This window comes from Drosophila erecta, unplaced genomic scaffold (assembly GCF_003286155.1).
Source record: "Drosophila erecta strain 14021-0224.00,06,07 unplaced genomic scaffold, DereRS2 tig00000126-arrow-pilon, whole genome shotgun sequence".
NCBI classification, from domain to species: Eukaryota; Metazoa; Arthropoda; class Insecta; order Diptera; family Drosophilidae; genus Drosophila; species Drosophila erecta.
Window position 1 is genome coordinate 10293600 of NW_020825209.1, and position 131967 is coordinate 10425566.

The 131967-nt window shown below is 47.7% G+C and overlaps 25 protein-coding genes across 33 annotated transcripts; 8 read left to right on the forward strand and 17 right to left on the reverse strand.

The window, feature by feature from the left end:
* Positions 1-5715: 5715 nt before the first annotated feature.
* On the forward strand, positions 5716-6953 carry LOC6550577 (venom allergen 5). The gene is made up of 2 exons (XM_001978142.3): positions 5716-6367; positions 6499-6953. Exons 1-2 carry the CDS (start codon positions 5745-5747, stop codon positions 6800-6802), a joined length of 927 nt encoding a protein of 308 aa, XP_001978178.1. The 5' UTR covers positions 5716-5744; the 3' UTR covers positions 6803-6953.
* Positions 6954-7054: 101 nt separating this feature from the next.
* On the reverse strand, positions 7055-17575 carry LOC113564535 (mucin-2). The gene is made up of 3 exons (XM_026982261.1): positions 9705-17575; positions 7614-9470; positions 7055-7223 (listed from the first exon to the last, which is right to left on the reverse strand). Exons 1-3 carry the CDS (start codon positions 17573-17575, stop codon positions 7055-7057), a joined length of 9897 nt encoding a protein of 3298 aa, XP_026838062.1.
* A 418-nt stretch (positions 17576-17993) lies between these two features.
* On the reverse strand, positions 17994-30967 carry LOC6550579 (sodium leak channel non-selective protein). 2 transcript variants are annotated; one of them, XM_026981688.1, is made up of 16 exons: positions 30623-30967; positions 28073-29381; positions 27905-28017; positions 27725-27835; positions 27513-27656; positions 24101-25630; positions 23912-24043; positions 23476-23814; positions 22640-23390; positions 22280-22579; positions 21303-21497; positions 20920-21106; positions 20495-20749; positions 19972-20245; positions 19750-19912; positions 17994-19696 (listed from the first exon to the last, which is right to left on the reverse strand). In XM_026981688.1, exons 2-16 carry the CDS (start codon positions 29333-29335, stop codon positions 18743-18745), a joined length of 6711 nt encoding a protein of 2236 aa, XP_026837489.1. In that variant the 5' UTR covers positions 29336-29381; positions 30623-30967; the 3' UTR covers positions 17994-18742. The 2 variants fall into 2 exon arrangements, with proteins under 2 accessions (XP_026837489.1, XP_001978180.2); XM_001978144.3 differs by having other exon boundaries at positions 23476-23841.
* Positions 30968-30994: 27 nt separating this feature from the next.
* Positions 30995-31890, forward strand: LOC6550580 (plasminogen receptor (KT)). Its single transcript, XM_001978145.3, has 3 exons — positions 30995-31248; positions 31309-31549; positions 31630-31890. The coding sequence occupies exons 1-3, from the start codon at positions 31159-31161 to the stop codon at positions 31761-31763; spliced, it is 465 nt and encodes a 154-aa protein (XP_001978181.1). The 5' UTR covers positions 30995-31158; the 3' UTR covers positions 31764-31890.
* Positions 31891-31942: 52 nt separating this feature from the next.
* Positions 31943-35820, reverse strand: LOC6550581 (tyrosine aminotransferase). Its single transcript, XM_001978146.3, has 4 exons — positions 35092-35820; positions 33334-33848; positions 32975-33268; positions 31943-32911 (listed from the first exon to the last, which is right to left on the reverse strand). Exons 1-4 carry the CDS (start codon positions 35459-35461, stop codon positions 32564-32566), a joined length of 1527 nt encoding a protein of 508 aa, XP_001978182.1. The 5' UTR covers positions 35462-35820; the 3' UTR covers positions 31943-32563.
* Positions 35821-38123: 2303 nt separating this feature from the next.
* On the reverse strand, positions 38124-48291 carry LOC6550582 (myosin-11). 3 transcript variants are annotated; one of them, XM_026981794.1, is made up of 11 exons: positions 47777-48276; positions 47525-47717; positions 46663-47247; positions 46499-46602; positions 46323-46430; positions 42341-46156; positions 41082-41177; positions 40696-41018; positions 40534-40633; positions 39907-40179; positions 38124-38348 (listed from the first exon to the last, which is right to left on the reverse strand). In XM_026981794.1, exons 1-11 carry the CDS (start codon positions 47813-47815, stop codon positions 38301-38303), a joined length of 5685 nt encoding a protein of 1894 aa, XP_026837595.1. In that variant the 5' UTR covers positions 47816-48276; the 3' UTR covers positions 38124-38300. The 3 variants fall into 3 exon arrangements, with proteins under 3 accessions (XP_026837595.1, XP_001978183.1, XP_026837596.1); XM_001978147.3 differs by having other exon boundaries at positions 38275-39632; positions 47777-48291; XM_026981795.1 differs by lacking the exons at positions 38124-38348; positions 39907-40179; positions 40534-40633; positions 40696-41018; positions 41082-41177 and adding an exon at positions 41191-41623 and having other exon boundaries at positions 47777-48273.
* A 1167-nt stretch (positions 48292-49458) lies between these two features.
* LOC6550583 lies at positions 49459-52717 on the reverse strand. The gene is made up of 4 exons (XM_001978148.3): positions 51941-52717; positions 50647-50698; positions 50105-50250; positions 49459-50041 (listed from the first exon to the last, which is right to left on the reverse strand). Exons 1-4 carry the CDS (start codon positions 52145-52147, stop codon positions 49505-49507), a joined length of 942 nt encoding a protein of 313 aa, XP_001978184.1. The 5' UTR covers positions 52148-52717; the 3' UTR covers positions 49459-49504.
* An 83-nt stretch (positions 52718-52800) lies between these two features.
* LOC6550097 (mRNA-capping enzyme) lies at positions 52801-55454 on the forward strand. Its single transcript, XM_001978149.3, has 6 exons — positions 52801-53258; positions 53323-54279; positions 54341-54479; positions 54534-54807; positions 54868-55064; positions 55139-55454. The coding sequence occupies exons 1-6, from the start codon at positions 53055-53057 to the stop codon at positions 55324-55326; spliced, it is 1959 nt and encodes a 652-aa protein (XP_001978185.1). The 5' UTR covers positions 52801-53054; the 3' UTR covers positions 55327-55454.
* A 166-nt stretch (positions 55455-55620) lies between these two features.
* Positions 55621-57552, reverse strand: LOC6550098 (tRNA-dihydrouridine(20) synthase [NAD(P)+]-like). Its single transcript, XM_001978150.3, has 3 exons — positions 57180-57552; positions 56152-57114; positions 55621-56085 (listed from the first exon to the last, which is right to left on the reverse strand). Exons 1-3 carry the CDS (start codon positions 57385-57387, stop codon positions 55835-55837), a joined length of 1422 nt encoding a protein of 473 aa, XP_001978186.1. The 5' UTR covers positions 57388-57552; the 3' UTR covers positions 55621-55834.
* Positions 57553-57773: 221 nt separating this feature from the next.
* On the forward strand, positions 57774-61233 carry LOC6550099 (F-box/LRR-repeat protein 4). Its single transcript, XM_001978151.3, has 10 exons — positions 57774-58688; positions 58743-58836; positions 58993-59197; positions 59263-59871; positions 59932-60041; positions 60110-60274; positions 60336-60501; positions 60567-60758; positions 60833-60902; positions 60964-61233. Exons 1-10 carry the CDS (start codon positions 58362-58364, stop codon positions 61024-61026), a joined length of 2001 nt encoding a protein of 666 aa, XP_001978187.1. The 5' UTR covers positions 57774-58361; the 3' UTR covers positions 61027-61233.
* Positions 61234-61561: 328 nt separating this feature from the next.
* Positions 61562-67517, forward strand: LOC6550101 (type I inositol 3,4-bisphosphate 4-phosphatase). Of its 2 annotated transcripts, XM_001978153.3 has the most exons (9): positions 61562-61924; positions 62128-62266; positions 62421-62579; positions 62635-62937; positions 63529-64041; positions 64306-64855; positions 64915-66241; positions 66300-67033; positions 67089-67517. In XM_001978153.3, the coding sequence occupies exons 2-9, from the start codon at positions 62146-62148 to the stop codon at positions 67219-67221; spliced, it is 3840 nt and encodes a 1279-aa protein (XP_001978189.2). In that variant the 5' UTR covers positions 61562-61924; positions 62128-62145; the 3' UTR covers positions 67222-67517. The 2 variants fall into 2 exon arrangements, with proteins under 2 accessions (XP_001978189.2, XP_026837341.1); XM_026981540.1 differs by lacking the exons at positions 62421-62579; positions 62635-62937 and having other exon boundaries at positions 61565-61924.
* A 65-nt stretch (positions 67518-67582) lies between these two features.
* LOC6550102 (39S ribosomal protein L38, mitochondrial) lies at positions 67583-69255 on the reverse strand. Its single transcript, XM_001978154.3, has 5 exons — positions 69017-69255; positions 68802-68957; positions 68380-68737; positions 68025-68323; positions 67583-67954 (listed from the first exon to the last, which is right to left on the reverse strand). The coding sequence occupies exons 1-5, from the start codon at positions 69165-69167 to the stop codon at positions 67668-67670; spliced, it is 1251 nt and encodes a 416-aa protein (XP_001978190.1). The 5' UTR covers positions 69168-69255; the 3' UTR covers positions 67583-67667.
* Positions 69256-69507: 252 nt separating this feature from the next.
* On the forward strand, positions 69508-70746 carry LOC6550103 (tenascin). Its single transcript, XM_001978155.3, has 2 exons — positions 69508-70068; positions 70143-70746. Exons 1-2 carry the CDS (start codon positions 69594-69596, stop codon positions 70703-70705), a joined length of 1038 nt encoding a protein of 345 aa, XP_001978191.1. The 5' UTR covers positions 69508-69593; the 3' UTR covers positions 70706-70746.
* On the reverse strand, positions 70678-93991 carry LOC6550224 (pre-mRNA-splicing factor ATP-dependent RNA helicase PRP16). Of its 3 annotated transcripts, XM_001978156.3 has the most exons (4): positions 92028-93991; positions 91768-91961; positions 71428-72482; positions 70678-71360 (listed from the first exon to the last, which is right to left on the reverse strand). In XM_001978156.3, the coding sequence occupies exons 1-4, from the start codon at positions 93841-93843 to the stop codon at positions 70763-70765; spliced, it is 3663 nt and encodes a 1220-aa protein (XP_001978192.1). In that variant the 5' UTR covers positions 93844-93991; the 3' UTR covers positions 70678-70762. The 3 variants fall into 3 exon arrangements, with proteins under 3 accessions (XP_001978192.1, XP_026837339.1, XP_026837340.1); XM_026981538.1 differs by lacking the exons at positions 91768-91961; positions 92028-93991 and adding an exon at positions 85996-86249; XM_026981539.1 differs by lacking the exons at positions 91768-91961; positions 92028-93991 and adding an exon at positions 76568-76660.
* LOC6550225 lies at positions 83999-90952 on the forward strand. Of its 2 annotated transcripts, none has more exons than XR_003408006.1 (4): positions 83999-85028; positions 88659-88837; positions 88964-90082; positions 90140-90196. XR_003408006.1 is itself a non-coding variant. In XM_001978157.3 (4 exons), exons 1-4 carry the CDS (start codon positions 84386-84388, stop codon positions 90233-90235), a joined length of 1023 nt encoding a protein of 340 aa, XP_001978193.1. In that variant the 5' UTR covers positions 83999-84385; the 3' UTR covers positions 90236-90952. The 2 variants fall into 2 exon arrangements, 1 of the variants encoding a protein (XP_001978193.1); XM_001978157.3 differs by having other exon boundaries at positions 88964-89068; positions 90140-90952.
* Positions 93992-94546: 555 nt separating the features above from the next.
* On the reverse strand, positions 94547-95344 carry LOC6550226 (protein CutA homolog). Its single transcript, XM_001978158.3, is given in 2 exon segments — positions 94547-95083; positions 95085-95344. Coding segments are annotated over 2 exon segments (615 nt in total). The 5' UTR covers positions 95216-95344; the 3' UTR covers positions 94547-94599.
* A 211-nt stretch (positions 95345-95555) lies between these two features.
* Positions 95556-102225, reverse strand: LOC6550227 (putative vitellogenin receptor). The gene is made up of 5 exons (XM_001978159.3): positions 101636-102225; positions 101029-101442; positions 98409-100958; positions 95925-98350; positions 95556-95855 (listed from the first exon to the last, which is right to left on the reverse strand). Exons 1-5 carry the CDS (start codon positions 102009-102011, stop codon positions 95685-95687), a joined length of 5937 nt encoding a protein of 1978 aa, XP_001978195.1. The 5' UTR covers positions 102012-102225; the 3' UTR covers positions 95556-95684.
* Positions 102226-103518: 1293 nt separating this feature from the next.
* LOC6550228 (prisilkin-39) lies at positions 103519-104332 on the forward strand. 2 transcript variants are annotated; one of them, XM_001978160.3, is made up of 2 exons: positions 103519-103630; positions 103799-104332. In XM_001978160.3, exons 1-2 carry the CDS (start codon positions 103543-103545, stop codon positions 104179-104181), a joined length of 471 nt encoding a protein of 156 aa, XP_001978196.2. In that variant the 5' UTR covers positions 103519-103542; the 3' UTR covers positions 104182-104332. The 2 variants fall into 2 exon arrangements, with proteins under 2 accessions (XP_001978196.2, XP_026837842.1); XM_026982041.1 differs by having other exon boundaries at positions 103529-103639; positions 103822-104332.
* Positions 104333-105148: 816 nt separating this feature from the next.
* LOC6550229 (flocculation protein FLO11) lies at positions 105149-106291 on the reverse strand. The gene is made up of 2 exons (XM_001978161.2): positions 106197-106291; positions 105149-106141 (listed from the first exon to the last, which is right to left on the reverse strand). Exons 1-2 carry the CDS (start codon positions 106197-106199, stop codon positions 105149-105151), a joined length of 996 nt encoding a protein of 331 aa, XP_001978197.2. The 5' UTR covers positions 106200-106291.
* A 1424-nt stretch (positions 106292-107715) lies between these two features.
* LOC6550230 lies at positions 107716-108299 on the reverse strand. The gene has a single exon (XM_001978162.3). It carries the CDS (start codon positions 108254-108256, stop codon positions 107900-107902), a length of 357 nt encoding a protein of 118 aa, XP_001978198.1. The 5' UTR covers positions 108257-108299; the 3' UTR covers positions 107716-107899.
* A 1386-nt stretch (positions 108300-109685) lies between these two features.
* LOC6550231 (cuticle protein) lies at positions 109686-111204 on the reverse strand. The gene is made up of 2 exons (XM_001978163.3): positions 111104-111204; positions 109686-110987 (listed from the first exon to the last, which is right to left on the reverse strand). The coding sequence occupies exons 1-2, from the start codon at positions 111104-111106 to the stop codon at positions 109722-109724; spliced, it is 1269 nt and encodes a 422-aa protein (XP_001978199.2). The 5' UTR covers positions 111107-111204; the 3' UTR covers positions 109686-109721.
* A 1452-nt stretch (positions 111205-112656) lies between these two features.
* On the reverse strand, positions 112657-114316 carry LOC6550232 (calphotin). Its single transcript, XM_026981759.1, has 2 exons — positions 114220-114316; positions 112657-114135 (listed from the first exon to the last, which is right to left on the reverse strand). Exons 1-2 carry the CDS (start codon positions 114220-114222, stop codon positions 112669-112671), a joined length of 1470 nt encoding a protein of 489 aa, XP_026837560.1. The 5' UTR covers positions 114223-114316; the 3' UTR covers positions 112657-112668.
* A 2763-nt stretch (positions 114317-117079) lies between these two features.
* LOC6550784 (collagen alpha-1(III) chain) lies at positions 117080-118132 on the reverse strand. Its single transcript, XM_001978165.2, has 2 exons — positions 117679-118132; positions 117080-117624 (listed from the first exon to the last, which is right to left on the reverse strand). The coding sequence occupies exons 1-2, from the start codon at positions 118112-118114 to the stop codon at positions 117080-117082; spliced, it is 981 nt and encodes a 326-aa protein (XP_001978201.2). The 5' UTR covers positions 118115-118132.
* A 1258-nt stretch (positions 118133-119390) lies between these two features.
* LOC6550785 (cuticle protein 16.5) lies at positions 119391-120418 on the reverse strand. The gene is made up of 2 exons (XM_026981761.1): positions 120320-120418; positions 119391-120185 (listed from the first exon to the last, which is right to left on the reverse strand). The coding sequence occupies exons 1-2, from the start codon at positions 120320-120322 to the stop codon at positions 119526-119528; spliced, it is 663 nt and encodes a 220-aa protein (XP_026837562.1). The 5' UTR covers positions 120323-120418; the 3' UTR covers positions 119391-119525.
* A 1561-nt stretch (positions 120419-121979) lies between these two features.
* LOC6550786 (skin secretory protein xP2) lies at positions 121980-123359 on the reverse strand. The gene is made up of 2 exons (XM_026981760.1): positions 123276-123359; positions 121980-123176 (listed from the first exon to the last, which is right to left on the reverse strand). The coding sequence occupies exons 1-2, from the start codon at positions 123276-123278 to the stop codon at positions 122067-122069; spliced, it is 1113 nt and encodes a 370-aa protein (XP_026837561.1). The 5' UTR covers positions 123279-123359; the 3' UTR covers positions 121980-122066.
* Between the last annotated feature and the right edge of the window lie 8608 nt (positions 123360-131967).

Below are 131967 nucleotides of genomic sequence, written 5' to 3' on the forward strand. Positions count from 1 at the left end.
GCTTTACCTAAGCCAAAGACGCTCATTTTTCTAGAGTGAGGCACAGACAAAAGCCCACAATGAACACTAAAAAACGCAACGAGTATAAACAAGGCACATATATAAAATACAAAAAACAACGAACCACATACGTGAGAAAGCGAACGTGTTTTTGGGAAAAAAGAAAAGGCGTCCAGCCGGTTGAAAATACATAAATCGAGCAACGAAATCTCAGCCATTACTTGGCATTATTGAAGTAAACGAATTTCAAAATGCAGGCCATTCGAGGCAAGGCAAATGTCTTTAAAATCGACCAATTTGGGAACGAGATTAAAAGCAAGTTGGCAGACAGAAGGCACAAAGTGGCGAGTGGAGGGCAGGAAGCCAGGAAGCCAGGATGCGGAGGGCAGGACACGGATACGCTGCACGTCCTTGGGCAGTGTCAATAAAGCGCAACAAAGAGCTTGGCCAAGAGCAAGTCGTGTCAATATTTTGACTGTGTTCTTAGCCTTGGCTTCTATGTCTCTGACCAAGCATTGTATCGAAATTGCTACACTGCCGGAAAATCCAGAGCCAAAATGGCAAACATTGCTGCTCCGCCTTGTCACACAGTCAAATTTCCAACTAATCCTATTGTAAGAAACAAATTTGCTCTTTTCACATTTGTATTATTTACATGGGTACTTGTGTCGCAGTGCACCTGTGTCTTGGGAGCTTTGGTGGCCCAGCCTTGGAACTGCCTTCCCTCGCCGAAGGTGGCCATGCGCGTCCAGCGTCGGGAATATTGATGCCCCTGGAGCGTGCCACTGGGAATGCCATGTGCCAGTTGACCATGTCGCAGCCAAAAGCAAAAAAAAAAAAAAATAATAATAAGTATGGGAGGATGGCAGGCGTGGGGAGAAATGGTAACTAGAAGGGCGGCAGTCGGCGCATGTTAAGCACTGGCGTGGAGAAGGACTTCCTCTGGCCAGGCGCCAGGAGGCATCTTCGGCGGACTGGGAAGGACGAGGGATGACATAAATTAGCGGCAGGCCGGTCTCCTACACTCGCACTCGTGGCCAAAAAGTTCTGCGGCTAGCTGCCTCATATTGCGGCACGCAGTTTATCATTGTGTCGGGTCAGCGTTTGATGACCCCTGACCCCTGACCCCTGGCATCCGATCTCCAGATCCCCAGATCCTCTCTGCAGCAACTGCTGCTGTTGCACATCACGTGACTTGCCAGCCAAATGAATTCCTTGGTGGCGCCACATGGCGCAAAACGCTTCCGTAATGGAGAACTTAATATTCGTGTCCTGAAGAAGGATTTCAGGTATTTTACAATTATAATCCGAACAAACGTTATTCAATCATCATGGATCATGGCTAGTATGATCTCGATTTTTAAAAATTTAAAAGAAATTGAACTGTAAAGTTGCATAGAACGGCAATTTATAATTTGAGTGTTTCAATTGTCCAATTTACGCGTCATTAAATTTTATTGGCTCAGTCGCATCTAATGAAAGGAAAAACCGTTTGAAGGCAATTATTAGCTATTTCGCTAAATTAGTTAATCAATGGCCACTCGTGATAACTTACCATAATCAATTATTTGATGCTCTACATGCCGAGTATCCATTTAGTCGAAACAACACTGCAAATGCAATTTAGACTAATATGTATGATGTTGTTCTCATGTGTGCAACTACCCAAGTAAGACTTTCTTAGTGACAACCTCCTGTGAAGCAGCATTGCCACAATGGTTCTGATCAATGTACCTTATTTCCAATATCGTTGAATCATCAAGACGCCTCCGCTTTTGCGGAGGCAGCATCTTTATCATGGACGCACTTTCTGGAGGACAGCTCCGCTTAAGAGATGGATGAGGTGCGGAATTGGGTTTATCCATTTTTAATTTAAATGTACTGGCTTGTGGAGTATTGAAAAGTACACTGGTTGAGTTTGCCAGCTGTAATGACAATGTGTAAATATCCATATAAACGACTATATCAAGGCCTGCCCATTTATTTACATCCAGATGATAATCAAACCGTAACACAGCCCCTCCAACGCCGCACCGATATTAGGTTTTAATTATGCCACATTTGATTGCATTAACTTGCCCCCGCAGTTGTTTACGCAAATACGTTAAAATACAATATTAAATAAGGCCGAAAACAACAGCAAAAAAGGAAGGGCAGTCAGGCAGTCAGGCAGACGCAAGACGTGAAAGTGCAGTGAAATGCAATGAAATAAATAATAACCACAAAAATGCAATTTAATACAAATCTAATTCGAGCACATCAAAATGGCCAGCTGTCCGTGTGTAAAACCTCCCCATCCGCACCCAAAACCCCACAAAATCCGAACCGTTCATGGCGATTTTTAATTGAAAGCGCGACTTTTGGGCTTTCAACCAAACACACACACAGCGCACACACACCACACACACAGCGCACACACAGCACACACACAGCACACACACCCACGCAGACAGCAGCATTTCCAACAGCAGCTGCATAAATTTCATTAGTAAACTTTTAATTAGAAAAATTTCAGCATGAATTTAATTAGTGCAGATACACACACACTCGCACACTCGCACACACGCACACATAGATGGAGCGAGAGACAAAACCGAAAATTAAATTTAATAATATGAAATGAAAATGAAATGCAGCCAACACCTGACAACTGGCTGACAATAGTAATGGCAACGAACACCATTTATCTGGGGTAAAATCAACAAGGCGCGTTTTGAAAAACACTATGTAGCAGCCAAAACCAAAATCCACAACAAATAATAATCTTTGGTCCTTCGAGCCGCATTTCAGCGCTATGTTTGAAGATGCAGAAAAACTAAGAGTATCGTATATTCGATCATTCAACTTAATTAATAGGGTAACTGGCAAAACATCAAAGCGCACACAGCTCGTGGATTTAAGGGAGCTGCATCGTGTAATTAAACCTTGGCAGTTTCGACCAACTAATTGCCAAGGTAACAACCCAGGACACGAAGTCGCCAGCGCAAACGTCACGTTTTGCTGCCAGCAATTATATGGCTCACAGAAGCACACGGACACAAAGAGATCATCGCTGGCCAGGCCGAAATACACTGGGCGAAATATGCTAATTATGATAAGAGCCTTCAACGCCGGCCATTAAAAAGCCACCTAGTTGTGCGGCCATGCCATGGCGATGGCCAACTTAAGTTGGCTTTCAGTTATCGCGCACTTGGCTAACAGAAGCGGTTGGACAATTAAACAAAGCACTTGGGTTGTTAAGAGCTTAAAGCTTTATCTCATCAAACTATATCAATGCAAACATTAGAAGCTATCGATAAAGACGTTTCCAACAAGACAAGATTTCAGAATTGGTATTAAACATGTTGGTGGATGAAGTAAAGTAACTCTTCCCGAGTTTCCGATCATTTTCTTGGCCCAACAATTGCTTCGCACTTCCGCCAACAACCAGAGTGTTTGGTGGCTTACAGCTCCATAGATCTTCGTTATCGCCGACTATCTGGAGGCCATTGGGCGTCACGCTTAACGTGATGTACTGCCGCAATTGGTGTAATTACAGAATGAGGAAGTGCAGCGGTGGCGATATATGGTAATTATGCTGCCAATCATAAGGCCAAGTGGGGTTACCCGGCCCCAAATGTATTTTCGTACACATTTTCAGAGTAATTTATGTTTAGTCGCTGCTAAATGTATTGTTTATATTTAACAACTGCAGCATTGACGTTGCTGCCAATTAATCGCTGCGCGATTAATCATTTTCTATGCAAATGTATCTACTCGCACGTCACGCGAACTTCAGCATTAGCTTTCGATCCGAGTTTGACTAGCTGGCTGGATCTATCTGATGACTGCTAAGAGATCTTTAATTACAACAGCAGTTGAGCGCCGTCGTCGACGAAATACGAGTACTGGCCAGCGAATATCGTGGCTAAATAAACTACCAAGCAACTATTGCGGTTGCGGCTGATGCCGCTCACAAATCATTCATAATCATATAGCCGGAGAACTTCAATTGAGTCAGCCAATAAAACCCAAGATTTATTGAATAATTTTCTGCAACTTGAATGAACCCGGTGCAGCCACTGGGCAGTAATTAGTGAATTAATGAAAACATTTTTCTCAGCGAGTGATGCACTTCTACACTCAATGAATAATGGGAAATTCGCCTCTAGCATGTTCTCAATTTCTAGCAATTTTCGAATAAAATAATGGCATTTTTAGTTTTTAAAATTAAAAGTCAATGATTGCAACGCATGAGCAGAACCTCTCAAAAAACTCAATGATGTGATAGCTCAATAAACGCGAAACAACCAGCCGCATCGTAATTGGCCAATAAAAGAAGAAGCGAAATCTAGAGTTTATTAGGGCCAGCGGTCCGAAGAGTCCAATACCCTGGTAGCTTCATGCCAAAATTATTTTAAAGCCATCTGAGTAAGTTATTTCAATTTACAATCCTACAATGTGGCACGTGCGAAACTAAAGTTTTTTTTCAGTCATTGCTCACGTAAATAATAAGCTTTGAATGTGCGAGACACATTTTTAATTGTTCGGGGCACTAAAATCTGTATAAATAGAATATTTTTCATGTACTCAAGTAAGTCGTATGTGCAAAGCCACTAAAGTCTCTGGTATAACAAACTATTGGCAACCGATCTTGGGACTACAAAACCAATAAAATTATAAATAGCATTGACCCAGACTCGAATCCAGAATCAATAAACTGCTCGATCCATTCTTTCTTGCTTATTTCGGGGATGGCCATTCGACGTCATAATTATAAGATTTTTTTCTTATTTATGGTCTTTTCGGTTTTTTGCAGATTTCGCATTTTGGTATTGTTGGTGTGTTTAGTGCGAGGCTTCAGCTGTCGGAGCATTGTTATTTTAATTAACTTCGATTAGGTGTGAGGCACGTTTCTGTTGACGTTTCATTAATTTCTGTGTTTTTCTGCGTTCTTTACACTTGATTTTTATGTTCCTTATTTTTGTATATGCATATATATATTTTTTTTGGCTTACGACGGTTGTCTCTCTTGGGCCAGCGGCTTTTGGCCGGGCTAGTTGATTGTAAAGCTGAGCGAAAAGCCAATAATTCCCCGACCCAGCTACTTATCGGCAATTGCCTTGAAGCGAGCATTTTTCCCACACTGCCCGCCGGTAACTGATTATACCACTTACACGGGGCCAGTCCCAGATCCAGACCCAGACGCGTACCCACATCCAACAACACAAACCGGTTATCCACGGATCGGTGCGAATCGGCGGTGATATGGCGGTGATATAGGGATGATCCACTGATGCACCGCACGCGGCGCACTGCCGGAAGCTGGGCGACGATGAGGGATGACCACTGGGTGCCGCGAACCTAGCAAGCTGCCCAGACTGCACTGAGAAAAAATACAATGGCTATAAAATAGGACCTTGTTCATTCGCAAGTCTGCGAATTTAAGGGTTACATTCTATTAATAGTTAGTTTCCATCTAATCAACTAATTTCCACGAAATAATAGCAGAGATTATAAACCTATGATTAAGATAGTATTTTAGGAATGACCCGCTCCGATGTCCTCAGATTAAAGCCCCACTAATTCCCATGGCTAATTTCTTTCTAATGAGAACCAGTTATGGACCCCGCAGCGCTACCCAACCCAAAGAAGTGGGAAAAGCAGCGACGCCGGCGGAGGCAACTGGTCGATGGTTAGCCATAACCCATTCATAAACCCAAAGTGCCGCACGACCTCAGATCAGTAGCGTGTTGACCGTCGAGATGCCGAGATTGTTGAGCAAGTGCAGCGTGTTCGCCGCTTGGGCGCCTGCAGTGCTCCTCATAGTTTTGGTTTGCCACAACGGATTAACCGGAGCTCAGAGCTTAACCGAAGCCGTAACCACCACTACTGCAGCGCCATCTGGCGGCTACTGTGCGGCAGCACTTTGTGAGCTGTACAATGGAACGCATCTGGTGCACGTGCCGCATACCGCATGTGGCAACAACGGTAGCTTCTCTCCCTCCTGCGGACCGGAACCCAAGCTCCTCGAAATGAGCGAGAGGCGGCGCCAGCTGCTGCTGGACATGCACAATTTGGCCAGATCGAAGATCGCCAGCGGAAATCTGGATGGCTATCGCAGTGCCGCCCATATGCCGCTGCTGCGTTGGGATAACGAACTGGAGCAAATGGCCGCCTTGCACGCCAAACGCTGCCAATTCGCCCACGACAAGTGCCGCAACACGCCGCGTTTCAAGTTTAGTGGTCAGAATATCGGTTACTTTTGGATCGGCAGAGAGTTCAAATCGCACTCGAGACGAATGAAGTCCTTTGTGATCAACTGGTTCCGCGAGTACCAGGATGCCAATCAGAGCTTCATCGATAAATATCACCCACATCCGCAGGGGTAAGCCGCTAAAAACTAAATGTTCAACACAAAAGTTGTTTAAATAGTGTCAAATATTTTGTAAAGTTCTTTAGAAGTTTTAAAACTTTATGAAAACGCATAAGATTTATAAAAATATTTTTCTCCCGCAGCAAGAAGATCGGCCACTTTACACTGCTTGTGTCTGATCGAGTGAATCGCGTGGGCTGCGCCGGTGTCCGCTTCCTGGAGCCCAAATCCAATCGTTTCCAGTTCATGTTGACGTGCAACTATGACTACAACAACATTTTCAACGAACCCATCTACCAATCTGGTCCGGCGGGATCCAAGTGCCCCCAGCATCGCATCAGCGAGAAGTTCCCCGGCTTGTGTGACTGGCGGGATGCCAGCATTGATTTCGACAGCGAGGAAAGCGCTGAAGATGGTAATACGTTGGACAACAATATACCCCTGTAAATAAATAAGTCCTTAGCATATGAATCTAATACTCGTGGGGCCCCACTAGGTACAAGTTACGTAAGAAACATTTTTTTGTTAATGTATAAGAAATCATTTTCAATGAATTATGACAGAATCTTTGGAATATAACGCATTGCTACCAAGAGAACTTTAAATTTGTAATGTTGTTGAAAATTTATTAGAATTAAAATTTACATTAATTACGGATTCAATAAGCTTATCACTACTTTAGTTCTGTTTGATGCTGCTTTACGAAATATTGGGAGTGCTTGTCAATGGTGTACCAGTTATCACATCGAATATATTAAACGGAGGGAGAGATTCGGTTGTCGTCTCAACCGATGTTGGCTTAAGGGTTGTCGTCTTCTGAGAAGTCTGCTGTGGCGTTGTTCCGCCAGTAGGCTCTAACGTTGTCGGCCTGGAAGTCGTTCCCTCAGTTGGTCTCAGAGTTGTATGCTTGGCAGTCGATCGTTCAGTTGGTTTCTGAGTTGTCTGCTTGACAGTTGTTCCCTCAGTTGGCCACAGAGTTGTCTGCTTGGCCGTTGTACCTTCAGTTGGTCTCAGAGTTGTAGGCTTTGCAGTCGTTCGCTCAGTTGGTCTCAGTGTTGTCTGCTTATCAGTCGTTCGTTCAGTTGGTTTCAGAGTTGTCGGCTTAGCTGTTGTTCCCTCAGTTGGTTTCTGAGTTGTAGGCTTGACAGTCGTTCCCTCAGTTGGTTTCAGAGTTGTAGGCTTGACAGTTGTTCTCTCAGTTGGTCTCAGCGTTGTCTGCTTGGCAGTCGTTCGTTCAGTTGGTTTCTGAGTTGTCTGCTTGGCAGTCGTCCCCTCAGTTGGTTTCAGAGTTGTCGGCTTGGCCGTTGTTCCCTCAGTTGGTTTCTGAGTTGTAGGCTTGACAGTTGTTCCCTCAGTTGGTCTCAGAGTTGTCTCCTTGGCAGTAGTTCGTTCAGTTGGTTTCTGAGTTGTAGGCTTGACAGTTGTTCCCTCAGTTGGTTTCAGAGTTGTCGGCTTGGCCGTTGTTTCCTTAGTTGGTCTCAGAGTTGTAGGCTTTGCAGTCGTTCCCTCAGTTGGTCTCAGAGTTGTCTGCTTGGCCGTTGTACCTTCAGTTGGTCTCAGAGTTGTCTCCTTGGCAGTAGTTCGTTCAGTTGGTTTCTGAGTTGTAGGCTTGACAGTTGTTCCCTCAGTTGGCCTCAGAGTTGTCTGCTTGGCAGTCGTTCCCTCAGTTGGTCTCAGAGTTGTATGCTTGGCAGTAGTTCGTTCAGTTGGTTTCTGAGTTGTAGGCTTGACAGTTGTTCCCTCAGTTGGCCTCAGAGTTGTCTGCTTGGCAGTCGTTCCCTCAGTTGGTCTCAGAGTTGTATGCTTGGCAGTCGTTCCCTCAGTTGGTTTCAGAGTTGTCGGCTTGGCCGTTGTTTCCTTAGTTGGTCTCAGAGTTGTCTCCTTGGCAGTAGTTCGTTCAGTTGGTTTCTGAGTTGTAGGCTTGACAGTTGTTCCCTCAGTTGGCCTCAGAGTTGTCTGCTTGGCAGTCGTTCCCTCAGTTGGTCTCAGAGTTGTATGCTTGGCCGTTGTTTCCTTAGTTGGTCTCAGAGTTGTAGGCTTTGCAGTCGTTCCCTCAGTTGGTCTCAGAGTTGTCTGCTTGGCAGTTGTTCCTTCAGTTGGTCTCAGAGTTGTCTGCTTGGCCGTTGTACCTTCAGTTGGTCTCAGAGTTGTCTGCTTGGCAGTCGTTCGTTCAGTTGGTTTCTGAGTTGTCTGCTTGGCCGTTGTACCTTCAGTTGGTCTCACAGTTGTAGGCTTGGCACTCGTTCCCTCAGTTGGTTTCTGAGTTGTCTGCTTGGCAGTAGTTCGTTCAGTTGGTTTCTGAGTTGTAGGCTTGACAGTTGTTCCCTCAGTTGGCCTCAGAGTTGTCTGCTTGGCAGTCGTTCCCTCAGTTGGTTTCAGAGTTGTCGGCTTGGCCGTTGTTCCCTTAGTTGGTTTCTGAGTTGTAGGCTTGACAGTTGTTCCCTCAGTTGGTCTAAGAGTTGTCTCCTTGGCAGTAGTTCGTTCAGTTGGTTTCTGAGTTGTAGGCTTGGCAGTCGTTCGCTCAGTTGGCCTCAGAGTTGTCTGCTTGGCAGTCGTTCGTTCAGTTGGTTTCAGAGTTGTCGGCTTGGCCGTTGTTTCCTTAGTTGGACTCAGAGTTGTAGGCTTTGCAGTCGTTCCCTCAGTTGGTCTCAGAGTTGTAGGCTTTGCAGTCGTTCCCTCAGTTGGTCTCAGAGTTGTCTGCTTGGCCGTTGTACCTTCAGTTGGTCTCAGAGTTGTATGCTTGGCAGTCGTTCGTTCAGTTGGTTTCAGAGTTGTAGGCTTGGCAGTCGTTCGCTCAGTTGGCCTCAGAGTTGTCTGCTTGGCAGTCGTTCGTTCAGTTGGTTTCAGAGTTGTCGGCTTGGCCGTTGTTTCCTTAGTTGGTCTCAGAGTTGTAGGCTTTGCCGTCGTTCCCTCAGTTGGTCTCAGAGTTGTATGCTTGGCAGTCGTTCCCTCAGTTGGTTTCAGAGTTGTCGGCTTGGCCGTTGTTCCCTCAGTTGGTTTCTGAGTTGTAGGCTTGACAGTTGTTCCCTCAGTTGGTCTCAGAGTTGTCTGCTTGGCCGTTGTACCTTCAGTTGGTCTCAGAGTTGTAGGCTTTGCAGTCGTTCGCTCAGTTGGTCTCAGAGTTGTCTGCTTGGCCGTTGTACCTTCAGTTGGTCTCAGAGTTGTCTGCTTGGCAGTCGTTCCCTCAGTTGGTTTCTGAGTTGTAGGCTTGACAGTCGTTCCCTCAGTTGGTTTCTGAGTTGTCTGCTTGGCCGTTGTTTCCTTAGTTGGTCTCAGAGTTGTATGCTTTGCAGTCGTTCGTTCAGTTGGTTTCAGAGTTGTAGGCTTGGAAGTCGTTCGCTCAGTTGGCCTCAGAGTTGTCTGCTTGGCAGTCGTTCGTTCAGTTGGTTTTAGAGTTGTCGGCTTGGCCGTTGTTTCCTTAGTTGGTCTCAGAGTTGTAGGCTTTGCAGTCGTTCCCTCAGTTGGTCTCAGAGTTGTCTGCTTGGCCGTTGTACCTTCAGTTGGTCTCAGAGTTGTATGCTTGGCAGTCGTTCGTTCAGTTGGTTTCAGAGTTGTAGGCTTGGCAGTCGTTCGCTCAGTTGGCCTCAGAGTTGTCTGCTTGGCAGTCGTTCGTTCAGTTGGTTTCAGAGTTGTCGGCTTGGCCGTTGTTCCCTCAGTTGGTCTCAGAGTTGTCTCCTTGGCAGTAGTTCTTTCAGTTGGTTTCTGAGTTGTAGGCTTGACAGTTGTTCCCTCAGTTGGCCTCAGAGTTGTCTGCTTGGCAGTCGTTCGTTCAGTTGGTTTCAGAGTTGTCGGCTTGGCCGTTGTTCCCTCAGTTGGTTTCTGAGTTGTAGGCTTGACAGTTGTTCCCTCAGTTGGACTCAGAGTTGTCTCCTTGGCAGTAGTTCGTTCAGTTGGTTTCTGAGTTGTAGGCTTGACAGTCGTTCCCTCAGTTGGTCTCAGAGTTGTATGCTTTGCAGTCGTTCGTTCAGTTGGTTTCAGAGTTGTAGGCTTGGAAGTCGTTCGCTCAGTTGGCCTCAGAGTTGTCTGCTTGGCAGTCGTTCGTTCAGTTGGTTTCAGAGTTGTCTGCTTGGCAGTCGTTCGTTCAGTTGGTTTCTGAGTTGTCTGCTTGGCCGTTGTACCTTCAGTTGGTCTCAGAGTTGTCGGCTTGGCAGTCGTTCCCTCAGTTGGTTTCAGAGTTGTAGGCTTTGCACTCGTTCCCTTAGTTGGTTTCAGAGTTGTAGGCTTGGCAGTCGTTCCCTCAGTTGGTCTCAGAGTTGTCTGCTTGGCAGTCGTTCGCTCAGTTGGTTTCAGAGTTGTCGGCTTGGCAGTCGTTCGTTCAGTTGGTTTCTGAGTTGTCGGTTTGGCCGTTGTTCCCTCAGTTGGTCTCAGAGTTGTCTGCTTGGCAGTCGTTCCCTCAGTTGGTCTCAGAGTTGTAGGCTTGGCACTCGTTCCCTCAGTTGGTTTCAGAGTTGTAGGCTTGACAGTCGTTCCCTCAGTTGGTTTCTGAGTTGTAGGCTTGACAGTTGTTCCCTCAGTTGGTCTCAGAGTTGTCTGCTTGGCAGTAGTTCGTTCAGTTGGTTTCAGAGTTGTCGGCTTGGCCGTTGTTCCCTCAGTTGGTCTCAGAGTTGTCTCCTTGGCAGTAGTTCTTTCAGTTGGTTTCTGAGTTGTAGGCTTGACAGTTGTTCCCTCAGTTGGCCTCAGAGTTGTCTGCTTGGCAGTCGTTCGTTCAGTTGGTTTCAGAGTTGTCGGCTTGGCCGTTGTTCCCTCAGTTGGTCTCAGAGTTGTCGGCTTGGCAGTCGTTCCCTCAGTTGGTTGCAGAGTTGTAGGCTTGACAGTTGTTCCCTCAGTTGGTTTCTGAGTTGTAGGCTTGACAGTCGTTCCCTCAGTTGGTCTCAGAGTTGTTTCTTTGGCAGTAGTTCGTTCAGTTGGTTTCTGAGTTGTAGGCTTGACAGTTGTTCCCTCAGTTGGCCTCAGAGTTGTCTGCTTGGCAGTCGTTCGCTCAGTTGGTTTCAGAGTAGTCGGCTTGGCCGTTGTACCTTCAGTTGGTTTCAGAGTTGTCTGCTTGGCAGTCGTTCCCTCAGTTGGTCTCAGAGTAGTCGGCTTGGCCGTTGTACCTTCAGTTGATTTCAGAGATGTCGGCTTGGCAGTCGTTCCCTCAGTTGGTCTCAGAGTAGTCGGCTTGGCCGTTGTACCTTCAGTTGATTTCAGAGATGTCGGCTTGGCAGTCGTTCCCTCAGTTGGTTTCAGAGTTGTAGGCTTGACAGTTGTTCCCTCAGTTGGTCTCAGAGTTGTCTGCTTGGCAGTCGTTCGCTCAGTTGGTTTCAGAGTTGTCGGCTTAGCCGTTGTTCCCTCAGTTGGTTTCAGAGTTGTCTGCTTGGCAGTCGTTCGCTCAGTTGGTTTCAGAGTTGTCGGCTTAGCCGTTGTTCCCTCAGTTGGTTTCAGAGTTGTAGGCTTGGCAGTCGTTCGCTCAGTTGGTTTCAGAGTTGTCTGCTTTGCAGTCGTTCGTTCAGTTGGTTTTAGAGTTGTCGGCTTGACCGTTGTTGGTTTCAGGGTTGTAGGCTTGGCAGTCGTTCCCTCAGTTGGTCTCAGAGTTGTCTGCTTGGCAGTCGTTCGCTCAGTTGGTTTCAGAGTAGTCGGCTTGGGCGTTGTACCTTCAGTTGGTTTCAGAGATGTCGGCTTGGCACTCGTTCCCTCAGTTGGTTTCAGAGTTGTCTGCTTGGCAGTCGTTCCCTCAGTTGGTTTCAGAGTTGTAGGCTTGACAGTTGTTCCCTCAGTTGGTCTCAGAGTTGTCTGCTTGGCAGTCGTTCGCTCAGTTGGTTTCAGAGTTGTCGGCTTAGCCGTTGTTCCCTCAGTTGGTTTCAGAGTTGTAGGCTTGGCAGTCGTTCGCTCAGTTGGTTTCAGAGTTGTCTGCTTTGCAGTCGTTCGTTCAGTTGGTTTCAGAGTTGTCGGCTTGGCCGTTGTTGGTTTCAGGGTTGTAGGCTTGGCAGTCGTTCCCTCAGTTGGTCTCAGAGTTGTCTGCTTGGCAGTCGTTCGCTCAGTTGGTTTCAGAGTAGTCGGCTTGGCCGTTGTACCTTCAGTTGGTTTCAGAGATGTCGGCTTGGCACTCGTTCCCTCAGTTGGTTTCAGAGTTGTCTGCTTGGCAGTCGTTCCCTCAGTTGGTTTCAGAGTTGTAGGCTTGACAGTTGTTCCCTCAGTTGGTTTCAGAGTTGTCTGCTTGGCAGTCGTTCGCTCAGTTGGTTTCAGAGTTGTAGGCTTGGCAGTCGTTCGCTCAGTTGGTTTCAGAGTTGTAAGCTTGGCAGTCGTTCGCTCAGTTGGTTTCAGAGTAGTCGGCTTGGCCGTTGTACCTTCAGTTGGTTTCAGAGATGTCGGCTTGGCACTCGTTCCCTCAGTTGGTTTCAGAGTTGTCTGCTTGGCAGTCGTTCCCTCAGTTGGTTTCAGAGTTGTAGGCTTGACAGTTGTTCCCTCAGTTGGTCCCAGAGTTGTCTGCTTGGCAGTCGTTCGCTCAGTTGGTTTCAGAGTTGTCGGCTTAGCCGTTGTTCCCTCAGTTGGTTTCAGAGTTGTAGGCTTGGCCGTTGTTGGTTTCAGGGTTGTAGGCTTGGCAGTCGTTCCCTCAGTTGGTCTCAGAGTTGTCTGCTTGGCAGTTGTTCGTTCAGTTGGTTTCAGAGTTGTCGGCTTGGCCGTTGTTGGTTTCAGAGTTATAGGCTTGGCAGTCGTTCCCTCAGTTGGTCTCAGGGTAGTCGGCTTGGCCGTTGTACCTTCAGTTGGTTTCAGAGTTGTCGACTTGGCCGTTGTACCTTCAGTTGGTCTCAGAGTTGTCTGCTTGGCAGTCGTTCGCTCAGTTGGTTTCAGAGTTGTAGGCTTGGCAGTCGTTCCCTCAGTTGGCCTCAGAGTTGTCTGCTTTGCAGTCGTTCGTTCAGTTGGTTTCAGAGTTGTCGGCTTGGCCGTTGTTGGTTTCAGAGTTATAGGCTTGGCAGTCGTTCCCTCAGTTGGTCTCAGGGTAGTCGGCTTGGCCGTTGTACCTTCAGTTGGTTTCAGAGTTGTCGACTTGGCCGTTGTACCTTCAGTTGGTCTCAGAGTTGTCTGCTTGGCAGTCGTTCGCTCAGTTGGTTTCAGAGTTGTAGGCTTGGCAGTCGTTCCCTCAGTTGGCCTCAGAGTTGTCTGCTTTGCAGTCGTTCGTTCAGTTGGTTTCAGAGTTGTCGGCTTGGCACTCGTTCCCTCAGTTGGTTTCACAGTAGTTGGCTTGGCCGTTGTACCTTCAGTTGGTTTCAGAGTTGTCGACTTGGCCGTTGTTCCCTCAGTTGGTTTTAAAGTTGTCGGCTTGGTCGTTGTACCTTCAGTTGGTTTCAGAGTTGTCTGCGTGGCAGTCGTTCCCTCAGTAGGTTTCAGAGTTGTGGGCTTGGCACTTGTTCCTTCGGTTGGTTTCAGAGTTGTCGGCTTGGAACTCGTTCCCTCAGTTGGTTTCAAAGTTGTCGGCTTGGCACTCGTTCCCTCAGTTGGTTTCACAGTAGTTGGATTGGCCGTTGTACCTTCAGTTGGTTTCAGAGTTGTCGTCTTGGCCGTTGTACCTTCAGTTGGTTTCAGAGTAGTTGGCTTGGCCGTTGTACCTTCAGTTGGTTTCAGAGTTGTCTGCCTGGCAGTCGTTCCCTCAGTTGGTTTCAGAGTTGTGGGCTTGGCACTTGTTCCTTCGGTTGGTTTCAGAGTTGTCGGCTTGGAACTCGTTCCCTCAGTTGGTTTCAAAGTTGTCGTCTTGGCAGTCGTTCCCTCAGTTGGTTTCACAGTAGTTGGCTTGGCCGTTGTACCTTCAGTTGGTTTCAGAGTTGTCGTCTTGGCCGTTGTACCTTCAGTTGGTTTCAGAGTTGTCGACTTGGCCGTTGTTCCCTCAGTAGGTTTTAAAGTTGTTGGCTTAGCCGTTGTACCTTCAGTTGGTTTTAAAGTTGTCGGCTTGGTCGTTGTACCTTCAGTTGGTTTCAGAGTTGTCTGCCTGACAGTCGTTCCCTCAGTTGGTTTCAGAGTTGTGGGCTTGGCACTTGTACCTTCAGTTGGTTTCAGAGTTGTCGGCTTGGAACTCGTTCCCTCAGTTGGTTTCACAGTAGTTGGCTTGGCCGTTGTACCTTCAGTTGGTTTCAGAGTTGTCGTCTTGGCCGTTGTACCTTCAGTTGGTTTCAGAGTAGTTGGCTTGGCCGTTGTACCTTCAGTTGGTTTCAGAGTTGTCGTCTTGGCCGTTGTTCCCTCAGTTGGTTTCAGAGTTGTCGTCTTGGCCGTTGTACCTTCAGTTGGTTTCAGAGTAGTTGGCTTGGCCGTTGTACCTTCAGTTGGTTTCAGAGTTGTCGTCTTGGCCGTTGTACCTTCAGTTGGTTTCAGAGTTGTCGACTTGGCCGTTGTTCCCTCAGTAGGTTTTAAAGTTGTTGGCTTAGCCGTTGTACCTTCAGTTGGTTTTAAAGTTGTCGGCTTGGTCGTTGTACCTTCAGTTGGTTTCAGAGTTGTCTGCCTGGCAGTCGTTCCCTCAGTTGGTTTCAGAGTTGTGGGCTTGGCACTTGTACCTTCAGTTGGTTTCAGAGTTGTCGGCTTGGAACTCGTTCCCTCAGTTGGTTTCGAAGTTGTCGGCTTGGAACTCGTTCCCTCAGTTGGTTTCACAGTAGTTGGCTTGGCCGTTGTACCTTCAGTTGGTTTCAGAGTTGTCGACTTTGCCGTTGTACCTTCAGTTGGTTTCAGAGTTGTCTGCGTGGCAGTCGTTCCCTCAGTAGGTTTCAGAGTTGTCGGCTTGGCACTCGTTCCCTCAGTTGGTTTCAGAGTTGTCTGCCTGGCAGTCGTTCCCTCAGTTGGTTTCAGAGTTGTGGGCTTGGCACTTGTTCCTTCAGTTGGTTTCAGAGTTGTCGGCTTGGAACTCGTTCCCTCAGTTGGTTTCACAGTAGTTGGCTTGGCCGTTGTACCTTCAGTTGGTTTCAGAGTTGTCGTCTTGGCCGTTGTACCTTCAGTTGGTTTCAGAGTTGTCGACTTGGCTGTCGTTCCCTCAGTAGGTTTTAAAGTTGTCGGCTTGGCCGTTGTACCTTCAGTTGGTTTCAGAGTTGTCGACTTGGCCGTTGTTCCCTCAGTTGGTTTCAGAGTTGTCGTCTTGGCCGTTGTACCTTCAGTTGGTTTCAGAGTAGTTGGCTTGGCCGTTGTACCTTCGGTTGGTTTCAGAGTTGTCTGCCTGACAGTCGTTCCCTCAGTTGGTTTCAGAGTTGTGGGCTTGGCACTTGTTCCTTCGGTTGGTTTCAGAGTTGTCGGCTTGGAACTCGTTCCCTCAGTTGGTTTCAAAGTTGTCGGCTTGGCACTCGTTCCCTCAGTTGGTTTCACAGTAGTTGGCTTGGCCGTTGTACCTTCAGTTGGTTTCAGAGTTGTCGTCTTGGCCGTTGTACCTTCAGTTGGTTTCAGAGTTGTCGACTTGGCCGTTGTTCCCTCAGTAGGTTTTAAAGTTGTCGGCTTGGCCGTTGTACCTTCAGTTGGTTTCAGAGTTGTCGACTTGGCCGTTGTTCCCTCAGTTGGTTTCAGAGTTGTGGGCTTGGCACTTGTTCCTTCGGTTGGTTTCAGAGTTGTCGGCTTGGAACTCGTTCCCTCAGTTGGTTTCAAAGTTGTCGTCTTGGCAGTCGTTCCCTCAGTTGGTTTCACAGTAGTTGGCTTGGCCGTTGTACCTTCGGTTGGTTTCAGAGTTGTCTGCCTGACAGTCGTTCCCTCAGTTGGTTTCAGAGTTGTGGGCTTGGCACTTGTACCTTCAGTTGGTTTCAGAGTTGTCGGCTTGGAACTCGTTCCCTCAGTTGGTTTCACAGTAGTTGGCTTGGCCGTTGTACCTTCAGTTGGTTTCAGAGTTGTCGTCTTGGCCGTTGTACCTTCAGTTGGTTTCAGAGTTGTCGACTTGGCCGTTGTTCCCTCAGTAGGTTTTAAAGTTGTTGGCTTAGCCGTTGTACCTTCAGTTGGTTTTAAAGTTGTCGGCTTGGTCGTTGTAGCTTCAGTTGGTTTCAGAGTTGTCTGCCTGACAGTCGTTCCTTCGGTTGGTTTCAGAGTTGTGGGCTTGGAACTCGTTCCCTCAGTTGGTTTCAGAGTTGTCTGCGTGGCAGTCGTTCCCTCAGTAGGTTTCAGAGTTGTGGGCTTGGCACTTGTTTCTTCGGTTGGTTTCAGAGTTGTCGGCTTGGAACTCGTTCCCTCAGTTGGTTTCAAAGTTGTCGGCTTGGAACTCGTTCCCTCAGTTGGTTTCACAGTAGTTGGCTTGGCCGTTGTACCTTCAGTTGGTTTCAGAGTTGTCGACTTTGCCGTTGTACCTTCAGTTGGTTTCAGAGTTGTCTGCGTGGCAGTCGTTCCCTCAGTAGGTTTCAGAGTTGTCGGCTTGGCACTCGTTCCCTCAGTTGGTTTCAGAGTTGTCTGCCTGGCAGTCGTTCCCTCAGTTGGTTTCAGAGTTGTGGGCTTGGCACTTGTTCCTTCAGTTGGTTTCAGAGTTGTCGGCTTGGAACTCGTTCCCTCAGTTGGTTTCACAGTAGTTGGCTTGGCCGTTGTACCTTCAGTTGGTTTCAGAGTTGTCGACTTGGCCGTTGTTCCCTCAGTAGGTTTTAAAGTTGTCGGCTTGGCCGTTGTTCCCTCAGTTGGTTTCAGAGTTGTCGTCTTGGCCGTTGTACCTTCAGTTGGTTTCAGAGTTGTCGACTTTGCCGTTGTACCTTCAGTTGGTTTCAGAGTTGTCTGCTTTGCAGTCGTTCCCTCAGTAGGTTTCAGAGTTGTCGGCTTGGCACTCGTTCCCTCAGTTGGTTTCAGAGTTGTCTGCCTGGCAGTCGTTCCCTCAGTTGGTTTCAGAGTTGTCGGCGTGGCCGTCGTGTCTTCTGTTGGTCGCAGAGTGGTTGGTGCTGGTGTTGTTATTTGAGTTGTCTTGAAAGTTGTCCCAATTGTTGTTTCCAATGTCGGCTTTGGAGTGGTGGCCCTGCTGGAGCTCGTTGTGTCGTGACCACAATTGTGCGGAGTAGTGGTGGCATGTGGACAATGCGGCTTCGTCGGAGCTGGACTGGTGATGCGGTGCTCGCAGGCGGGAGTGGTGGGATGAGCAGGACAAGGCGGCGGTGGCGGCTTCAGGGTGGTGGTGCTCGTTTTATTGTTGCACGGATTGCGAAAGTGCAGGATTATCTCATTGGGCTTCTGGCCCGGCACGATGCGGATGTGGGGGCCAAACATTGTGAACGCGGCTGTGGTGGCCGCCAGCAGGCAGATAACGAACAGTTGCATCTTGTCAACGTGGCGCTGCCTGAACTGAACAGTGTGTCCTTGGAATGTGTGTCCTTGCTGGGCCGTTCAGTGTGCTGTGTACACCCGAGCGACACCCTCGGTACTGAGCTTGCCAGCACACCCAAGGGCATATTTAAGCCGTGGTTGCGGGGTCCGCATCAAGTCCCTAGTCCCCCAGTCTGTGCAAGAATTTGAATTCCGGACAGCGACCGAAAACTCGATCGCTCCGACAGCCGCAACGGATGCTTCGTTCGCCCCCTGGCACGCACGCACCTGCTCCGTAAGGCGGGCACGGGTTTGCATAAGCCGCAGATTACGGCAAGTTCAGTTCGTCCAAGCCGAAGGGCGCACGTTCTCCCTCGACACGGAGACCCATTCATTCATTGAACAGCCAAGAGAGGGTTTTTTTAAAACGTTCTGCAATTTCAACGATTTTTATTACGCTCGCTTTTTTTTTTTTGAGTGGGGAGGTCGCATTGAATGGGGCTTTGGCTATATACTCGTAGTAATAACTTTAATATTAATTTGTGCTGAGTTCTTTGGCTAATCTCAAAATATCTTAATAGGCATCTCTTTCGTTTTGGTGTCTGGGGTTGTCTGTCTTTCTCTACAGCTACTACTTGTGGTATAAACTTGGTTAGCTCGAATCTGTACGATGGATTTTTTGGCTTTCGTTTTGAGTTTGCATTGAGTTTTGGGCAACTAACGAACTTCAATGCTCCGTTTTGGTGAGGCAGCGCGCTTATAAATTTGCACTATACGTAAGACATATGCAATCCATATGCGATGTACTCATTATACATATATATAATATATATTTCTTTATATATTTAAGCTATAACAAAGTTACCGACTGACTGATCATATTTACCATCTAGCACGCAAACAACAACAAAACATAAAACAAATGGTTGCCCCTTTTGTTTTCTAACTTCTGTTACACTTTCATTTTACCTTTACCCAGTGCTAAACTATAGCTAAATCTCTAAATATACTCGTTAAGAATTGTTAACCGTTAATTGTGAGGCCGATACATTTACACTTAATAGGCATTATACAAAAAATTTCTAGGCCACTAGGCGATGATGATGTTTATTAGGCTCCACCTCCCCTGCGGAACTTCCGACTTCCGCTTTTCGTCCACCTACGAATGGTGTTGGGCCATTGCTAGATCTCGTCATCGCTGGTCTGCGGACACAGGACCTGTTCCTGCCACCAGTCGTGCACCTCATAGACGGCATTCGCCTGGTTGTTGAACGGCAACAGCTTCCCACTGCTCCCAATCATTTGGCTCATCATGGCCGACGGACTGCCGAGGGCGCCGCCATGGTGATGATGCTGCTGGTGCTCTCCATGGCCACCATGACCGCCATGACCACCATGACCAGCACCATGTGCCCCATGTCCATGGCCATGTCCGTGTCCATAGCCATGCAGGGCAGCTGCGGCGGCTGCAGCGTTTATTGTCGGATAATGAAACTGGCCAATCTCGCTGTTCAGCTGGGCAAAGAAACTGGACGATTTGGTGGCCTCACCAGCGCCGCCGCGTTGCTTGGCCAGCTGGCCCAGTTGGCCGGCATGTGGCAATGTGGTCATCGAGTTCTTCTTCCGCTGCTGACTGGTGATGTGCAGCCGCTCCTTGTCGCTCAGCGTCGAACGCTGCTGGGGATCACTGGAGGTGGGTGCCAGGAATTTTCTGCCCGCCGAGCTGCCAGTCGAATCGGATCGATTGAGGGCATAGCCCCGTTTGCCGACCGTCATCACATGTCGAGCGGTGGCCTGGACAGCCGATGGTCCTATGCCAAGTCCCGCTGAAGCACCCGTCGCCCCCGTCGCCGCAACCGTCGCTGAACTTCCGGTGCCGGCTAACGATGTCTCCGAGTGGGGCAACTGCACCACGGCGCTGCTGCTGCCGTCCTTCTCCTCGTTCTCCGTGGAGCTGAAGGTCGGCGAAAATGCGTCACTGGTTGGCGGACAGGCGCCGGCCACTGCTCCGCTGATCGTGCTGATCGCCGACTTGTCCACCGCACCCAGGGGAGCCTTGTCCTCTTGGACATTTGGCCGCATCACCGGCTGCTCGTTGGTTGCCCGCAGGCCAGCGATCAGCGAATTCTGCTGCTTCTGCACGATTTAAACATTATTTTATATTCATAAGCAACAGCATCGCAACTTACGCTGGCATTTTGGGCCCGAATCTTTTTAAGGCACCCCTCCAGCCAGGTGCGAATGGTCATCTTGGCCACCTCCTCCTCAACCAGGTACTCGAACTCCTCGCGCGCCAGTAGCTCCTCCAGCTGCAGAGCCTTCCGGATGTCCACGGAGCGATAGCTCAGCATGCTGCAAGGCGTAGGATGCAAAATGTAGATTACATCAACCTATGGACCACAATCACCCACTTGATCACATCGTGAAAGGTCACATCCTCGCCATTGTGCAGCTTGTCCAGCTCGTAGCACATGTACTTGAACAGCAGGCGATCCTTTTGCGGATCGCACTCGAGTCGTCCCTTCAGCAGTCGCAGGATGAACTTCACCCGGCGCACGGGTATCACTCCACGCTGATGGATGTCCACAATGTTCCAGGTGTTCTGGAAGTTGCGTATATCCGCATACGAGAGCAGGGCGTCCTCCTCGTTGGAGTAGAAGAGCGAAAAGTTCTCCATGATAATAGCTGCAGAAAGGGAAATGTGCTATATTAATCTCTATTGTAGCTCAGAAATTTATGAAGTTCATTCAGTTTGCATGGATTTTGAAATATGTGTAGGAAGTTGGCCTACAGTTTCATTCTTAAGGTTGTGCAAACTTAAATATTTCCTTTTGTAAAAAGCCAAATGAATTATAAGCAATACTTGTGGATAAACATACTTGTATATGCCATATACTAAACCTGAGTGACCTACTAATTCCTAGGGAGACCTACCCACTAGCAAGTTCAGCACGATATATGTGATGATCACGTAGAAGGTGCAGAAGTATATCAGGCTGGCAGTGAAGTTGCCACAATCCGTCTCCCAGTAGTTGTTACCCAAGGTGCAGTACGGCGGCTGGACCATGCAGTCGTGCATGATCTTATTCCAGTCCTCGCCGGTGACGATCCGGAAGAGCATGGCCACCCCGGTGACGGGTGAACCAAAATTGGCCCGTCTACCGATGCCCTCGCCGTATTTGACGGTGCCTGAAACGAGAATCAGCCGGGTGGAGTGGTCAGTAGGGATGGGCGGGGGTTTGGCGGATGGCCCAAGTTGGCTTGCTCTGGCTCTAGCCTTTTATTGTTTTCTAGATTATTTTTCTAAATTTTTTTAATTTTTTTGCTTTGGTTTGGTTTGGTTTGGACACCCAGCTCACCGAAGAGAATCGTTCCGGCCAGCGCATAGAAGAAGACTAGCAGAAACATGCCAAAGATAATGAAGAAGGACTTGCATACAGACACGCCCACGGTCAACATGAGCATCTTCAGTGTGGTGTGCTTGCCGGTGATGGTGAAGAAGCGCAGGATGACCACCATGAAGCCGAAGAAGTAGGACAGATCGTTCTGTCAGAGATTAGAGGTCAAAGGTCAGAGGTCAGACTGGTCAGTGTTCATTGTTCATTGTTTATTGTTCAGCGGGGCATGTGTGAATGTGCAATGTGTGTAGTGTGTAGTGTGAACTGGGTGATTTTGGCATACTGAGGATGGTGGTGGTGGTGGTTGGTGGTTGACAACAGCAGTTGTGGCAACATGAACTTACCCGCAGAATGGTCTGCAATATAATCCAAATCACACCGGCAACGGTGACGAGGAGGTCATAGCGATTGCGCCTAGATTGCCAATAGCCCCGCGGTGTAAAGGCAATGTTCTTCATCACCACCTCAACCACAAAGACAAAGGTCAATACCGCACTGACGATCACCAGGCGTTCCGTATGCACCTCTCCCTTGATCCACTGCAGCAGACAATTGAGACAAGAGACAAGACTAAGACTATGGCGATAGATGGTCGAGGGCTTAGATCATAGCAACTGCTACCATCTCTAATCTATAAGGTCTAGGCTCTAAGCTCTACGCTCTAAGCAGTCACATACTACAGTTTCAATTCATAACGCCATACATTCATTATCTTGCTATGGTTTGGTTTCGGGTTATTCGTAGTATTCGTACTAGTCGTACTATTCGCTAGCGATGGTGACTCACTATCCACCTTTGTTCTTTATAGTATATATGCATTTGTACAAACGTGCTGGCATGCAGTTATTAGTTATGACTTTTGCACTCAGACTTTCAGTTGTGACAGTCAAAAGCATACTTTTTGGCTGCTCACTTATCATTAGAAATATGTCTTGAAAATATGCGCAACTATAATAGTTATGGTATATGATAGGATTAGTCTAATATTCCATAATCTATTCAATTTGAAGTTAATGCAATGTAATGTACAAGAGAGAGAATTTCGCTAATTTTCCAGCGATTGTTTAACTTAAATATGGAAATATTCAGATTATTAGGTACAGAATCTCGAATAATATTGAAAGCAACGAAAACGCTTAGCTACTTTAATCAATGTTTTCCCTTCGGCAAACTTGTTGAAATCGGGCATGCGATATGTAGCTCGTTATATTAGCATGTAAGTATGTCAATCTAGATCTAGACATTGTAACGAAACATTCCTACATATATGCATGCAGATACTTCGTGACTCGTTCAACCACTGAAATCACCAGGTACAAACCGTGATGCTGAGCAGCATGCTGTTGATCAGGACCACCACTGCGATGACCCTCTTGAAGATGATGTGCTGGGTGATGTCGTAGGTGAAGGCACGGATCTTCCGGCCATCGGGTCTGGGCGGCAGATGCAGCGGCTGGGCGATCTTCAGACGCTTCTTAAGGTCACACCAACGCCTCTGGTCGACGGTGAGCAGGGCGGTGCCCTTGTTCTCCGAATAGTTGGCAATGACCACGCCCACGAACAAGGTCAGACCGATCATGCAGCCCAAGAATATGTAGATGTGGATATAGACGGCATGTACCTGCGAAGTAAATGCGATTGAGTTTCATTTCCAATTATATTATAGCCATGTCCAACTCACCGGACCCACGGCCTTGATCAGAACATCGCGCACATCCAGCCATCCCTTGAAGGAGAGCACCTCGAACAGCGTCAGCATGGCATCCCCAATGTTATCAAAGTTGAAACGCCTTGGATTGGCCCACACGCGCGGCACCAGCATCGCCGGATAGGACTCATCCGGACCCGGGGTCAGCTTCATTTTGGTGACAAAAACACGGCGCATGAACACGCCGACGCAATCCTCCCGCCGCGAGATCGTGGGATCATTGCAGCGGGCCAAGCGACCGCCGTACAGCTGGACGCCGTAGCTGGCGAAGATGAACATCAGGAGGATGAGCAGCGTGGATACGAGCAGGATCTCCTTGAAGCCGCGGCACAACTCGTACACCACCTTCCGCATGTGCGGCACCAGGGTGAAGATTCGCAGCGGTCGCACGCAGCGCAGGATCATCAGGAGCTGGGCCGCCGAGTTGGTTGGTATATTCAGGGGCATCCAGCACAAGAACGACGTGGACACCACATAGATGAACACATCCAGGGCGGCGGCCACATCCTTGATGTAAGCCTTCGGCGTGAAGAAGAGGCCATCGGCCAAGATCTTCAGCGCCAGCTCTAGGCTCATGAAAATAACGAACCCGTACTCGGCGATCTGCAGCGTCGGATGATCCATCACCCGGTAGTTGGGTGTCTCGAACATCATCGAGATGCAGGAGAGCGTCGTCGCGAATATCATCACCCAGTCCAGGTAGGTGACCAGACCGAGGAAGTTGCTGCAAAGGATTCCAGTTAATATTGTGGCTTAGCTAGTCGGCAATACGACAATCTTCCGCTTAGAGAGCAAGACACTCCACTTACTGCAGGCTTTTATACTGGACCTTGCGCTCCTTGCCGGTCAGCGGATCCTTGAGACGGGCATCGTAGCGGGCGTGCACGATCTTCTGGCAAATCTTCCGGAAGCGACTCTCGCGCGGCACCAGAAAGAGCGGTGTGTCGAAGAATGGATGATTCTCGCGCAGATCCTCCTCCCTCTGATTGCGCCGCATCTCCGCCTGCTGGCGCTTGGCCTGCAGCAACTTGATGTCCAGATCATGGGGACGGGCGCGTCCGGAATTGGCACGCGGCGCGGCTGCAATATCACCATTCTCCATGAGATGCTCGTACGTCTGCTTCAGCTTGATGGAACCGGAGCGCACGCTGCGGCGGATGGAGCGGGAGCCAAACCTGCGAATTGGTAGTGGACACACATCAAACGGGTCGCGCCGCCTTTGTGGGGCAGGGCCCAGCTACTCACTTCTTCTGGTCAACGCGCCACGGCTTCGAATGGGTAATGGTGCCCTGCGACTTCAGGCCACCGCCGCCCTTCGTTCCGACCACGGGCAACATGGCCGAGTCGCCCAGCATCAGGCGCTGATTGTTGCTATCACTGCGTGGATTTGGGTCAGCAAAATGCGCATGTGATAAGTTACAAAATTACACTCACTTAATGATATGCGTAATGGCCAATTTGCGCAGACTGCTCCCAGCTGCCCGGACTTTGGCCGTCTTGTTCATGATGCGAACGGGCTTCTGCTTGCGGAACACCACATTGGACTCCCAGCACTCGGACATGGGTCGCTTGCAGTTCTCGACCAGGGAGTCCTCCGTCTCCAGCTCGATGACGAAGTGCTTCATGAAGCTCTCGCGCACCTTGGGCAGCATGAAGTCATTGGGGATGCGGTGCAAGATGGTCATCTGGGGTGAATCGGGAAACTTTTCGAAGATGCGCAGGCGAAAGGGCAGCGTCTCCTTGATCTCGGCGCTCTGTTCGCGGAACTTGAGCTGCTTGAGCTTCTTGATGTCCTCGTCCAGCTCCAAGTTATCCAAAATAACCGCCACGAACAGACTGAGCACGATGAGTGTGACGAACAAATGGTATAGTATAAAATAGACGGCGACCAGCGGCGTGAGAGTTTTGCTCGTGCGTATCATCGTCTCGTCCATCACCTCAACCCAGGCCTCCTGGGTGAGAATCTGGAACATGCTCATGAAGGCTTCCGGGAAGGACTCGAACTTGGTGAAGTCGCATAGAAAGCAGAACAGCTGCATTGAGATGCTCGAGCTGATGATCAGCAGGCACATGGTGAAGATGATCAGTGAGCCGAGTTTCTTGCCCGGTCCGAAGATCTTGTAGACGAATCCCTCCAGCATCGGTGAGGCCTTGATCAGTCGCACCACCCGTAGCACCTGGAAATAGGTCAGTCCGGAGGGATAGAACATCGGTACGATGTGCAGCGTAGTTCCGGCGGCCAGGAGCAGCTCGAACTTATGGATGGAGTGCTTGTAGTATCCGCGCCAGCCCAAGCAATAGATCTTGAAGAGCGTCTCCAGGTCCAGCAGGCAGGTGAAGACCAGCTCGATGTAGTAGTACCGCTCGTAGAACACAGCCCTCGGTCGTCCATCGTGCTTGAAGGTCATGGTGGCCGTCACAATGCCGTTGGCCAGGATAACGCTCATCACCAGCATGCGGAAGTACGGTGATCTCAGAATCGCATGGCATGTTTCCGGCGCCAATCCGCCGTGCTTGTTGTCATCGATGGTCACCAGACGCCAGCCGGTATCGTTGCCACTGAGGATCTGCGAGGCGGCTGTCTTCTGGATGTGTCCTCGCGCCCCCCACATCTGTTGGAACTGCACACGGATCTCGTTGAAGGTCTCCGTGATCACCGCTATGAACACGTTCTTCACCAGCCACGCCAGGAAGAAGATCATCGTGCTGAAGTAGAAGGCCGCCCGCCATGCCGGCAGCGAATCGATGGCCCGGTACATGATGAACACCCATCCCTCCTGCGAGGCCGCCTGGTAAACCGTGAAGATACTGGTCGCAATGTCCTCGAAGCCATTGAATCCGATCACATAGCTGCTCAGGAAGTCCATCTTCATGCACACCATTCCCGGCGAGCACTGGTAACCGGAGTCGGGGTCCATCGAGCAGAATGTATCCGGAATGGCCAGTGAATTGATCGTCAGAATCCTGAAATTACATGTTATTAATGCATGGACCCTTTGATATTTGCCATCATGTCCCATCAAGGCTTTACTGTGTTCTAAACGTAAAATTTGTGAACCACTCTTTAAGGGAATAGCCAATTTAATTTGTTTTACTTTGAAAGTTGTATTTCTTTTTATACCCGTTACTCGTAGCGTAAAAGCAAAGACACTAGAATAATGAGATGCGTAACGGCCATACATTGGTTTTTCACTATGCAGCAGTGATGCTTAACCAGCCAGAAGAACCAGCTACAAGAAAATATTTTTCCTAAGAAAATATTAAAAGCGGCAATAACTATGTGTTCCGACAGTAAGTTAAACAGCTTTATTTAAGACAATTTTTACAACTTTGTGCAAGTAACACAAACACTACATACATACATACATGCATGCATGCATACATACATACATACATACATACATACATACATACATACATACATACATACATACATAATACATACATACATACATACATACATACATACATACATACATACATACATACATACATACATACATACATGCATACATGCATACATACATAAATACATACATGCATACATGCATACATACATACATACACTACACATACACTACACATACACTACACATACACTACACATACACTCACTGCTCGACCGAAAAGAGTGACTCTAAACGTGAAGTCATGTCAGTCTTGACTAGAACCAGTTGGGAATTATAGGGCTACAAGAAAATATTTTTCCTAAGCAAATATTAAAAGCCCCAATAACTATGTGTTCCGACAGTAAGTTAAACATTCTTCAGGCTTTACTTAAGACAATTTTTACTACTCACTTTAAAGACCTCAATATCTCACTCCCTAATATAATTATGACAAAATAATATAGTTATTTAATTACTTACAGCTCGAGATTAATCTAGTAGCACTTTGTATACGAATAAAGTGTAGGGTAATCAATTTCTTAACAAGAATTTTATATTGTATTTTAAATATTTCTTATGAATAAATATTTTAAAATAAATATAACATTTCAAACACTTGTATGAATAACATTTGCCTGGTTATTTGTTCAACTTTCAGCCTATTTTTTCCGTTTTTTTCCTCAATCTGTCCTTTTTTTCAGAAAAATATTGGCATCACTGCTGTGCAGCCACTTTTTTGGTGGCGGCAGTAATTGCTCTCTTCCCGCTCGCATAAAATGGAGAGCATAAAAATGCAAAAACAGAATTCACTTGCTTGCATGAGTGAAAACAGTAAACAAAGAAGTGTGTAAAAGAAAAAGACGATTTTCGGTTCGAAACAGAGAACTGTAATTTTCTGTATTCATAAAACTTGAATGGGTGGAAGCGAGACGTTTTAAGAAATGAAGGGTGAAAGGGAATACCCAAGAAAAGATCGTGCACGTGTTTTTGCTTTTTGATGCACCCCATTTCGGACACAAAGAATATTTGAAGCTTAAGACGTCATTTGATAATTTTTTACGTGCTTTAATGTATTATTATAAATAATAGTAACAAACTGGGCTTAAAAAGTATATATTAAATATTTTAAAACGCATTACAAAAGAACTTAATTTTTCTCAAGTGTTTATGATTTTGCTGTTTTTTTTTTAATTTTAAAATTTTATTTTTTTACAAAATCTGCCGTTTCTGCCATAATTGCGACCTTTTTCGTTGGCTTCAAAATCGGAATTAATCCTAACACGCTAGCAAGTGCACAAGTAAAAAACAAAGATCACCCAATTGACACCCGAGGCACTCGAGTGTCTACGAGACACCCAGGTCATAAATCCGTGGCGCCGAAACACTCGGGTCATAAATGTGTGTCTTTGCAACTTTGCAACCAGCTGAGTAACGGGTATCTGTCTTGTTCTACTTACGGTCTTTTGTATGGATCGTACTCCGTATTATTCATCACACAATGATTTTTCAGTTCGCCAAAGAACTGAACTCCAAGCAAACCATATAGGGACATGAAGAATAGGAAGAACAGTGTCACATTGTAAATCTGCTGGCTCGAACGTCTGTAAATCGAAGTTCATGATTTGGCTCATGAGATTATTATAATTTGAATGAAGTAAAAGATACTTGCTTGAAGATTTGGTTAATACGGCTTTTTGGCATACTGAATTTAAGGAAGACGCGTAGGAACCGAATCATGATCAAGGGTCTTGGGGCTCTCATAATGGATAGATAGGAAAACCTGAGATAGACGATTTTGCGTTCAATATTGATTATAGTTACTTATTTTCACAGTTTTGCGCCTACTTACTTTGGAACTATCTCCAGCACCTCGAAGATTTGCAAAATGATTGAAATCCACAGGAAGCTAACCATGGAAGCATCAAATTGGCACCAGTGATCTTTTAAATAAGGCACCTCACCCTGCAAAGGAGTATGGCAAAAGTACATGGTATTCCTCTAAGTGCACCGTACTCACATGCAGCACACCACGGATGTGCATCTTGGCGATCATCTCGGCGGTGAAGAGCAGCGTGACAGCCGTGTCCGAGGCAAAGGTGATGAACTGCAGCGACGGATACCGCTCGAAGGTCTTGGGCGTGTTCAGTGATACGGAGGTCAGGGAGACGAGGGCGCACAGCCGCATCAGCCGGCGCACCCACAGCTTGTTCACCCATTCGATGTCGGCGCTCTCGTTAAGCGACTCCTCCGGCCCGTAATCGGCCAGGAAGGGTTCGCCGCCCTTCAGACTCTGCTTGCGGCCCAGCATGATCTTGTTGCCAATCCCGGTGGCAATGCCCAGCCCAATGGGCGGCACTCCGGTGATGGCGGCACTGCCCACGGTGCTGCTGATGCCGCCACATATGCCCATGCCGGCGGCAGCTGCTCCACCGCCCATGCCACCCATGCCGCCCATGCCGCCCAGTCCTCCGAGCAGATTGAGCCCACCACCGCCGCCAACGCCACCAACGACCGGTCCCAGCCCGGCTCCATTGTTGTGGCCACCGCCTGAGGACGGAGCCGCCGTCGCCGAGGAGCCACCGCCTCCGCCGCCGGCCAACGACTGTTGCTGCTGCTGCGGCTGCATTCCGAAGGCGACGCTGCTGCCGCCGCCGCTGCCGCTACCGGAGTTCACAATGGTCGTCGGACTGTTGAGCGCACTGGCCGCATCCTGGCGAGCGCCCAGTCCCAGTCCGTTGCCAGGACTGCTACCCGGCGATGGATTGAAGCTGAACTGGCTGGCGGACGCCGGCTGCGAGTGTCGCAGGTGTGGATACGAATGCGGATGTCCGTGTGGATGTGGATGCGGATGATGCGAGTGCGGCGGCGCGTGGTGATGGGTATGCTGCTGGTGGTGTGCGTAGTGGTGCCCGTGATGGGACTGGTGGTGCGGATGCTGCTGCTGTTGCTGCTGCTGCGGCGTCAAGCTGTTGCCGCTGGAGGAACTGGTGCTGGCCGTCGCCGGCGTGTTGATGCCGCTCGTGGAGTACGGATGCGAGTGGTGGTGGTGCTGATGGTGGCCACCACTGACGCTTGATCCGCTGGCTGCTGTCGTTGATGCTGACGCTCCAGTGGTCGGTCCCGTTCCCGCCGCCCCAGCCGCTCCCGGTACCGCCCCTGCTCCTCCGCCGCCGCCGCCGCTGCCTGCTGCTCCTCCTCCACCACCGCCTCCGCCACCGCCTCCTGCTCGTTTGTTTCTAGCAGCTGCACCCAAGCGACGAATCTGTAGGCGGTCAATCATTCAAGCGGCGCATCCTGACCCTGGAACGGTCGGTAAGTTATGTCTTCTGCGGGGAGAGTGCGTATTAATTAAGATATAATTGATTAAAAGATAATTGGTTTACTCCTAACGCCAACTGCTATCTTGTTCTCATTAGATTCAACTATTAGCTAGGCAGCTAAATGTTTAAGGGGAACATCGAACTAAGTAGCATATCAAGTTAACAGCATATTATGTTTCATTCCCAGTACCAGGTGCCATTATGACCGATTACTGTGCACCTTCATGTGCCCAGGATCCGCTCCTCCAACTAGGCGGCAATTAGAGCCAAGACCTGTGTCAATATTTACATTCGAACAGCTGCCAAGGTGGGCTGAAGGTGCACCACTCAACCCACCCACACAGGCGCCGATTGCACTGCGCGAAAATATTTGAAATGCCCTAAAAGGGTGTAATTACATCTAGTAATGAAATATATATACAGTGTTGGAAAAAATAATAGAAACAAGTTGGTTGAATCATAGACTTTAAATTTTGTGCTCATAACGAAAGTAATATTTTTGAATTTTTATTTTTTGTAATTCATATATGAGTATATTTCGCAATAAGGAACAAAAATATTTTTTTCATCTTTATATTAACTAAAAATAATTAACTTCATTTTTGGCGCTTGGAAAAAATAATAGAAACAAAACTCTTAAAACTAAGAAAAACTTCATTTTTTGAATTATCTTATAAAAATAGTTGTAATATTAATATTTAGTGGTATTTCCTTTATTTCTTATAACTGCTGAGCATCGACAGGGCATTAAATTGGCGCAAATTTCGGGGTTAATGGCATACCACTCTGACTTAACTTTTATATATACTTTTATAAGCATTTCAACAGTAATTGTTCCTCGGAATATGTGTTTACCATACTTGTTTCCCTACTTTTCTCGTCTAAGACAACTTTATTGATCTGATTACTTGCAATGTATCTTTTGCCCATAGGCATGTCCACAAGGACCTTCGAGAGCACCCAAATTTATTTCAGTGTGAATCAAGACAGTCAGCTCGGCGTATGACACTTGCAACCCCCGAATGAGCAACCACTTCTCGCCGTATATGCGTAGATATGTGTACTATACAGCCCAGTCCCAGTCCCATCCCCAATCGCAAATCCATTGTCATTACCAAAGCAGCATCAAGCAAAGGCAGCCATGCCCAAACTCCAATCAGCTCGATTTATGTAAAGGTATTTTGCCTTTCCCTTCGACTCGAATCTTCAACCAACCCATCATAACTAACTACTCATGGTCTACTCACTTTTCGCCTGATGGAGCGGCAGTGGGATGGTTAACTCTTGATGGCGGAGTGGTGCGAGGATTCGCGCGATTTCTATCACAGAGGCCACATCAATGGATTGCACTGGGGACTATTGAAATAAAAGGAATATATCCGGTTGCCGCACTTTCCGGTTTGCCAAATTGTTGTTGGGGAAAAACCCGTTTTTTCTTTTTAAAACAAACACGCGCCGAGGTGCCTCATAAATGGGTCCTTTTCTTTGTTTTTTTTTTTTTTTTTTTTTTGTGTGTTTTTCGGACGCGGAGACTGGGAGTTACGGCCACTCAGTCTGTTTGGTCAGGCAGTGCTCCAGTCAGCCAACTGAACTGACAGCTCCGCTGGGCCGTCACTTTGAATGGCGCTGGTTCCAAGCCGAGCAACCCCCAAAAAAGGACGACGCCTGCGCACATTCACGGGTCGATTTGGGCACCATTGTCAACTGTGGTGGCAACTCCGCGCGGAGTGGCCAACAACCGACCACGGAGATTCCAACAATTCCGAGCAGCAATCGCATTGAAATGGGTGCCACGGCCTCGTGCAAGAAAACCTCCGGCAGTGGCTATCCGGAGCACGATGATCCCAGCTACCGCAAGTGCCAGGAGCTCAAGGTGAGTCCATCGCTTTATATAATCTCCCATAACCCAACTGACCGAAGCGACCACACTCAGATGGAGCGCTGGATCCAGATGCACTACCAGATCAAGCAGCGGGAACAGGCACTGGCCATCGCCCATCACCGGGAGCTCTTCTACTGGCTGAGCGGATTCTATCTGAGCGCTGTCTACGGCTGCGCCAGTTACTACCAGAGGGTCAAGAGGGTATCCGCGCTGGCTCCGCTCCTGCCGCTCACCTTCGTGGTGGGTTACTACACGGACTGGGCCTACGGCAGCAAGATGCACCGCATCCAAGGTGGGTCTGGGTTGGATTGTTGGATTTAGTAGCATTAGAGAGAAGCTCTTGCCATATCTATAATATTGAATCAATTGCAGCGGAGGCCAACATGATCATGGAGCACGAGCAGGAGCTGCTCCACTGGCCAGGAGGTCTGCCCACCGTGGCCGGAATCGATGAGGCCCGCGTGGAGACCGAAATGGAGAAGAAAATGCATCCGCACCACATGTAGAGGCAAAAGGCTGCCCCTCTCCCCGTTAGCCTGTAGGCGGGATTGGGTTCTCGTGCTCAGGTCCTCGTTCAAAAAACACACTTATACACACTCCACAATAAATAGGATTCGACCCAGGAGACAGAAATTTGTAAGACCCCTTAGCTAGAATTGTATATTTGTTTGGCATAAACAGTGCTGAATGCTGAACTGTGGGGACCATTCAATTACACTTCACAACACTCACCAGCATTCGAATTACGTTTCTCAACCCTTTACTCCCCAAAGCATTCGAAAATGTCTTACAACGAAGCATTACAGGCATCTAAATCTAATTTGTGCTAAAGTGTTAAGCATTTTTAAATTGAAATGACAAGTTAGATAGAGGCTGCCAGAAAATTGATTTAAAACTAATAGAAATAATTGTGACTAGCAAAAAAAACATCATATCATAATGTTCCAAAGGAGCAATACTCTCACCAAGCTTACATTCACAAACAAATCGTTTCTTGCACAGAACCCCAGCCAGCCTACAGCGCCTGATTGCTCAAATATAGGCCTATATATATTTATATTATATATATTTGTATTCAGAAGTCCTCCATAACGAACTTTTACTTAGCCGCAGTTTACTCGCTCTTTCTAAACTCTATCTATCTGTGTGACGCGCTTTACTTTTTCAGCAATTTTTTGAGACAATACTCCTTATATTGGATAGTTAAAATGATTGATATATATATATATTATATACATACATATACTTATGTACACTTGATACAAATTTGTAGTCTAGAATGTCTAATAAATGTTTTGCTCCCAGCTCAGAAGGCCAGATCATCGCAGTCCAGCAGCTCGTGCTCAATGAAGTTGCGCGACTCCTTCTTGTAGTGGCGGTCGCAGAACTCGGCAATCCTGGAGCACGCCTCCTCGATCATCGCGCCGGGCACGGTGAGCACGATCCTCACGTATCCCGGGTACTCAAAGCAGCTGCCCGGCAGGCAGAAGACACTCTGCTCGTTAACCAGCTCCTGGACAAAGTGGGTGTCGTCCTTGAACGCCGGGAAGCGTTCGATGCTCACGCCGATCATCATGTACATGGCTCCGTGGGGCATCACGGGATCGAGGCCACGCACCTGTTTCAGCATCTTGTAGGCCAGCTCGGCATTCGACTGAGAGCGTAAAATAGGGTTATTATGATCAACTTAGCTAACAACTATACGTGATACACTTACGTGGAGCACGTCGATCACACCGTCGAAGTAAGACTGCGGTGTCTTGGTGAGGATATCGGGCAAGGCACCCTGGATGATGGTGTTGGAGCCCAGGATGCGACCACACATGTTCTTCAGGCCGACAATGGCGTCGCGCAAGCGATTCTTGCGATCGTGCACGATGATCCAGCCCATTCGCCAACCGGGCACCAGGAAGCGCTTGGTCAGACCGCCGCAGGAGAGAACTGGAACCTCCGTGGTCAGGCTGCTCACGGCCAAGTGCTTGGAGCCGGGGAACACAAAGTGCTCGTAGATCTGCAAGAATGCAGGACAGATGTTATCCAGTTGGATTACAAGTATGTTCCTTGTGGGTGACTCACCTCATCGGCGATGATGGGCAAATAGTGGCGTTCGCAGATGGCGATCAGCTCGCGCAAGTGCTGCTCGTCGAAGACGCTGCCACATGGATTGCTCGGATTGTTGATCAACAGGGCGGCGGTGTTCTCGTCGATCAGACTCTCCAGCTGAACGAGATCGGCGCGCCACTGCTGATCGGGCAGCAGGTCGTAGTAGCGCACCTCGATATCCATTCCCTCGGCCAGCGTGTAGTACAAACAGAAACCGGGCCGCGGCACCAGCACATTCTGACCCCGATCCGCCAGCGCCAGGATGCAGTACTCCAGCGCGGAGGAGCAGCCGCTGCAGAGCACCACCTCGTTGGGATCGATCTCGCCGTCGCTGCGCTGGTGGGCACTGTACTTGGCCACCGCCTTGCGGGCTACCTCGTGACCCATGGTGCTGGCGTATCCATTGAACTTGCCGCTCTCCAGCGAGTGGAGCACCGCCTTCATTGTCTCATCGGCGGCTTTTAGATTGCCAAAGGTTGTGGGATCGCCTGTTTGCAGAAGAAAGTTCATTTAAAAATAAACATTTAAAATATATTTTTGCCATACAGAAAATATTCCATATCCCTCGGTAATTAATTGAATAATGTGTATTTATTTTTGGCAACGGTTTGCAAAATCAGGTAACTTCGCAGCCGAATCGCTGATTGCATTGGGTCAATGGCTAACTCGTTCGTTTCCGCCTAGCTCCGATTCCCGATTCCGATGGGTAAACAAGCAGCAGCAGCCCTCCAATCTGGCTCAGATCCCGAGTTCGATTCGATTCTCGAGTCCGCCAAACAGGTGGAACTACATTTTATGCAAATGCCCCACAAAACACAAATACACAAATACAGTGCGCGTGCCTCGCTACAAAAATAATACGATATTACTACAAAAAAAAGAAAGACAATAAAAAAATAACAAAAAAATTAAAATATAAGCAAGAACAAGAACAGCAATCGCAACAACAACAGCTTTACAGATTTTATATATCTGGTATCTGGCATATTTTAGCACAAATTTAGAAACTCGCGACAATCCGCAAAATAAGCTTCTCTGTAAATTTCCTAAGCCAGAATGCCCGAACTTCTACAGGCTGATATGACCCGATTTTGTGGGTGTGTATAACCAATGGATGTGTGCATCGCCTTACTTCACAATGAAACCGAATTCATTGAGTTAATAAAGCTAGTTTTATCGGCTTTTGTGCCAAGTCAGTTGCCAAAAAACAAATGTATATTAAACGGCAAAGCAAAACCGATCGCACATCCGAAATATTCAAATTGGTACCAAAAACTGGTAGCATAAACGTCAGAGATGTTACGGGGATATGGTGAAATGAGGAGCAGGTTTCCCACGAAACTGGATAGTTAGCACTACCCACAAAAGCATTTATCTATACTTTTCCAATTTGAGGTAGTTAAATCCTTACTTAGCTGATAAGAGTATTTTTCAAACAATGCAACTGAAAAACGGAATACTGATAATGTAGCTCATACGTCATACATGCTAAATGCATAGCATGTAGCTCATACGTCATACATGCTAAATGCATAGCATGTAGCTCATACGTCATACATGCTAAATGCATAGCATACTTCTGAGAATTCTGAAGGCGATAAGCTTTGAAGATCTTTTGGAATGGTAAGTTGTACATTATGAACGATGTATCAAAAGGGTATTTAGGTGGCAGAGGTTCTTAAGACTTTCTAGCTTAGATATAAGGGTAACAATGAAATATATGGTGCTCACCAATGGACAGCGGTATCATGGGCTTCTCCGGATTCGGCTTGATCTTCAGCGATTCCACAATGTTCCGGATGCGATTGTGCGTGTTAAGGGAGAGCTTGGAGCTCTTTATCTGCCATCCGGATCGCTTGGGACTGCCAATGCTGCTGATGCTGCTGCTGCTGCTGCTGCTCGTGGTGGCCACCAGTTCCTGCTGCTTCCGGATCTCCTGCGACTGGAGCTGCAGCTCGGCCAGCGCCAGGTCGACTACATCGCAGTTGGGCGTCACCGGCGTCGGGGATTCCGGCCCACTAGGACTCCGGCTTGGGCAGCTGGCCCGACTGCGGCTGCTCTGGTATCGGAACTGACTCTCGTTGGCAACACTGCTGGGCATTATCACCAGGCCGGCCCTTTTCCCAATCCAACGAAAGAAAATCGAAAAACAAAACCAAACAAAAAATAAACACCAACAAAAATTGCTAATATTTTGGGTACGACGGTATCTCCGGTCCAAATTCTGGCGAATGGAGCACTCTGCTCAAATGAATGTGAAGTTGGTATCCTGTTTATCGTTCCAGACGAGCATTAGAGATGCGATCAATGGGTAACTCTGTGTTGGACGGAAGGGTCTTGTATACGGATGCTTTGCTTTGGATACTCGGGATCGTATGGGTTGGGCTTTCTTTCAAGTCGTTTGCGAATTCTGTGCTAAACTGATCTACTTCGGCGATATGTTGGGGCTTTTATCGCCTCTGGCGGACTCCGCTTAGTCGATTGCTATATAGGCTCTCCATATATACGCATATCTGGGTATATAGCCCACACACTCACATCGCCGGCTATAACGCGCCTGATTTTAGCTTCGGTGCGAGCCGAGGTCCGATCGAAAGACAGGAACAACAACAACATAGGGGGCGTCGACTGATTTGAATACCCGCCGGCTCGAAATCATATTCATATAATGCCTGGCCCGACTCGAAACCAGATTTAAGTTCGATTCGATTCGATTTGATTTGATATAAACAACAACAGGCGCCGCATCGCATCGCTGTTCATTTAAATGCGCCAAAGTTGTCTATAACATCTTGGGCCAATTTGAAACACCAACCAGCCAGCCAACCAACCAGCCAACCAGCCAACCAACCAGCCAACCAACCAACCAACCAACCAAAACCATTACCATTAATGCATATCGAGTGGGGTCGAGGGCTGGCAGATAGATTTCGCCCCGTCCATCCAACCTGCCACCTTCCCACCCACTGAACCACGTGCCAAACAACCCACATAGTTGGCTAGACACTATCTGTGAGATTTTCCTGTTCTCGGATCTCAGCGGTCATCGATCCAAGTAACTAATAGCTAGCTGTTCAATATTACCTGTTATTTCCACCATTTTCCTACAAAAGGTATCCTACAAAAGTATTTATAAGTTACCTAAGATCCAAGATCCTAAACATATTAGTAACGAGATACAAAATGTATGAGGTATTTTCAATTGTTTCAGCCCCTTGGTTAGCTACTCAATATATATTTCGGTATTTAGTTTACTTTGAAACTAGATAGAACGCTTTGGTTGCTCGACTATCACATACCCGTTTCTCAGCTAGTGGGAGTACATAAATATGAGTTTCTTGTAAACAAATTAAAAATCTCGTTGAGCTATTTTTCCGCACAAGATAATTGCTACGTTTATACAAATATTTACTTGTTTACAAGCCAAAAAAGTCTATTTAATAACGAAAAACAACAAACTTTTAAAAATAATGTGTGAAATTAAAAAATACACACTTATCACGGCGCGTTTTACAATTAATTAGAAAGTATCCGTAAAATGCACATCTGGACAAACGTGGAATGCACCGCGATACCAAGTCCATTGATGTAATCCCACCGATTTGCATAATTGCATATGCATAAAGGCTATAGGATATATCTGTATCTGAACCCGATCAACTAGATCAGCTAGCTAAACTGGCCAAGCTCACCTGTTGAGAATGACAACGCAATTTCTCGGATTCACGGAGCGGGGATTCCGGTCATTTTGATCCCCGGGACAGGAATAAATTGCAAAGTTCCAAACTGCGTTTCAGAAACAAATCTTTAGAAACAAGATCTTAGGCCATCTGAGGCAAGATCTTACAAAATCTCCCTGACAAAAGGAATTTTTTCGGCACAGAACCATGTGGCGTCGCATATAACGCTTTATTTTGACTTGAAATTGGATAAGTGTGACAAAAAAAGATATAAATACAATATGCATATATATTGCTCTAATCGGATTAGAATTTTACCAAAAATGTAATAACTGGACCTTGGCTCCAGTTTGGTGTCAAAAAAGTATGGAAACCACGTAAATACAATTTATTTCTTATAAAACCAAAATAAATACCATTCAGCATTAAAAATAGCTAATAACATTGGAACTTAGGTAATATTCCCCCATTCGATCTATCAAACTTTACATTGATATGCATAACCACCGTTTTGAAATCTTTTCTGAACTTTGAAACAAATATTCTCTACATATGGTTTAATTTATTGCTTGTTATTGCAAATTCCTGGCAAACATGTAAATATTTTCGCATTTTCACTCAGCATTTACTATAAGTGGCCTTTTACTTAGCGCGATAAACAAAAATATGTTTTTCGCGCTAGCCTTGCCATTGCATCATAACAGTCCCCGATCTCTCGGAGGCTGGTCAGTTGATTAGTCAGTGGATAAGTCACTTGGTCGGCCGTTGGAGCGAGCCTCCTGCTCACCTCGTTTGGAGCAGGTTTTGTTGAACTTCTTTTTTGTGGCTGGTGGTCAAGCCCACCTATATAGAGAACCGAGTTGGCGACAATCATTTCATTGTGTAATTTCTTAAACATCTTGAAACTCAACCCAAGACCTTTCAGGTGTTCTGCTCAACAATGTGGAACAGCAAATCCAGATAAATCGAACGTTTCGCTGGCTGATCTAGAAAATAGTCAAGTTACCATTTTTTCGCTCAGTGAGCAGAACACCGTTTTTAGTCTAGAGTAACAGGTATGAAAAGAAGAAAAAACATTTTGCGTATATGTACATATAATTCTTATTTGTTTCCTTATGTTCGCCTCGATATTGTACCAATGAAACATATGATGTAAAAAAAAAAGTTAACATAAATAATGTCAAGAATTCAATTTCTGAATGTTGTACAGGAATGGGAATATGTATAATACTGCGACTGCGACTGCGACTGCGACCACGCCTACTTGCGCTTGAACATGTTGCTGAGGCGTCGCTTGGGCGGCGAGTTCTGTAAAGGAACAAGTGGACATGGTTACGCATAACGAACATACAACGTAGTTTAGGAAGATTTGTGCGATTTCCAGTGCTTTGGTTTGCCGGGACTCGAATAGGTCAGGAAGACGAGCCCCATTCCCGCCAAGACGCCAGTGATCGCCAGCACCAGTTTGTCCGCCAGCTGCGAGGACAGCCCCACCATGACCAGCAATGCGAAGCCCACGACCAAGCGCGCGCCCCGGCTCAGATGGCGTAGGAACCGCCGGCACTGAGCCATCAGCGAGCGGTGTTGTGTGGGCCTGCGCAGTAGCGAGTCCGAGTGCGGCTGGACATAGGTGATATTGATCTTGGGCAGCGGCTGCATGTGCACGCTGCCCATCGAATAGACGGTACATGAAGAGGCACTGGTCATGTTGGTGGTGCAGCTATTCGCGGTGATATTGCTGCCAGAGGCCACCAGTTGGGTGTATGTTGGCTGCACTGGCTCCTCAACCGGCTTGTACTCCAACGGCTGCAGCTGAAAGGGTGCCGTGGATTCTGTCTCCTTGCAGAGCTGCTCAAAGTGCCAGTCGTCCGGGGTCTCCTCCATCGCACTCTCACCAGCATGCATGGCCCAGAGGGCACAGTTTTCGTGCTCAAATTGCTGCTGCAGCTGCGAGGTCTCGTCGTGCTCCTCCCCGTCAAATGTGGTGGACACGACCGGACTGTTTCGCCACTTGCCCTCTAGCACCACCGTCTTGCCCATCAGGATCTGGCTGGGCAGGTGCTCCTCATTGCGATTGTGCAGACTGTAATTGTTATTCCCAGCTGACTCGGCCGTCTGAGCGGAGTATGACAGGCACAACTGGTCCAGGTGACGGGCCTCATCGAAGCGGCCCATCCGCTCACGGCGGAACTTGCGGCGCAGCTGCACCCTTTTCCCGGATACTAACGACGCTGGCCGGCTCTTGGCAAAAATGTTGCCATGGAGCGACAGTGAAACGCGTCCTTTTTTGGGTTTAGCTGGGCCAGTAAGACGACGGGTATTGCCTTTGGTCAGGGCCAGCAATGCTGCAGTGGACAGGTGCGGCGTGCCCTGTTGGTCGGCGTCTTCAAGAGGATCTAACTCTGGTACTGCTTCTGCCTTCACTTCAATCTCTTCCTCTGATTGTTCCGCATCACTGGCGCCGATCAGACGCTGCTGATCGTAGTAGGAGCGGCTTTTGCGGGGCGTTGATGTACAAAACATGTCCACCGCCTGGCGCAATTTACGGCGGTGTATTCCGGTCAAAAGATTCGGCCGCTTGAGCCGCGGCAGCTGTGGGATAGGCCAGGCGTTTTTGGTCAGTTGCCGAGTGCACTCGAGCCACACATGAGGACAACATGAGGACGAAGACGACAAATGGACGAAGCACGGAAGCAAGCAACTGTCTACAGCATTTGACAAGTCTATTGACCAAGGACACTGAACCTTACCGGCGGGCACATAAAATATGCGCCGCAGGTTCAGTGTCCCTTGGACACATCCAACATAACAACCAAAACATTGAAAAGCACAAATCTACTCTAGACACACTCTCCGCAGCACTTACCTCGTCCCGGGGCAAACCGCTGCTGCCAACGCTGAATCGCTGCGTCAGGAACTTGAAGCGCGCCGGCGTCTTGGATGTGTTGTTATGGTCGCCGAATTCACGCAGTATCTCACGTGGCGGCTCCGAGCTGCCGAACGATAGACGGCCGCCGTTCTTGCTCGGTGTGGGCGGTCCTGGTCTTTTATAGTGAGTGCCCATAGACTTCTTGCGCGTTCCGGTGCTCGATGAGCTCAGCAAAGCACTCATGCTGTCATCCAGACTGTGGGGTCCGTCCTGCAAGGAATACAAGGAGCACAATATAGATTGAAGCTAAAGACATCGAAATTCTCGGACAGCAAATGGATTATTGTGACAGAAATATATATATAACAGGACACTGATGAGACGAGCACACAGCAATTTCTAGACACAACAGACTTAACGTGGACAGAAGCTCACTCGGTGTCTGGTTAAGGGTTAGGATTAATGGATCTAAGGGCGGCGCAAGACGCGTGCCCACTTAGCCTTCATGGCTGCCTGCTGTGCCCTCAAGGGTGTGGTGTTTGTCCCATGTCTGCTGCTGCTGCTGCTGCTGCCACTAGTGCCGTCAAATCTGTCAGCGGACGCCGAAATACTGCTAACGCTTACTTTGAGATCTTCGTCCTGGCTGCCCAAATCGTACTGGGCAGCATAAGTACTCTTCAGATGCGGTGGTTGCAATGAGTTTCGATAAATCAGCTCCTCGGCTCTGCGTGAAAATAAATATCACCTTAATTTTGGGCATACAAATCGAAGAGATCCAGTGCTTACGTCATTTCTGCCGGAACACGGCCCAGTTTCAGATCCGTGAGGTAAGTGTTGTTAAAGACCTCGCCCTCCTCATCTTCCATAGCCAGATTAGAGGACGGCACATTGGGCCGCTTGAAGGGCTGCCAGTCATCGTTTGCCCCCGCCGAACTGGACGAAACGGTGAGCGGCGTGGTGGATGGTTTCGTTTCGCTAATGGGCTGCATCTGCAGGTGGCGCAGCTTGGTGCTGATGATGGCATGCTGCTTCTGCTGCTCCAGGATCTTCTCGTTCAACCGAACAATCTGGTTGGACAGCTTGCGTGTATGCTCTTCGTATTTGGCATTCTGAAAATGTAATAAATGGAATAAATACCGCAACTCGACAGACTGCGATATCTGCATATCTACCTGGGCGGTGAGTGCCTCCAGCTCCGCCGCGCTCTTCGACGCATCCCGTTCCTGCTTCTCCTTCATGCGCGTCACCTCGGCCGTGTACAAGGAGCGCTACGGTTGGAGCCGTGTGGGTGAACGTGGACGAGTTGCGGCACAGTATGTTCATGTGAAGGTGCGTGTGGGATCGGGCGGCACGCATTTCAAAGGACAAAAGTGAGTGAGAGACAGCAGTGAGGACAGTGAGGACAATACAAACAACATAAAAAAACACGTTTTTGGAAACACATACTGCTCATTTATCATATCACAAAATGTAAAAAGCTAATAACAAAGTCTACCGAAAGTAATATGTTAACCTAAAACTCATAAGGTCTGCGAATCTTAAGGCACACATCTACTTCATTACGGTGCAAAGCGAAGAAAAAAAAAAATATTGCTACACCTAAGCAAACGAAAGGGATCATGAAGTGTGGGCTTTGCCTATGGGTTTCCTGTACCGTGGTGCCGCCGTCCACACGGCATACAGCATTCGAACTGACCGTAGGGCTCGTCTGGACCTTCCGGTGGCAAGGGGATTGACGGATATTGGAATGGTGGTTTCGTGTGGGATTGCGGTGTGCGTTGTGGGGAATTAGGTGGAGAGAGGAAGGAAAGATAAAGCATTTTTAATTTCATGATAACTTGAAGTGAGTTAAATAAATCTAGTTAGCTGAAAAAGCACATTTGAAGATCTAACTAGGAGCTGTCATGGTTCAGAAATGGCTAATTCAGCACTGTTGTGAATGGCTGTGGTTTTTAGTCCATGAGTATAAATACTAAATCAAATGCTAATTTAATTGTGCTGCGAAAATGCAGCATTGCAACTTGTTCTATTGAGGATTCTTATAAAGCGCTGTATGCATTTTCAGACGGACAAATATATTATATATATATTTAAAAAGCGTAACAAAAAATAACTGAATTTTCTTCTATTCACTAGGGAGCTACGTCCCATTTCAAAACCAGTTAGTAAAACGAAACAACGACAACATAAACATGCACAAGCAAAAGCAAAAAGTCCAAACAGTAAGTAGGAAATGACATGGTGTCAGGATCGGATCACATCTCCGCGAATACTCTGCCAGCCAAATGGAGCATGAGCATGACATGGTGGACACCAATCTGAGCTTGGAACTAATGCAAGCGATGGAGCAGCCACCCTGTGACCATGCCATTTTCTGGGAACCATTAGTTTCGGTTTTGGAATCTCGTTCTAGTAGTTCACAGCGACTTACCATCTTGTTTTTCATCTTCTCCAGCTTGCCCTCCATCTCCAGACGCTGGTCCTTCATCTTCTGCTCGCAGCGCTGGTTCTCATCCTTGGCATCGCGATACTTGGCCTGCAGTATCTGGCAGTCCAGCGCTAGCTTGTGGCTCCTCGCCGTCTCCTGGTCAGATTCCGTGTGGCGTCTATCAGCCGTGCTATATGTGGCGCCAAGATCCCTCGAAGCCTCCGTCTGGTTAGCCTGGACGGAATTTAGATGGGCCAACTCTTCGTTGCAAGCGGCAAGCTCCCGCTCAAGAGAATCCAGGCGCTGCTTATACAGTTCGACGCTCTTCGTCAACTCGACATTGTTATTCTCAGCTTCACGAACCTTCTCCTCGAACTTGAGTTTCTGGGCGTCATGCTCAAACCGCGTGCCGTCCAACTCCTGGACAACTTCGTCTAACCGATCGGTGACCTCAGCCAGCTTCTTCTGGGCCTGTTTACGCTCGGCAGTCTCCTCTGCCAAACGATGCTGCAGTTCGACAACCTCAGGTCTGTCAGAGATGTGGTCTAGTTCTTCTTTGGCCTGGTTACACTCGGCGATTGCGGTCCGCAGGCGCTTCTGTACATCCAATAACTCACTAGCTTTTTCCGCCAGCTCTCGGTTAAGTTGTTCCACCAACGATTTATGGCCACCCATCTCAGATTGTAGCTGATGCCTCAGTTGCTCGACATTTGAGATTTGCCCTTGCAGTTTACTGATCGTGTCATCCTTTTCCTGGTTAAGCGTCTCCAACTGGTTGATCCGTTGGTAGGCGGTCGCACGCTCAGTTTCCGCCATGACCTGGCGCTCCTCCAATGTTTCTATCTGGTCTTCAAGGGTGGCCAGGTTCACCTGGAACTCGCGCTCTGACTTCACTAAGCGCTCCTTAGCCGTGAAGACATCTCGCTGTGCAGATTCCTTTTGACTCTGCAAATCATCTGAATGCTTCTTCTGTGCCTCAAGGGCCGCCTTAACCAGATCCAGTTCTTCCCCCTTCCTGTCGAGCTGCACTTTCAGGGTTTCTACAAGCTTTTGTTCTGCCTCTGCCTGCATACATAGAAATTCCTCCTTGACCTTGACAGCCTTTTCTGCCAGTGTGGTCGAAAAAAGTAAACAGCTTTCGAATTTATTCTTCACGTTGATCATGTCAAAGCTTATTTTAAGATGCTCCGCGAGTTCTTGGTCATGCAGCTTAGTTTGCAGACTCTTAATTTCCGCTGAGGAAAAGCGATACGACTGAGACACTTTGTCGAGTTGGTTCTCGGTCCACTTAATTTTCTTGTCAAGTTCCTCTTCGCTTTCAAGCATAAACAGATCATCCGTGAAGCAGTGTGGCAATTCCAATGTGACTTCGCGTTCGTTGTTATCCAGTTGCTCTTCCAGCTCCTTGCAAAGATTTCTAAGATCTGCGCAGCGCTTATCGTGTTCTTTGCAACGGGGTTCGTGCTCATCTCTAGCAGTCATAGCTAGTTTCTTGCACATTTCCTCCAAATTGAACAGCTTATCTTTAGTTTCCTCCAGATTTGTTTGCAAGCCCTCCTTTTCTTCGGTTTGCGTGCCGCATTCAGCTTTAAGAATTGCCATCTGTTTTTCATACATTTCCTTTACCTCGGAAATTTGCTCTTCTTTCGTCCCGGCCTCTTTGTCGCATTCAGCTTTCATCTTGGCAACTTTCATCTTATATGACTTAAGTTCCTTTTTCAGTTCCTCCAGCTGTCTTTTACAGTCGTGCAACACCACGGAACTGCGCTTTTCCGAAGCCTCCAATTCGGCGACTCTGTTTATGCGACTTTCCAGCTCATTGTGCGCCCTTAACAGACTCTCACTCATTTCCGAATGCACAGTATGCAATACAGAGTTGTCCTCGCTTAGCTTTGCTTTGACCCTCTCTAGGTCTTGGATGGTGTCGTTCAGCTGTTTTATCAAGGGACCTGATTGCTGGTTAGTAGCCTGCTGACGAGCAACCTCTTTCTGCAGCTCGGCAGCTTCCTGCTCCATTTGCGACTTATTTTGGGCGAGCTGGTCATAGATTTCCAAAAACTGGGACATACAATTGTGCAGCTGCTGGGGGGTGTTAACGCCATCAAAATCTTGATGAAGGCGATCCCCAATGGTGTTCAAAAGCCTCATGGTTTCCACATGGTACTGTTCTATATCCTGCTGCGCTATGTGTAGCCTCTGTGCCACTTGTTCCGCATTGCTGTGCTCCTCGCTTAGAGCATTTTCCAGCTGGGCTATTCTTTGGTTGCTGCTGCAGATTTCTTCCTGCAGTTTTTCAGAGTTCTCCTCCATAGACGCGACGATACTCTTTAGCTTATTTTCTCCATGTGTGCTCTTCAAAACGAGCTCTTCGTTTTTGGCTTGAAGATCATTCATTTCCCCCCTAAGAGCATCAGACGACAGCAATGCACCCTCAATTAACGTTTCAATCTCCTCAAACCGCTGTTCGATTTGCACCGATCCCATGGAGCTGGCTGAGCAGATAGCCGAGGATATGTGACATTTGCTACCTCCCAAGAGAGTAAAGATGCGGGTCAGGAAACGATCAACATTCTTGTTATGCTCATCGAATTGCAATAGCTGTGCAGCCTGCTTTTCTATTTCAGTCTCCTTCTCACCCAGCTCCAGATTGGTCTGCATCAGCTTGGCGTGTTGAGCACTTAGCTCATCGAATTGCTTCACCATCTGTGCGTACATCAAGTTAAGTTTATCGTGTTCCACCTCCAGGTCGATCAACTGACGTATGCGACAATGCATGGTCTCCAATGCATGGTCTCGCACCTTCAGCATCCTGGCAAACTCATCTTGTGCCGCGTTCTTAATAATTAGTTCTTTACGGCACTCTTCATACTTGGATCTCACAAACTCATTGCAGTGTTGCAAATTCTTCGCATTGATTTCTTGATCTGCGACTTCGCTGATCATTTTTTCAAGGTTTGAATTCCTTTCCCGCAGCTCTAGGATTTCAGCGCCCAAATCTTTCATCTTCTGTTCTTTCTCGGCTAGCTGCAGACTGATATTCGCCATGTGTTGATCGCCGTGGGCAACGATCAATTTAAGCTCAGCGCATTTTTTATTAAGTCGTTCCTTGTCTAACTGCAGTTTGTTGTTTTTCGATCTTATATCGGCTACCTTCAAATCACAAAAACTCAGAATGCCGGCATATTCACGGTGCGATTCCGCAGCCGATTCCATCAGCTCCGCTATTGTGAACTTGGCCTCATCCAGCTGTTTTTGCTGGCACTCCAGGGACTCTGATAAAAATTTGCATTTTTCGATGTACACAGCCCGATCGTCGCATTCCTTCTTCATTTGCGTATTTTGGCTCACCGTATCAACAAAGCTACTCTCGATCGCAGAAATGCTGGACAACAGGGACAAAGGAGTCCATTCTACCGGGAACTCGTGATCGATTTTGTGCTTCTGAAGGAAATTTGACAGGGCCCGGCATAGCTCCAGCTGGGAATGGTTCCGATTCTGCAGCTCCTCCTTCAGCTCGGCATTCTCATGCTCCTTCTCGCGTAGCTGCTTGTCAATCACAGAACTGGCCAGATTCTCGGGTGTGGTGTTCGGCGACAGAGAACAGTTTAGCAAATCCGAGGAGGCGTTTAGGACCTCACGTCGGCCGTGCAGCTCCTCGCGTGCTAATTGAAGACACTGATCCAATTCCTGCCTTTCGCGCTCCAGGGACGCGATTCTATCGTCCCTGAACGATAGGATACGCAACAAGTCTTCTACACGGCTTTCAAGCACTCGGATGCGGTCCGCATACTCCAACAATCGTTCTCCTGTCAGATTCAGCTATTTAAGGAGTCAAACAAATAAAATATATTAGTTTCCCTTGCATTCTATTCTAAATTGAATGTAATCTGTACAGTTGCGAACCATTCAAAGCTAGTTTTGCACAAAACCCGGCGAAATTATCTTCATAGCATAGTTTTATAGGCAAACAGAACAGGTAGCTTACCCTCTCGGACAGCCCAGACTTTTCGGCGCGCAAATCATCCAGCTTATCGCTAATCTCGGCGATGACGTCCTCCTTTTGACCGATTTCCTTTAAGAGAGTTACCTTCATCTGAAATGAGGTAAAGTTTTATTGATTTATTGCTCCCGCTACCTGCGACAATCTGTTGGTCTACCTACATGTTCATACTCATGTGGCATGACGGAGTTTTCGTCATCAAGCTGCTCTTCGGCCAGCTTTGTATTCTTCAGTTTTTCCATTTCAATCTTGGCCATCATTTTCTCTGTAATGCATATGATTATGAAATTACATGTAAAATATTTTGAAATCAGTGCATTCCAACCTTTTTTGAGTACTTTGATGAGATCGTCTTTCTCTATTTGCTGCTCCTCCAGCACGGTCTTCTCGTAACGCACCATCTCCAGTTGGGCACGAATACCGCGTAGCTCCTTGGTGCGCTGCTCCAGAAGCTCTGTTTTCGGGGTCGCAGGAGGTGGCATTTCGGAGGCAGACATCTGGAGGCGAAGACGTTCGCGATGATTGTGCAACTGTGGCGTGCTGCTGGACGGCTGTGACGATGAGGGCGAGGGTGAGCACGGCGTATCATCGCCCCCCAGATCGGGAATCGGGATGCTGCTGGGATGACATGGGCTGACTGAGGCGGAAACCTCCTGTCGGTAAACCGCTGCCACGTTGGCGATCGCCTGACGTAGATATTGTCGCGTCAACTGCTTGTCCACGGTCTCACCAAGGAAGGACGCGATGCAGGTCTGCGTCAGCTCCGGCATCTTATTGCAGAGGCCGTGGAAGAACATGCTAGGCTTCTTCACGCACGAGTACTGTAATAGCAGTGTATACACGTAGAGGTAATCCGAAGGCAGCAAGTATCCACGGTCATCCAAGTGGGCACTGAACTCTGGATAGTTATCTGCGTGAAAAAACGAATTGTTAGTGATTTAGCTAAATTTAACCAATTTTTCAAAGCTATGGAATATCTCAGGTTCTTATACTAGAGCCTCGATGTATAAATGGATCCCTATCCAGATGGGTCAACATTTTAGAAAATATTATTTTCTATATAGCTAATGTAAATTTGCGTGAAATTTATCTATGAGCTGTATGTGATTTTTTTTTTATTTTTTGAAATGTCACTAATGCATTAATGCACTAAAGGGAGAATTGTTTCAGCCTGGAACTCAACTTACTTGTGAGGAATTCCTGCAACAAGAGGCGGTGTTCCTTGGGCTGATCCTGCAGCGCCTTCTCCCCCTCCTCCTTCTCCGTTTCCGTCTCCGTTTCCGCCTCCTCGATCTTCTGAATGAAGATCGCGAAGAAGGACTCGATGTCCGATTGCTCCAAGCTAATGTAGTTGGGCTCGATGAACTGGCACTCGCCAATCTGCCGGAGGATTGGGTTACTCTCAATGCTCGCCAGTGCGCGATGCGAGATTCACTTACCCACTGGAGTAGGACCTTGCGCCAGCTGCGCATGTCCATTGTGAATGTGTGTGAGTTTGTGCGTGCGGTGCGATGCGATGCGGTTATGTGTAGAAAAATCACAATTTCATTGCGGGAACCCAGCGGAGCGGGACTTTTCCCAGAATACACAATACACTATACGGGAAAAAACGGGACTCGACCGAAAACGCGACCAAAAATATGTACTGTATTATGTACAAATTTTCACAAACACAGAAATATTTGTAATTTTCCAAGCTGTAGGCACAGCTGCTCCCGGCGAGCGATGATAATTTACTAAATCCAGTCGACAGCCTAGACCTCTACAAATTTTGACAGTTCCCAGAACGAAAACATAGCAAACTAGATACGAACAAATGCAACTTTTCTTTTCGGCGCGTCGTTTAATTCAAATGCCGACTACGACGCCATGTGAAGTGTGTTCGGGTATTGGTATTGGTGGTATATCGGACTATCGGCACTTTCCAGCGGCAAGCCGGGGGGACTCCACTAGATGCGTCTCTGCTATCGATATCCCTGCGAGAGATGTGGCTTCAGATTCCACTATGCCACTTGTCGTAGTACAAGAAACAGCTGTTCATATAAAATTGGGAAAAATACTTCACTTATATTTGTAATACCAAAGTATCCATGTACAGATGGAATTAATATGGATGTATGATGGGACTGATATTGCCAATTTTATGTTAGGATATATTATTTATTGTAGTTTTCATAGTCTACACAATCTAGTTAATTTCCCGCCATGCTGAAAAAGTAAGCAAACTTGGATTTTGCCAAGCGCATAAGTACACATATTTTAACAATATTTATATTTTACATATACTTTAACCCACAATGATTTAACAAATATTTTAAAAATATTAATATTTTACATATATTTTAACCCACAATAATTAATGATGCGTCCATAGTTGACCCACCTTAGTTTTCCTCAATCCCAGACATAGATGGCGGCACTGGTCAGGAAACAAGCCACCAAGTGCCTCTGTTTCTGGGGGAATTCCTCAAACCGGTGGCCAATAGCGGCCGACTGTGGTCCACCACATGTGAACTATTAAATTGTAATAACATTAACCAATGACCGAAAACAATGTGCCCGAAATTATCGCCCACTCCGCGTCGCTGGGCACGCACACGAGCACAGGGAAGCAAAACATCTATGGATAGTGCTGATCGTTAAAATAACGCCACCATTAATTCGGACAAACAATGGCAAAGCACGACTGATGTACTTTTGAAGGCGATTTGTACAAGGAAATATAACATTTTCCACTAACGAAGTAGGAAAAAGTGGGTGGGGCGAAACCAACCGATGCCACACATCTCGAACCAAAAATATTTATTCAGTTACATAAATTAGCTTTACAACTTACTGGAAACCAATGGTAAACAGAACGTTTGGAGAATATTTAGAGCTACTCCCGATATTCCCGGGACTTGATTGGTTTCCGAAAGCCAGATGGGCGGAACTGTGTGCACAATACAATTCTCACGTATTTAGCATTGATTTCGTTACGTTTCCTTCCTTTGATTGCCGTCTATTTATAAAGGCGAGCTTCCTGTTTATATTTTTTATAATACATTTATTTATTCGACACAATGGCGAGGTTGGCCCTCCGCCTCCAAACAAAAAAAAAAAAAAAAAAAATATTCTCCACTTCCACATGCATATGTACATCTATACAGCCAACGAATGGGTATTCCTCACGGAATCGAGCTGACACGCACCACCTGCGACAGGGGCTGGCGTTCCTTGCCGGGATGGGGCCTGCCACCAGCGGTGGACGGTGGACCGCAGCCTGTACTGCGACCTGGCTTCGAACCCGGACCTGGACCCGGACCCGGACCCGGACCGCCAGCAGAGTCCGCGCTGTCGCTCTGTGCCTCCACCAGCTTGACATGGGCGATGGTCTGGCCGAAGAGCTTCTGCCGGAAACTGGGCCTCTTGGGCGCCCCACGATGCACACCGATGTCGGGCGCCTGTGGGCGCTGATGGGTACGTTGATGGTGCTCCTCCTGCTCCACGGAGCGCTCCTTGTGGCGATGGCGTCGCTGCTTCTTGCGGTGCTCACCACCACCAGTCGACAGCAGCTCGTTCACATAGTGCAGCGAGCTAGAGGCACTGCCCGTGGAATCTGTGCCCGAGTGTCCATGCTGCAACTGCGCCTTCTTCGCGTGGCGCGCGTGCTTCTCCTCCAGCTCGATCTTGTTCTTCAGCGTCACCTCCTCGATGTGCCGCTCCTGCAAAATGGAAGAGCATCGCTGAGCATCATTTGGCATTCCTGGAATGCAAGGAATTCCTACAAACATGGCTCGCCTGCGCTTGTCCCTCTTGGCCAGAACGACCACCCAAGCGCCGTAGGAGAGCATGATGCCCGCCGGTACCAGGACGCCAGCCAGCGAGTTCTCCGACTTCCGGACGCAGGCATGGTAGACGGCCAGGAAGAGCACTGTGGAGATGGATGCGTTGAGTTCGTGCTACAGTCGTACTTCGCTTACAACGACAACTGCGCAAGTCGCTGGCACTTCGATTTGCATGCTCTATATAGTACCGTTTTTAGTATTTAGTTTTATATACTAAAAATGAAAAAACTAAAAACTAAATCGAAAATGAAAAGTTTTCCTATAGGAAAAGATGGCAGTATTGAACTTGTATGGGTTGATTTGGTTGTATTGATTTGGTTGTATTGATTTGGTTGATTTGGTTGTATTTGGTTGATCCATTCTGAACCTATGAAAACCCATGTTATATTTGCACCCCAATGTGTTTGGCTGAATATTTTTCGGTTTGCTCGTGTTTGTCAAGCAGATCATACTTTTATGTTACCAAACTCCCGAAAACTTACCCAGAAAACAGACGATCACGGCCACCAGGCGTCCATTGGCTTTTCGCTCCTCCTGCAAAGGAGGATATGATATGTTAGGATATGAGAATTGGAATCATTTCTGGATTTCAGGTGCGGCGAAATCGGAATCGAAATAAGAATTTAAGCAGTTCAGCATTTTCAGGGCTACTGGCTTGGCTCTCTTTCTGTTTTTGTGAGTGATGCCATAAAAGCAATTGTTTACAATTTCCACGTTCCATGCATATAGAGGCTTATACACCGGAAAAAAAAACAATGAACTAACAGTTACAGTACAGTACTACATTCCTAGGACGGAAATTGTGACCTACCACAATCACAAGCAACTTTGTAGCACCACTTCAAAGTAAAAAAAAATGGAAGAAATTGAGAAAGTTTTTTACAAATTGAAAAAAGTTAAGTGCCCTGGATTTTGAAATTCCAATGTTTAAGGCATCCACCTTGCCAATTAAATTGGATTTAATTGCACAAAACATTCCGAAAGGGAACCCTAATACAGTTTGATTATCTTACACTTCATAAAATGGCGTGATTTACACAAACGCTTTGAAATTTTGTGTATGTGGGCATAGTGTTGATTTCGTTTCGTTATTTGTTGATCCAAAAATGACCGCCTGATTTTGTTAAATTTGTATTAAATATGTTGGGATATATTCGAACAAACGATTTGAGAAATACTTCTCTCAGTGCCATTTTCTGCACATGCTATATTTTCCAGTTAACTGAAAAACTATTAATGGGCAAATGCATTCTTAAGGTCCACTGTATGTGCAAAAAGATCTAAGGCGAAACTAAACGAACATTTCGGGTTTTATGTCCGACACATTCTAGTAATTCCGCCGATAATGACGGCGCCCCAAACGATGGCGTCGTACAAACTTTGGGAGACGTCTGCAAATCTCGGAAAAGCGCAGGAAAAACTGGAAGTCCCAGTGATCCATGCGTAATGACGTGCTCGTAAATCAAGGTGTTTCCAATGAATCACGACACGGAAAAAAAAGTGAGAGCACTATTAAAATGTGCATATGGTTATTGTTTAAGTATTGTTTAGTTTTCTACGAAATATTGTAGATATTTGTAGATGAATGAAAAAGAACACAGTCGTTAAGAGTGAATTATTAGCTCAAAAGTTGTATATATCTTTGAAAAATTTTCGAAATTGCCCATCAATTGGGATATTAAGGGGATGTAAGAAAGATTTTGTCTCTTACTTTCGATTTTTAAGAGGCTTTTAGAAATGGCACTTAGGAAAAACACGTCCTAAGTTCGAACTTACGCGCGACTTGAGGTCGAGGATCTCGTTGAGATTCTCCTGGATGATCTCCTCCTCCGACATGGACGTAATGCTCTTCCGGGCCACCAAGGAGGAGAGTGCATCCGGCGACTTGGGCACCGCCGGATTGGAGCACACCGTGCCCGCTCCACGGGGCATTGCGGCCGGAAACTTCGGCTCCGGCTGGCGATTTGGGGCGGTCGCGGGCATGGTCGTGGCTTTACGGCGGAATAAGTGGCTTACGTACTAGATCGGTTTAAGCGGAAAATCGGCGGAAGAATGAGGCAAATTTTCACAATTGGAATGGAGATCGCGTCCGGCCAGCGATCAGAAATCGAGTGAGAAGCGAAATTGTGTGGTTACGAGCCCAAACCTCCGCGTTTCTTTTTTTTTCGCGACTTCGTCCGATTTCTGCGTGCGATTTGTTGTTATTTGTTGTTTATTTACAATGCAGTAAATAATTGTTCGGCTGGCTGTATGTGCCCCAAGTTCATATCGAATCCGATGCGTATATATAGCATGTATGCGTATATACACAACGACCGAGATATGCAGCAATTAAATTGTTTATTTTTATGCAAAAGATTCGCAGCTACTTTGAAAACCGATTATCGATACACGTTAGCGGTAGGTGGTGGGGAATCAAATGTGTTTATATAATACTATTGTAATAGTCATTGGTACATTAAAGTATATGTAAATATTACAAAAATACTGTTGTAAATACTTTTTCCTCATTTTCAGAGTATGAATTCCTTTTGGGAGAATTCCCCCAATAATATTTTCAGTCCAGTCAGTGTGAACAAAGATATCGATATATCGAACGCAGCTACGCGACCATCGCTGGTATCGATTGTGCCGTGGCATCGATGATTTGACAGCTGGACACCTCGATAGACGCAAAGCGTTTTGCATCTCCCGATATCGATTGCTCGCCTCGGACGAATCCTACACAGGAATCCCAGGCCGGCGAGCACTCGCTGCATCGGCATCCACATCTGCGCCAGCAACAGCCCACCTGCCCAACCGCTACGCCGTCGTCCCATCAAGGGCGCCCGCCGTCTTCGTCGTCAGCATCCAGCAGCAGGAGCAGGAGAGGCGGAGCCACTGTGGCACTATGGCCCAGTCTCATCGGGATCGGGAGCGTGGCTCCGGGCCACTGCCCAACCGCTGGTTGTACTGTCCGCGCAAGAGCGACTCCATCATTGCGGAGCGCTTCCTGGCCTTCAAGACGCCGCTGAGCCAGAACTTCCAGGACAAGATGCCCATCGAGTGCACCTTTCGCCCCGAGATGCTCTTCGACTACTGCAAGACGCTCAAGGTAAGTTGGGCGCAAGCGCAGCTTCTTCTCGCAACCCACCTATCCAACCATCTCATGGTTTCAGTTGAAACTGGGCCTGTGGGTGGACCTGACCAACACGAAACGCTTCTACGATCGGTCCACGGTGGAGGAGCGCGCCGCGCAATATATTAAGCTGCAGTGCCGTGGACATGGCGAGACGCCCTCGCCGGAGCAGACACACAGTTTCATCGAGATCGTGGACAACTTCATTAACGAGCGTCCCTTCGACGTTATTGCCGTGCACTGCACGCACGGATTCAACCGCACTGGCTTCCTGATCGTCTCCTACATGGTCGAGCGACTCGATTGCTCCGTGGAAGCAGCGCTCGCTGTCTTTGCCAACGCCCGGCCGCCTGGCATCTACAAGCAGGACTACATCAACGAGCTGTACAAGCGCTACGAGGACGAAGAGGACGCTCCTGCGGCACCAGAACAGCCCAATTGGTGCCTGGACTATGATGATAGCAACGGCGATGGCTCGGTGCCCGACAGCCGGAAGCGTCACTTTGACAACAACAGCTCCTCCACGTCACAGCAGGCCGGCGAGCAGGATGATGACACCGAGGAGCTGGAGGGAGAGGAGGCGGGCGGCGACGGAGACGCCTCCACCTCGGACGGTCAGCCGCGAAAGAAGCGCCGCCGCGAGATTGTAGTCAAGAATGCCACCTTTATGGCAGGAGTACCGGGCGTGCGGCAGGTTTGCGACCAGCCGCGTCTGGGCGATCTGCAGCGCAAGGTGCAGGACTGGTGCCAGTGGAACAAGAACGGCTTCCCCGGATCACAGCCCGTGTCCATGGACAGGCAGAACATAAAGCGCCTCAGCGAGATACCCTATCGGGTGTCGTGGAAGGCGGACGGTACACGTTATATGATGCTCATCGATGGCCGCGACGAGGTCTACTTCTTCGATCGCAACCACTCGTGTTTCCAGGTGGAGAACGTGGCATTCGTGGATGGCAAGAACCTAAACGAACACCTCGACGGCACTCTCCTCGACGGGGTAAGTAATTCTCGGCGGCATCTCTGATTGCAACTAATCACACTTGTATTTGGTCGTGCAGGAGATGGTGCTGGACAAGATCGGCGAGACCGTAACGCCGCGCTACCTCGTCTACGACATTGTGCGTCTATCGCATCGCGATGTGCGGGACGAGCCATTCTATCCCAATCGACTGGACTACATTAAGAAGGATGTTATAGGTGAGTACTTTGGAGGCAGTAATCTTGAAAGGACTATCTGATTTGAGACTGCAGGCCCCCGCATCCTGGGCATGAAGCATGGCATCATCAATCAGCGACTGCAGGCCTTCAGTGTGCGCGGCAAGGACTTCTGGGACATTTGGATGTCTGCCCGCCTGCTGGGCGAGAAGTTCTCGCGCACACTGGCACACGAACCGGATGGCCTCATCTTCCAGCCATCCCAGCAGCCCTACACGGCTGGCGTGTGCTCCGACGTCTTCAAATGGAAGCCACATGAACTCAACTCGGTTGACTTTCGACTCAAGATCATAACAGAGCGTGGCGAGGGGTGAGTATTGTTCTATCTTACCGCGGACTCAATTAATCAGCGTCTTTCCACCTCTGACAGCTTGCTCACGACGAAGGTGGGCTTCCTTTATGTGGGCGGTCACGATGCACCCTTCGGACGGATGCATAAGCTGACGAAGGAGATCAGAGACTTGGACAACAGGATCGTTGAGTGCACCATGAATCAGTTCGGCAACTGGAAGTTCATGCGCGAGCGAACGGACAAGAAGCATCCCAACAGTTTCAACACAGCCTGCTGTAAGTAGCAATCCTCTCCAGCAGTGGGATCCCCGGCTCAAATACATATATTACCATTATCAATACCATTTCAGCCGTTATGGAGAGCATAAAGCACCCAGTCACCAAGGACTACCTACTAAACTTTATCGCGAGCTCCGGCTTTCGTGATGATCATGCCATGATGCCGCCGCCACCCAATGCCCATCCACAGCCACATCCACAAACCCATGGCCATGGCCACCACCATGGCGGACCGCCTGGGCATCGTCGGCCCCACTGAGCGTACGCACCTAGCCGCACCTGACGCCTCATCTCCCCATCTCACCATTGAACCCGACACTAGGAAATTAAACAACCCCTAATAAATACAATTCAAATCGAGAATTATGTACACACAACTCTGTGTTGGCCGAAAAACTGTGTGCACTGTATGTTTGTTGGGTACGTTGGACTAAGAAAGTATGTCGTCCCTTGATAATAAGGATTAGGAGCACTGCATCAGTTCAGAGTTGCAGAATATACAGGACAATCCGGCTTACACTCCATGTGAATTCCAAACTCAACTTGAAATCCATATTTTTAAAGCACCACACATTGCAGTTCTGTTTATTGAGATGCACACTTTGTAAACCCAACAGAGGTAGTCCAGTTACGCTAGCATTCAACTACTCCCAGCACTTAAGGCAGTTGCAAGGTCCATTGCAATAATCCAACAACTAAGAGGGCATGACACATGCAGTACAAGCATAGCCAAATGGTTATCATTTACATAAAACAGGAGGAGCGCTTCAGTTGAGCAGGCTGCCATTGTCGCGCAGAACCTCCGCCTCCAGCTGGCCGAGATGGAGCAGGGCCACCAGAGCGGCGCCCTGCTCCGCCTGCTTCTTGTTCTTCTCCCAGAAGGAGCTGCTGAATCGCTGGCCATCGAAGGTGCAAATGGAGCGGAACAGCTTGTCGCACTGCTGCGTTTCATAGGCTGGCGGGGATTTGCCAGCCTTTCCAGCATGCACATACAGCTGCGTCTTCGGCAGATGGTTATCTACGGGCGGAAATACCAGATGAAACATCGTATGGCCAGCAAACAATAGTGAACCGAAACACTTACCACTGGGATAGGTGGAGCGCAGGAATGGCATATTCCGGCAAATGACGCCGGCGTACTCGTCCGCTATGGCCGTGGCCGCCTCCTCCAGCTTCTGTCGCTTGGCCAGCGCCTCCGGTGGCTCCACCTCCGCCCGTCCCGAGTTGCCCATCGTCTTCAGCTCCCTCTGCCTGCGCCGGCAGTAGTCGCCCAGCTCCCATATCTCGCAGATCTGTTGCAGCGTCTGGCACTGAAGGAAGCGCTTGCCCCGCGGCGTCTCCTGCAGCTCCCTTAGTATGCTCTGCACACAGTACTTGGAGTTGTGCGGCGCATTGTCGTAGTCGACGCACAGGCGCAGGTACTTCTCGATCAGCTCGTCCATGGGCAGCAAGCCCTCCGGCCTGAAGATGCTCACATTGATCTGGGCAGCACGGGCCACCATCACGCTATCGGCGCCGCATTCCAGCTGAAATTTGCGCAGATCCTCGTAGCAGTGCATGTTTTTCGAACCGCCATTGGCGATAATCGGGATGTCCACTGCCTGGGCAACGGCGCGCAGTACCTCGGGATGGGCAGCATGCTGTGGTCGCTCCACGCTCGTTCTCGCATGAATCCCAATGGCAGCGATACCTGTGGCGGCCAGTTTCTGGACCAGATCGATTGTACTCTCCACGTCCGGCAGGATGCGTATTTTGCAGGTGACTGGAATGTCCAAGCCGGAGCACAGGGTGCGCAGAATGAGTGCCGCCTTGTCGGGAACAGCGAGCAGGGCGGCGCCCATGCCGCCCTTGATGGAGAACTCCTTGGGACAGCCCATGTTGATGTCCAGACCGGATATGTCGCGCTGCAGCAGCTTGCCAACGGCCAGAGCGCGTCCCGCATCGCTGGTGCCCATCTGGAGCACCAGGCGTGACGTTTCCTGGGCGCAGGTGCGGAATACAATCGTTCCATCCGACGGATCCACAAAGTCCACCGTTCCCAGAGCCGCTGCAAGGGTTAACCAAGGGAATTAGATGAAGTATGTATGTATGTTGGGGGTCATGTCCGCTTACGATTCGGCCTGCGAATGCTCTTGATCAGCTTGAGGTCCACCAGCTCCTCGGTGTAAACGATGTCCGCGCCCATTTCCAGGGCCAACAGTCGCATGGGCAGCGTGCCCACGCGCACCATGGGCGCCAGGATGATCTTGTTGCGGTAGTCCAGCCTCTGGCGTGTCTTCATGCTGAAGGACTTCCTCAGAATCGTCGGCAATCGCAGCATGGATTGGAATCGGAACCGAATTCGCGGATTCAGCTGTTGCACGCCGTGCAATTGGGGGGCCTATGCACGTGCGCTCGTGGCGGCCTCTGCATGACGCGGCCAGCCGTCATTCAAGGTACGATTCAATCTTAAACGCTATATGCATATTTTTGATTCATTTTCAAATTGAGCTAGTTTCTGTCTGCATATTATTGTTTGATTGTATTCTGCCTACTAATTATTGTTACATTTTCTTGCCTTCTCTAAACAAAAATAATAAAATAATACAAATAATAATAAGAATATTTCGCACCTATCCTGTAACACCCTAATTTATAACAATTTCGCTTGGTGTATTTTAGTATTTTTCAACTTGCTACGGTGTATATGGTATATTTTTCGATATATATTCTCGTTATCGATAACAGCCAGTATTGTTTTTGTCAACAACCAAACAAGCCAAAATTTTTTCGTGAATAACCGCGAATCCCCGAGAGAATCGCCACCCAAATGGGACACCCGCCATAACTAGGAGAGGTCAGAGGTCGGCAGACAGCGAATAGGGCACGAAGGCGAGGCGCGAATAAAGCTGGAACCCAAAGAGAACTCCGCAAGTGGCCATTAATTGGATTAGCAGCGCAGAACAACGTCGAAAAAGCGGGAACAAGAGCCATTAAGGTCTGGCCCAGCAACGTGACCATAGCCAGACGATCCCGATCCCCGGAAAAGCCCAGCACAGGAGCCGGATCCTCTCGAGGAGCACAATTTGCCCTGACAACGCAGCCAGCGGCACAGCAGCAGAAATCCCTGGACAGCATCGGCCAGGCGAACGGAACCAGTGGAACAAGTGGCCCCAGCGACTCTGGCCCATCGGTTATGCCCAACGCGTGCCCTGGTACGCGGGTGGGGAACTGGGACTGGGTCACAGCCTGCAGGCGAGGGTCGACACACTGAGGCTGACGTACGGCCACCGCCCACGGCAGCTGGCGCTGGCCATGTCCCTGCTGGCCTACGGCGAACCAGCGCAGTCCAGCGACACGGACAGCACGGCAGCGGAGGCGGAGGCGGACGTCCTGGTGGATTTCACGGCCATGCTGCAGCGGCAAAGGCAGGGCGATTGCGGCGGTTGGTTCGGATGCGACAGCAAGATGCAGTCGGCGCAATCCGATCAGGGCTACTACCTGGAGCAGTATGTGCTGGGCGTGCTCGACTTCAGCTCACAGTATGGCATCGATTACAGCATTTCGTATACGGCAACAAATGTGATTGGCAGGCCCACGAAATTCCCTGCCTATGGCGACTATCCAGAGACCTTTCCCATGGTGAGTCCATGCAGAAGCATCCGTACAGGGTTCCCATTCAACTCTCGCCCGCAGCGCACCTATGGCGACTGGTGGCAGCGGGCGCCGTCCGCCACGCGTGAGATTCAACCCCAGAATCTGCCGAAGCTGGAGACACACGACTATGTTGGTAAGACGCCCGGTTCAAGGTATCCGGATCGGATAATCATATTCACTTGCAGTTGGTTCCGAACCCAAACAAGTTTGGGTTAAATATCTCTCAATTTGCAAGGGTATAATGACTAGAGGGAACTCCTTATTTCATCGTAGCATTTATCGATTCCAGTGGTATATTTCGAGGAGTTTGTGGTGCCCACCGAAGTGGCCATCTTTGAGACCTTCAATCCGGGCGCCGTTGTCCGCATTTGGGCGTACGGCCTGACCAAACACTGGACCTGCCTGTGGGAGGCCACGGAAAGCGATCTAGCACGGCCGCCCTTGGACTCGCGTCGCTTTGCGCCAGCACTGAAGAAGACCACGATGGTAACGAAGTGAGTACTTGGCGACTGATGCTGGTAAGAGTGGAATTGGAATATAGCACCCAACTCTTTGGCAGAACGCTGCGTATCGACTTCAATCACAGCCGACTCAATTACTACACGGAAATCGATGCCATCATGCTGTGCGGACGAACCGTATCCAAAACGCAAAACCTACTGGCCAAGCAGCAGAGGACACAGCAGAGCCGGACGCTGCTGTCGCCGCCGCCAGAGGTTAAGGACTCGCCGCCAAGCGACGGCAGTGGCGGACCAATAAGCTATAAGCTGCGCACCCTAAAGTTCCAGCCGAATTGCGGCGAAGACGGTGCCAGCAAGCTGCACGAGTTCATCAACAACGATCTAAGCCAGTTCCTGGCGGACAATTGCGTGGATGGCGGGGAGAGGCCGCCACAAATCTGTCTCACGGATCTGCCATTCGAGATCCTTTTGCGCATACTCAGCTACCTGGACCTGAAGTCCCTGTTCCGCGTGGGCCAAGTGTCGCGCACCTTCTACGACATCTCCACGCATCCGCTGCTCTACGCCGAGATCAGCCTGAAGTCCTACTGGCATGTGGCCAGCTCGGAGCTGTTGTGCACCCTGGCGCGCCGGGCCACCATGTTGCGCAAGCTGGATCTGTCGTGGTGTGGCGGCTTCGGCAATGTCTCGCCCACCGAATTCAAGAAGTGGGTTCACCATAACACCGAACCGATTTGAGCCTTCATCTAAATGATGACTTGTTCCAGATTCCTCACCCAGCGCGGCGATAATCTCACCCACCTGCGGCTGAACTCCTGCAAGTTTCTCAATGCCAGCTGCATTGAGAACGTGGGCATAGTCTGTGATAACCTGATAGGTGGGCTTTTTCAGTTCTTTATCGTACGTTTTATCTATATATGCCTTCGCATCTATCTTCGCTCGCAGAGTTGAGCCTGCGCAACTGTGCCACTGATCCGCCGCTGCTAAATTTCTCCTGTCTGGCCAATCTGAAGAACCTGGAGCGTCTCGATCTCTTCCAAACGTACTTCGAAACGGAACTGCTGCTCAGCATGCTCGAGGGCAACCGCAAGCTAAAGCACCTGAACCTTGGTGAGCTAGAGACTTCAACTTCATTCGTGTAAGCAATTCAATGTGGTCCACTTTCCATTAGCATTCTGTGGTGTCTCGGTGAACATGGACAATGTGGCCGCCCATTTGGCCACGTACAACACGCAGTTGATCTCGCTGGATCTGTGGAAGGCGCACTTTCTGTCGGCCAGAGGATTGCAATCGCTGGCGCGTCTCCATCAGTTGGAGGAGCTGGACTTGGGCTGGTGGTGAGTGATCCTCCGCATGATGGAACTGCATATTCCTTGCATAAATCCTGCATCTTTGCCTTCAGCTTGAGGGAGGCATCGCTCGGAGATGGCCTGTTCCAGCTGCTGTCCAACTGCCCCAAGCTGAAGAAGCTCTTCTTGTCGGCGGTGCGAGGAACCACCGAACGCGATCTCATGCATATTGCCGCCCTGGGCAAGAATCTGGAGCAGCTGGACCTCATGGGCATTCTGAACATAACGCACGAGCGCGTTTACGAGTAGGTTTCTGTCCCATTCGCATTTGAAGTTTCTGTGTTCGACCGCTTGACCATTTGCCTCAATCCAATTTCAGCATTCTGGTTCACTGCCCCAAGCTCCAATTGCTGGACCTGAGTTTCTGCGACAACATCATGGATCGGGATGTGAGTAGATCCTCGATAGAGTTATGCTTTTCATTCGTAGCTAATGCCTCTCATTACCCAGTTCGATGTGCTGGCGGATTGGTCGCGACAATTCAACGTGGACATGAAGAGCAGTCGACGTTGAGCCGCAAATGGCGAGACCGGAAGTGGGGCAATCCTGTCCTGGTAGCTACCCTAATTATGCCTAGTGCAATACAAAGTGTACTTTTAGATCCCACACTCTCCTTCTTCGTTTATAGTAAAGTGTTATATATACATATGTATGCTGTTATGAATGTGAAACCTTTGATATTAAACTTGGCGATTTTTTAATCACTTCAACTAATGCTTAGCACATCAAGCTTTTTAATGGCAGAAGCTGGGAGTAAATGTACGGCTTTATTGACTCAAAATATTGTTGAAATTTATTTATTTATCCTTTAAAACAAAGCGCAAGAGTTTATATATTTTTCATTTTATATACAAATAGGCGTCGAACTATCGGTACGTTCTGGCATCACTATGCCAACAGTGTGACCGCACTCTAGCATTGCTCAGCAAAGTTGTGCAGTTAGAATATAAAGATACAAGTCAAATTGACTTTTAAAATATGCTAAAAAATGATGATACTTATTAAACCTAAATATAACAAAGTTACATTGCAGTATTTCCAATTTTTCACATCGCTAGAAATCAAGAGCTTCCATTCGATACTCACGACCGAGCTGGCCAACCCTAGCTGCCATCTCTAACTCCTTTTCCAATAAGAAACACTAGCGCAGTGCGCTTATCAAAATTAGTTGCTAAATTTAATTAGTTGTTTGGAGTAACAACAGTCGAGGGCAAGTTGGGAGTTGTCACTCGGAGCGACAGATGAGCCAGCTCCTGGCCCGCAGCAGCCAGATTGAGAGAGCCAGCGGAGTGGGGGGACTTTGGCAGCCAGCTGTGCAGCACCAGCAGCAACAACAACAAAGTAACGAGGTCGCAGGACCAAAAAAGCGGAGAAGGAGGAGACGGAGGAGCAGGAGGCGCAGGAGCAGGAGGTATGTATGTGTGTGTACACAGTTGGGCAGCCGCCCCCTCCGACGGCCACGCCCCCAAGCAGCACGTACACTTGGTGTAATTGCCGTAAATTATTGATGTGGCTGAGCATTCTGCGCCTTGCGGGCGTGCCCGTCCATCTATGGAGTTGCTAAACGATTGGGCTACCATTCGGGATGCCATTCCATTTGTGTATATCCATTAGATCCAGTGACACGCAGCCATGCGCTTTAACAAGCCGGAACTGAACTCCCTGGCCAGTAATCCAGCAACGCGGTTCGACAAGGAGGGCCTGCTCATCATCACCGACCGCCAGGAGGGCTTCCTTTGGCGCTCCAGCGAAGGTATTGATTGCACCACTACCATATGGTCACCTGCGTCCATGCACATGCACCAGCACATGCACACACACCCACACACATCCACACCATCTCACCATCCACACCATCCAATCCTGTCCAGGCACTTGGCTTATGCACTTCATTCTACCGCCCACAGTCAGAGTTGAACGTTGGTGTAAACTGCGTGGCAATTTACTGTTCTACCTCAAGGATAAGGACCCCAAGTCAGCGGTGGCCGGCCTCCTGGTGCTGGAGAACTGTCGTGCGCGCATTCAGAATGACGAGCGTGAGCCCGAGGGTTACGTTTTCGATCTAGGTAGGGTACCTATCTACTCACATAAGAGTGCTATGCTAATAATTGAGTGTTTAAGATTTCAAGGACAGCTCATCGGAGCGTTTCATCGCACGCTCGTCGGCCGAGCGCCTGGCCTGGGTGCAGTGCATCGAGCAGGCCTCCAGCGAGAAGCTGAACGTGCTCATCCGCCAGCTAAAGGATCAGATTGTCAGCCAGAGTCGCCAGCCAAACAGCGGGGCAACCTCCATGGGCAATCACATTGACCTCGGCATGCCGCTGGAGCCGCAAGTGCAGGAGCAGCTACAGCTGAACGGCCAGCCGGCGGAGGAGTTGTCTGTGCCCGTGTCCGTGCCCACGGAAGTGGTGGCGCCGTTTGAAGGTGATCTTATACAGTTCTAACCCAAAAACCAAACCCAAAATGAAACCGAAACCATCGGGAGCGGCGGTCGTTATTGTTTTTAGTTTTGTTAACCAGTTACCCAGCTACCCAGATATTGAGCCATGTCACCACTGTTCCACCAACTGCACGCCAAAACCTCTCGCTCACTTCCATGCACCCACATCAGGTTTACAGTCATTTGAATCCATCTTGGAATCAACCAGCCAAAGGCGCTTCACTCGCAACCATTCTGCACATTCTAACATTTTGTATGTTGTATCAGTTGAATCCCATCGAAATCGCAGGCGGTGGGCTGTGCGATTGAACTGAAACTAAACCACTAGTTCTCATAACGCCAATTCCGAATTTATATGTTGTATAATTATGTGTAATCCCAACGGGAGCTGGAGGTGCACTGCGATCCATGTGATTGGACTGAAAATGATGAATTTATTCTTGGAATAAACTTTGTTTTGCTTATGAATGTAAACGGAATTAACCAGTTGTTTGTTATTCAATCCCCTCCTGCTTTAGCTGCGCCGTCAGCTGTTCACCCGCCTGTGATCTGACCTGGTCTACTCTTACTTACAGAACTCGATCTCTCGGAGCTGCCCATTTGCGAGACGGCCCTCTCCTGTGATACCCTGCCCCTGGACACGTTGGGGCGAGCGCCCAACCCGCAGGTGGTGTGCTCGCTGCTGCCGACGGCTGGAGAGGATTGCGTGTGGCGGGAGCACGCACGCACCGAGCTGCAGGAGCGCACACGCACGCCCCAATTCCTGTGCACCATGCGCTTCCAGCGCAGCGCCGGACTGTCGGCCAGCACACGCCTTCGCTTCAGCGTCTTCGACGTCCGCGAACGGATGACGCTCACCGCCGTGCCGCTGGGACACGCCGAGGTGGCCCTGGGCGTCATCCAGGACACCAGCCGGCTGCGCCTGCCGCTGACATCGCCGCGCGGCGAGTGCGGCTTCATCACGCTGGCCTCCTGGTCGCCCGATGCTGCCGTGGAGCCCGGCCAGTCGGGGAACGGACCGCCGCGCTCCAGCACGCAGCTCTTCGAGGGAGCAGGCGCCGCGGGAGCCGCGCCGAGCAGCAGACGAGGTGAGACTTTGCACATCCAGGGGTTCCATTTAATATGCTTCGGGTTTGGGTTTCGGTTTGGGTTTTTTGAGTACCTTCGCGAAAACGAAAGGGAAAAGTATATAGTTCCATTGAAGAAATATAGCAGGCAATACAACAAATATAAATTATTTATAATTATTTTGTAAATAAAAGGGTTTAGCTATGTGTTGCTGAGTAGAAGTGTTTGATGTGAGAAGATAGTAGCTTTCCCTAGTGACCCATGTCATTTGCTCCCCTCCGCAGCCCATCGGCGCACCCAGTCGCTGCCGCCGAAGCTGGGAGTCCGCCTCTTTGTGCCGCAGCAGTGCGGCCTGCAGCGGGTGTGCTCCAATCCCCGCCTGCGCACGTACCGGCTGCACTCGTCGCTGGGAGCGGACATCAGTGTGCAGGAGACGCTGCTGGAGTCGCGCCTGTGCTGCCAGCTGCCGCAGCAGCTGCTCTCCATCTGGATACAGCGCGAGAAGGAGCTGCTGCAGGAGATCTCCGGCATGGGCGAGCTGAGCGGCGAGTGGCGCTGGCGACAGATGAACCTGCTGGAGGAGCACCTGCGCCTGCTGAAGGATTACTCGCAGGCCAAGCAGAATATCCAGCAGCTGGCGCGTGATGGGGTCTCCTTCAAGCGCTCCGCGGCGAAGGCGGACGAGGCGCTGGAGTTCCTTCCGGTCAATCTGCACGTGCAGCGGATGTGGGCACAGAACGACACGTTGCAGCGACGTGGCCTCCTGGACGTGGTCACCGTGGGCGCCTTCACGCGCCACGATGCCAAGGGACGCAGGTGCGGCGGTCTCATCAAGTGAGTGGGTGCAGCATCCTAATGGAGCCGAGACTTATTGATTCTTTTACTTTGGCCAGACTGCTGCAGGAGAGCAAATCGTGGAAGCTGGAGCAGAGCAATGCCTGCAAGGTGCAGGCGGCCAATGATGCCGTGCAGGCCACCAAGCAGCTGCGCAAGGAGATCGTCGAGCTGATGTCCCAGCTGCTGCAGTTGGCCGGTCGGCGCAGCTCCATGGACATGATGCCGCTGTGCAACCAAATGGTGGCTCGCACACGCACGCTGCTTAATCTGTGGGAGCCGAGCATTGTGGAGGAGGCGGTGGCCTTCATCGAGCGCCATCGCATCATCGAGGAGCCGGAGAACGTGCTGATGGAGCCGATGTCGCCGTTCCGCAAGATAACCCAGCAGCTGACCGCGCTGGAGCTGAAGTCACCGGAGCTGGAGGACTTTGCCACGCCGGTGGTAGCGCCACCGGATCTCTGGCCACGCGGCCAGCCGCCGCTGATGCGCTCGAACAGTTGGCATCCGAGCAACAGCTCGCCGTCCAGCTCGCTGGATATCCGGGCCATCGATTCGCTGCAGCATGTGGTCAAGTGCTACAACGATCACCTGCGCAGTCTGGAGCTGGGCAGGAATCCAGGTCGCCAGGCCGGGGCGGAGGAGGAGGAGGAGGCCACATATCAGTCGCTGCCCGTTGCCTGGCAAACGCAATCGGAGGCCACCACATCCGCGCCAGTGCGGCCATCGGAGCCGCCAGCTGATTTATCCGTACTGCAGCTAATCGATCTGGACGAGATCGGACGGCAGGCGCAGCGGCAGCAGCAGCATCAGCAGCCACCGGCGGGCTTTCTGGACACCAAGCTGATGAGCTCCTCGCCGTCGGCCAACTATTACCGACCCACGGAGGAGCCGGAGCCACTGGATCTCACCCAGCTGAACATCGAGGCGAGCGTAATGTGCCTGGTCAGCAAGCTGAAGTTCTTTTGCGGACGCTGCGACAGTCCGGCGATCCGGCTGCGTCATCCGAAGGCGCCCATCAAGCGGGAGGGATTCGCTGTGGCACCACAACAGGCGCCGGACGTGATTGCCGCCTCTGCAGCCGCCAAGCAGGCAGCCAATCTCGCGCTGGATCTCAAGCCGCAGTCAGTGGGAAGTGGTGGCTCCACGTCCGGCTCAGTGGCCGTCAAGAAGGGCAACAAGTTCACCGACGGCCTGGATCTCTCGATGACCACGGACTGGGCGGCGGAACTGCGTCCCAGCATGCGGAAGCTGCGCCATGCCATGGATCGCCTCCTGAAGACCGCCCGACTGATGCACTCGGTGCAGCGGCTGCAGCAGGACATGCGCTGCAATCGGCTCCAGGCGAGCATCATGTACCGCAGGGATGTCTGCTTCTCCCAGGCGGTAAGCACCATTACCTAGATTCTTGTAAAGCTCTTCAAACGATCCTCCCTCTTGCTAGCTAACTGCTCTGGTCAGCTCCTTGATGCTGCGTCTGTGGGGCAGCGAGCTGGACATGGGCTACCTGGTGATGCTGCGCGACCTGGGGCCACTGGCCTACTTCGAGGGCCTGCTGACGCTGTACGGCAACGAGGCGGACATGTGGAGCGACATGTGCATCGCCATCGAGGATCTGTCCGCCGTCAGTTTCCAGCTGGTGCGGGCGCAGGGTGAGCTCGCTCAGACGCCCACGCCTCGCATCACCGGATCGCGGCAAGCGCTGGAGGTGCAGCTCCCTGTGCCGGAGCACTCGCTGCCGGGCAATGGCACCTCCATTTCGTTCAAGATCACACCCGTCTTCTTCAACATCGGCATCAACGAGAAGGCCAGCTTCGCCGAGACGCTGGGTCAGACCAAGGAGCAGCATCGCTCCAACTGGGACAACTACTTGCGCCTGAGCCAGTACTTTGGCCGCTACCGGAAGCTGGGACTCGGTTCCGTGGACACTGGCGAATCGCTGCAGTCCTTGCTCGGCTTTATGGAGCAGCAGCTGCGGGCCAACGTGTCCAAGAACGTGAAGATCCTGCACCTGGCCGAGGATGCGTGCCGTTTGATGGACGGCCTGCGCTTCACCTCGTGCAAGAGCGCCAAGGATCGCACTGGCATGGCAGTGACCTTGGAGCAGTGTCGCGTCCTGGTGCGCGAGTTCCAGCTGCCGGCGAAGCATGTGCCCTACGCGCTCAGCACCATGCGAAGGTGAGTTTGCAATTTGGAGTACTTGGCGATTTCCATTCACGCTGCTTCATTTCAGTGAGGGTACACGCATGGACAACGTGCTCAAGAACATCGGGAAGCGAAAGTATGCCTTCAATCGAACTCAGGTCTCCTTTCTGCCGGCCATGTACAGGCCGCCAGTAGGAAGTTACGGCAAGGCGCAGACTTAAGGACGCCACCGGGCATCCGTTTCCGGATGTCCCAATGCAGGCGGACGTTACTTAATGGACCGACCGCAGTTGGTCAGCAGGGACAAGCAAAGGAGAACGTGTAAACGTATAACTGTGCCAAAAATCCAAAACAATTTAACCAATTTCCAATTTTGCGCGAGGCAAGCAAAGCGAATAACGAATAAGTTAATACAAGTAGGTAACTAATTAAATTGCACATTGATGGAGTATCTTCCGGACAATTGTTAACGCATCACTCGATTCCAATTTCGATTCCGTAGCAAGGACTATTTGTAATCCCCCTCCCATATTTATTTAGGCTATATCCGCGTAGTTGTAGTTTGCAGATGAGGCAACCGTGTACTTTAACGACTCATGTACTTCCAGTGAATAAAAAACAGAACTTGTTAACCACTATTACACACAAAACTTAACAGCGTCGAATCCTAGTAATCCTGCACCCGCCCGATGCCCAGGCGCTCTTTCCGGATCTCGGTCCGCAGCCACGAGGGCACATCGCGTATGGGATGGGCATTGGGGTAGCGCAGCGGCTTCTCTGGCCCCTCAAAAGGATGCGTTTTGGCCAGCTTGCGCTCCAGATACTCCTTGTTCACCTGCTTCTGGTCGCGGTGCTTGTCCATGTACAGATTGAAGGGCTGCTTCAGCGGGAAGAACTTCTGGTCGCTCAGATAGGCCTTGGGGAAGTCGTACTCATAAACGGGCTCCTTGCTCTCTGCGCGACAGATAACCAGCATGAGTATGAGCATGAGTATGCGATTGGTAAACTTGGTATTGGTACTCACTCAAGACGTCGTGGTAGAACTGCGTCAGTGACTCGTCCCAGTTGGTCTGATAGAAGGCCAGGCCAGCCGGCGTCAGCTGCTCCTGGTGCTGGCGATAGAAGTCCAGGGTGCTGAAGGTGCGCTTCTCCAGATTGCTGTAGTCGGCATCCGCCAGCTGATAGGAGCCGAGATCAAGGCGCGCCTGCTGTTTGTAGAGCACAAAGACCATGCGCTGGTAACCAACGCCGCGCGGCGGGAACGGCGGCAGATACTCGGCCAGAACCTGGCCCTCGTTCACCTTGCCGTTGGGTATGTTGGCACTGGGAAAAGAAACCGAGTATTAGCCTAGGATCATGCATAATAAAACGGAACTCACATGAACCAATGCAGGCACTCGGCAGTTCCATTTGTGTAGTGTGCATCGGGATTGCTGGCCACCAAAGTCCAGTAGGTGTCCTGGCCGGCGGCTTGTCCCGTAATGGGATCCACTAGGCCATCGAAGCTGATCTGAGGCGCTTTGGCTGCCTCCGTGGGCTTGATCACGTTGCCATTGTAGACGGGTGCCAGGTTATCGCCGTCCAGCTGGTAGCTTATGTTGAGCGGCACGCGGGGCACAAAGTAGGCGCTGCCGAAGAGGTGCTCGAAGATGCCGTAGTGGTCAGCCAGCAGGCGGAGGTCGTGTTGGCCCGTGGTCTTCACATAGGTGCGCTGCACCTTGTCCAAATCGATAAGCACTGTGGAAACACAATCAGCAGCTATGAGCACATATAATCAATAGTGCCCAGGATCGCTACTCACACTTATTGCTCCGCGCCAGCTGCTCCAGCTGTTTGTCATTGCGCTGGGACTTTAGGTGCGCCAGTCGCATCTTTAGCTGCGCCGATCGCGACTCCTTCAGCTGCGGGAAGCCAATGTTGATGCGGGCCACCACCTCCGGATCCTCAACGTTCTCCTCTGCGGAAAGACATCGATGATACAATGCTAAGTGATCCGGAGTGGTTACATCAACTTACCACGAATCCGCTGCTCCAGGGAACGGGCCACGCCGGGCGGCTTGCCGCGGATGGTGTGTCCTTGACGGGTGGCGGTCACCAGAACGCCGACCTGCGCATCTCGCACGGCCACAAATAGGCCGCTTTTCATTAACAAATTACTGAAAGACATGGTGTTTTGTAATTTGCCTTGCTTTTCAGGCGGCTCGCGTTTTTCTAGCGTTGCCAGACGGTCGACGATGCAAAACGTTGCCGGACTGTCAGCTGGCTGCCAGCGATATGTTCCCACTGACCTTTTGGCGGTAAATGGTTTTGACGAATTGCAAAACTATCGGAACTTAAAATGGTTTTGAAGTTAAAAGGTAAAATCTTTTGAATAAATATTATTATATGGTAACCTAGTGGTAACCAAAATGACCTTGGAGTAACTAAGATAACATTTTGAATGAGAAGAAGTAAAAGTGATCTGTCCTAAAAAGATGGATTAGCAGCACTAATTAATGCACCGTTTCAAATTGAGCTTTTTGGCGCTCCGCAAGTAACGGTTCTGGTTTTCTGCAGTCGACCGAAGTGCAGCGGCCCAAGTGAACTGAGAAACATGCAACCGACGCAGAGGTGGATCCTAATGCTGCTGCTGGCCGGATTTCCAGCGGTTAGGCGGGCGGAGGATCTGCTGGAGTTGTCCTGCAGCTCGGACGCACAGTGCGTCCAGTTTGAGCGAGGTCGCTGCGTGGACATGGCCTGCATCTGTACAGCACGTGGCTCCGGGGAACGGGTGCCATGTGCGCCGCTGGAAGCGAAGGTCAAGCTGACCAACATCATTGGGGGTACCTGCCCATGTCCCATGCCGAATGCCAAGTGCCACACGCGGTGGGAGCAGTGCCTCTGCTCCGATGGCTATGTGTCCAGTGACGACCGCAGGCGCTGCGTGCCGGAGGTGGTCCAGTTGGGCGGAAGCTGTGAGTTCCAGCAGCAGTGCCAGCTGGCGGATCGGTTTAGCTCCTGCATAGGCAACCAGTGCCTCTGCCTCGACAATTTCGAGCTCTACGAGGGACGTTGTCTGGCTGTTTTGCGTGAGTACACTGGGAGAAATGGCAAGGTAGCTTCTCACTGATTTACATTTCTTTCTATTTCCGTGGTACCCCAGAATCAAGCTGTCTCGAGGACAAGGATTGCGGCAGCTGTGGAGCCTCGATTTGCCTGAGCAAAAGGAAGCGGTGCGGCTGCTCCAAGAACTTTGTGCACAACCACAACATGACCAAGTGCATCCAGGGCTCCGGTTACGGCGACACTTGCGAGCACAGTTCGCCGTGCAAGATGAACCTGGGAGCCGATGGACGTTGCCTGGATCACCTCTGCGTCTGCCGTTCGACCCACTATCCCAAAAGGGTAGCCAACCAGGTGGCCAAGGATGAGAACGACGACCTCGATGAAGTCAACAAACTGGAGCGGATCACTTGCGCACCCATCGTGCCGTTCGGGGCAATCTGTCGGCACGATCGCGAGTGCCGGATGCAGCCCATGGAGCAGGAGAATGTGACAGCACTCACTGGCCATCCCATGGTGTGCAAATGGGGCGAGTGCTCCTGCAGTGAGACCCATCGACTGGAGGACAACAAATGCGTTTTTGTGGAGAACGCCGCCACGCATTATCAACTAAGAGGCCTTGTGGCCTTCCTTTGTATCCAGCTTACAATGATTCTTTATTAGGATGTAGCAAAAAAACTTGTTAAATGAATAGATTGAACACACGATATCTGTATCTGCTCAGAGGCCAATCCTGGCCGGCGTGCGTCGGGGCGTGGCATTGCCCGGTGTGGCGATCTCCTGCTTGGCGGCCAGCTGCTCCTCCCGCTCGGCTGCCTGCTGCTTGCGCTCCTCCATCTCGTGCTGTGCCTTCAGCATCTGCTCCTCCATCTCCTTCAGATGCTCGGCCGCCTGTTTTTTCTTCTCACGCCCGCTGCGACCGGACTCCTTCACCGAGAAGAACATGGGACCCAACTCCGCCAGCCAGTAGCCATCGACAGCGGTGGCGCACTGCATGTACTCCTTGGCGGTCATGATCAGCTCATGATAGACGACATAGTCGGGCGTGGTGCCCAAGCCATACAGCGCGGAGGTGGGATGCAGGTGGCAGGGCATGCCCGTTCGCAGATTCACATACTCTCCGATGCCCTTGAGCCTGGCCGCCTGGTAGAAGTACGCCGAGCAGATGCACTTCCTCACAATGTCCCAGTCGATGCCGCAGCTTACCACGCTCAGGTTCTGCTGCGTCATGATGTCCTTCAGCTGCTGCCGCACCTCGCGCACCTTCCGCATCGCCTTGATGTGGATAAAGTGATCGTTGCACCAGGACGAACTGTAGCTGTGGATGGAAGCAAAGAGTAGTTCATTTCTGCTCTTCGGCGATATGCTGCAATGCTAGGACTTACTTGTTCTGGCGCCACTGCTGATAAACGTTGAGGTAGGTCAGGTGATCGGACTCGGGCCTCTGGAACTTCTCGCGCACTCCATCCGCCTCCTCCTCGCGGCCCTTTGGACGGTAGAAGATCGAGGGCACGGACAACATGGAAACTATGATCAGCACCTCGGCACTGCAGCCCATGCGACAGGCCACGATGAGCATCTGGCATTGGGGCGGATCCAGCGGGAACTCGGCCATCTGGCGACCCAGTGTGGTGAGCGCACCGGTGTGGTCCAGTGCTCCCAGGATCCACAGCTGGTACAGCGAGTTCAGAATATTATCCTGCGGTGGTGGATCCATGAAGTGGAATTGCAGCAGATCGACGACGCCCAGTGATTTGAGCAGCAGCACTGTGTTGGCCAGATTGGTGCGCTGAATCTCGGGAACGGTGAGGGCCAACAGCTCGTCCTTATACTGCCGCTGCGTGTACAGGCGGTACGCCTGACCGGGTCCTGTGCGTCCGGCACGACCGCTTCGCTGATTGGCATTGGCCTGCGAGATGGGATAGATCTGCAGGGCGTCCATGCCGATGCGCGGATTGTAGACCTTCAGTTTGCAGTAGCCGGAATCGATCACGTAGATGATGCCGTCGACGGTGAGCGATGTTTCGGCTATGTTCGTGGCCACCACGCACTTGCGTACTCCATCGCCGGATTTCTGAAAGATCTTTGCCTGCAAATCGGACGGCAGCTGCGAATAGATGGGCAGGATGCTAAGGGCCGGCGCATTATCGATCTCCGCCAGCCGCTCCTCGAGCACCTCGCACGTCACCTCGATGTCCTCCTGGCCGGGCATGAAGATGAGCATGTCGCCCTCGTTGGGTGTGAGGTGAACCTGCAGTGCCTGCTTCACCGCCGATTCCACGTAATCCTCGCAGGTGTTCTTGCTGAACATCACGTCCACGGGAAAGGTGCGTCCCGGAATGGTGAACGTGGGCACGTTGCCGAAGAAGGTGGCAAACTTGCTCGAGTCCATCGTGGCGGAGGTCACGATCAGCTTGAGGTCATGTCGCCGGGCCACAATCTGAAAGGATAGCGTTACAGATTTTTAGTGCATGAAGTCTTTTTTCGTATTTTGAGTCAAAAATAACTAATTGTCCATGGGATTTCTGTGTTGGAGCAGTGGGGGTCGCATAACCCGACTAACGTTTACAAATGTGACCCACATCCCGCCCAGCTTTGCGCTGCAGTCGTTGACCCTGCAGTGGGTCAAGGCGTTTCTCTGACTAGGCGCTCTATAAAACTGAATCCTTCCGACCAAGATATACCCTGTGAAAAACTCCATTCTTTGGAATAATTCTTGTTAGTCAGATTTATTCAAAATAATGGAATTTTATATAGTCCAACAAATGATATTATATTATGACCCCATTAAAACATAAATAAAATACTATAGTTTTATATAGAAAAAGAGTTACCATGGATGCTTATAATTATCGGCTGTTGTTATAGAACAAAAATAAGATTCCACCTGAATCCCTCATTGTATATTGTCATAAATAATTCTGTTTAAATCTAAAAATTTTTCCAATGTAAATATCCTCTTTTAATTTACAAGTACTGGGTACGAAATGCTCGAGACTGCGGGTTGTTCTCGCAATTTCGCTCCGATATGTCCTGACTGGATGTGCATATAGTACGACTGAGCGTACTCACCACCCCAAAAGGATAACGCGAGTGCAAGAGAGAGCCGACGAGATGGACGACGAGCCGACGTAAGCTTCGGATTTCACTCGGCTCGTGGTGAATTTCTTGTCTGTTGGAGGAGGACTGATACGCTTGACGGGCTTAGGAGCGGAGGGGGGTTTTCAAGAGGTGAGTTTGAGGCGGACGTGCCAACACACACGTAGGCATGTTCGAGGAACCCAACGAATGGAAGATAAAAAGTTTTGGTTCCGTGCTCAGGGGATTTTATGAAACGTATTCAGCGGAATATCATTCTATTACAGCGATGTTTACTCATCAATTACTTGATAAGTTGATTATACGTTTTTGTTTGCTGACCCATTTGAAATTACATTGCTCAAGAAAACTACAAATAATTTACGTATACTTAAAGGAACTCTTTATACATATGTACAAGCTTATCCAAAAAATGGGCTTTAAGGGTTGGGATAAGTCAGATGAACTCCAAATGAATCATCACCCAAAAAAGGCCAAGGACTCGGAAAACATTGTGAATAAAATTCCGAACTAGTGGCTTTCAAACAATGCCCACAGAATCTCAAACATCTTGACCTGATTCATTGTCCAAAGCCGATTACAATCGAATCCGAAATCCAAGTCCAAGCCGATGCCAAGCAAACTGCGCATTGGAAGAACTTTCGCAGACAATCCGAGCAACCCCAGTTCACCAGCAAACCAGCGAGCCACCCAACCACCCACTGGTCCACAATTTGCAACCCACTCGTCATGCGGCTTATTATGCAGCTTATCTACTTGCATGTGGAACGCACAACGAGAGTGGTACGCATGTGGGCGCTATATGTATGTACATACATATGTATGTACACACATATCTATTTATGATGCTGACTGAAATATGGCAGACATACATATGTACATACGCACATATCTAAGGAAGAGAGATGCGGAGAGGAGATAATGCAGCCGTTGTCTCCGCTGATGACGTCAGGTGGGAGTTAACGGTAATTACCATAGTCGGTGCGATAACCGTAGAATGCATATATTGTATGTATGTACATATGTATTTATGCATGGGCGCTTATCGCCGATTTGGCAATATAAGCGAAATTCCTCAATGGATATTGCATGGATATAAATCACTATAAAATGAGCGAAAACGCAATACCACATTGTGGGGCTCGTAAATCCCATGAGTACAGTGAATGCACACTAAATTAAATTAAATCAAATGGAAACACTGATATGGCTCATTACTTTGAGTTTATCAGAGGCAGCATTAAAATGAATAAAACACAAAAAATTCAGCTGCATCTGTACCTTTCATACCAATTTATTAAAGGTTCCAATCCCGAGACCATACTCTTCAAGTACAAGGCAATTAAAGAGTTTACAATGCCCATTTAACTGCAGTTCTAATTTTGCCCGTATCATTATCTAAAAGTCCTAATTTCCGGACGACACGACGCCGTTTTACAGTCTTTTATCTCACTTCCCAATCACAATCTCAAGGTCGCTGATTAAACTAGCGTCTCTGTGGTCATGTGTTTTACGAACCCACCCGCTTAATCAGGTTAAAATATATAAAACATTGTAAAAGTACAATATTCAAGTGAGTTAGACTATGAATAAAGATTGCACATAAGTTCTTTTGCGTGAATATGCGATTTAGGCCAGCTGATAGGAGTGCAAATAATATAATACAATTGCACGTAGACCTCTGAAACTTTCCGCTTCTTTCGAGTTTTATGGTAGATGACGGGTTTACGGTTCGTTTTGCCCGGTTCCGAAGCACTATTTCATCAGTTTCGAATCGCATCAGCCGTGACTAATCTAACTGACTAAGATCACGAGCTTTATTCTATATTCGCTATTGTGCTTGTAGGCCAACTGATATTGGGACTAATTCGATCGAAGTCGTAAAATAATATCAGCTAGAGCGCCATCTATTTTATATTTATTATTGGACTAGGCATTGGTGTGGGTTGAACAGTTATAGATCCCGATAAGAGACACAAGTTCGGTTTCTTGGCATTCCATTAAAATAATCGAGTGCACTGCCTTTGTTTGAATGGGTAAGGTGCAAAGCAATCCAATTTGCAATTTCATATCTGTTCATATACATATGTATGGCTGAATAGGGTCACTATAGGGTCTATAGGGTCACTTGCACATGATCTTCTTATAGGAACAGGAAACGAATTATAATTCGAGCAGATAATGCCCTTAAATATTCCCGATTGTCATTTAATCAACATGAAAACAGAGTACCAAACAATAAAAACAAAAGCAACGAAAAGAACACATCAATATATGTATAATATATACTGATATGTGTGAGATAATGGGTAGGAAATTGCATGCACTTTTGCCAATCAAAAATGCCACGAATTTAAATGAAATAATTTTATTTATCATAGGCACTTTGCCAAAAAGTTTCGCTATGACAACAGTCCATTTGCATTTACAAAAACAAGCGATCGTAAACAAGCAAGTGAGCATAAACAAAAAACATATCTAAATTTATAGGAAATTGCTTGCATTTACTAATACAAGTTTAGTTGTAAAAGAATCTTACAAATTTGCTATGAAAAGAATGTGTTTAAGACACGAAGGTCTTTTTTCTATAGTAAAAATGGAAAAAGTAACAAAAAAAAAGTTTCTTTTGTTTCACCAAAATAATACTATATTTTTCGATCTTCTTTTTTGATATTGTATATTTTTTGATATTTTTATATTGAAGCATCACTTAGAAGGACAGCTTTATGCAATTTATTGGGAGTCCACTGTACACAGGCTGGTCCTGTACCTTGTGCCTTAAAAGCGATGCTTAGGTGCCAAGATTTTGATTGAATTTTAATACTATTGATTACTGCTTAGCCTCCATGGATGAACGATGAGCATCAGAGAAGACCCCCAACACTAGCCCCCAAAAACAGACTCATCAACCTTGTCGAGATGCGGGCAAACGTTTTCCTGGCGCCAACGGAATCGTGTCTATATGTATACATACATATGTACATATCTCTATGCGTGGCAATATACGACAAACAGAAGTAAAACAAAAATATCATATAAATTGCAAATGTACGACCGTTTGTATGTTGGTAATTAAAAATGCCGCAGATGCAATTTACCGAGCGTTTGCATTGGGGCAAAGGCGTTTTGCTCGAGGTTGCTGGATGCGAATTTCAACATTGGGCTGTTGGTTGGATGAATGGATGGGTGGATGGGCGGTGGGCGGTGGGAGTTGGTGGGTGGCGCGTCTGATGAACTGCGATTCCACTGATCCCGGCGAGACTTCGAAAACGTGGATGGATGGTTGTACAAATCCGTGAACGTATGTAAGTACATACATGCATGCCGTATTATGTGCATACACAATATGTATAATTAAATATCTAGTTAAGTGCCGAAATAATACAAATATAAAGCAATACTTTTAGCTTTTATGTCTGTGCTCACCTTGAAGCCCTCAATGAGTAAATTGTAGTCGCTTCGAGTTGTAAAATTTGAAATTAGAATGTGCAATGTGGAATGAAAGATTTTAGGCAACAAAAAACTGGGAAAAGTGGGAGTGAAAGAAGGAAGAGAGCGAAACCAGTGGAAGAGAAAGAGAGGGAGAACCGATTTTTGCAGTGTGGTGAGTTTTCAAAATGTTTTTGTTGTTGCTTCTGGCTTTTGGAGGTGTGGCGGCAACAACAATTCGCACGCTCGAGTGTGTGTGTGGCGTAGTAGAGAGCAATTTATGGCTTTTTGGCAAAAAACTACGAGCAAAACAAATAAGCCGAAGCGAAGCGCACGATGTAAACAAAACAAGCAAAAATTCGCCAAAAGAAACGCAAGAGCTGCCAGACAGGCGATTCATTCGATTTGCCAACACAGTCAACAATTTTCAATGCATATGTAAATATCCGAACAGTCACGAACTGAATTTGCATTCTTTGTTTTCGGCACCAAGTCCCGCAAACAAGTTGTTGTAGGCGAAACTGAAAAAAATGCAAAATGAAACAGCAAAAATGGGAAAAGGAAATAAACAAACTTTTCTTCAACTTGCATGATGGCTAAGGTGAATACACTGTAAGCAGCGGGAGAGTAAACAGAGAGAGAGAGAGAGAGAGAGAAATAACTGGCGGAGTAAAGAGAGTTCGAGAGAGCCAACCGGCGAAAAGAAGCCCGGGTTGTACACTGCGCAAAATTGAACATGGACAATAAGTGTCACAATAACACTATATTCAGAACTAATAGAAATATTTAAGAATACTTTGCTATTTACAAATTAACGGTCGAAACTTCTTTTGTTTACATATCCAAAATTATATGAATGCTAAATGCGAAAAATGTGGTAACAAAAGACGCTTTCAGGGTATACAAATTTATCCATATCTTTTTATCTATATAGCTATACATTTTTGTCTGTGTAGCTGCTGGTTTTTTTATTATTGCATTGAGACTGGAACAGCTGTTTGGCAGGTCCTTCCGCCATATGATACACTAACCCCCCTCCCCCCTGAATTTCAGCAGGAAGCTGAACAGTTTAACCGGCACTGTTTTTAATAACCGAAAACAAAAAAAAAATACATTGGCAGAGAACTTATTAGCATATTTTCGTTTATCTGTCTATATTGTATTGTCTTTTATTTAATTTTGTTTTTGTGCTCGTGTCTCGTTTGCATGACTATAAAATGTCTGAAAATAGCCATCAAGAAAAAGAAAAAAAAAGCAGACAAATTATGATTTCTGGAGCGGGGAGGGGAGAGGGGAGAGGGGCGGGTCTTCAGTTTTTAAGTCCCACATCCGAAAAACTGTTTAAGGTCGAAATTATGTAGAATGCCATTGGTTTATTGTACATTTATGTTATTTATGTTCATAAATACGCGTCCAAAACGCATGGATCACTTTTGTTTTTTCTTTCGGTTATAACTCAAAAAGGAATTATTGTTTATATTGCGTATAAAAATGCCACACATATTTTGATTGCTTTCATATTAGCCACTTAAACCAATTAATATCGCTTATAGAAATGAGAAAAAGGGGATTGTATGTTTACCCATATCCATATACATGTGCATATGGCTTAATTTTACCCAATATCCAATTTATAAATTATTGTTTGACCGAAATGCTGTAACTTTTATACAATAAATAAGCTTTGAAGCTTTGACCTGGGGGCATTGTGAATGCCCTGTTGCTTGTTGTTCAGAACAACTGGACACCAAACACTACTCAATTAAAAGTGTTCGCCCGTACCGTCATCCTCGTCCTCCGGCGGTTCTATTGTCACCTCCAGGCTATTTTCCCCACTACGGGCTGCTTTCCACTTCCATCTAGATCTATCAGAAATTTTCAGGCTTGAACTTTGAATGGTCGCTCTCTGAAAGCCCTTGCTAACTATCCAGTCACCCGTGAAAAATGTGCCACCCACCACAAAACTACACCGTACAAAAATGACACACCAGTCGCCATTCCTGCCAATGCAAATTAAATACAGTTCCCTAAAAAATGCTATTAGTATTACTATTATATAATAATCTTTGAACCTATTAGCTTTTTGGTTAATGTTTTTATTACTTATACCTTATATCTCAAATATATCAAAAATCCCAATAGCATTCCAATAATTTCTTTTGGAAAATTGTGCATTTATCAGTAATTATTCTATGAAATATCCATGTTTTGAATTTATGCACACTCTGTGTTATTATAAATAAATATTCATACCGTCTAGAGTTCATATCGCTGCGATTTTAGTTCGTGTAAGGCAGGGGATTGAAGACAAAAGAAACTGAACTAGTGTGCAAATGAAAGAGGGTAGCAAATAGTGGAATATAGTGGAAAAAGAGCCAAACGGATGTCTGAGGGCTGACTGAAGCTCAAAGTCTGGATATTACCAGATTGCGAAGGCATTTGCCGGTAAAATGCGCAAAACGAAGCCTTTAAGTACTCAAACGAAACGGGTTTCGTTGCCACAGATACTCCACATGCAAATAAGTGAATAAATAGATACATATTCATACTCTATATGTGTGTATTTAGATAGGTGAATAGTATGTAGATAGTATGCGAGTTTGGCTGAATAAGCGAGTGGATTCCTATTTAGATGGATAGATCGGCGCACGTATGCGGACTCCATTTGTCACTGGGTCTCAAAGCCTCAACAAAGCCCAGACGACAGTATTATTTATTCGATTTTCATTCATGTCAATTTTTTTTAATTACTTATGCAACCCAAATCGAAAGACCCGTGCATTTGCACCTACAAAAGGTAAACAAATACAGGTGGTTCGGTTCGGTTCGGTCAGTTCAGGTGGCTATTTCTTGTTCTCTCATTTTGCGACCACTTGCCAGGGCAAAAACTAAAAATATCAGAGAAGAATTCTAAAAGCAGACACTAAAATGCTCTTTCTTTGCTCTTCCTTTGGAAATTCCACGCAACATTCTGGTTCAGTCTTGCTATGAGTGAGTGTTATCTTATCAAAACGTACTCTGAATAAGTACATAATACTCAAAATAAGTACTTGAAATCTCAAAACCAGAGCACACAAAACTCTTAAAATAAATTCGAGGCGACAGGCAAAAATATGCACATGACACAAGGAAAACGTGACGTCGCTTTAATACCCCTTAAATATGTACATAGCTGTTTTTATGACGCGGAAAGGGAAAATGCCTAATTTTCGTGATATGAGTGCATTCTGATCAAAACTCACTTAAAATTAGTACATAAACCTAAAGACTCAGTTGAATATAGAATACGTGGAAGTGAAATATTTATACACATTTTGCAACGCATAACTCCAAACTCTTTGTGTACGAGATTAAATTATGCACTTACATATTTTTTTTTTTTTTTTGTTTGAAAAAACTGCATCTTTTGTGAGGCACTGACCTACACATAAATGCGCTTTTAATTTGATTGCGCAACAAAAATAAGAGAACAGGTCTGCAAGGTACACATGCACATATGTACATACATATGTTCATAAATAAAAGCAAATTGCACTGCAATTAGAGAAACTGCAGGTGGTTGAACGGGGAGGAGTACAGCAGCGGTCAGAATGGTAGCACTCAACAAATACTCAACACTTTTAAATGATGTATAAAAATACATTAGAAACACTGTACTTCTGCATTTAAGACGTAAGTTATAATACATTCATTTGAGGCGGTCGGTTTTGGACCACCCTTTACCAAGAAGAAAATCTTTGCAAGATGAAATGTTTTCTAAAATCAAGATTATTAGAAACTAAACTGTACAGTTAATAAATAAAATGTTCATAGCTTTTGGGATTTTTTCCCATCTAGTCCTATTATTGTGACTGCAACTATACTTATGCTGCGCTGGTGGGTCAAGGGGGGGTTTCTGGACCGGCTTCGCTAATTAGATGTTCAAAACGTCCCGTCAATAGACAATAACAATGTGGAGACCCATTCCTCTCCGCTCCGCCTCCCTCCTCAGACCGATCTTCTTTACTCTCCACTTGGCGATTCTACACGACGTTTTCCGCCGACTGCCAAGGTTAAAACTATAAATAGATATGGAGAAAAATCAACAACAGCAGCGGACAACAAAAGCAACAACACAGCGAGCTGCAAATTCTATTTTTAGCTGACGGCAGCGAGAGACCGACTGTAAAGAGTAGATGAAAACTTGAAACGAAAACGAGACACGAAAAATAAATAAACTTGTGCCAAAGCCGAACTCACAATGCTCTCAAGCCAAAGAAACGGCTTTGAAATAGATTATAAATTTTGAAAGAAACGAGAAAATTCACACCCATTTCAACTTATCTGTAATCAGATTTGTGTTTTGCGTATCTCAATGTATTTGCGCTACTTAATGTAGCGCATTTTTTAATGCACCTTAAAGCTGTAAGTCCATAAAGCATATAAGCTCTAACTTACACTTTAATGATCTGCACCCTGGGGTAAACAACAACTAATGATAAGTTCTTTGGCAAACATTGTAAAGATAGCTGTGCTAAGCATAAAAAGTTTTCTTTTCTATTTTTAGCGGGCTCAAAATGACCTACTATCACCGAATTTGTGATAGTTTGTTTGGAATGAATAATAAAGGCAGACATCCTTGGACAGAAAGCAGTTGTACTTGAGAGTTCAACAATTTTATAATTCGATTATAGTGCTCAAGTTTATCAATGCCTTCAATACAATTACCATCTACTTGCTACATTTATCATGCAACTTACAACTGGTTGCCCCGAAAGATACGAAAAAGAGCTGACACGCAGCATTTCCCGATTCTGTTGCCTCAGCTGGCGGTTTTGGCCCAGTTAAAAGCTTTTGGCAGCAGCGGCAATGGGTCAAATTAGAGTGCCCCCCCACCATTCCGAACACCCTAAGTCGAGTGGAACCGATTCCGATGTACGTGACAACGCACACACGCACTCTCGAGAGAAAAGGCCACTGACAACCGGGTGGGAAAAAACAAACAAACGCACACGACACGCACTCTCGAGAAATCGAACTTGGGGACTACGTCACTACGAAAAGTTTCCGCCTCGACGTGTCTCACCCCCCACAATTTTCCCCGCCCTCTATCGATCCATTGGATGCAGTGTTTTGTAGTATTGAAAATGGTTGTAGTACACAGCGAGAAACGCATGACTTATGTTTGTCTACAATCCGAAACAGTAAAAACCGCCTAAGTTATTTTTTTTTAGAAAAAAGCTTGCCTAGCTTAAGGCGCGGCTTAGAAAATGCAACCCCGTATTCCCCTAATATTCCAGTTGCAAAATGTTTGTGTTGTAGCGAATACGATATACCCCTTACTCTACAAGTAGTCCGTACAAAAACCGCACATTTCCTTCTTTCGGCAATAGCCGAGTTAGCTAGTAAGGGCCAAGTTAGTTGGTATGTATGCCCACAAGGTTTTTGGCCATCTGATGATCCATCCATACGCTGTGGTGATGCACTTCACTGCTTTTATGTGCAAATAGAAGACAAAAGGAAGGGTAAATGAATGGGCTTTGGGAGCTCTTCCTAAGCTGATGTGCGTGATTTGTTGACGCTTTCAGGGTTTAATTACAGCAGAAACTTCATGTTAATTATGTTAGGTGTGTTGCTCGGGTAAATTGAGAAATCAAATGCACTTCTCCAACTGCACTTTAAAGGTGCATTTCCCATTGGATTTCCAAATTGAAATGCTCATTTTCACTGAATAGAATTCCAATTTTAATTGGGCATTGTTTGTGGCAATTTAATACGGCCCAGCCAGCACGTCACTATCAAATATTTGCACAAGCGAAAATTTCTAGCGCTGCTATAAATACAAATATCAACCGTGCTCCCATTTTCAAAGCGAGCTATTTTATTTTTAGGTGCTCCACCGAGAAACTTGCAATTTTTATATCAATTATTTATATTTTTCAGCTACCTCTGCGATTTCCGAAAGGCAATCAATTTATTGCATACAAAAATTTGCATACCAATTTTTCCGAATGTCTTTGGATTTATTTTAGTATTTGGGAAGCGCTAAATTGCGGAAGCAGGAAGAAAATTATATTTCATTTAGTGTTTTTTTTTCGTTCGCTTTTCAGTTTAAGCCTAGGTAATAGTTAATATTGCTATTTACAATAATTATAGGAGTTTAAAGGAAAGAGTGAATCATATACGAGTTTTACAAACGAGACGAGCGGTTTTGTTTGGTAAGTTCGTGGCCAACCTCTTAATGCCATTTGTTCCCCACTATCGAGTGTTACCCGTGCTCGATCACATGTTTGACTCTGTTTCGAACTGAATCGAAAACAAATCATTAAGCAATAAACATCCATTCCCATCAATCAATTCACCTGGCCTGTGACGAATTGACTAGAATTGGGCTTCGTGCCGAGTAACTGAGACGTCGACGAAAGCCCAACTAGTAACCATAATATTAGTTGCAGTCGAAAGATATCGCGCACGACTCCAACAAGGATCGAAATAATGGTCTAATAGCCGCGGAATAGATAATTATTTAGTTGGCACGCAGCGTGCGGGGGAAGAGAATGGCGAAACAGCATAGCGGAATGCCATACTCACCACAATTCACAGTTCGGAAGGCGGAGAGAGAGAATCCCAACGAGATTCAGATTGCTCTCTGAAATAAACCGGCTTTGATATAAATAATATCGCTCTCCGTTTATTTATCTTTAGACAAAGTCATTGGGTGTCCGAATTCAATAACTATCTTTGTAGTTGCGGACAGACTTTTCTGAACTGCAATTTATAGTTGAGTTTGGAAAACGTGATTATAACAATAGTAAATTACTATTAATAATAATATATAGCAACTTTACCAGTTGAGTGGCGTAAAATTCTTGGTTTATTTACAATTTGTGAAAAATGTAAACACAAATTTCAGGTTTTATGCCATTTCTAATGGACTGTAATATGAACGGTGGACTGGGATTGCAGTTTTGCGCGCAAAATAAAAAGTTGTAATTCCAAATTTGACGGCAATGGAAATCAATGTTCTGAGTAAATATCATATAGCGAATAACAGGTTTTCTGAATCTTCTTGGTTTATTGGCTTGCACACTAAATAAGTAATAGAAATGCACAGTCATATGCACACAATAGTTATGAGCATTGCTTGTTGATAGCAGAGAAATCATTTTCTTTGTGATTAATAAATTGGCATATTGCTGGTCTGTAGCACTCGAGCCAAGCGGTTTATGATCTATGCACTTTCGCATCACTTACAACATTTTTAAAAACCTTCAGATTTGTGTATGAGCTGCATTTCGACCAATGTACTGTAACGATATGCAACATTGTGTGCTGGCGCTCTCTCACACTGTTAACGCTGGGTTAACAGTGCGTGAGCGGAGCGAAGAGCGCCGATGGCGAGAGATGAGAGCAAAGTCGGCAGAGCCTGGGCAGAGCTCGGGCAAAGGCATATAAGGCGACGTGCTCGACAACATTTGTATTTGTAATAAGCAAACCAGCGAGCGGATAAGACGGAATACCTGAAGAGCAGCAGTGAAAAACACGAAAAGCCAGAAACCAAAACCCAAACCGAAACAACTCGAACTTCGTGAGCAGTGGCAAACTGAAAAAGAAACTGAAACAAAAAACACAAGAAACCAAAAGAACCAGCAGTAGCGAAACGAAGCGTAAATAAACAGAGCACATTGAAAGAAGCACAAAAGACAACAAATTAAAATAAAATCCAACGCAGACGGCGAGAGAAAAGTTATTCCGGAAAACGCGCGGAAAAGTGCATTTCGAATTTCATTTTTTTTCGAGTGAAAGTTGGGCGGCCCAGGCCCAACAACGCCCACAATGAACCGTTCGAACAGCTTTGTCAGCTCGCTGAAATGGTGGCCGCAGCAGGGTCACAACAACCAGCCGGTGGCGCCACCTGCCGTCGGCAACGGCGGGTACTCCCAATCGGCGCCCAGCTCGCCCACCTCCAATTGGCCACCGCCACTGCAGCAGCATCAGACCGGCACCACAACCGGCACCGCCCACCGCCTGCTGCCGTCCAGCGCACAAAAGAGTGGGGTTGGTGGCACCACCGTGGGCGCCACATTCGGCAGCAGTGTGGCGGTGCAGAAGCTGCGCGAATCCAAATGGTTCAAGCCCGAGGAGCAGCGCATCTTTTGCGCCGTCGTCGAGTGCGGATTTGTGGTCGAGATCCGCAGCAGCGCCGCAGCCGAGGCGGCCGCAGCAAACGCAGCAGCAGCGGCCGCAGCAGCCGCCACCGGTGACAATGACCTCGACGTGGACTCTCTGGAGGAGCTCGACTGCCCACTGACCAGCCACCCAACGCCGCCACATCACAGCCACAGCCACAGCCAAATCCATAACCAATCCCAGCGGCTGGTCATCCCGCGCAACGGGAGCAGTTTCCTGGAGACGCAGGACGAGAACGAGACGCCTGTCGCCTCCTGGTATGGAATCGTGCTCTGCAAGGTGGCCAAAGGTAAGTGTTTCGGGGAAAAACACTCGGAGAAAATGCGCGCACCCTGTGCACTGTGAAAATGTCGCTTCTTTTCCAGTGCAAACATTACGAAAATGCGAACAAAATCTATATTTACACAATTTTTCAGTGCTATTAAACTGGGAAATAGTATAGATATTGATAGATCTGAATAGAGCATGTACAAAAATAATTGTCCATTTTCGTTTTGTTCATATCTTTTGATAAGTAGTACAAAATAAGCCACAAAAAATGTGCCGCCTTATCGCATTAAAAGCGCAGATCAATTGAATGTTTACTCTTCTCATATATTTTTGATAAGTGCATAATATAAAATTAGTATTAATATTTAAAAGAAATCTCTTCGTTTCACACTTGAAAGTTTTTATCAGATTTCCAACAAAAGTCATCATAGTGTTTTCAGTGCACAAAGCAGAGAGATGCACTAAGTTATATTTTTTTTTGTTGTCTTTAATTGAAGACTGATAAGGTGAATTTCCAAAAGGTTTTGGGTTGAGGTAAGGGCAAGTTTAAAAGGTTTTTTAATTAAGATAAGAGACTCTTACGTCTTTGGACGAAATAGGCGTCGTTAATCTTATCTGTTATCTAAATAGTTGTACGATCCCCAACACTTTGTTCAGATTTCATTATTACATGCAAAAAAGCCATGGTTCTTGATCACATGCACTTCTTATATGCAGCAAGCGTTGCTGGCATTGTGTTATCTCATTAATGTGCTTGTATATTAAGTTGTTGAAAACAATGTTGATCCCATAAAACCTTATATTCTTAGAACTGCAATTCAAATTGGTTCGGATCATCGCCAACCACACACACACACCCATGTTCTTGTTGAGCTAAACTATTTTAAATTGTAGTTCCTTTGATTATTACGCGATTGTCCTTTATAGTCGAGGCGCCACTGTACTCTACTCCTCTTCTTTAGACAGCAATTAAAGTGCAGAATTACCTGCTCAACTTTTTCGGCTGATGATTAATCACAAAACTTCGGACGTCAGAGAGCCATTAAAACTAATCTATGGTTTTGTCTTGGTCGAGAATGTCTGAATTGTAGAATGTCATTCAATAAACAAACATTACACACATGCGCACTTTCTACAGCGTACACACACACACACCACTCAAGCCAAAGTACCGTGCTTTTATCTAATCGCAAAGAGAATCCAGTGCCAGCAACAACAAGAACACCAAAGAGCTTATCAAATGCGACGCTGACAGCGCAGTTGAAGTCAGCGTCGGCAGCGACCATTCACAATGCTGCGCCGACAGCTGCTAGAACATTCCAAGCATTGAAGCCCAAAAAACCCCTAAAACGAGGCTGAAAACAAAAGAGGTGAAACATGGAGAAGAGAGGAAAGAGTAAACAAGAAACGGAACCGAAAAAACGAGTTGAAAACGAAGAGTAGGCTTATGCACACCCGTTTACCACAGTTCACTGTACCAATAGGACGCTACAGTAAAACCGAGCTAGCAATGATTGGCAGTTAATCCAACAAGAGAATGGGAAAACCTGGGAGGAATAGAAAATCTGAAAAGATGTGAAAGATAATGGTTGCGCAGCCGGGTCTTCACTGTGTGTGTGTGTTGGTGAGTGCGCGAGAGTTAGGTGGCATGTGGTGAGTTTCGGCTGCAGAGCAACACATACTCACCACGCGCACACGACTGTTGCATCTCGTGTGCCGGTCTAAAAACACACCGCACTTTGCATATGCAACACAGCAAGGCTCGCAAAAATAGTGCTGCTCCTAAATATATGAATACTATGATCCTAATTTTCTGACTTTACTAAGTACTTCAATTATTACCTCCTTAAATATTCCAAAAATATGTATTTTCATTTATTGAAAATTAAACAATTTTAAAAATGTAAGTTTAATTTACCAACTACGCACAACATAATAGTTATGCTTGAAACAGAGAGCATGATGAATTAGCACATTTGATTGATTCCGACCTAATGAGACTCTGGAAAGCCGATTATTGCGGAAGCCCGTTGCCAAGGGATCCACTTTTGATTCACCTTGAAGATAATGCGTGACCGTGCTTCGGACCCATTAACTTAGCCGTTATTAAGCATGTAGGAAGTGCAGGTACACAGTATGTGAATATGTAAATATTCGTGATAATGAAAGCGGTTTTGCTGGCCGCCCAAAGGGCTCAGTGCAGCTCAATCAATAAAACGCTGCACACTGCGGCGCTAATCGGTCTCCATGCCACTTGGGGCAACCACTGATGGTTGTCCAGCGGCAAATTACCCGATTACTATATGTACATATAGGTAGTATATACATTTGTCCAAATAGTCAAAGAAGTGAAAATCAGGCCCTGCGCATGCGTGCTTATCAACGATATTTACAATGGAACCCATGACACGTACAACAAAAAAGTCGCCCCCTTATTTTGTGTTTTGAAATCTGACGGGCAGTATCCACTTTGATTGATTATCTTGCATTAGAAAGCGTTGCAGATAAGCAAAAATACACTAGATAAATATATTGAGCGGCACTTCAGAAAGACACAGGTGGCATTGGTTTATTTTGATCCAACAGAAAGAAATTTGTTTTTATGAAAGCTTGGATTTCGCTTTACATTTTACTTGATATAACCCCTATCGAAATTGTCGAAAATCTATCGAAATTAAATTCAGTCAACTTTTTTGCCGGTGTACTGGGTCACAACTAAAGAAGCCCATTAAAGTAAATGGCCAACTCTGGTTGGCTTTAGTAATTTGAATATTAAATTATGCACTTACTTTAAATTAACCACTAATTGGATTTTCGTTAGCTAAAGGCGAGCTCACTGAAAATGCATTTACATATGAACATTCGAAAAAAAAGGAAAGCAAATCCTAATGGATTGTAATTAGTAAGATAATGGGAATTATAGAGTTCGTTTTCAAAATTACACAGCCACAAGCGGGCAACAATGCAAACAACTCAACCAGTCAGCCACCCACAAAGTGCTCTACACAATTTAAAAGGCCTGCAAATTGGTTGAACATGGCAGCAAATGAACGTCAACAATCTGTGTACTATATTAAAGTCGAATAATACCATTAGAGCAGGAAGAAGCAGAGGCGGCCGAGTGTAAAATCCAAAGGAGTGCTAATTATGGCATGGCACTTAATTCACAAATGCTATAACGAATTGTGCAATCAGCGATTAGAGCGGCAGCAAGAGACCCGTGATCATCCTGGTTGCCAGTGATCATGGCTATTATGTCACCTGGTTTCCCAAAGTGGAGTTCCCAGTGCTGTCAGGCATGAGAAACGATATAAAATACCCGACTTTCAAGAACGAAACATTTAAAAATGCGATGATTATATCCCATACTTATAGAGGTGTGCCCACCTTTCATCACCTAGTAACTCGCAGTTTGTAAATGTTCTGTGAAAGATCTTTCGTTGGTCGATCGAGTATGAAAACCAATTGAGTATTATTATTAACTGATTTGTTTTGCATTCCGGCATTTGAGCGCACAAATATGCATATATGCATATATGCATATTTGTATGATTGCTGCACCTGGTTTGGTAAATTGCCTGAATTGATGTTAATGGAATAGCACGCGCACGTCTAATTGTATTTCCCCTGATCTTCGATTCGATTGCAGACAATAAACCCAAGCCAGAGACCATTGAGATATTTTCTGTGAAAATACGTGAGAACGGCACATACAAGCTCATCAAGATGCAACTGGCGGATATCTGGAGTCACGGATGGGAGCTGCGCATCAATAACTTTGCCGACAAGGAGAAGGTGCCACACAACGAGAAGGACATTCGCAATCAGGTGAGCTTATGGCTTGGGGCGTAACTAGCGCCTATGAATATGCTTTCAAGTTGGCAACATATGCAGATGTTACGCCAAAGTATCTATATTGTTGCAATGTGTCTAAACCCATTCCATTACTTGCAGGTGTCGGTGGCGCGCAAAGCCAAGCAGAGTTTGTGGAACAACAATAAGCATTTCGTGTACTGGTGCCGCTACGGAAGTCGTCAGCAGGACTTGCGGAAGCGACAGGTAACGACGAGTGCCAATCATGTGCTGCTGCACCTGATCAATTGATAAGTCAGCCGGCGATTGAATGGCTCATCTGGCCCAGGAAAAAATGAGAAATGAGATATAGAGGCGATTGAAGCGCCGACACAAAACCCATCCATTTCCTGCTCCTGCTCCTGCTACTGCACCATCCTCCAACCACCACCTCCCCCGCCACCCGCAATGTGCATTGATTGTTGTAGTTGCAGCAGCAAAAAAAAAAAAAAACAAAAAAAATAGGAAAAACATCCTGCGAGGCAATGTAAAATCATGAAAAAAATCACACATAACGACCAAATCATCATACTCAAAACTAGAACGCAACGTGGACAAAAAAACGAACTGAGGAACCCGGATAAAAAGAACCATTCACTTTTCTAGGACCCCGATCCATACGCACAACCATTATCATCGCCATCCAAGAACCGATTCATGCTTGCTTTGCTCATACAAATTCGCCAAAAGAAAACCCTGAGAATTTTCCCGCAACTGAAGCAGTAGAAGCCGAAGAATGCATCCAAACCACTTTACCCACATTTTGCGTGAAACTCGATCGATCATCTTTCTACCGAAAGAATCTAGTATCTAGATTCTGGATTCTATTTTTCTGTAAGACTGCAAACTGCCCACTCAATGTTAATGATCTTTATATGTGTGCCACCAAAAGCCGTGCGCCTGCTTGTTCGATTTACCATCTCGTCAAGATGATGCTCTTCTTGATCCTCCCTCTATCAATCAATTTCAGTTAGATTTTCCGGCATCAAGGGCCCAAGAACGTTGGGTCTGCCCGCATGTCGGTGGGCTCAATGTCTGGGTAAATTGACTGGATTATCTGGCGAGTGAAATGCGAGATTGGCCAAGTGTGGCGAAGATCGGGGAAGTGGGCCATGGCTGCCATTGGGCACCTAGCAACTGAAACCTCCCATTCTTGCGGCATTTATGTGCCTGTATATGTATAGCCGTATGTAGTCCTGCCACCTCATCGCCACCAGAGACGTACGTATTTTCTGTTTGTACACCGTGTCTTACAATCGAATCTATATTGCATTGCAGATGTCGGAGTGCGTTAAATGGGGCAGCGTGGGCATGAATGCGGGCATGCTGTTGGTGCTCAATAATCGGCAGAAATGCCATTCCCACTCCAAGTAGAACCCTCCTTGAGTTTCCATTTCAAAATCCGCACAGCACAAAGCATTGAGGTCGTATGGCGTACAAGTATTAACGTTAAATTCGGATGATAAGATAATTTATGGCTTAAGAGCGCCAAGGGCGGTGGAAAAAAACCAAATGCAAATACGCGTATTAAAGTGCAAAGATAGCCGGAAGATTCACATCAGGGCGAGGGCATTTTGGCAGTATTAAAATAATAATAATAATAATGGCAATTTAGAGCAAAGCCAGCAAATCCAGCAAATCCAGCAAATCCAGCTAATCATGCGTCACAATATACGTCACTAAACGTCACACCCCCGCCCACAAATATATGTATGATGAATGAGCTGTTGCAACTCAAGCTGCAATTTACAATTTATAGAAAATACTTTTGTATTTGCTAAACAACCATTGTGTATATGATGACACAGAACGAGAGAGAGAGACACACACACACACACACTGTGAAATTCGAAAAGACTTATTAAATATTTGTTTGTTTTTTTTTCGTCCTAACTTTTTTGTTTTCCATGTGATTATATATTTATATACATTGTGAAAATGGCAAAGCATCTTATGCAAGGCAACCTTTTTTGTTTTCTTTGTTATTTAAGCGTAGTTAAGTAGTACCCATTAAAAATAAAAAACAAAAAAAAAAAAAAAACGAGCGACAGCTCCGCGTAGCCAGCTTAATTATTTAACAATCTAGCATTGTAAAACAATCAAAAACATTCGAAATGTTTCGTTATGTATTTAACGTGTCCACATGACCGAAAAAATAAAACAAAAACCAAAACATCTACTTAGACGACGACTCAGAACGGAAACTAAACAGAATTTCTAAGCAAAAATCGCCACTGCATTGGCCACATAAATATTTTTGTACATAAGGAACTGAAATGGACGCTCCACGGACTCTACATATACGTAATAATCAAAATCAAAGAGGATGGCAAGCCCACACAAAAGTGAAAAGATTTACAAAATAACAAAACAATGAAAAATCACAAAAAAAGCACAAAAAAAAGAAAAGAAAAGAAGAAATTCATCGCTAGTTTGTAAGCTATATATACATATATATACATTATTACTTATTTTGTTTAAGTTTTGTCTTTTTTAAGCAATTTATAAAGTATTTATGGTAGTGCGTATATACATTTCGACAATGTGAGGAAATTTGAATATGAAACGTTTGTGAAATGCTTTATATTGATATTATTATTAAATGTTTACCAACGCATACAACAAAATTAAGACGATTTTCTCGTTTTCTTCAAGGGAAACGGTTTAAATAAAGGTAGCATCCTATCAACAATAGTATTATTTTAATAATACTATTAATATTAATAATACTATTCACTTGATGGCTTCAAAAGCATTAAATGGCACTTCAGATAAAAGTATCTACTATCAATTTTAAGTTGAATGAGTTGAGACGCAAAAATGGGTAAAAACTAAACAAGACCCCAGGAATGCTTTTCGAAGGTACGGAGCACTTGGTGGCCATTAGGCAGCGGGCAGCAACTCACCTCTCGCAGCAATCCGAAGAGCACGTCCGTGGACAGGGATCGCTCGTGGGCCTCGTCCATGATGATGGCGGCGTAGCTGTCCAGTTCGGGATCCCGCAGACTCTCGCGGAGCAGGATACCATCCGTCATGTACTTGATGACCGTGCGCTCCGATGTGCAGTCCTCGAATCGGATGGCATAGCCCACATCTTCGCCTGAAAGCAGAGAGGGTAGGGATTAGGTCTGGGCAGTAGCAAGTGCTTTCAATATCAGCAGCTTACCCAGCTGGGTGTCCATCTCGTCCGAGACGCGCTTGGCCACCGACATGGCGGCCACTCGACGCGGCTGCGTGCAACCGATCATGCCGCGCTTGCTGTAGCCATCCTCGTGAAGGTACTGGGTGAGCTGCGTGGTCTTGCCGCTGCCCGTCTCGCCCACGATGATGATCACCGAGTTCTCACGGATAACGTTGAGCAGCTCTTGGCGCGAGGCGAACACGGGCAGGAAGCGGCGCTGCTCCGAGATGGTCTTTTTGCGCGAGAAGTCGCTCTTGCCGCCCGTCTCCTGGTCGCGCATGTGGTCGGCGAACTTCTGGTCCTTGCGATAGTCGGCCGTGTCCTTGTCCTTGTCAAAACGGGCATCCTCGTCGTCCTGCGGCCGCTGTACACCCATGATGTTGCCCAGCTTGGTGCCGCTCAGCTCCCAGTGCTTCTTCTGGGCCTTGCGCCGCTCCTTTTGCTCACGATAGTTGCGCACCAGGGCGCTGCCCTTCCGCGCCAACAGCGCCATATCCGAGGTGGGATCCTTGACGGGCACCACCGGCTCCGGCTGCTTGGTGAACACGATGCGTCCGTCGAGGAACGGCGGTATTATGTGATGCACCAGGAGATGCACTCGCTCCAGCGCCTCCTCATCGAAGTCGTCGTTCACGCTGATCGATGTGACCACGCCCGAAGTGAGCATGCGGTTACGCTCCCACAGCTCGTTGTCCCGGTTGTTCTGGCGCTGCTGAGCGCTGATTCTCTTTGTTCTCTTCTGCTCTAGCTGCTCCTCGCGCTTGCGGAAGTACTCGGAGTTGGCGCCGCCAAAAGGATTATTCTCATCGTCGTAGCCCTCGTCAATGTTGTACCACTCGCGGTCCAGGCGACGCTGCTCCTCCTCCCACAGATCCAGCGACTCCGGGTCCTCGCCCCAGGGCGTCGCGCCGCTTCGCTTGCGATCGTGGGCCCACTGATTGTAGCGATGTGCTGGCGTTGGCCGGGCAGTGTCATCTTGGCGTCCGTGATGCCGGCGGCCGCCACCGCTCCTCACTGACCAATCACGTGACTGGCTGCCGTGTCGTCTGGGCGTGGGCATGTCCCAGTCCGACTTGCGCTGGCTGAACTCGCCGTCCTCGTCGTCCCATGAGCTATTGGACACACCGCCGCCACTGCCGCCTGGCGTACCCGGCTCCCGTGGCGTGTGGACACTGCGCTCGGACATGGAGCGTTCACGACCACGATCTCTATCCCGGCTGCGGTGACGATCGTGTTCCCTGCCCCTGTCTCTATGGTGGCGCCTGTCGCGGTCACGTTCCCGCTCTCTGTCTCGCTCCCTGCGTCGATCACGATCCCAGTCGCGATCCCTGTCCTTGCCCTCCGATGTGGTGCTGACTGGGCCGCGTTTTCTGTCCCGCTGGATATGCTCACGCAGACGCTCGCGTGCCTTCTCGGAAACGCCGCCGGTGTGCGAGGGCGTCTCGTCCTTGTGCTCGCGCAGCTGGCCGCGCAGCTTCTCGAAGCTTTTGGTGTCCGGTTTCTTAAAGGCGAACTCACTGGAACCGATGGAGGCGTTGGCCTGCGGCGTAGAGCTCCCACCGCCGGTGTCATCGAATTCGCTGTCCTGGAAGGAGATCAGTCGCTCCGATCGCTCCTTCTCGGCACGTCGCTTGGCCGCCAGCTTGTCCAGGCCCAACAGCGATCCCTGCGGCACCTTGAACCCACCTCCACCTTGCTTTTCGCCGGCATCCTTGTGCTTCCGGATGACCAGCCCGCCGCGCGTCTCCTGGCCGGCGGTGCCCTCCAGCCGGTGGACACCGGACTCCTCGTCGTCGGACATCCTGTTCTGCTGGCCAAGTGCTGGTTAGTGCGCTGCTCCTTGGCTTTTTCGCGAGTCCTCCTCGTTGCCGCAAAAACGAATCATTCGCGTTGGCGTTGTTGGGCACAGCTGATCGGCGGGGCTGCCATCCCGCTGAAATTGCTGGACCGCAGAGATGCCACCCTGGCTGCATTGTAGCAAGAGGAAAGCTTTCGTTACACTTTCGTCTCTTCCTTTCTAATTTAAGTTATTTTGGCTTACTCACAAACGTGACTATTAAGCTTTAAAATACCGGTTTTAGAATTTTTTAAATAGTGATATTTCGGTATCTTTCGGTGGGCATAAAACAACATAGTTTTGCCACGCGAAAAGCATTTTCTTTGTGGTTTTTGGTCTATTTAGGTTGAAGTTTATACATGACGTAAGTGTAGAATTGATTTCTTTTTGGTTTTGCTCTGAGTTTCCACAAATAATAAATAATACATTAAAATTTAAAAAAAAATGTGATTTTGTTACATTTTGTTTTGTCATGTAACGATATTTTAATTGTCGTGTAACCGCGTAATAAGATGTTCGGCCCCAACGCAACAATTAATATTTATTCAGATAGGAACCAAAAAACAATAATATAATAAAATGTTTTGCTTTTCAGACAAATTACCATCTAACAAAGAGTGGCAACACTCGAAAATGCCGCCCTTGAGAATATTTGAAAAATAAGCAGTTTGCTGCCTTAGATGAGCGTTTTATTTCCATTAAAGGGATTACAAATTCGATTTAGTCTTGGCTCTCGACCTTCTTAGGCACCGTCTGTGCGATCCAATCGAGATACGGCGGATTGCCATTCTGGATGGGCAGCGAGATGACCTCGGCTACGCTGTAAGGATGATTCTCGCGGACGAACTTGCTCAGGTCGTCGATGCGGCTGGTGCGCGTCTTGACCATCATCAGATACTCGGAGTCCTCGTTGATCTTGCCCTCCCACATGTAGACGGAGTCGATTTGGGGCACAATGTTCACGCAGGCGGCCAACTTATGCTCGATGATGCTGCGGGCCAGCTTCCTGGCGGACTCCCGATCCGGCGTGGTCACAAATGCCACCGAACTGCTGCCCGCCTGGTAGACGAACTCGCCGGCTGCGGAGGATCCCTCTGCCGCCGCCGCCGCCGCTGGTTGGTGGTCGCCCATCTTGGAGCAGGCACTGGAAGTGGAATTGGAGCTGGTGGCACTGGAAGAGAAGCAGCTACTGTGGCGACTGCTCGCTGTGGCGACTGCTCGCTGTGGCGAATGCCGGCGGAATTGCGATGGCGGTGGTGACGCTGGCAGCGATCAACAGGCTGCGCACCAGCGACCAGCGAAAGGGCAAGAACCTTGCACAGATCCGATATTGCATTCAGATGCACTTTGCACGGCGGAAATCAAGACAATAAATACGAATTACAATACACAACAACGATGTGCTACAGCCGGCGACGTTGCCAGACTGCCAGCCGCTGGAGATGAGCGCTCTGGCTACCTTCCCGCCAAATGCGGCAGCTTCGAGTGCGACGCTTACATTAGGGCTGCTGCGCACGAGCCAAGTGTGGTTAACAGGTAAGCAGCATTTTAAGTGTGCATGTTAAGTGTTTTTAAGGGAAAAAGTATCCTAACCGATTTAAAATATTTTTAGGAAAATCTTTAAAAAACTTTTTTAACTATCTTTTGCCAACATTGAAAAAATAGAAAACAACTGATTTAGTTTTTGATATTTAGCCATCTTTATAAACTCCAATCACCGATTAACATTTAAATACAATATCATTTAAAGCTACAATAAATACATAGAATAATAAACAACGAACAGCGAGAAAACATTTCCTCATTTACGACACAAATCGTGCATTCGCATCATTGCCTGCGTAATTTCCGCCGAACTGTGCTGATCTGGCTGATTTGGCGGCATCGTCGTCCACGTCAGCCACCAGGATGTTCGGCACCTGCCGCCCAGCTCCGCATTCTCCTCCGCCACCGTCCAGCGAGTGTAGGTTGCTTTCCTGTTGATCGGAGGGGAATGGGAATCATCACATATCTTCCGCGGCCTTCTGACCCGACTGCGTACTCACTCTGGGGCTCTCGAGAAGCAATTCCTGAGCCATCGGATCGCCGGACGTCGCCTGCCGCGGCCGGAGCAATCGCTGGAGCGCGTTCGGCACACTAAACTGCTGAGCCGCGAACGAGGACGAGGCGCTGGTGGTGGTGAATGTGTCGTTGCTGCCGCGGCTGGATGCTGTGCCCGTTTCCGAGGCGAAACCGACTCCCGCCTCGGCGCGTTCGTGCTCCAGGAATCCTTTGGTGCCGGCGAGCGTCGCCAGCGGATTCTGGAAATGCATGTTAATGTTGAGATCCGTGTGGCCGCGCTGCCGGTACTGATAGTACATGTACCCGAGTCCGGCGATCAGTGCTCCGGCGACCAGGATGAGTAGTGCCATCAGCCAGTGAATGTGGCCGGTATGCTCCTGCTCCAATTCCATGCTGTTGGCCGAACCCAATACGGCCACCTCATTGCCGGAGCCATGGGGACACCGCTCGCCTTCGGCCACCAGCCGATTGGCGCACATGCACTCGTAGCCGTAGTCCGCCTGCAGGCACAGTCCATGGCAATGGGCATGGGCGCAGGGATGCGACGTCTTCTGTGGCTGACGCGACTTGCCCGCCACCACAATGTCCTGGGCGTTTAGCACGTTCAGGCTGATCTTGTGACAGATGCGGGATCCGTAGAGGGCACACTGCACCGCTTCCACGGAGCCCAGGTTCACGATGAAGGCATTATTTTCGTACACACTCAGCCCGGACGGGTGCATCAGAGCGTTGGACTTCTGCAGCATGATCTCCGGACGGCGCAAGGTTCCCATTTTTAACCTATAGCTAATCCTCTCCAGGGTGCGTGCATGCTGGTCCACAAAGTACAAGAGCTGCTGGTGCGGATCGGTGGTCAGGGCTGTCATGAAGCTCTCGCTGCGCTGCAGCAGCATATCCCTGCGACTGCCGTCCAGCCGGGCCATGTGGATCTCGGAGCTCGTCTGGCCATAGCCCTCGGTGCGTATAACTATGTAGAAGATCCTGCCGTGGTAGCCATCCGCAGCCAGATGCTTCACGTGCTTGGGACTCTTAACGTGCACTATTCTGCCGCACATGCGTCCCTCGAAACTGCACGCTTGGATCTCCTGCGCCCCACTCAGCACATAAACATTTCCAGTGACCCAATCCACGGAGAGTTTCGTCGGTGTCGGCAGGCCCAGGGCCCGCACAATCATCTTCGTTTGCAGATCGATCTGGTAGATGATGCCTTCGTCCTCGGCGGAAAAGTAGCCCATTTGCCGGTGCATGTCCACGTCAAAACCAGTGATCCGAGAATCATTCGCCGACCAGGCCACATTGAGCATTACGGGTTGTTCGCTCAGGTTGCGCACTTCGTTGAAGCTGCTGAAGAGCAGGGTGGCGCCGGACTGAAGGCTCTTGCAGCTAACCCGATCCTGGCGCAGCATAAAGTCCGCATGGCACTGGCACTGGAAGCCGCCGAGGGTGTTCTCGCACAGCTGGGCGCATGGCTGCTGCTCCTGGCACTCGTCAATGTCCAAACAGCTCTTCTGATCCGCGTCCAGGCGATAGCCATCGAAGCAGGAGCACACGGCGCCGGCTGGCGTGGCGCGGCACTTGTGCTGGCACACCTGGCGACCCGAAGCGGATCGGCAGGCGGTGGCGCATTTGGGACCCTCGTCATGGCCGTTGGTGCAGTCCGGAAAACTGTTGCACACCCGCGACAAGTCCACACACTCGCCGTCTTGACAGTCAAAAAGATGTGGCCGGCAGGCCCGACTCGAGGTGCTCCATGGCTGAATCTGGCTCTGATTGTGGTTACCCTTTTCCAGTTCGCAGCTCAGCTCGTCACTGCCGTCGCCGCAGTCCTTCTGGCCATCGCAGCGGAACTCCCGCCGTATGCACTCTCGACCGGAGCGGCACTTGAACTCATAGATGCTGCACACATCACCGCAGTCGGCCTCATCCTCGCCGCGGGGACACTCAGCGGTGCCATTGCAGCGCACCGCAGACGGCAAACAGATCTTTAGATTGCTCGTGCATTGGAACTGGTCCTCCGTGCAGGATATGTTCGCCGTGGATGAGTCCGTGCCGCAATTCAGTTCGTCGGACTTATCGCCGCAGTCGTTGTGGCCATCGCACACCAGTCTCCGGTCCAGGCACTGACCCAGCAGACAGCGGTGCATGTCCGGTGGACAGGTGCGATGGGCGCACTTGTCGTGCTCGTCGGATCCGTCGCTGCAATCGATCCGCCCGTCGCACTCCCAGGTGCCCGCGATGCAGGATCCGCTGCCGCACTGGAACATTCCCTGTTCGCAACGCGATGTCGCCTCGCACAGCATCTCGTCGGAATTATCGCCGCAGTCATTGGTTCCATCGCAGACCAGGCTCGAGTCCACGCACTTTCCATTGTCGCAGGCATGCTGATGGACATGACACTTCTTTGTCTTGTCTGTGGAGGAAGTGTTAGACTTATTCGTTACGACCCAAGTGCTTCTCGATTCGCTTACCGAACATCTCGCAGTGCTGCTCATCCGAATGGTCGTGGCAATCCTTGCGGTTGTCGCATCGTCGCTCCTTGTCGACGCACTGCTCCCCGCTGTGGCAGGCGAACTGGCTGGGCGAGCACATAACCTTCGGCTTGCGACGATGCTCCTCGTCGCAGTTCATCTCATCCGAGTTGTCCACGCAGTCGCGTCGTCCGTTGCAGCGGTGATTCATTGTGAGGCACTCGCCACTGTGGCAACGGAACTCACAGTCCAGAGCCTCCACGCAGGTGCGGTTGCCAGCATCACGGTAAACGAATCCGGCCGGGCACAGGCAGATCGAGTGGTAGGGTCCCTCGCCCACACAGATGTGGGAACAGCCGCCATTCTGCAGCTGGCAGGGATGCGATTCCAGGGCGGCGGGCGAGCTGGCGGCCAGCGGGATTCCATTAGGCATGGCCACGGGCACGTATGGCAGAATGGCGGCGGGATCGCCCTTCTCCATTACATCGATCACCTTTCGGGGGCCCATATTGCTCTTGTGCGTCCAGTAAATCCTTGGCGTGCCCAATTCATTCCAGAACAGATCGTGATGCACCATGGCCAGGCTATAGGGACGCCTAAGTTTGCCCCGGAAGATTTGGCTGTGCGGCACCTTGTAATTTGAGTAGCTAATCCTGCCCAGATCGCTGTCTGACCAGAAGAGCGTTTTGGTCTCGTAATCGGTGATCAGCTTGATGTCATCATCGCCCAGATCGTCCTCGAACACATGGACCTGCTCGCCCTTGCCGCTCAGCGGTATCTTGTCGATGTGGCTGTGCCGCTTGGCCTTGAGCACAACATACAGGTAGCCCTCCGCGGGCATGACAGTGAGCCCAATGGGCACCTCCTGGCCCGGAAAGAAACGGATCAGGGCACGGTGGCGCGTCTGCAGGGAGAGCATCTCAATCGCACCCCGCTCCATATCCGCCCAATACAGATTCCTGCTCAGATGGTCGAAGGCCAGGGCACTCACATTGCCCAGATTGGAGCGGACCAGGACGTTGGTCTCGTGGTGCTCTGGCTGAAACTCCAGGATCAATCGCTGGTCATTGTCCGCTATAATCAGGCTGCCATTGATGCGATTGTAGACCATTTCGTTGATCAAGCAAGGCAGCGTGTACGACTTGCTCACCTGGTGGCGGCCAAAGGCGGTGTGCTCGACCTCGAGGAGGGCCTGGCCCAGGCCGATGAACAGCCGTTGGCGCTTCTCCATCAGCATGCAGCGCTGCTGATCCGGCGCCAGTCGCATGCCATCCGGACAGGCGCAGCTGTGACCACCAATTTCGGGTTCGGCCAGCAGGCACAGGTGCGAGCACTTGGCATTTTCGCAGCCATGGGAGGAGATGGGCTGCTTGGCTGGATGATAAATGTGCACGGCGTAAATGGTACGATCCTTGGCCAGTATGCGGTGATCCTTGCCGGAGAATTTGTGGCAGGCATGCACACTTTTCGTTGCCCAGTCTGACCAGTACAGCTGATCCTCGAATATGGCCAGGCCATAGGGATGCTTCAGCATGCCGTCCAGCACCGTGCGCCGACCAGTGCCGTCGGGTCGAACCGTTTGGACGCTTCCTAACTTGGCATCCACCCAGTAGATTCTTTGCTGGTGCATGTCCAATGCAATCCCATTGGGCCACTCGATGTTGTCGCTGACAATGGGCCGCGACCGACTGCCGTCCATGGATGCGCGCCCTATCATCGGCTTTTCGCCCCAATCCGTCCAGAACATCAGGCCCTTCTGGGGCCAAACAGCCAGTGATCGCGGCTGGTGGACGTCCTGGGTGACCAGCACGGCACAGTTGAGGCCATCGTTCGAGCACACGGCTATATGCCGCATTATGTTGTCCGAGAAGTAGATGTTCTGCGTCAGCCAGTCCACAGCCAGGTCCTCTGGCGCATCCAGGCCCGAGGTCAGCAGGATCTCCGCATGCGAACCGTCTCCGTTTGCCTTCACAATGCTTTCCGCTTCGTTCTGGATGTTGGTCCAATAGATGTGGCTGCCATCGTAGGCCACGCCAATGACCTTGCTTAGATTCCCGGCCACCTGGTAGACATGGTTTCGCACGTTATCCTCGTGCAGATGCATTCCCATAATCGTCATCTGAGTGGTGTACAGCAGAAGGGGCTGCTGTTCTATGGATCCGTGAACGACGGCGCGACACGTGCGATTATCCTTGTCCGGCAGATAGCCCGCATCACAGACGCATCGATAACCACCCGATGTGTTCTCGCATCCCTGGCTGCACAGATCATCTTGCTCCTTGCACTCGTCAATGTCCTCGCACTTGTCCTCGAATTTGGCCAGCCGGAATCCCCTTGGGCAGATACACTCCGCTCCGCCGGTCGGCATCATGTGGCACTTGGATCCCAGAACACAATTCTTCCCATCGCAGCCCGGCTTGGAGTGGCAAAGCTCGGTCTCATCGCTTCCGTCGGAGCAGTCGCTGTGTCCATCGCACACTTCGCTCAGCGTCAGACAGGTTTCCTGGTTCCGGCACAGGAATTTACCCTTCTCTGGCTTACACAGATTTTCTTAAAGAAGGGAGAGTCGCATGGTTAAACAATATCCGGTTTGAAGTATTCAAATAGGACTGTGACTCACGGCATCCTCTTTCATCGCTTCCATCGCCGCAATCGTCCACGCCATCGCAGACCCAATGCTTCCGCCGCAAGCACCGTCCGTTGTCGCAGAGGTGTCCCTCGGCGGAGCAGGTGGCCTCCGCCTGCTTGCAGCCGGCCACCTCGTCCGACTTGTCAGCGCAGTCCGCCCGGCCGTCGCACATAAAATCAATGGGAATGCAGGTGCGATCCTGCTCGCACATGAACTCGTACTTGCTGCAGTTGCGCATGCGATGAGCGGTGTCCCCGAATCGAAATCCCGGCCGCACCGGGCAGTTGAGCTCATCCTCGCCGCCGGGACAGTTGTCGATGCCGTTGCACATTAGTTCCGCTGCCAGGCAGGCTCCGTGTGGCTGGGCACACGGGAACCAATGTGGCGGTCGGCACAGTCGGTAGTCTGGATATCCGGTATGTAAAGAAGTTAATATGGTATAATTTGAACATTAAGAAGAAATTCCAAAGCACGTTTTTATAATGGCGATAATGGTGTTGGAGTATCATGAGGATGGAGTATCTCTAGCTAGGATTGCCTAACCCGCGAACTCAGGAGCACTTAGGAGCATAACCTATCCTGTTCCACCCATGCTCACCGCAGTCCAATTCATCCGAGCTGTCCTTGCAGTCTCCGCGTCCGTCGCACATCTTCGCCTGTAAGATGCAGCCGCCGTCTCTGCACTGGAATTGTCCCGCATTGCACCGCGTGTCCTCTGATCCCGGCGTGCCGGCAGCAGTAGCACCGCAAAGGCCAAGGAGCAGCAGCAGCGAGATGGCCACGTGGCGTCCATTGAGGATGGGATGTGCTCGCTGGCAATTCGCGTAACCACTGGACGACTGAGAGCCACCACTGGTGGGGTGAGCGCGTGTCTGCGAGGTTAGGTTGAATCCTCGCGGACTGACGGTCATCTTCGGGCTCGCTAGCCGGATCCTTTGCTCGCTGGGGGGCACCTGGTGCTCGGCCTGGCACATTCAACACGAAACACACACAATATTTGCACGATAATTAACACGCAGGACTGCTGAACTAAAATTAAAACGGGAACGGAAATCAGAAAGTGTGGCTTGCAGCTTGGAAAGCTGAAAGCGAATTGAACGAGGAAAACCGTTCGGTTCCAGTGGATGACGTCGATCGCAGGGCTTTGGAAAAACACCGTTATTTCAGTGTGACCAGATGCACTGCACACCGTACAGACTGGGTAATCATTTAACTGGTATTTAAAACGAAATATTTTAAAACCAAATTAAAGCCAAATTTAAAAACTGGGCAGTGCTTATTTAGGAATTTTCTTCTTTGCAAATCGATGATAGCCCATGTGTATGCAATGTACAGATGACAGTAGTAAGTCACAGCAAAACATTTTGGCCATTAACGCGCACATCAATTTGTTGCAGTGTATGCTAAATAGCGCACCTGGGTGGCAACGCCGTTCGCCATCCACTTAAAAACTTGACCATCAAAAGTCGCAAAAGGATTGCACCAAATACAGCGTGATTAATTGCCTGTTCATGATGTCAGTGGGGACTGGAAGATTCAAAAATCAAATTATTGCAGTGGGAAACGACGGGATCCGAAACACAAAAAAAACATTTACCCATTTGGATGACCCATTGCAACAATTAATAACGGTTATGCCGCGAGATTTATGAGCAACGACATATAAACAAGACCGCACCGCGAAATGTCATAAAAAATCAGAGACAAAACCCGAATTGCTGAATTGCTTAGAAACCAGAAGAGCACTCACAAATTTGTATAATTAAGGAAAAAAAAGAGTGCGAGTTCGACTTCACACGCGGTAGGGGGCGTGCCGCACTCGTAAAAACAAAACTGACGCGAAGCCAAAACCAAATCTGGGAATACACTTGCAGAAATGAACAGGTACATTTATGCAGCCATTTTACGCACTTCATTTTTTTAAATAGGAGTTTTGAAAGTAAGTTTGCACATACGCACATATAGACTGAAACCTCATATCACATAAAATCGAACAATGTTTGCGTGCCTGCTAAATATTTGCCATATTAAATGCTTACAATACTACTATAATACTTACTACTCAATTCTATTCCTAAATCATAATCTCCAAACATATTTGATATATTAAAGTTACCTTTTTTCATTCTAGCGATACATGCAATGCACTTCAGTATCCGCTTAGATCTACTACACTAGATTTTCTCCGTGTGCATGAACTGTATTAGGCGAACGTGGTTTTTCCACGGCCAGACAATTTGGGGCTTCTATGCCGGATGAGTCGTGGGACATCGAACGAGCCGCGATGACAAGCGAACATGACGAACTTCTCGGAGCAGCTGGGACTTCTATGGAGTCTATGGAGTCTTCTCTGCCGTCCGGTTGCCTGCTGCCTGGCCCGTTGAGTAATGGGCCCTGTCCGCCGACATGTCCGCCGCGCCAAGGCGTTAAAATCATCAGTTGTAAAGTATCTGGGGTGCACATCGCGATTCGAGCTTGGCAGCGTATAAAAACTACACTCGGCCGATGGATCAGCAACAGTTGATCGCCAGCGTCCACCCGGTGCATACACAGCTACAAGAACCCCAATCCGTCCCAGGATCACACCGAGCTTCTCAGAATGGTAAGTGCTCAAGACGTTTCGAAAAATAGGCCAAACGATTTTCTGAATTTAAATAGATATTTCAACCATGTTTTTATTGTTATAAGTTTATTATTCAGAACATATTGTTGCATGCTTTAAGCCAGCTTCTGAGTGACTCCGCATCCCCGGTGTCTTTTAATCCCACGATTCCATCTCCGCAGAACTCCGTCACCATTCTTGCCATCTTCGCCGCCTCCCTGGCCTTCTGTGCCGCCGATGTGTCTCACTTGTCGCGCAGCTATCTGCCACCGTTGAGCGGCGGCTTCTCCTCCGGATACTCATCCTATCCGTCGTACTCGAGCGGCTCCGGCTATTACTCGGGCGGCGGCGGCTACGCCTCGCCGATCATCTCGTCCAGCTACAAGAACTACGCGGTGCCGCAGTACACCACCTATGCCACGCCCTCGCGCGCCTACTTGCCGGCGAATGCGGGCTACAGCGGCTACTCCGGCTACTCGGGTTACTCCGGCTACAATGGCCTGGACACCAAGTACGGCAGTAATGGTGGCTACGTCTACTAGGCGCACACAGTGGTGACGCGAATCCAATTTCTGGAAGGCCAACAGCAATGGAGCCAGCAGACAACTATATTCCTCTAATCTTTTTTCTCGGCTAAGCAATTTTTTTTAATGGCTACTAAATATTTTCGAATGCTTAATTACGAATAACAAATGTCATGATGTATTTACTTGGAGGTGGACTTGCTTGTTTTCTAAATTCCTCATTGGAGATCTTCAAAGTTGAAATTTGTTGGAGCTAACGGAGTTCACGCCCAAGCTATAATTTGAACAAGATATAATGCTATAGTCGAGTTGCCCGACTATCAGATACCCGTTACTCAGCTAGTGGAAGTGCAAACCAGAAATTTCAACATTTTGTGGAATATCGGTAAAAATTTGGGAGAAAATAATAAAAGGAAAAGCAACTTACAATTTTTTTAAAAATGTCGGTGTGAGAGTTTTGTTTTAAGAGAAGATTAAGATAAGTTGAGTTATGGAGTTTAGAACTTCAGACTTCGGACTTTTTTAAATTTTTTTGAATTTCTACATCATACATCAGAAAAATTGCAAAAAAATAAAACAAATTCCAAATTTGAATGCAGATTTGAACATTTTGAGGTATGCCACTATAAAATCAGATTAAGATAAGTGGAGTTGGAAGCGTGTAAAGAGTGTAAAGGGTATGCTAGACGCGTTTAAAAGTATGCAACAGAGTAGTGGAAAGTGTTTCCAAGCAATAGATCTAAGTTTTCCTCGCCCTTCCTTATCCAAGTAAGGGGTAGCTAATAGTCGCGGCATTTGGTATTGGAACCAAGTTAAATATGGCATAAGATAGTATAGAAGTATTAATTAATCGCAGTCCCAATCCATTTAATTGAAGTAAACACTCAAATAAGTACTTGTATGCCTTCTTAACTTTATTTGATTGAATTAAAAAAAAAAAAGGGTACAAAATGTAATATAATCGTTATTTTTCGCAGTGATCCTCCTAATGCTTCAGACGGTACTCGTATCCTCCATTGGATGCGTAGGAGCCGGACTTGTGTCCAGATCCGAAGCTGGATCCAAAGCCAGATCCGAGCCCAGAGCGCAGACCCGATCCTTGGAGCAATCCATGGCTGGAGCCAGATCCGAATCCGTGGCCAGATCCCGAGCTCGATCCCGAGTAGCTCACTTGGGAGACAGCTGGGGCGGCATAGGTCCTGCTGGAAACGGATGGAGCGGCATACGAACCATGGGAGAGCGATGAAGTGGAGTACGACGATCCGTGGGATACCGCTGGGGCGGAGTAAGTGGTGGCAGCCGGTGCTAGATATTGCCTGGAGGGAGCGGCCACTGGAGCTGAATAGCTCGTGCGGGAGGCGGCTGGTGCGGAATAGGAGCTGTAGGATGCAACTGGAGCTGAGTAGGAGCCGCTGGAAACTCCCGAGGAGGAGTAGGAGCCATGCGACACGGCTGGAGCGGAATAGCTCTTGTGCGACACGGCGGGAGCGGAGTAACTGCTGTGGGACACTGCTGCTGGTGCTAGGTACTGCCTGGATGGAGTGGCCACGGGAGCGGAGTAGCTGGTGCGCGAAGCGGAGGAGTACGATCCATGTGATACGGATGGGGCGGCGTAGGAGCGGGATATAGCTGGAGCGGAGTACGAGACGTGGGATGCAGCTGGTGCGGAGTACGAGACGCGGGATGCAGCTGGAGCGGAGTACGAGACGTGGGACACTGATGGGGCGGAGTAGGAGGAGCCTCCCGAGCTGAAGCCACTATGCGATGCAGCCGGAGCTAGGTACTGCCTGGAAGGAGCTGCCACGGAGTGGGACCTGCGGGCATAGGTGGCCGCAGGAGCTGCATAGGATCCCGAGGAGCTGGACGCCGCTGCACTGTATCCACTCTGGGCACCCACTTGCGGCGGCAGATAGGTGTTACTCAATGGTGTCACCAGGCCCACGGTGGCCAGAGTCAGAACCAGAATGGCAATGGAGTGCTGCAACATACAGCATTCGGGTATGTTTATATTTAACACTTGTATATGTACTTACCATCTTAATGGACTTTGGGCTTCAAGCGTTTTCTAGCTGCTGTTTCAGCGTTGGGGGAAGTGGAACTGATGGCACAACAGAAGTGAGCCGACACTTTTATAGGAGACTTTAGACCCCAAGCAGCACACACATAGGTGTGCAGGTGAGTACAAATCTTTCAATCCCCGAAAGACGCACACACCAAATAGGAAAAAATAATGAAAGAAAACGAACTGAAGCGCAAAAAACAAAAAAGCAATACCATTAGAACGCAATGGAATGGGGCGGCAAGAGTTAGTGGTGTTGATGATCATAGTTTCGCTGGCTGCTGCTGGCACAACCAACACTGGCCTGCATGGCAGGGGTTCCGAGTGCTTACTGATAACTTAAGTATACCCAAATGGTGTAAGATAATGCTCAGATATGTGGAAAGCAACCTCAGCTTACTGGGTTGATATCTGTTAGATACAACCAAAACAAGTATCTAATACTTCGTATTATGTGGACTGATTCAAAAACTTGCTGCACAGTGCATAGTGAAGAATGGCGCGATAGGAGGATGTCGTAGACTCTATTTATTTGACCGTTTATTTTTAGCCCTGTCCATTTCGGAAGTCGCCGAAAGTAATTAATGATTCGCCTTGCCGCGGGTGAGAAGTTCAATCCCGGCTAATACAAGCCCCAAGACGTTAGCTAGCTCACAGTTCAGCGACTGGGGATCGGATCGCCATGGATTGAATTGAGTTCTTATGGTGTTCATGCAATGCAGGCCCGCATCTGAAAGCCGCGATTAATTATAATCCGCGGATATCGGGCTTGATGTTCAGGCAGTACCCAATGTTTTTGCGTGTACCCAAGTGTTTATGTCTTTGGCGTGCGTTTATACAATTAAAACAAAATGCCAACTGAAGAGGAATTAACAACAAACAAAAATGGCCGAATACAGAAGAAGAAACGGGGTGATATGATCGTTGTGGATGCTCAGAAATTCCCTTGTAGGTCTACATACATATATGGTCATGCAATTTGCATGCATAAAAATGTCAGAGTCATTTGGGGGAATTTCTTGTTGAACAATTTATCGCCATAGCTGTCATAATGAGCACTTAATTTACTACCTGTTTCTTGTTGTCAATGAAGCTTGACTAAGGCGATTATGAGAAACCATATGAGGGTATGCAAATACCAACGCCTAGACTATTTATTCTAGGAAGATGCATTCGATGTTGTCGGTTACGAGATCTTGGTATTTTGGTATATTGGTTAGGAAAATGTTTTTGAAGAGTGCCATTTCCTGCTTCCCGAAACCACCATACCCGGTTCAATTAGGGTATGGACATTTTCAAGATGGCAAAAACACGACTTGGCTTTGAGCTGCGTACTTGAGTAAGGTGAATAGTTAATGTGGGTTGTTCGCCAGCTCACTTTTGATTGAGGATCGGTTGGATGGAGTCACCTCAGCGCAGAAAAGTAGTTAGTTCTCGAATTCTTCCTGTGCATTGAATCACCCATTTGCTTGGTATTAAAGGAAGTGCTCTGTTGTTATATTTTTGTTCAGTGAAAATGTGTAGCGTGTGAAGGTCAAGACAATTAATTTAAGCGGGCTTAAATTAAACATCTGCTGGGTTAGTTTTTCAAGATATCATCGAAATTGCGTGAAAGAATGGTTCTAAGTAATTTTGTTTCCACTACTTAATTTATTTTGAAAAATACCCTTAAATCAATTAGGTCTTCGACTTTTGGGCCAGCTCCTTGGCATAGGCCACGAACAGGATGTTGTGCTTGCTGGCCACCGGCTTCCCGTCGTCCTGGTCGTGCCGCACCTGCAGGGTGTCCGAGTCCAGGGTAACACTGGCCACCGGCTGACCCGGTTTGAGGTAGTAGCTCTGGCCCAGGGATGTGGGTCGATGCTCCGTGACGAAGTGGTACCGCATCGGTTCCATCTCCTCGATGACCAGCTTGGGTCTGCTGGTGGTGGCGGTGCCGAGTGTCGATTCCATTTCGGTTTGGCTTACGGGTTGGGCGCCAGTTGTTGCTAGCAGCGCCATTGCAACGATGACAACACTTGACTTGGTCCACATGGTTGAACAGTTCGTATCCGAAATGCGTTTCCTGCTGCGGACGAGGGCTCAATGCGTTCCCGATCCGATCTGCAGCATCCTTTTATATCCTGGCCTGCAGGAAGTGCCCTCTTTCGCCGAGTTAATGGCCTGATTCTTGGGGATCTCATCGCTGAGATCTTTCGATGGCTTTGCCTCACCGGCAATGTGCGCCCTGCTCTCGCTTTGCGCATAACAAGTTTTTGGACATTAACCCGATTTCGATTTATATATATTCGGATATGTATATGTCGGGTGTATATAATGCACACACGGCACTTTGGCCCATTCACAAGAGAAACCCCGATGAGGCAGTGGAAAGAGCCAACAGAAATGCAAATTCGGACATCCAATTCGCCATATGGGGGTATATATACATCCGTATAGGGTATAGAGTGGGACTCGCCTGACAACAGACACACATTCGCATTGCCAGTTGCACGATCTTGGTGTTCATTTGGGTTTTGTTTTTTTCCCACCTCGATCCGTATAATTAATAAGCTCGACTTTTAATGGCATATAAATGTTTGCTAGACGCGTTTATTTATCATTTTGCTTGATATACGTGTACGTATTTATGAGTTCTCGAAGCCGTTGCTTCCTCTATCGCAAATTCTCAGATTTGTATAACATTTTGCTAGCACATTTTCATGGGTGGTAAAGTCATAAATTGGATTGCAATAATGGTCTAGAGACCGTTGACTGCTTAATTGGCCAGCAGATGTGATGCGGCGATTTTATGACAATTTGATGGGACTTAAAGGAGACAAGGTGAAATTTAAGTGGGTTTCACTTATGGTTGTTTAAAAATTGATTTGCAATTTTTGGAAGCTGTGCCATAAACTTAATTACTGAAATATTATCCAAAAATCGTGCTTTAGCCTAACTATCTATTATTTAAAACCAGGTCTTAATTATACGAGGAATCGAATCTGCGGTTGCCGAATTTTACGGTTTTTTAATTTAAACAACATCTAAATTGCATAGCCATCTGCAGGTATTGTTTCCAAATCTAAGGAATATCTAAAATATGTTGTTGTCTTTTCAGAACAATAGGTGTAATTTAGTTTGTTCCCGGATATATGAAATCGCCATTAAGCCTCCTTATGTCTGAATAGCAACTTAGAACTGGACAAACCGGAAAAGTGCTGGATTTTATTATTGCAAAGAACTAGGATTAGGTCAGCAATATGTAGCATAGATAGAAGATTGAGCATATAAAAGTTTATATTAAAAGTTTAAGTCATACAAAACCTAATAACCAAACGCCAAATGCCAAGTATTTCGATTAATGAGAATGTTTGGTAATCGTGTCGTCTAAAAATGCATTAAATGGTATATTTTTAGGTGTAAAATGAAAGATTTCTCTGTTTTAAGCATATTCGATTTATTGTAAGAAAAAAAAAGGTTCTCGTCGTATGATTAGCTTCGTTTTGGGATGCAGTCTTTAGTAGACGTATCCGCCGTTGGAGCCGTACACGGTGCCGGAGGATCCGGAGTAGCTGCTGACCACAGCAGGAGCGGAGTAGGTGGACACGGCTGGGGCGGAGTAGGTCTTGACCACAGCGGGGGCGGAGTAGGTCTTGGCCACCACTGGGGCGGTGTAGGTGGACACAGCTGGGGCGGAGTAGGTCTTGACCACGGCGGGAGCGGTGTAGGTCTTGGCCACAACGGGAGCGGTGTAGGTGGACACAGCAGGAGCGGAGTAGGTCTTCACAACAGCGGGAGCGGTGTAGGTCTTGGCCACAACGGGAGCGGTGTAGGTGGACACAGCAGGAGCGGTGTAGGTGGACACAGCAGGAGCGGAGTAAGTCTTGACCACAGCGGGGGCGGCATAGGTCTTGGCCACAACGGGAGCGGTGTAGGTGGACACAGCTGGGGCGGAGTAAGTCTTGGCCACCACTGGAGCGGTGTAGGTGGACACAGCAGGAGCGGAGTAGGTCTTCACAACAGCGGGAGCGGTGTAGGTCTTGGCCACCACTGGAGCGGTGTAGGTGGACACAGCGGGAGCGGTGTAGGTGGACACGGCTGGGGCGGAGTAGGTCTTGACCACAGCGGGGGCGGTGTAGGTCTGAGAGTATCCGGACACGGCAGGCGCAGAGTAGGTGGACACAGCAGGAGCGGAGTAAGTCTTGGCCACCACTGGAGCGGTGTAGGTGGACACAGCAGGAGCGGAGTAAGTCTTGGCCACCACTGGAGCGGTGTAGGTGGACACAGCAGGAGCGGAGTAAGTCTTGGCCACCACTGGAGCGGTGTAGGTGGACACAGCCGGGGCGGAGTAGGTCTTCACAACAGCGGGGGCGGCGTAGGTCTTGGCCACCACAGCGGGAGCGGAGTAGGAAGAGGAGGAGGAGACAGCTGGGGCGGAGTAGGTGGTCTTGGTCACCACTGGAGCCACATAGCTGGCAGCGGGCTGCTCGTAGGTCTCCTCAGCGGCGGTCTCAACGGCGGCCTCGACGGCAGCTGGAGCGGCATAGGTTTCGCTGGTGTAGGAGGCAGCTGGGGCGGAGTAGGACTCGCTCTCGTAGGTGGTGGCAGCGGCGACGGGAGCCACGTAGGTCTCGGAGGCGGCGGCCTCGACGGGAGCGGCCTGGTAGGACTCGTAGCTGGTGGATGCAGCGGCCGACTGAGGAGGCAGGTAGGTGCTGGCCAGGTGGCTGACATCGGCGGAGGCCGCGGCCAGGAGGGCGAGCGAGAGGATGGCGAAGAATTTCTAAAATCGATTGGAAGCAGCAATATTTAGAATCTCATTTGGCCAAAAGAGTTCCCTGTATTCCGGGTATTCCGGTGCAGGAGCGGAGCAGGCTCACTCTGAAATCTGAAGCTTACCATGTTGATGGGACCGAAGTTGTGAGAACACTAGTACCTTCTCCACAGCCAATCCGCCTATTTATAGTCACCGAAAATGTCTGGCCAACTTGATACACGAATGTCAAAAGGCGCTACAAAAAACCAGAACAAAACGCAGACCGATGGCAATACAAACTATATCGTCCATACCCAAAAACCCGACATTAGAAAATAAAAGAGCCATAATAACGAAGCTTTTCGTCTGCGAAGCTCATTAGTCGCCCATAATATTCCGACTTTTCTCTGTTTCACTCCCCTGCTGGTTTTGGTTCTGTTTCTGGTTATGATGCCCATTCCCATTCCCATTCTCATTCTGAATCTAAATCCAATTCTGCTCGCCGATCGGAGATGATGATGTTGTTGATATACTATACATGAGAAATGGCAAACACGGGCTGTACGAAACTCGTTATCGAACTCCATTCATAAGACTCCGTCCTCCGTCTTACTTACCCATCATCCATCAAAGCGGAATCAGCGTTTTGCAAAGGCAATGTGTTACATACTCGTACATCCCGGAGGCCTTGAAGAAGAGTAATATTAACCGAGTTCTGGGCAGTTACTACATCAATCATTGGCGGGGAATTACCCGGAACACAATGGCTTACTTTGGGGAAACTGGTATGGAAATAGCCTGAAGACGTACCCCAGATCTCTTGTCCAGTTCTTTGGTGCCCCTTGTAACCTTGTAACACAGTAAAGTCATATTTTATATATTTATTCTTGTTCCCGTTCTCTTGTCATCTAACAAATTAATTATGATACTATTTTTAATTCTTATGAGTCCAGTAATTACACTTTATTAATTGCCGATCGAAACGTTAATAAATATCAGCAGCTTCGGTATTCGATTCGGCTATTAGATGATAATGTATCTAATTGATAATTTATTATAATTGAAAACCGCTTTGGGTTGATTTCAAAATTGGTGGCTTAGCGCTTGGCGAAATGGTCATAATTCAAGTCCCACATTGAAGATGAAGTCTAGCGATATGTACTGGAATTAAACGATTTATTGGTAATATCTTGGTATTTAAATGGCAAAGGAATCCTGAAGTCTCTCAGTGCAACGAAACTGAACAGTAGTTTGGAAATAAATCGTTCAAATTAGTTAAAAGCGATTGTTAATAAATCTTTTTCAGTGGTACTTCTTCCCAACAGCGCGGGATCTCTTCAATTGATCCTCATAGCAGTGCCATTGGACATAATCTGGGTTTCTGGCTATCGTATCCATATCCGTATTGTAAACAGTGTTGCTGAAGCAACTATACGACCGGTTTTCATTTCCAAGTATTGCTCAAAATCGCTCTGAAATAGATAATCTGTTTATACTCACATGGAATGTCTCACCACTTCCCCCTTTCTTTTGATATATTTAAATTAAAGCCCATTTTATATAACAAAAACAATTTATTGATTAACAATAAGGTACTAGAAATTGGCTACGTAACACTAAGTTCAGCTGAATCAGCGCTTATCGTGGAGCGTGGAATCCCCAACTCGATGCGAGTTCGGACCTCCGCTGGGGTCCTTTCACGGGCATCCTACTTGTACAGGTAACCACCGTTGGCGGCGTAGCTGGTTCCGATCTCCTCGGGACTGGAAACTGGAACTGCCTGCTGGGGAATGGCAGCTGGAGCGGGCTGGGTGTAGGTCACCTGCGGTTGCACCACTGGTGGAGAGTACTGCACAATGGGTTGGGCTGGCTGTTGGATTTGGATGGGGGCAGCGGATAATAAGGAATGTTGCAGCTGAACTGGGGCAGGTGCTGGAGCTGCGGCAGGGATAGCAATTGGAGCCGGAGCGGGAGCCGAGATCACCACGGGTGCTGGAGCAGGAAGGGACACCTGAACCGGGGCTGGAGCTTGCTGACGAGTCTGGAAGGAGGTACCACTGTACCGAGGAGAAACGGGAACGGGAGCAGGAGCGAAGTAACTCTGCTCGATCACAGGGGCTCGCTGAATTGTCTCTTGAACCACAGAAGCTGGAGCGGAGTATGTCTGCTGAACCACTGGGGCAGGAGCTGGAGCAGAGTAGCTTTGCTGAATCACAGGAGCGGGGGCTGGAGCGGAGTAGCTCTGCTGAATTACAGGTGCCTCCTGAACCGCTTGCTGCACCACTGCAGCTGGAACGGAGTAAGCCTGCTGAGGTACTGGAGCAGGAGCGGAGTAGGTCTGTTGGACGACTGGAGCCGGAACTGGAGCAGAGTAAGTCTGCTGAACGGCTGGGGCAGGAGCACTGAAGAATTGTTCCTGAACTGGAGCTGCAGCCGGAGCAGGAGCGGAGTAAGTCTGCTGAGCTACCAGAGCAGGAGCGTTGTAGACTTGTTCCTGGGCCACTAGAGCGGGAGCTGAATATGTCTGCTGCACTGCCTGGACAGGAGCGGAAGCGGTGTAAGTCTGTTCCTGTACAACTGGTGCGGGTGCGGAGTATGTCTGCTGGACGACGGGAACAGGAGCTGGAGAGGAGTAGGTCTGGATCACCTGGTGCTGTTCCTGCACTGCAGGAACTGGAATTGCAATTGGAGTGATGGTCTCCGGCTGTGGCACAATGGGCGCAACCACTGGCTCCGGAGCGGGCACAAATTGCTGGATAGGAGTGGGTGGTAGATAGGCGTTCTTCACCGCCGTCTGGATGCCAATCACCGGCTTGGGTGCTTCATAGATCACCTGCGGAGCCGGCTGTTGGATCTCTACGGGTGCAAGTGCGGGAGCTGGAGCGGAGATTATCGCTGGAGCAGGTGCTGGAACGGAAACTGGAGCTGGCGCTGCTGCACCCTGATACTGCTGCTGGATGGTGAAGCTAGCCAGCGGCACCGACGCCTGAATGGACTCCACATGGGGCTGGATCTGCGACTGGATGTGCTGTTCCAGCTGAGGCTGCACCAACTGCTGGAAGCTCGGCGCAGCGGACACCTCCTTGGCCGGCAGAGGTGGCAGATACTGGGCGCCCGGGCGTCCACTGACCACAACCAAGCTGAGAGCAGCCACAACGACAAAGGCAGAGGGTTTCTGGACAAGAGACAAAAGCGCGACATATCACTTGGTAAATCACTTGAAAAAAATAAATGAAGCGAAATTGAGATGGCCACTTACCATCTTCACTGGGGTCACTAATCTGAGGAAGCTAGAGGTGCACCGAGCGAACGTAACCGATTAACTGATGACCATCTTGGAGACCCCGTCTGCATTTATAGTTGGCAGCTTCCCCTTAATTGGTGCGATATGTCTCTATGCCAGATGTTACAAATACCTTGGCGCGGGGGGAATGCTAATGCAGATGGCCAACAATGAAATCATGCAAAACACATCTTATTTCGGTGCGGATTATTAAATGGCCAAAAGCACGACTCACACCGAACACTCGCCAACGACTTCGTGCGATAACAAACAGCCCAAATTGGCCAAATACGTCCAAGTTTTTATGGTGCATTTTTAATTTTCTCTCAGGACTCAAAATCTATTTAAGGCGCACTTCACAGGGGACCAAAAAAATGTGTAAGTGTTAATCTAAATTATAGGAAAATATTTCTTGTTGAAATATACATTTTTTGGTTCCATGTAAACAGATTAATACGTACCTTTAAAATCATATATGTCATCATTTTCCTATTTCGCTTTTTCCCGATTTTCTGTACCACAAATCATTTTCTCTCGGTGCATCTATGATGAAAACAAAGCCCAAATATTTATCATTCGCTTGCCGGCTCGGATTGTGTCCATCTGGGCAATTGACACCTTGGCACTTTAACTTAAGTGCATTGCACTTCTGCTTTTAGCTGGTTATACAAGTTACATTACCTGAAGAGATGTGTGCGGATGAATTAGGGATTCCTCTTTTACATTAGCAACTGGTAATAAACTTGACTGAATAATAGTATTTATTGAACTAAATTTGCCTAATAAAATTATACATATTTTGCTGTTAGGCAAATATTATACATTTGCAACATTTTTAAAATTTATTAGTTAAGTGACAACATTCTGAACACAAAAGCGTCTGAGATTTTTCCTGTGACTTGTCCATTGTTTTAGCTGTGTGTTTTGAATTTATGGCAAGATGTTTATCGTGTAAGGGCCCATCTGGTTGATTTCCCAACTGCATACATATCTATAGAGATCTCATTCGGTGGCAGAAACGTGTCCAACCTTCGGACATTTTAAATGGGCCATAAGTTATTGGTAATCAAGGGCCCCCGTTTGTTTGGCTGGATCTCGACATGGATTCGATACGATTCATAGGCATCTCGTAGGCGTGTGCCAGAGATTATGATGAGCGATTTCCTCCGTTTTGTATCATAGCCATGCTACACGGATCTTCGCCTGCACCAGGTGTTCCAAGCTCAAAAAGCGCACAAAGAGCGCAGAAAAGTGACAAATTGAAAACAAGCCAAGTTCGGAGTCCACAAAAGAAAATGTCAAATTGAGGGCCTCTGACAACCGCGGGCACAGTCTGCCTTAATTATGACTAATTGCTGTGCGAACAGCCTCTATATTTAAAGCTGTAGCCCACGATCGTGATGAATATTCAGCGAAGTCCGGATCCGGCGAAAATTGTAACAAACTGATGAGCTTGGATTTGGATAAGTCACCTTCGATTTGCACACGCAACGAACGAGGGGCTAAGATACAAAATCCAGATACAGCACAAAATTTAAAATCAATGATTCAACCGACGTGTTTCTATTATTTTTTCCAACACTGTATATACTATATATAATTATACGCACTCCAGACCAAATAACCAAACGTTTATTCAAATTATGGCATGGTATATTGCTATTATGATGTGGTAAATATAGCAAAACATTAGACAGGAATGAACACTAAATAAAAGACAATCAACAAGTGCGTAGTACTGATGTTAGATGATGCGTGTCATAAAGGTGACAAAAGCGCTGCCAAAAGACAAAAACACATTTCTTAGCTTTTGCCATTCCCATAAAAAATATTATAAAGACTTTTAATGAGTTTACTGAATCGCAGGTAACAATCAAAAGCCACATCAATAATTCAGTGGAGACATAAAAAAAAAGCTGAATAGAAAATCAATTCGGGCTAGTTGAAGTCTATAGACTTTTGAAACGGGTGACCAAACATGGAAGTTGAATACGTCTGGTTTTAAACTATTGAAAAATCCCCTTTTTGATAACCATCTTAAGTCCAAGAAAGACGTTAATTATCATACATGTATGTTCTTTAGGGGGAAACTCTTTGACGTCGGTAACTGGTTTGCCAAATGAAAAATATGGTGAAGCCAAAAATAACACAGATGATTCTTGAATTTTGCTGAGATTACAGGGATCATTAACTTAGTTCGATTAAGTTTGCCCTTTGAAGGGCAGCTTTTTCTACTTCATCTCTGTGACGTCAAGCTTTGAAAACTTGTATATAAATTATTTGTTTTTAAGTTAGATTTCCTTTGGAATTTCAATAGGAATTAGGATTAATTTTTAATGAGCCCATGCATAGTTTCTACTTTTATTTGCACGTGTATTTTAATACTTTGACCATTTAGTTCGGTGCTAATTCCATCCAGAAACATCAAAGTTCAATAAACCTTTTGGGACTCCGCGTGTTGATCGTATGTATATAACGTGTGCATAATTATCGTAGGACTCGGTTCTGGTCCACACCCAAGCCACCAATCATGTTTTTTATTTCAGCCTTCTATCGCCTTGTATTGACTGTTGAAAACAACACATGTAGTTTATGAACCCAGATGTCTGGCCAGGCAATATACATATGTGTCCATAACGGCGATAGATCGTCTCGTTTATGGTTATCAGTCAGTTGTGGCGAATATTTCGATTAGCATACAGACAATTGTTTTGTCTGTCCGCAGTTTTATGGCCACCAGAGCCAACCAATAAATAAAAACACAGGCGCAAAAAATACAAATCAAAATATGGATCATAATTTATAGCGAACTTGTTTGATGAACTCCCCCATTGGATCACTTGGCCTTCTTATAGACGTAGCCGCCGTTGGTTGCGTACACCGTATCCGCCACACTCTTGGGATCATCGGCCAATGGTGGTGCCACTACCGTCCTCTCACCGTCCTTTGGCTGCTCCTTTGCCGACTCATCGGAGTAGCCCGGCGGAGCGGGTCCACCGAATCCGGGTCCGAATTGCTGGTATGGATTCTGGCCGGGCACCGGTCCGCCGAATCCCACGGGCACATTGAATCCTGCGGGACTGGGTCCTTGGAAGGGAGCTTGGGCATTTGTTAGGGGAAGTCCCTGGCCTGTCAGGAGCTCCGGTCGATATGCGGATCCTTGGAAGGGTCCTCCCTGTGGGGGGAAGTTTCCTCCTGGGAAGTTACCAGCTATTCCCTGTGGCCCGAAGGCACCTCCCTGTGGTGGGAACGGTCCTGGCTGTGGTGAGAAGGGACCTCCCTGCGGTGGGAATCCATTGCCAGGATTGCCAAGTGGGAAGCCAGCTCCTTGAGGGGGGAAACCGCCCGCCTGGGGAAAGCCACCTGCCTGGGGAAAGCCACCTGCCTGGGGAAAGCCACCTGCCTGGGGAAAACCGCCGGCCTGGGGAAAAGTACCTCCCTGCGGACCGAAAGGACCACCACCCGGAGGCAGTTGGAAGGCCGCATTCGGAGGACCCGCCGGGAATGCGCCTCCATTGGGATAGGCCGAGGGCACTGGGCCAATGCCGCCTGGTCCGCCTGGTCCGCCTCCCTGCTCGCCAGGACCACCGCCGAAGCCGAAGAAAGGTGGATAGATGGGCAGGGGGAAGTTTGGAGGCTGGGCAGGCTGCGGTGGAACGTTGCTGCCCGTGGGAATGGCATAGCCCGGCGGCAGGGGCAGTCCACCCGAGGGATAGAACCCAGATGGATCCTTCTGGACCTCCTGGCCGTCAGCAGACCGTGTGGATGGCTCCTGTTCCGCACTGGGCGGTATATATTCCTTGGACAGGTGACTCACATCTGCGCGGATCAGGGGCAGAAGTAGGACCACAATGGCCAATGGCTGCATCATCTCGAGCTGCGGTTTGATCTCTGGGAGCTTGCACGGCGACGGTGGCTATGTGGGAACGGGCTCCAAATCCGCCATATATAAGACGGCATATCAACATATTACATAAATTCGCAGCCGGCTCATTTCACTTTCCCATTTGGCGGACGGAAATCGCTTTGCATCATCACAAAGGTACCATAAATAGTCGCGAATGGGTTGATCGAAGGTGCGAGGGGAGCTGCCAAAAGTGAACTATAAAAATTAATTTAGCGGCCGGATTTTACATAAATACACTAACTCCCGAAATCTAATGTCAATCTGCGCATCGCACACAGAAAAGAGGCGATAATGAAAAAGATTCATAAAAGAAAAAATAATGGTACAATTTTATGTGATTTAGATTCAAGTTCTTGCTCACCCGGAAGCTGTATACTAAATGTTAGAAGTTAATACCTGTGGTCTTGACTAACCACACGAAAAACATCGAGCAGGATGGTTTTATTTAGTATATTAACTTAAGACTTAAGGAATTGTGTCCAAATGTCTTTAAAAAAGTATCTGTCAGTTATAGTTTTTGAGATATTTAAAAGTTTGGTGTTGAAGCTAAGGAAACTATCAAGTTTTATGCTACATTTACACTAAAAGCTTTTGGAAAATGCTTGAAATAGTCGCAGCTTCCAAGTTTCATCAAAGCTGCAAGCTGTTCATAAAAAGCCCAGCGGCTTAATCAAAGCTTCACATTACATTGTAGCGCTAATCGTTTTTTTAACATTGATGCGTGTTAAATGTTTATGTTCTTGTCCGACAGGTTTAAGTGTCAACTAGTCAAAGAACTAAGCTTTCGTGTATTAAATTCACTAGATTAATGACTTATGCCAATAAGTCTTCTTTACTTTGTATGGACATATCATTGATGAACTTAATTATATGCTTATAGCCTCATGCAGTGGCTCCTTTTGTCTACTTTTAAGTATTAAGCACCAGTTTCATACATATTTATAGTTCCACCAACCACTTGCTTTGCAAGTCCGGTTTTGATACCAAACGCGCACGAACCGCGCCCGAACCGCGCCCGAACCGCACCAAAACCGCAGCCAAACCGCAATCAAGTCGCGCGATTCTGGTATCCTGCTAAAGAATTGTGATATTAAGAGAATATGGTCACCTATGCTATGAAGTGCTGTTAAATATATGTTGAACTTATGTTTAAAGTAAATTGTCAAAGGAAATTATTATCCCAAACGCATATTTCTTATGAAATATTGAAACCCATTTAAGAAAACATAGGTAATTATTCGGATTATTGAAGTTTCGGTTTATTTTCGTTGTTAACAAAGATTACAAAACAAAAAAAAATATATGGTTATTTTGGGCAGTTTGTATTTATGTACACTCTTTCGTGTTCAGTTGCAGGCCTCTTCGTTCAAGATCCCTACTTCTTGTAGACGTAGCCACCGTTGGAGCCGTACTGGGTGCCCACATCCACGGAGGAGGAGGAGTAGCTGACGGCAGGAGCGGAGTACGACTGGACGGCAGGAGCGGAGTAGGACTGGACAGCAGGGGCGGAGTAGCTGACGGCAGGAGCGGAGTACGACTGGACAGCTGGGGCGGAGTAGCTGACGGCAGGAGCGGAGTAGGACTGGACAGCTGGGGCGGAGTAGCTCACGGCAGGAGCGGAGTAGGACTGCACAGCTGGGGCGGAGTAGCTGACGGCAGGAGCGGAGTAGGACTGCACAGCTGGGGCGGAGTAGCTCACGGCAGGAGCGGAGTACGACTGGATGGCAGGAGCGGAGTACGACTGGACGGCAGGAGCGGAGTACGACTGGACGGCAGGAGCGGAGTAGCTGACCGAGGGAGCCGAGTAGCTAACGGAGGGTGCGGAGTAGGTCCTCTGGACGGCCGGAGCGGAGTAGCTCTGCACGGGAGGCAGGTACTCGCTGCTGGGGGCCGCGTACGACTGCTGGATGGCTGGAGCGGAGTAGCTCACCGCGGGAGCAGAGTAGGAGCTCTGGACGGGGGGCAGGTACTCGTTGCTCAGGTGGCTCACATCGGCGGCCACGCAGGCGAACAGGGCGAAGGCGATAAGGAATTTCTGCAAGTAGGACAACACACTTCACATTACAACACATAATTTGGAAAGCACCGTAAAAAAAAGTTTCAAATCAATTGAAAAAAAAATATTAAATGGTTCCTCGTTTCAGGTGGAACGTGTAATCCTTCACTGACCATCTTGAGTTGAGGTGGTTGCGTTTGGAAGCGACTGTGCTGGATGAGCTAGAGGCTGCGACTGATGCCTGTCCCTAGAGCCGGCTGTCAATTTATAGCTGCCGGCCGGCTCTGAAGAAAAGCCCCGGTTCGGACCGAGCCCGTTCAACTGCAGCGGCGGCACAAGCGTCAGCCGCCGTGGAAGAAGAAGACGAGCGGCTCGAGCGGCTCGAGCGGTCAGCGGACCAAGAAGAAGCCGCCGCAAAGACGTCACCATGAAATCAAGTCAAACAGCAGGTTGCGGTGCGATTTCGCAGCCACACACGAGTAAGTTGACAGCTAATTGTCAAAATCTTCAGAAATTGAAGTATTTGCAATTAAGAAGAACATTTATAATTATTTCTACAACAGCGGGTGGCTTTTATCATGTGTGCGACATTCAATTGGAAATACTTGTACATAGCTAAAAACTAAGACATTTAAGATGCAACCTTGTAAATTTGTGCCCTGTGAGCTGATCACTTACTTAAGTCCGAAAACTGCATTTGCGAAAATAGTTACTTGAAGCTACAAGTAAGCATACGTTATTAGCAGCGCTACATTGTTATATGCTTTTGGCAGTAAAGTGGCTAAAATGGCAGCACTAAACTGGGCGGGGGTTTGGAGCATATATGGCTAAACTAGCAAACGAAAAACAACATAATCACATAAAAATTAAAATTAAATTCAACATAAAACCGAACGAAATCGCACATGCAAACGGGTTTGCCTCATCTACGATATTATATTTTTTCCATTCACGCAACGGGTTTTTAGGCGGGTGAACTACTTTGGGACACCTTTTTCGTGGGCTCTTCAATCTGGCTCATTAGCGTGGGGCTCGGGGTGGGGGGTGGGGCGCTTGTGCGGCACAGAGATAACAACAACAACTGAGGGGTTCCACTAATTAACATTCAATTTAACACATTATACGCCGCGCAACCATTTTTCTCGTTTCAGGCGCTCATCTCTGGCTAACCGCAGAAACGCAGAAATGGTCAGGCCCAAAATGGATCCATTTGCAGAGATCCATGTGGCCTCGTTCGAGACACTCGCGCAGATTAATGGCCCACAGAACGTCGTGTTTGGGCAGCAGCGCCACACTCGCACTTTCTAAAAACCCATAAACACAAAAGCCGTCAGCGGAGGAGATGGCCGGCAGAAGATGGCCTTGAGAACAGCCGCCTGCCGCAAGAGTTACGAGTTCCCGAGCGGGCCTTACATAATAAGCAACAACTTTTACTTGCTGCCACATCCACTGCCCGTGAACTTGAAATGCTGCACAGCCAGAAATTTATGCCCCCACATCAATTTGCATAATTTCCATAAGCCAGCAAGACCTGCGCACCTTTTAATCCATCACGTTGATGCAACATTGCAGCTTAAACAGTACCTCTTATGATTAACGGCCATAGGCTAGGATTTATAGCCCGATTAATTCCATTTTTACACACATTTCACTTACGATCAGGCTGAAGAATTATCTTCGAGTGTAGAAGAGGCAGGAAATGCCAGGCAACACGTCGTTGCAACTTTCAGGGTTCATTGGGGATACCCAAATTAAGTTCTGGGAACTCGAAACAGCAACCATCATAATATAGTTTAAAAACACTAAGCAGCTATGAATTTAGATAAACGCTTCACTCTTGGTGTTTATTGAAATCATTGGTCTTTGTGTACACTAATAGAAATTTCATAAAAAAGTAACATTTAAGATTAGATAGATGACCTAGTAAACATAGCCGCCGTTCGACGCGTACTGGGTCTCCTGGCCGGACGTGGAGTAGGTGGTCTGCAAGAGCGGAGTGGTAATGGTGTTGGCTGCAATGGCGACTGGGGCCTGTGCCTGGACATAGGCGGCGATGGGTAGGGGCTGGGCGTTCTGATAGAAACTACCAGCCGAGGCGGCCACCACTGCCTTGGCCTGGCTTTGAACGTAGCCCGTCTGGGAAACGGCGGACTGATAGAAGCCGGAATCTCCCCCAGAAACAGCAGCGGCGGCGGCCGGTGCTACCACCGACTCCTTGAGGTAAGCGGGCGTGTATTCGGCGGGCTGGTAAGAGCTTGAATCTCCTCCCGGAACCACCACCTCCTGCTCCTGCTCCTGCACCTCCTGCACCTCCTGGGGAATGAATTTCTCAGGGGCATAGGTATCAGCGCCAATGGCAGCTGGAACTGGGGCATAGGTATCAGCGCCAATGGCCGCTGGCACAGAAGTCGCAAGCAGGGCCGGAGTGTATTCAGCCGGCTGGTAGGAGCTGGAATCCCCACCAGGAATCACCTCAGCAGCGACAGCATCCCCACCAGAAACCACCTGAGCGGTCTGCAAGTGCTCGGCAGTGTATTCAGCGGGCTGGTAGGAGCTGGCATCTCCTCCGGGCACAACCGCCTCCTGCTCCTGAATGCTCTCATAGTGGGCCTCCTGCACCTCCTGGGGAATGAATTTCTCAGGGGTGTAGGTGTCAGCACCAATGGCAGCTGGAACTGGGGCATAGGTATCGGCGCCAATGGCAGCTGGAACTGGGGCATAGGTATCGGCTCCAATGGCCGCGGGAACAGAAGTCTCCACTTGGGGTATAACCTCAGCAGCAACCGAATCCCCACCAGAAACCACCTCAGCAGCGACTGAATCCCCACCAGAAACCACCTCAGCGGTCTGCAAGTGCTCGGCAGTGTACTCGGCGGGCTGGTAGGAGCTGGAATCACCACCTGGCACCACCGCCGCAGAAGAGGAAGCGGCGGAGAGTCCATAGCCTCCGTCGACGGACAGGCCCAACTTCAGATGACTGACATCGGCGGCGGCGAGGCCGAGAAAGGCGAATGCAATGATGTGGAACTTCTGCAATGGGATCAAGTAGGTGTGGACATGTGGGTGAGATGGATGAGATGGGTGGTGGCTGAGCTGTGCGCGGTGGATCCCCCTAGAACCGAAACTTACCATGTTTGGGCCAAATCTGTTATTCAAAAGGGGGACGTTTCCAGTTTTTATACCCACAAAAGATTATGGGCCTATGCTAATTGAAGTTTTGTTTTGATCAACGCTTGATTTTGGCCAACACAAAATTTCTGTCTGCCCAGCTGCCAGTTTCCTCCTATTATTAATTTGGATTGCGAATTTGCATAGGTAGCATAACAAAAGCGGCGATCTTATCAACTTGATTAGAACCTTTTCGGGTTCCGTCAATTAAATTGTAGTCTGGTTTATGCACTGGGCGAAAACTGCTCACACATGTATCTCACTTATGCCAACTCAAAACGTCGAAAGCCGCTGTGCTGCTGCGAATGAACTCAACTGATTTTTTGTTCAGTTTAAATTAAACTTATGGAATGACAACTAAATCTTAGTTTAAAGCATTCGTTTTTGTCTGTGTACAGCTGAATCCTACAGATAGTATGTTAAATGGAGTTACTTTTTAGCGCCTGGCAAGTTCAGCCGGGTGTCATAATCGGATTGATTCAGCAACCAGTTCTCCGACTTTGGCCAAGAGTCTTAGATATGCCAATAAGTCTGCTAATTGGGCTTGGGGAAGTCAATCGATGGAATATAGCTTTATTAAACATAACTATTTTGGACCGAACTCGCTGCATACCCCGTAAAAGTACAGCCAGTGTGGCATAATTTAATTTAATTTAGTTTTAAGTGATTCAATGGCCCAACAAAATATCAAGTTTCGAATTAGCTTCGCCAATTTTGGCTGCATGAATTATAAAGATAACCTTTATGTAAAGTTTTGGCTCACATTTGTGCGTGAATTTTATCGCTTAGCTGATTTTATGGATCTCATTCCGCAAATTAGCTTATATTAATAACTTACTGACTTTCATAACAAAGGTTGAAAGCGTGCAAATCCGCGAAAGGACTTTGCAGGCGAGGTCATCAAAAGTGGAGTGATTTAATAATCAGATGAATAATAATACTAGATAATAATAAGACGAAGAAGTGATTAATAATAGATGACTACCGATTGTAAGGTTCTGCCACAAAAACCTAGCATTATTAACGAGCATTGAACTGGGAGGGACATTAAAAACTCGTTTGTTTACGGTTTATTGATTGATTATTTGTATACTGATTGATTTTGTCGAAAATATGAAAATAGATGGACCGTCGATTGAGCTTATAGCTTAATTGTGTACAAAATGACTAAATAAAAGTGTGTTGAATAACTAATGGATGTGGCGCTATTCAAATAAATATCAAATTAAATATATACTTAAGTATTTAATTCGTTTGACTGGGAATGTTCAGGAAATGCTTAAAAAAGTGGTGAACATAAATTATGGTGTATTTTAAATCTATTTGTATACAGATTTAGTTGATTATGCCATCTTTTAAGGGGCTAGAAATTATATTAAACTTGTTCATTATTCATTTGTATGCTAATTTCAAAAATGCCTAATATAGAAATATAATTGCTCATAGAACTCTTTCATGACTGTTTTTATTTGATTTTTATTAATAAGTAGTATGTTTCCTACCATTTCTTCAGCTATTCTTACAAATACATGTTGTTAATTATGCACATTTTAATCGGACCTTTTTTACAGGGCTTTGATGTTCAGAAAACGGATCCCAAAAAACCAGCAACTATGCTTTAAGACTATGCAAATTTGTAGACCTGGCCAATGTTTTTGGCTAACTCGCTTGTCGTGTCTAGTATGAATCACTACGAATGACTTGGGATTCTGATTCGGATTTGGTTCGGAGCATCCAAACTCGTTTCGATCATCAATTTTAGGCCTGAAAATTTTCAGACTACATGTGTTGCCTTGTCTGGACTCAAGTTTTTTTTTTGATTGCCCATTCTTCGCCTTAATTACGAAAATGTATGCTTTGAGTGCTGTAATTAAAATTCAAAAACACAATGAAATATAAGCTTTAAATACGTGCTTGGCCTTTATGTAAAACAAATGTCAAAGTCAGAGCGAAAATCAGGTTGAGCGACAAAAGATTTATAATTGTGGTTAGATCTTGGATGTATGTTTTCAAGCCAATAAATATTTGTTTTCGTTCTTTCTCTTTGGTTGCCGGGCGATAGATCAAGCTTAAACCAGTGTGTATTCATTTATTGATATTGATTGTGCATTTGTGAGGCAAAACTTGTTGGTGATTTAATAGAGGTGTGTTTTCCAGATGGGTGTTCAGCCCTCAAGTTTTTTGGCTTGGTCTTGGACTTGCACAGTGAAAAAAGCAGATGCCATTATTTTCTCGGGATTATTAAGGTGCAATTATCTAAGAAATTTATTTTAATTGAAACAGCAAAGGCTGTGGAAACTGGTGGAAATGAGCAAAACCCATATTTAGTGGTTTCAAAAATAGAATGATGATGCCAAACCAAATACTTGTATATCTATTTAAATTGAATCTATACTTGTCATTTTGCCACCATTTCTTGTTTCACAGCTCGAGGTTTCTGTGCCCACAACTTCGGTTTCCACTTTGATATAGTTGAGTATTCTCTGGTAGCCGCCGGGGCTCTTTAAATATTTGTGCAGTTCACTTGCTTGAGGATGATGGCAAATGTTTGCCCCGGGTCTCGGCCCTCGCCAGTGGCCATAAAACAATTGCGGAACCAGCGTAAAGACGCGACAAATTGTTTGGCCCAACAGCAACAGCAACAGCAACTGGCGAACTGGCGAACTGGAGGCTGGACCCCTTTCTTGGTACCCCGCCGCCCCAATGGCCCCAGTGTCCCCCTTTTTGGGGCACACATGGATGTTGGGCACACTGGCGTACCAACTTGTATTTCGGCCACGTCTGGAGTTCGAATCGCCGACGATCGTTATGAGAAAAACGATGCTTAAATAAGACAGGCACGGTGAGCTCTTAAATAACGTTTGCCAAATTGCATTTCAGTTAAACATTTTGCAAAGGCCCACAAAACGTTGTTTACACGCTGCTCTTGGCCAACTCTCCAACTGAAAATCTTGAGATGTGGGCGTGTGTGCCTCCATGACAGAATCTTTGATCAGTAAATCATAGGATTGCCCATTTATGAGTGGCACAGACCATCAATCTTGTATCCAGTGCTGAAACGTTGCTTTGATGTTAATTACTTGCAATTAGCTTATTTTATGCCTGTGCGAATAGTCTGTGGTGCTTTTATATTTCTGGCATGTTTTCAAGAGATATTAAACTGATTTTTCTGATATATGCTTCCCTTACAAATTATCGATCGATCGTTGATGAAATTCTAGTGCCTTCTGAGGCATTGTAAATATACATGTGTTCAAAACACGCTGCTAGTTCGTCATGAATGCGAAAACGCATTGGCTTTGGGTATTTGTTCCGTAAATTCAGGCAGAAATGCCGAATGGCAAACAGTTTCACAGCTTAGTTCGCAGGTAAACACAGTGAGAAGCGCGTAGAACGGCGCTCGGCATTTGTTGAGCATTTTTCGAATGCGGTGACCGACTTTGTGCACCTGCTCAAGGTGCGGAAAATTAGCTGAAGCACGCAGAATCTGAAAACAGGAAAAATCATTCACAGTTGTGCTGGGAGGGGCATTTGAGATGCAGCTCCAAATCGATTTTGAAATAATCGCGAAGGGACTCTTTCGACATGTGCGTTAATTCGTCAAAAACGACGCAGATCAATAGAGATTCGAAGGTTTCTGTCTGGCTTGATTACTCGGCACAAAATATGGTGGCTAAGTTCGGATCGCAGACCCTGACCTTCTCGCCAAGTGCGAAACGTGTCCGAGTACGAAAAACGAAATGGAATTAAATTTAATCATTGTTTTACGGCCGTAATCTGCGAAAGTGAAGGGCAATCGAAGGAAGTCGTCTGCTGAGATCAAAAAACAAAAACCTACTGTTGGTCGGTAGCTTTGCGATCAAAGCGCGCTAATTAAAAGCGTATTGAAAGCGAAATTAAGCCCGCAATTGTTGTGCCTTCTTTCATTGCAGAATATCTATTTGTTTTGCGCCCGCATAATAAACCCATCATCGTGACATCTTCCATAAACTATGGGAAACTGAACCCAAAAAAAAACTCAAAACTAGTTTTGGATCGTCGAGGGGGGCTACAAAAACCACTTTTGCGATCGCGTAACTCGCCCGCAATTACAAAATCAAGTTTACCAGAGTAGTAATGCTGCCATGCGACACTTGAGCATCGAGATCGAAGTGATATCCCCGCTGATTGGCATAATTAGTGGCATTTCTGCTGTCATCGGTGCGATTGTGCCGCGAAATGCCATCCAATTTGTCAAATGATTTTACGATCGCACATTGAGATAGCTGCGCAATTGGGTGAGACGGATTGGCACCTGCGAAATCGTAGCAAAAAGAATTTAAAAGGCTTATTTCACTTGCGATTCTATAATCAAGTCGCTCTTAACAAATTGTGGAAATGGCAGATGGGCTTATTGATTTTTTCGCCTTGACAATTGCGGGGCTTTTTTGGTGCTTGTTTTTTCCAAAACCGCTAAAAGCTGAGCTCTTCGTAATGCCACTAAAAATGTGGATGTAGTCATTACTGACCACACATGGCAAAACTAATATCTGCCATGTATTTTTATTGCCTCCGCAAGTTGATGTCCTCAGATACACAATAATATTAATGTATTTTTTATTTGCTGGCTAAGATTCAAATTTATCGTACACCTACTATTATACTACATAAATATACTTTTTTATTTCATGGATAGAGCATTTGCTCGTCGTAACAACCAGCACACATTGGCTCCCTAACTTTTTCCGACACGTGTTCACACACTTGAAAATTCGTCAGGTATATATCATAATGATTTATGAAGGCGGTTTGGTCTTCGTTGGTCACTCGTTTTTTTGTTTTGTGGGGAATCCCATAGATGTAACCTCGAAACGCTCGTGTTCTTGTACCATCAGTTATTAACATAACTTTGCTTTAATTATATAAGTTTCGAGCAACGCACACTGTTAATCAATTTGTTGCTGAAGTAATTCTTGGAAAACCTGTGTGGCTAATGTCTAATTAATTTATGAGTGATTTATTGCTGTGGCGCTGATGAGAAAATTGGTTATGGATGTAGAGCGGATCCAATTTGAAGTCGTGCTGCTATTTTTGCTCAGTTTCCAACTGAGTAATCTTCTTTTATTATAATTTCCCCACAATAAAGTGACTTAAATTATTTAATTGCCTATTAAGTAACTCCTATTTTAAGGTAAGTGAATAAATCAATTTTCTTTAATGCATTTTTAATGCTTAACCCGTTTACGTTTTACTCAAGCGTAAGCAGAAACCTGTATTAAAAAAGGAAATATTTTTGGCTTTAACACGATTTTCATATAACAAATGACATATGAAACTACAACACACGACAAGCCCGTCTTAAATTGGAAAGCCGCCTATAAGCTGGCAAAAATACAGCGAGCTGATTCCCAAAAGAAGTGCAAAAGTAAGTTAAGTAAGTTATGTAAGTCATGGCTGAGTCGGTCCTTTCGGGACTTCACCAACTATTAGCACAAAAATAAATGGTTAATCCTGAAGTGGGAATCCTGGAAGCAGCAGCGCCTTTCAATTAAGCCAAGTGGCTGGGGCTGTAAAGCAAAATTATGGCTGCCTACTTACAGGCGGGTCCATTAAAAATTAAGCAAATAACAGGGGAACAATAGGCAAGGGGAATGCAGTGGTGCATAAGTAAAAGGACACTAAAATATGATGTGCACATGTCATGGCCGCCCATCCCAACCCAATCCATCTCGTCTTATCGCAACTCAGCTCGTCCTCATCTCAACTGGAGACAAGACAAGCCCTAAGATGATGATGATGGCTGCAAAACGGCGACGGGCACAAATAAAAAATCAACTTGGCAAGAGCCTCGAGCCCAAAGCAATCAGCTGAAATGAGGTGCAGTTGCCACGCCCACAAGGCTGCGCCCACTTTTTTCCGGAAAATGCCGAAAATAATCACAAGGCGACAAAATGTTGCATATAATGCGGCTGCTTAGGAAGGACCATAAATAAATGCCTCAAGGCAGAGGACCCGGATGGCGGGACAGGATCAAAACAGTGCTGCCCAGTTTCGCGACAAATATGGGGAATTTGTATATAGCACAATGTGGATTTTAAACACAATTTTCATATGAACTATGAATTGTTTAATTAATGATGGCGTCTTAAAATTAGGTTTCTTATATTTGCATTAGGATTAGGTGGAACTAGTTCGAAGGACTCTGAACTAATCGAAGTCTGCCCAGACCCAAGAAAAGGATTATGGCGCTTCATTAAAAATACAAAGCCTGACATCTCTGAGTCGGACGAAGGACCAGGACCGGATAAGCAGGCTGACTGACGGCTGGTTGGATGGATGGATGGTTCGTGTTAATTATTTTGCTAAAATAATGCCAGAACGGCAACGAAAAATTTGACAAAATTTGATGCGCTCATATACCCGAAATACCCCGCCCTCTGCCCTCTGCCCCGCCCTCCTGGCGGCATTTTCTATTTTCGCCGAAAATAAAAAGCAAAACACTGAAATGAAAAATCGCAATTTCCTGGGCCCCGATAACCGCCGGCTACGAACATTTTCTATATAGGAACATAAACAACAATAAAGAGCGGACGACAGCGACGGCTTAATGAGTGACGGGCGGTCATATTAGATGAGATGCGATGTCCTTGTGTTGTGCGAGTGTGCGAGTGTGTGTGGGCGTGTGTGGGTGTGTGTGCCAGTGTGTGGGTGTTTGGTGAGTTATGGCACATTAAGCCCAGCTGCGACCACACTGCGAACAATTGGCACCGAGGAACCGCTCGTTTTGGGACTAAAAACCAAATCAGGTAACTAACATGAGCTAGTTTACAATATTATAGCAAATAATAGTAGATATGGACAGAACTCTATTACTAACTGTGGTATAGCACATTGATTTCTGTACTTTCAGAGTTATTTACAGAGTATAGCCTGTGCTATTTTATTTTCCGCACTGTCCTTGGGCGTGTGAAGGCTATATCCCCCTGTTTTTTTGGGTGGATATCCGAACTGCGCCCGCATTCTCGGGCATTTGCATTATTCATGTGCTTGGCGGAGAAAGCTGGGTGGAGTGGGTGATGAAATGATGGGGAGTGGGAAGGAGGCGGGGAATGTCGCAGTAGTTTTATTTTAAAGCCCAGCGTTCATAAAAACCAAGCCAAGCCAGACAAGTGCAGTTCGCTGTCGTGGGAAGCTCTGAAAGGGAATATTAGGGATTGGACAGATATGGGGACTATATACTTTATAACCAAGCAGTAATCGGTTAGTTTCCTCGCAGCTTTCGAAGAGCAGCACGCACCTGATCATCGCTCGCGGTTATTAATATTTTCGCCACTAATCACCAGAGACAAGTCCACAATTAGTGGCACAATTAGTGCTTAGTGACATCTTGAGTCACTATCAGTGATAGTAACGTGCCAGTGCAGTGATCTTAAAACTATCAAATTTAATTAAATTGTGCTCCGCTGTCCAACGGCCACGTGCCGGCAAGCTTAACACAACATCCGTTGGAAAGCTTAACAAACATCTGTGAGGAGCTTACCATTTGGTTCCAGCAGCAGATAAGTTCTGGCCTATGTATCAGATAGAAGCTTTTAGTTTCTATTCTGCCCCAAGATCAATTGATATTATTGCATACTCTTAGGCGTGCGATGAAACCCGGACAATTTGACAAGCCGCAGTCAACGACTACTAGTGCTACTAATAAGAACAAGGCAGTTCTAGGAGAGGAACTTAGAAATGCCGTCAACGCGCCCTCAGATAATGATACTCTACAAGTATCCGATTTTGCCGCCACAGCAGCTTCATTGGCATCTGCTTTTTCGAGCGTCAATGGGTCCACATCAGGAACCGCCTCGCGCTACCAAAGCCCTGCTTCAGGTGAAGCCTCGCAGCGCTTTCAAACAATAAAGCGCAAGTCATGCGCCTCCCCAAAGACTGATGGGAAAAAAGCTAACCTCGGCAAGAACGGTGATAACGTTCCCATACCTCAATCGAACTATAGTGGCAGCTCAAACCGTTTCGAATTGCTAGCGCTTCACCCAGATGACATGGAAGTTGAGAACGCCAACGACGTGCTATGTGAGAGGCCTAGTACAAGTCATCAAGCTGCCATTGCTGCGGCGAAGCGGGCCGCTAACTCTCCTGGCACCTCAGGTTCTCCCAACAAGACGCAGCCCAAACCACCGCCCATAGTGATGGAAGGTATTGAAAACGTCTCTCTGCTCATGCAAGAACTCAGGAAAATAATTGACATAAATAAAGTTGAAGCTAGGGCTTCACTTGGCGGTATGATGAGACTCTATGCAAATGACGCTACCACTTTTCGTAGCATTGTCAGTTGGCTTGAGCAGGAAAAATATGAATTCCATTGCTACCAACTGAAGGAAGATAGGCCGTTTAAAGTCTGCATTAAAGGCTTACACCACAGCACGCTTCATAGCCAGATTAAGGAGGATCTGGAAAAATTCGGACACAAGGTGCTTGACGTCCATCTGCCCCAGAGGCGCAGTGAGCCAGGCACCCCTGTAGCCAAGCCGGTAAATATGTTCTTCGTGAATATTGCCGCCGCGGCCAATAATAAGGAGATCCTGCTAGTCAAGGCACTTTGCCATATGCGGGTTATCGTTGAGCCCCTCCGAAAGCGCAATGCTGTTGTGCAATGCCATCGATGCCA

Excerpts from the sequence above, each read along its gene's own strand:
- LOC6550577 (XM_001978142.3), top strand. The coding sequence starts at position 5,745 with ATGCCGAGATTGTTGAGCAAGTGCAGCGTGTTCGCCGCTTGGGCGCCT. Across the intron at positions 6,368-6,498 it reads TATCACCCACATCCGCAGGG|CAAGAAGATCGGCCACTTTA; the intron begins GTAAGCCGCTAA and ends TTTCTCCCGCAG.
- LOC113564535 (XM_026982261.1), bottom strand. The coding sequence starts at position 17,575 with ATGCAACTGTTCGTTATCTGCCTGCTGGCGGCCACCACAGCCGCGTTC. Across the intron at positions 9,471-9,704 it reads GCCAAGCAGACAACTCTGAG|ACCAACTGAGCGAACGACTG; the intron begins GCCAACTGAGCG and ends GACAACTCTGAG. Across the intron at positions 7,224-7,613 it reads ACTGAGGGGACGACTGCCAA|GCCGACAACGTTAGAGCCTA; the intron begins GCAGACAACTCA and ends AACGACTTCCAG.
- LOC6550579 (XM_001978144.3), bottom strand. The coding sequence starts at position 29,335 with ATGATTGACCGCCTACAGATTCGTCGCTTGGGTGCAGCTGCTAGAAAC. Across the intron at positions 27,657-27,724 it reads CGTATTAACCAAATCTTCAA|ACGTTCGAGCCAGCAGATTT; the intron begins GCAAGTATCTTT and ends TTCGATTTACAG. Across the intron at positions 23,842-23,911 it reads TGGCGCGTTGACCAGAAGAA|GTTTGGCTCCCGCTCCATCC; the intron begins GTGAGTAGCTGG and ends ACCAATTCGCAG.
- LOC6550580 (XM_001978145.3), top strand. The coding sequence starts at position 31,159 with ATGGGTGCCACGGCCTCGTGCAAGAAAACCTCCGGCAGTGGCTATCCG. Across the intron at positions 31,249-31,308 it reads GCAAGTGCCAGGAGCTCAAG|ATGGAGCGCTGGATCCAGAT; the intron begins GTGAGTCCATCG and ends GACCACACTCAG. Across the intron at positions 31,550-31,629 it reads CAAGATGCACCGCATCCAAG|CGGAGGCCAACATGATCATG; the intron begins GTGGGTCTGGGT and ends AATCAATTGCAG.
- LOC6550581 (XM_001978146.3), bottom strand. The coding sequence starts at position 35,461 with ATGCCCAGCAGTGTTGCCAACGAGAGTCAGTTCCGATACCAGAGCAGC. Across the intron at positions 33,269-33,333 it reads TGCCCATCATCGCCGATGAG|ATCTACGAGCACTTTGTGTT; the intron begins GTGAGTCACCCA and ends GCATTCTTGCAG. Across the intron at positions 32,912-32,974 it reads GTGTGATCGACGTGCTCCAC|TCGAATGCCGAGCTGGCCTA; the intron begins GTAAGTGTATCA and ends TTACGCTCTCAG.
- LOC6550582 (XM_001978147.3), bottom strand. The coding sequence starts at position 47,815 with ATGGACATGCGCAGCTGGCGCAAGGTCCTACTCCAGTGG. Across the intron at positions 47,248-47,524 it reads GTTGCAGGAATTCCTCACAA|ATAACTATCCAGAGTTCAGT; the intron begins GTAAGTTGAGTT and ends TTTTTCACGCAG. Across the intron at positions 40,180-40,533 it reads GCCAGGACGAAGATCTCAAA|GACGGACCCCACAGTCTGGA; the intron begins GTAAGCGTTAGC and ends TATTCCTTGCAG.
- LOC6550583 (XM_001978148.3), bottom strand. The coding sequence starts at position 52,147 with ATGCCCGCGACCGCCCCAAATCGCCAGCCGGAGCCGAAGTTTCCGGCC. Across the intron at positions 50,251-50,646 it reads CGTGATCGTCTGTTTTCTGG|TGCTCTTCCTGGCCGTCTAC; the intron begins GTAAGTTTTCGG and ends CCATCTCCACAG. Across the intron at positions 50,042-50,104 it reads AGCGCAGGCGAGCCATGTTT|GAGCGGCACATCGAGGAGGT; the intron begins GTAGGAATTCCT and ends TCCATTTTGCAG.
- LOC6550097 (XM_001978149.3), top strand. The coding sequence starts at position 53,055 with ATGGCCCAGTCTCATCGGGATCGGGAGCGTGGCTCCGGGCCACTGCCC. Across the intron at positions 54,280-54,340 it reads ACGGCACTCTCCTCGACGGG|GAGATGGTGCTGGACAAGAT; the intron begins GTAAGTAATTCT and ends TTGGTCGTGCAG. Across the intron at positions 55,065-55,138 it reads CAGTTTCAACACAGCCTGCT|CCGTTATGGAGAGCATAAAG; the intron begins GTAAGTAGCAAT and ends ATACCATTTCAG.
- LOC6550098 (XM_001978150.3), bottom strand. The coding sequence starts at position 57,387 with ATGCTGCGATTGCCGACGATTCTGAGGAAGTCCTTCAGCATGAAGACA. Across the intron at positions 57,115-57,179 it reads GAGCATTCGCAGGCCGAATC|CGGCTCTGGGAACGGTGGAC; the intron begins GTAAGCGGACAT and ends TAACCCTTGCAG. Across the intron at positions 56,086-56,151 it reads GCGCTCCACCTATCCCAGTG|ATAACCATCTGCCGAAGACG; the intron begins GTAAGTGTTTCG and ends TTCCGCCCGTAG.
- LOC6550099 (XM_001978151.3), top strand. The coding sequence starts at position 58,362 with ATGTCCCTGCTGGCCTACGGCGAACCAGCGCAGTCCAGCGACACGGAC. Across the intron at positions 60,502-60,566 it reads GAGCTGGACTTGGGCTGGTG|CTTGAGGGAGGCATCGCTCG; the intron begins GTGAGTGATCCT and ends CTTTGCCTTCAG. Across the intron at positions 60,759-60,832 it reads ACGCACGAGCGCGTTTACGA|CATTCTGGTTCACTGCCCCA; the intron begins GTAGGTTTCTGT and ends ATCCAATTTCAG.
- LOC6550101 (XM_001978153.3), top strand. The coding sequence starts at position 62,146 with ATGCGCTTTAACAAGCCGGAACTGAACTCCCTGGCCAGTAATCCAGCA. Across the intron at positions 62,267-62,420 it reads CCTTTGGCGCTCCAGCGAAG|TCAGAGTTGAACGTTGGTGT; the intron begins GTATTGATTGCA and ends TACCGCCCACAG. Across the intron at positions 62,938-63,528 it reads AGTGGTGGCGCCGTTTGAAG|AACTCGATCTCTCGGAGCTG; the intron begins GTGATCTTATAC and ends TCTTACTTACAG.
- LOC6550102 (XM_001978154.3), bottom strand. The coding sequence starts at position 69,167 with ATGTCTTTCAGTAATTTGTTAATGAAAAGCGGCCTATTTGTGGCCGTG. Across the intron at positions 68,958-69,016 it reads CCTGGAGCAGCGGATTCGTG|AGGAGAACGTTGAGGATCCG; the intron begins GTAAGTTGATGT and ends GTCTTTCCGCAG. Across the intron at positions 68,324-68,379 it reads GAGTGCCTGCATTGGTTCAT|TGCCAACATACCCAACGGCA; the intron begins GTGAGTTCCGTT and ends TTCTTTTCCCAG.
- LOC6550103 (XM_001978155.3), top strand. The coding sequence starts at position 69,594 with ATGCAACCGACGCAGAGGTGGATCCTAATGCTGCTGCTGGCCGGATTT. Across the intron at positions 70,069-70,142 it reads ACGTTGTCTGGCTGTTTTGC|AATCAAGCTGTCTCGAGGAC; the intron begins GTGAGTACACTG and ends GTGGTACCCCAG.
- LOC6550225 (XM_001978157.3), top strand. The coding sequence starts at position 84,386 with ATGAACCGTTCGAACAGCTTTGTCAGCTCGCTGAAATGGTGGCCGCAG. Across the intron at positions 85,029-88,658 it reads GCTCTGCAAGGTGGCCAAAG|ACAATAAACCCAAGCCAGAG; the intron begins GTAAGTGTTTCG and ends ATTCGATTGCAG. Across the intron at positions 88,838-88,963 it reads AGAAGGACATTCGCAATCAG|GTGTCGGTGGCGCGCAAAGC; the intron begins GTGAGCTTATGG and ends CATTACTTGCAG.
- LOC6550224 (XM_001978156.3), bottom strand. The coding sequence starts at position 93,843 with ATGTCCGACGACGAGGAGTCCGGTGTCCACCGGCTGGAGGGCACCGCC. Across the intron at positions 72,483-91,767 it reads TCTTCGGATTGCTGCGAGAG|ATTGTGGCCCGGCGACATGA; the intron begins GTGAGTTGCTGC and ends CTATCCTTTCAG. Across the intron at positions 71,361-71,427 it reads CAGCAGTGGCGCCAGAACAA|CTACAGTTCGTCCTGGTGCA; the intron begins GTAAGTCCTAGC and ends TTCCATCCACAG.
- LOC6550227 (XM_001978159.3), bottom strand. The coding sequence starts at position 102,011 with ATGTGCCAGGCCGAGCACCAGGTGCCCCCCAGCGAGCAAAGGATCCGG. Across the intron at positions 101,443-101,635 it reads CTCGGATGAATTGGACTGCG|ACTACCGACTGTGCCGACCG; the intron begins GTGAGCATGGGT and ends CCGGATATCCAG. Across the intron at positions 95,856-95,924 it reads TGCTTCTCGAGAGCCCCAGA|GAAAGCAACCTACACTCGCT; the intron begins GTGAGTACGCAG and ends TCCGATCAACAG.
- LOC6550228 (XM_001978160.3), top strand. The coding sequence starts at position 103,543 with ATGGATCAGCAACAGTTGATCGCCAGCGTCCACCCGGTGCATACACAG. Across the intron at positions 103,631-103,798 it reads CCCAGGATCACACCGAGCTT|ATCCCACGATTCCATCTCCG; the intron begins CTCAGAATGGTA and ends CGGTGTCTTTTA.
- LOC6550230 (XM_001978162.3), bottom strand. The coding sequence starts at position 108,256 with ATGTGGACCAAGTCAAGTGTTGTCATCGTTGCAATGGCGCTGCTAGCA.
- LOC6550784 (XM_001978165.2), bottom strand. The coding sequence starts at position 118,114 with ATGATGCAGCCATTGGCCATTGTGGTCCTACTTCTGCCCCTGATCCGC. Across the intron at positions 117,625-117,678 it reads TCCTTTCGGTCCGCAGGGAG|GTGGCTTTCCCCAGGCAGGT; the intron begins GTACTTTTCCCC and ends TTCCCCAGGCAG.